Here is a 144,179-nt window from a genome sequence, read left to right on the forward strand (position 1 = left end):
CGCATTGACCAGCAAATGTTACCTCTTTATGTTTTTACTCTTGGCCTCCCGTTCACCATTACAGAAATGATTATGCTCCTCCTACGCTATTTGGAAAATCATATAACGCTAACCTGTCAGCGGTACTTACTGACGGACGGTTGTTAGTTCTCGACTCATGACAGTCTCTACTTATTAAACTGAAAATACGACAGTTCCGCCTTTAATTCCCGAATTACAGTTCGACCGCAAATGCACGTGAGTACATAAATGAAAATCTGCTGTTTGCAAAATAGCAAAAATTCACACATCAGAGACTGACACTTAAATGAAGAGCCACTGCTGTGAATAGTACTAATGCTGCAGGCAATGTTGATGTTCGGATCCATCCAGGTGTGCCGCATTGCCCGTATTTCTACGACATTCATTCAAGAATTGTTCCACCTATTTACTATAGCCTAATTTTGCTAAATTTGCACATCAATTTCAACACAATGTATAATATACTTTTTTTCTTTTGAGTCGTTAGTCTCTGACTGATTTGTGGTTTGATGCAGTCTACATTCTCAATTATCTGCTGGATATATTCTATTATTTCAGTCTGAAGCATTACATGGACAGGCCCACGTAATTTTATATGAATCTAAATGAAAGCACCAAAAAAAGAAGGTAAGTGAAGCGCGTTCCCGCTCGTATCTGTGTCTCTCTTGTCTGTTAGCCTTTGTTCTGATAGGAAGCAATATAGCCACGTTCCTTGAGGATCAGTAAATAATCTTTCTTTTGCGTAGACAAACGTGATGTAGGTGTCATGTTTTAGCTTTAGAGCTACCTGTAATGAAATTAATGTAAATTAGTTAATTCCCATTTTAACAGTTCTCCTAATAGATTCAATATAAAGGAAATGAGCAATACGAGCGTAAAGAATCGTGGCTTGGAAAACGCATGGCCGAATACAATTAGTATTCTGTAGTATGCTACCTTGTATATGCAGGGCGAATCCACTTTATGAGCCGCCGCAACGGCAGAATACTTTTCGGCGTATGAGCGGTTCGAACAGGCATTCTTAAACAAATATTGGTCACCACATAGTCAAGCACATCTAAGACGTGAAGTATTCAACCCGGAAGCTAACAATGTCATGCAAGGGAGTCTTCGGTAATATTATGAAAAGTAGTTTGGAAAAACTGTATTGGGACAGTCGCATATCAGACAAAGATGTGATAAGATTTTTAAAAGGTAAATTGAAAATCAACAATCAGGAAAAGCTAATACATGCACCCGAAGACACTTTGGAAAATTTTTTATCTGCTTTGGATTCGCTTGATTTAATTCAAGGAGTTAAAAGCGTCAACGGCAACCGCAGCGACCGCCCGCAACATAACGCGAACCACAACAACGGTAAGGATCACGCTGGAAACTGCAACGGTGCGAAACCTACTGGCGAACACAGGAATGACAGTCCTCACGAACAAACCAGAAAGGTTCCGGATCCGTGTCCAGAAATAAAAATAATAACCACAGATTCCACCCCGGATATCAGAATAACAGACACAAATCAGGGCTACTGGGGAAAAAACCAAAACCAAAACGGAGGTCAGTAACAGCGTAATTTTTGCGAGCTACCGCTGGCAAATTTTTCACAGCCACCTCCCGGCAGGCAAGACCAGCAGCATCAAGCCACATGTAATAATCAAATAAAACAAATGGTAGAGGTTACAGTCAGCAATCTGAACGACAAAACCAGGAGTCATAATAAAAGCGGTCTATCCCGCTCCTGGATATCGGCCGTGAAATGGAATGGGGGCGAAATAAATAATGTTATGTCGAACGTGATTCATTATAACGAAGGAACTTACATAAGGGATGAGATACATACCGATTAATGTTGAGCACAGAATGTTATGAAGAGCAAGACTAGACAGCAGTAGGTAGATTACCAACCACCGTCACCATAGATACAGGGGCGAAATTAAATGTTCTTGCTTTAAATTTTTTTAATAAGATATGTGAGACCGCAAAGGTTTCAACTTTACCCATGCAGCACTATGTTGTCCTGGGAGCCATTCATGCACGGGCACAAAGGTTGGAAAAGCAGGCACAGATTGAAGCGTTATTTGAAAACGGAGCAATAGGATGCACGTTTCTCAACGTTAAGTGCCTGTTTGTGTTCTGCGTGTCAGGTATGGAATTTCTACTAAGTGGGGATTCAAAGTTCGACATCAGGAGTGGAACCTGCCAAATAAATGTTGGAGTTAAAGCGTTTATTTTGAATTTGTTGTGCAGTATGGTACGTCAAGGCCAATTTTAAATTAAAGGTTATAGGCAGCAAGGTGCTGTGGGCAGACAATCATCTTGTTGACTGTGAACATGGCAGGCTCGGATCTCATCAAATAAATGATGATTTATCTGATTCTAATAAGATCGTCGCTAAGGAACGAGAAGCAGAATACCTTAACGAACCGCAGAAATCGAAGCTGTCTGTTTTATTATTTTCTTTCATAAATGTGGTTCCTTGTAAACCTGCAGCCATTAAAGGATACATTTATAAGATGAAAGTTGGTCCACTTGATACATTCTCACGTCAAACTTATTTCATTCCGTGTTCAAAAAGAGAGGCAATTAAATGTGAAAGTCAAAAGATGCTTGCCAGGAATATTATAGATACATAAATGTCGCCTTACAGCAGTCCATTGTTAGCAGTAAACGAAGCAGGTGGAAGCGGGCGTCTTGTACTTGACGCTTGAGACATAAATAAAATTATTGTACTCGCGAGAACCCGGCCTGAAGTTTTGGAAGAACAACTTCACATGTTATTGGGAGTAAAATATCAATCCACTATCGATTTGAGATCATCATTTTCGCAGGTGGAATTGTTCGAGGAATCTAGAAAACATAAGGCGTTAATTTTTTCCGGTCGCTCAAACCAATTTAAAGTATCGCGTTTGGCTTTGAATATCAGTTCAGGTGTTTTTACCGCAGCCTTGAGATTGTGCTGGATCTTGATTTATTAGATGAGGTAAGTGTATATGTAGACGATTTGTTAGTTGTTACAGCTACATTGGATGAACATGTTTGTTTATTAAAAAGGGTACTAGAGAAGTTTTCAGAGTCAGGTATTATTGCAAGCTTTGACTAGTCCCAAATTTGCCAAGACAAATTAAATTCCTAGGCCACATCATATCTTCTTCTGTCCCAGATCGCGACAAGATATCTGTTATTACGAACTTTCCACCTCTTAGTACTAATAGGCAACTAAATGAATTCTGTGGTGTTGTCTCATTCTTTAGAAAGTTCGTTCCAGACCAGCTGCTCAGTAATCAGTATATGTTTAATCTGTTAAAGAAAAATGCTCCTTGAATTTGGATAGTAAAGCGGCAGGAAACGTTTTACACCATTAAAAGAGCATTGGCGTTTGCCAACATACTTCACCATCTAGATTTGATGAAGAATTTTTGTATTGCGTGTAACGCATCAAATTTAGGACTTGGAGAGTGTCTCTTTCAGATGATTGAAAATAAAAGGAAATGTGAGATTCACCTTGTTAGTTTTGCTAGTAGAAAGTTAGCTGAGGGTGAAAGAGCTAACTCAACAACAGAACTACAAGCACTGAGTATCATGTGGTCATTTCGCAAATTCTGTTGTTACTTAAATGGTCATCATGTAAAGATATTATGCGACCACAAAACGTTGAGTTTTCTCCTATCATTCAATTTGGTTCACCAGGTATTAACCAGATGGTGTCTTACATTGCAAGAACACGATTTTCAGATTGTTTACATTAAGGGTAGTGAAAATATCATAGCAGATGTACTCTCCAGGTTGACACAAGGACTTCCTGAATTCACCAAGTTCGTAGGACAGGCGAACAATTTCAATGCCTATTTAATGAAAGACGTTGCAAATCGCAAGTACTATCTCGAGATGCGTACAATCATTTGCAGATTGGTAATTCCAGATGGAATGAAGTGAAGCAAATCATTCGAAATCAGCCTACACATAAGACTGCAAAATTTTCATGATTATATAATAATGTTTTATTCCATAGAATTAGTCCCGAGTGTCATGCATGCATGTTTGTATATCGCCGGCGTGTGAAGAAAACCTAGTTTGGTATATGCACACTTAGCTTGGGGACATGTGGGAATAGAAAAGAGCGAACAGAAGACTGCAGCTTACTGCTACGTACCAAGCCTGCACAGACGTTTGCATCTGTTATTAAGAACTCACTACATCTCACAAAGAGCAAATGAGATAAACTCCTCCACAAAGATGCCACTGCACCCCAATATAACATCTGAGGGTGGAGAAACCACAGCACTGGAAATTGCAAACCATATCGTCAATTCAAAGGAAGTATCAAGTGTAGTGGGCTGACAAGACAGCCAGTCCACAGTGGTGGGTAACCGAAAGCACGCGTACACACACGCGGGCTGGCGTGAGTTCTGGAACAGGATACTTTATGAATGCTATAGAGAAAAATATGCAGCTAAGTTAATACTCATCTTTAATCCATCATTGTGGTACATCGCTCTTGACGATACAAATGAGACTTTAATTACAAGCACTGTAAGGCTAATGGCGCCTTGCTAGGTCGTAGCCATGGACTTAGCCGAAGGCTATTCTAACTGTCTCTCGGCAAATGAGAGAAAGGCTTCGTCAGTGTAGGCGCTAGCAAAGTCGTCGTATAACTGGGGACGAGTGCTAGTCCGTCTTTCTAGACCTGCCATGTGGTGGCGCTAGGTCTGCGATTACTGACAGTGGCGACACGCGGGTCCAACATGTACTAATGAACCGCGGCCGATTTAAAGCTACCACCTAGCAAGTGTGGTATCTGGCGGTGACACCACATCAAGTATATTGTAGCGGTACATAAGATATTTACCAAACATGTACGGCTGTACAGTGCTAAGTCAACAAAAGCAGCACCGATTGTGAAGGGATTACGGGATCATTATTTTCCACAATCAAAATATCCACGGGTATGCTGCCGGTCTATAGTGTCCAACGGGCACAATATTTCGGCGATCAAACATGTCGCCATCATCAGGTGAACTGACGGACTGAGCTCCTGTGAACGTGCCGGCACGGAGATCCGTACGCTATGGCTGCTCAGAGGGAACTGGGTTTGGTGTTGAGTGATGATGCGGTCTCGGTTTTGCAGAGAGGTCTCAACTTCGCTCCCACCCCCAAGTTCACTCCGGTCGCAGAAATTGTTAGTGCTGTTGAACAGGTTGCAGCTCGACTTCCGCCAGAATCAGCCGAGGAAATACGTCGTGAAACTTGTCGTGCGTTGACGAAATCCAAGCCGATGAAGTCAAATATCTGCAGTAAAGAGAGGGCGGCCATTCGTGATCTGAGGGAGCGCTCTGAAATTGTTGTCTTACCAGCTGACAAAGGCAATGCTACAGTTGTTGTCTCCCATAAGGACTACACTGATAAGATGCAGAGCCTGCTAAATGACGATTCCTACCGGAAGATCAGCGTTGACCCTACAAAGAAGGTGGAGAACAAGACGAGGGCGCTTCTCAAAGACGCAGATTTACCGGAGGGTGACGCTAAGAAATTGTTACCCCAAGGTCCGGTACCGCCTAGACTATATGGACTCCCGAAGGTTCACAAAGAGGGGGTACCATTACGCCCCATTGTCAGCAACATCAGGGCACCTACATATTTGTTGGCCAAATACCTGACGGGAATATTAAGTCCTTATGTGGGTAAATGCCCTCATCACATCCGTAATTCCGTGGATTTTGTTAAACGCCTTGATAGCTTCAGGTTGGATGAGTCAGATATCATGGTGAGTTTTGATGTCGTTTCCTTGTTTACGAGGGTACCCCTGCGAGAGTCACTAGAATTGATTAGTCAGAAGTTTGATGAGAAGACCACTGAACTTTTTAGGCATGTCTTGACTTCCACGTATTTTCTTTTTAATGGAGAATACTACGAACAAACGGAGGGAGTCGCCATGGGTAGCCCACTCTCACCGGTGGTAGCGAATTTGTACATGGAGAACTTCGAGGAGGAAGCCCTGTCGTCATCCGTATGGAAACCTACTTGCTTTTTCCGTTACGTGGACGACACGTTCGTCATCTGGCCACATGGTATGGATAAACTCCTTGACTTCCTTACACATCTAAACTCCATACACCCCAACATCAAATTCACTATGGAGACTGAAACGGAGGGTAAATTACCTTTCCTTGACGTCTTGGTCAAGAGAAGGGCTGACGGCACCCTAGGCCATGGGGTGTATCGGAAGGCTACGCACACTGATCTGTATTTGCACGCAGACAGCTGCCACCACCCTTCACAGAGGTATGGGGTACTTAAAACTCTAGTACATAGGGCGCGCACTATCTCTGACGCAGAGAGTCTACCCCAGGAATTGGAACATCTGAGAACTGTATTTCGAAAAAATGGGTACTCAGAGTGGCAGATTCAACGTGCTCTCCGCCCACCCACTGCAGCACAACCTGTTGAGATGGATGAAGTCACGAGGGAGGAGGTAGGCATTGCATTTATTCCATACACAGGCGCACTCTCGGGGAAAATCGCCCGCATTCTGAAGAAACACCGGGTCGGAACTGTGTTTTGTCCTCCAAATAAAACTCGTGCACTGGTGGGGAGCGCCAAAGATGACCTCGGTTTGAGGAAGGCCGGCGTGTACCAGATTCCGTGTCAATGTGGCAAGTCGTATATTGGTCAGACGATGCGTACGGTCGAGGCTCGATGCCGTGAACACCAGAGGCACACTCGACTGATGTATCCGAGCAAGTCGGCGGTCGCTGAACATTGTTTGTCGGAAAATCACGCCATGGAGTATGACCGCACGAGGATTCTGGTACAGACGTCGAGATGCTGGGACAGCGTTGTTAGAGAGGCCATCGAAATTCGCACCAATGACGACCTCATAAACCGGGACTGTGGCTATAATCGTAGCAAGGCTTGGGAACCAGCGATCGGGTTAATCAAGAGTAAATCGAGCAGACGTATAGTTGTGACGACCACGGCGGACAGAGCCATCACACCGACGTCATCTCAGACGCCGTCGCAATCTGTTCCACCGCGCGACCGTGGCGCTGGGCGCGGACGGCGGAGGGAGCGCGCCGCGGGCGGAGGGTATTTAAATCGGCCGCCGCCGCGACCAAACCCAGTTCCCTCTGAGCAGCCATAGCGTACGGATCTCCGTGCCGGCACGTTCACAGGAGCTCAGTCCGTCAGTTCACCTGATGATGGCGACATGTTTGATCGCCGAAATATTGTGCCCGTTGGACACTATAGACCGGCAGCATACCCGTGGATATTTTGATTATCAAATACGCCGGGAGAAACTCAAGAATCACATCATACACCTTTACGGGGAGGAGATGCATCGCAGCATGAAGAAATTTGAAAAGTTGCGCCACCGTAGATGTCGTTTGCTAAGTACTCTTGCCTTTCTAAAGAGATGTCGTTCCGAGAATGTTGTTCCAAATTTTGCTAAGGTTATGCATCACATCGATTCTGCAGCAGCTAAAAGAATCAAGAAACGAGCCAGCCTCGCATTGGTACGTGAGAGAGTGCAATTCACCCGCCGGAGCCTTGAGTTTATCTCACAGGAATTACTCAAACTACATTTGCAACTAGCTAGTAAGTTCACTTCTTGTTCCTGGGATTGGATTGATGGTGTCACCTGGGTGTCTGCTGATTCCGCCCATAAGAAGGCTACAGGACGTCAAACAGCTAAGTTCTCACGTCTCCTTGACAAACCATCCCTGCAAGTTCCGTGCAAGACTGTCATCAATTTGAGTGGCATGGTGTTGAGTGATGATGCGGTCTCGGTTTTGCAGAGAGGTCTCAACTTCGCTCCCACCCCCAAGTTCACTCCGGTCGCAGAAATTGTTAGTGCTGTTGAACAGGTTGCAGCTCGACTTCCGCCAGAATCAGCCGAGGAAATACGTCGTGAAACTTGTCGTGCGTTGACGAAATCCAAGCCGATGAAGTCAAATATCTGCAGTAAAGAGAGGGCGGCCATTCGTGATCTGAGGGAGCGCTCTGAAATTGTTGTCTTACCAGCTGACAAAGGCAATGCTACAGTTGTTGTCTCCCATAAGGACTACACTGATAAGATGCAGAGCCTGCTAAATGACGATTCCTACCGGAAGATCAGCGTTGACCCTACAAAGAAGGTGGAGAACAAGACGAGGGCGCTTCTCAAAGACGCAGATTTACCGGAGGGTGACGCTAAGAAATTGTTACCCCAAGGTCCGGTACCGCCTAGACTATATGGACTCCCGAAGGTTCACAAAGAGGGGGTACCATTACGCCCCATTGTCAGCAACATCAGGGCACCTACATATTTGTTGGCCAAATACCTGACGGGAATATTAAGTCCTTATGTGGGTAAATGCCCTCATCACATCCGTAATTCCGTGGATTTTGTTAAACGCCTTGATAGCTTCAGGTTGGATGAGTCAGATATCATGGTGAGTTTTGATGTCGTTTCCTTGTTTACGAGGGTACCCCTGCGAGAGTCACTAGAATTGATTAGCCAGAAGTTTGATGAGAAGACCACTGAACTTTTTAGGCATGTCTTGACTTCCACGTATTTTCTTTTTAATGGAGAATACTACGAACAAACGGAGGGAGTCGCCATGGGTAGCCCACTCTCACCGGTGGTAGCGAATTTGTACATGGAGAACTTCGAGGAGGAAGCCCTGTCGTCATCCGTATGGAAACCTACTTGCTTTTTCCGTTACGTGGACGACACGTTCGTCATCTGGCCACATGGTATGGATAAACTCCTTGACTTCCTTACACATCTAAACTCCATACACCCCAACATCAAATTCACTATGGAGACTGAAACGGAGGGTAAATTACCTTTCCTTGACGTCTTGGTCAAGAGAAGGGCTGACGGCACCCTAGGCCATGGGGTGTATCGGAAGGCTACGCACACTGATCTGTATTTGCATGCAGACAGCTGCCACCACCCTTCACAGAGGAATGGGGTACTTAAAACTCTAGTACATAGGGCGCGCACTATCTCTGACGCAGAGAGTCTACCCCAGGAATTGGAACATCTGAGAACTGTATTTCGAAAAAATGGGTACTCAGAGTGGCAGATTCAACGTGCTCTCCGCCCACCCACTGCAGCACAACCTGTTGAGATGGATGAAGTCACGAGGGAGGAGGTAGGCATTGCATTTATTCCATACACAGGCGCACTCTCGGGGAAAATCGCCCGCATTCTGAAGAAACACCGGGTCGGAACTGTGTTTTGTCCTCCAAATAAAACTCGTGCACTGGTGGGGAGCGCCAAAGATGACCTCGGTTTGAGGAAGGCCGGCGTGTACCAGATTCCGTGTCAATGTGGCAAGTCGTATATTGGTCAGACGATGCGTACGGTCGAGGCTCGATGCCGTGAACACCAGAGGCACACTCGACTGATGTATCCGAGCAAGTCGGCGGTCGCTGAACATTGTTTGTCGGAAAATCGCGCCATGGAGTATGACCGCACGAGGATTCTGGTACAGACGTCGAGATACTGGGACAGCGTTGTTAGAGAGGCCATCGAAATTCGCACCAATGACGACCTCATAAACCGGGACTGTGGCTATAATCTTAGCAAGGCTTGGGAACCAGCGATCGGGTTAATCAAGAGTAAATCGAGCAGACGTATAGTTGTGACGACCACGGCGGACAGAGCCATCACACCGACGTCATCTCAGACGCCGTCGCAATCTGTTCCACCGCGCGACCGTGGCGCTGGGCGCGGACGGCGGAGGGAGCGCGCCGCGGGCGGAGGGTATTTAAATCGGCCGCCGCCGCGACCAAACCCAGTTCCCTCTGAGCAGCCATAGCGTACGGATCTCCGTGCCGGCACGTTCACAGGAGCTCAGTCCGTCAGTTCACCTGATGATGGCGACATGTTTGATCGCCGAAATATTGTGCCCGTTGGACACTATAGACCGGCAGCATACCCGTGGATATTTTGATTATCAAATACGCCGGGAGAAACTCAAGAATCACATTATTTTCCACGTTTCGGTAAATCAAAAGCGGTCCTATCTGATAATGCTGCAAATTTCATAGGTAGAACGCGGCTTAATATCTCATTTCCATTCCGGAGAAAACTACACTGAAAGGGTATTTAGAGAGGTTAACCAGTTTATAGATACGTATTCACAAAATAGACAGACTAGATGGGTAGAATTTGCAACCCTTTTTGTACAGATTATGAATAGTTTGCCACACCTTTTCACAGGATTCAGTGCAGACGAGCTTATGTTAGGCAAAGAAACAAAATGAGTGGGTGAATGCGCTTCCTAAGATTGGTAACAACAGCGTATCATTACAAGAAAGAATACGTCAAGCAACTGCTTCCTTAAAAAAATGTGCCCAGGGAAGAAAGAATAATTATGATAAGTAGCAAGGCCTCACTAGAAAATATTCAGTTAGAGATTTAATTTTGCTCAGTAGCTATCCAAAACTGTCTTTGTTTAAACACTAAAACCAGAAATGGCAAACAATGTTTAACGGTTCATTCAAAATTGTCAAAATACCTCATGAACGATTATATTTGCTGGCATATTCAAACACAAACATGATCTACGGATTGTACCACCACCGCGATCTCAAAAGATTTATCCAGTAAATATATATGTTCACGCATTTTGAAAGATTTGTCAGTAACCAGTTCTTGTACAAATATTTTGTCATGTATGTATGTGAATATTTTATTGTTTTTTTATCTTATAGTATTTCGTGTTGTCATAAATTGACGAGACAATATTATTTGTTATAGAGAAAATAAATTGTAAGTTTTATAAATTGTAAATATCAGAGTTTCACGGCACGAAGTAATGCAAGGGCGAAACTAAATTCTCTGCAAACAACTGTGTAAGTGAAATTGCGCGAACTAAACAGCCGTGAAAAACTTACTTTCGGAGTGCAGAACAAACTTTCAGAGACACTTACATGTGACCGTCTACTACCGAAGTGTAAAAAAGTGCGATACCACCTTCGCCAAGCAGTAACGCGAAGAGACAAAAGGATGAAACAGTAAACAGAGTATCTTGATATCGACGAGCTGCCGAAAATATAGACACGATTCACAAAACACTCGCACATATGCAAACATAATGCTCCCGTAAACGTTCGCCAGTCAATTCTGCCGCCGTCATTATGCAGTGCTACAGAGACCAATTGTTAGCATGCGTGTTCAGTGCGTGTTTTAAATTTAAAACTGTTACCGTGCGCGAGTGACTAAATAAACGCTTAACAAGATACTCGTGTGTGCACTGTAAACATTAGGTTAGTGCAACGTATGAACTGTAAACAACGAGCTCCAACGAAGTGAACAAACAAACTTCGGTTCGTTCTATGTGGTTTAACTAGCCACAGACGTATGCCTCAAGAACTTTCGACAACTGAGCACTACAAGGTTACACAAACTTCTAAATAGTCATCCATAAACTAATTTCCAGTGAATTTTACCCAGATAAACAGTCCGTCAGCAATTACAGTGTATGCAGCTTAGCGTTCTGTAGCCGCTATCAAACAATTGATATTGCTATTTTATCTTTTCCGTAACCAATCTCGGACGCTGGTGAACGACTTGGCGACATTGCAACTGCTTGTTTCTCGCCAATGCTGCCGCGAGAGTCAGATGTCACAGCAAACTGACAGCTGAGCCTGTCACGTGTTGGCGAGATGCAGATGTAAACATTCCACTATAAGGGGGCGAGGCGCCTGCCGCGCCTTAAAGACATGCTCAAATCTGTGGTCACGGAGCGGTAAACACAACAACAAGCTTTTATAATTTCTTCTAACAGCTGATAAAAAGGTCTACATAGCGTTGTATAAATTCATATAGTCGAAATTTTACTGCTCTACATCTACAACCGTCGAACTCCAAGACAATAAACCATTGTAATTTACAAATCATGGACCACAGCAATCAGTCGTCTTTTTTTACAGGATTTATTTGGCAAATATGTATCTCGCCTAGTGCCTAGCCATTACCAGTGCACTGTATCATAGTATCAGTGCATGCAGATCCCTGTTGCTCGGGCGTCTGTCACAGTTCTTTTAGGACTACTACATCTACCAGCAGAACAACGAGTTAACACAATACTGTATAAAAATTCATATAGTCGAAATTCTCTGGCTTCACGTCTACCAGCAGAACAACGACTTAACATAGCTTTGTATAAATTCATAACGTTGAAATTCTCTGGCTTCACCCCTACAGTCATACATCTACAAGACGTCACCAAAGCTTCGTATATTTTTTTTTTTTTTTGAAAATTCGTGGAAAGTTCCTGTGGGACAAAACAGCTGAGGACATTGGTCCCTAGGCTTACACACTAAGTCCAAATTAACCTAACTTACGCTAAGGATAACACGCAAACGCATTTCTCTGCCCGGGGATGGGTACTTGTGCTGTCCTCATCATTTCATCATCATCATCATTCGTGACATTATATAGATTATACTGAAAAAAAACAGCAATAAGAAAAAATTGGGACTTTGTACAGGCGCTGATGACAGCGCAGTTGAGCACCCCACAAACCAAATATCATCACACACATACCCATTCCCGAGGGAGGACTCGAACTTCGGCCGTGGAGTAAGACGCTTTAGACCGCGCGACTACCCCGCGCGAAAGCCTTCTGTATCCATCCCATAACGACAACGAGTCTACAGACATTGTATTAAATCAAACCCATTGAATTGTAGAGAAATAAAGAAGGAGACAGTAATCAAACAACAAAAATCGGTAAAACATACCAGTTTACGTAAAAACCTTATCCTGTACCATATATCCGATGTACTCTGATTTGCTGCATTCCGATTTGTATAACTAATATAACGTTTTATTTACCTATTTATGTCTATACATAAATACTTTTTTGATTGACATTATTGTGAATGTATTGAAACAGCAGTTTGTGCTTTCAAACAATTTTAATTACTGAAACATTTTAATTACTGAAACATCTGCTTCATACTCCGAAAGCCACCTAATGATGTGTGGCGGAGGGTACTTTCGGTACCACTATCTGATTTCTCCAACCCAGTTCCACTCTCGAGTAGTGCGTGGGAAGAATGATGGTCGGTAAGCCTCTGTATAGGCTCTAATTTCTCGAATTTTCTCCTCGTGGTCAATACGCGAAATGTATGTGGGGGGAAGTAATATGCTGCCCGACTCCTCCGGAAAAGTGCTGTCCCGAAGTTTCAATAGTAAATCTCTCCGTGATGCACAACGCCTCTCCTGCAACGTCTGCCAGTGGAGTTTGTTTGGCATCTCCGTAACGCTCTCTCGCCAGCTAAAGGATCCGGTGACGAAACGTGCCGCTCTTCGGTGGATCTTCTCTATCTCCTCTATCACTCCTACCTGATAGTGATCCCAGATGGATGAACAATACTCAATAATCAGGCCAACAAGCGCCTTATAAGCCACTTCTTTCATGGATGAGTTACATTTCCTTAAGACTCTTCCGATGAATCCGAGTCTTGTGTCTGCTTTTCCCACTATCAGTTTCATATGGCCATTCAACTTAAGGCCACTCTGGATAGTTACGTCTAGATATTTTACGACAGACGCTGATTTCAGCTGCTTGTCATTAATAGTGTAGCTGTACAGTAGTGGATTTCTTTTATATATATGCGCAATGTGTTACATTTATTTACGTTCAGGTCAACTGCCAGAGCCTGCACCATTCATCAATTCTCTGAAGGTCTTTCTGCAAATTTTTATTACCTTCTCGCGTTACTACTTTGGTATGGACAACTGCATCATCAGGGAATAGCCTTACAGGGCATCCGACGCTTTCTACTAGAGCATTCATACATAGAGTAAACAGCAACGGTTCTATCACACTTCCCTGTGATACACCGGTTAACACCTTTACATCTGCCGATTTTGTTCCGTCAAGAGCAACGTGTTAAGTTCCGTCTGCAAGAAAGTCTTGAATGCTGTCGCGGGTCTGCTCCGATACACCATAACCTCGTTTTATTATTATTATTATTATTAAACGGCAGTGCGGGACTGTGTCAAACCCCTTACTGAAATCAAGCAACACAGCATCAACCTGAGCGCCGTTGTCCGCTGCACTGTGGACCTCATGATGGAACATAGCGAGCTGAATTTCGCAGGATCTCTGTTTGGGGAATCCATGGTGATTTTTATAGATGAGATGTTCATTTGCCGAAAACTTCATAATTCTTCAGCATATAACATGTTCCATAATTCTACAACAGATTGACGTCAACGATATAGGTTTGTAACTGTGTGGATCAGACTTACGGCCTTTCTTAAAAACGGGAATGACCTGAGCTTTTTTCCAGTCGTTGGGTCCCTTCCGTTGCGTTTTAGACAGGTACGTGCCGGGTAAAACTGTGAGGGACGGGAAAACAAAGTTAGGAAACTACTGCGAAAGCAAAGAGAGCTTCACTGCAAGTTTAAACGCAGCCAAAACCTCTCAGACAAACAGAAGCTAAACGATGTCAAAGTTAGCGTAAGAAGGGCTATGCGTGAAGCGTTCAGTGAATTCGAAAGTAAAATTCTATGTACCGACTTGACAGAAAATCCTAGAAAGTTCTGGTCTTACGTTAAATCAGTAAGTGGCTCGAAACAGCATATCCAGACACTCCGCGATGATGATGGCATTGAAACAGAGGATGACACGCGTAAAGCTGAAATATTAAACACCTTTTTCCAAAGCTGTTTCACAGAGGAAGACCGCACTGCAGTTCCTTCTCTAAATCCTCACACAAACGAAAAAATGGCTGACATCAAAATAAGTGTCTAAGGAATAGAAAAGCAACTGGAATCACTCAACAGAGGAAAGTCCACTGGATCTGACGGGATACCAATTCGACTCTACTCAGAGTACGCGAAAGAACTTGCCCCCATTCTAACAGCCGTGTCTCTAGAGGAACGGAAGGTTCCAAATGATTGGAAAAGAGCACAGGTAGTCCCAGTCTTCAAGAAGGGTCGTCGAGCAGATGCGCAAAACTATAGACCTATATCTCTGACGTCGATCTGTTGTAGAATGTTAGAACATGTTTTTTGCTCGAATATCATGTCGTTTTTGGAAACTCAGAATCTACTATGTAGGAATCAACATGGATTCCGGAAACAGCGATCGTGTGAGACCCAACTCGCTTTATTTGTTCATGAGACCCAGAAAATATTAGATACAGGCTCCCAGGTAGATGCTATTTTTCTTGACTTCCGGAAGGCGTTCGATACAGTTCCGCACTGTCGCCTGATAAACAAAGTAAGAGCCTACGGAATATCAGACCAGCTGTGTGGCTGGATTGAAGAGTTTTTAGCAAACAGAACACAGCATGTTGTTATCAACGGAGAGACGTCTACAGACGTTAAAGTAACCTCTGGTGTGCCACAGGGGAGTGTTATGGGACCATTGCTTTTCACAATATATATAAATGACCTAGTAGATAGTGTCGGAAGTTCCATGCGGTTTTTCGCGGATGATGCTGTAGTATACAGAGAAGTTGCAGCATTAGAAAATGGTAGCGAAATGCAGGAAGATCTGCAGCGGATAGGCACTTGGTGCAGGGAGTGGCAACTGACCCTTAACATAGACAAATGTAATGTATTGCGAATACATAGAAAGAAGGATCCTTTATTGTATGATTATATGATAGCGGAACAAACACTGGTAGCAGTTACTTCTGTAAAATATCTGGGAGTATGCGTGCGGAACGATTTGAAGTGGAATGATCATATAAAATTAATTGTTGGTAAGGCGGGTACCAGGTTGAGATTCATTGGAAGAGTCCTTAGAAAATGTAGTCCATCAACAAAGGAGGTGGCTTACAAAACACTCGTTCGACCTATATTTGAGTATTGCTCATCAGTATGGGATCCGTACCAGATCGGGTTGATGGAGGAGATAGAGAAGATTCAAAGAAGAGCGGCGCGTTTCGTCACAGGGTTATTTGGTAATCGTGATAGCGTTACGGAGATGTTTAACAAACTCAAGTGGCAGACTCTGCAAGAGAGGCGCTCCGCATCGCGGTGTAGCTTGCTCGCCAGGTTTCGACAGGGTGCGTTTCTGGATGAGGTATCGAATATATTGCTTCCCCCTACTTATACCTCCCGAGGAGATCACGAAGGTAAATTTAGAGAGATTAGAGCGCGCACAGAGGCCTTCAGACAGTCGTTCTTCCCGCGAACCATACGCGACTGGAACAAGAAAGGGAGGTAATGACAGTGGCACGTAAAGTGCCCTCCGCCACACACCGTTGGGTGGCTTGCGGAGTATAAATGTAGATGTAGATGTACTATAAATTACTGCTAGAAGGGGAGCAAGTCCTTTCGCATAATTTTTATAACATGTTACAGGTATCTCTTCTGGTCCTGAAGCCTCTCCACTACTAAGCGGTTGTAGCTGTTTTTCAATTCCGTGATCGGTTATCTTAATATCTGTAATTTAGATGTTCGTACGACTATTGAAAGGAGGGACAGTGTTATGATCTTCCGCGGTGAAACAATTTCGGAAGACCGAACTCAGTATTTCGCCTTTCTCTCAGTTATCTTCCGTTTCGGTGCCTGTGTGGTCCCTGAGGCAATGAATAAATGATTTTGACCCACTCACTGGTTTTACGTACGACCAAAATCTCTTAGAATTTTTGCTCAGGTCGGTCGACAATGTCTTACTTTCAGAGTCATTGAACACTTCTCTCATTTCCCTGCTTACGCTTATTTTCGCTTCGTTCAGCTTTTGTTTATCAGCTAGGTTTTTACTCCTCTTGAATCTGAGATGAAGAGCTCTTTGTTTACGTAGCGCTTTTCTAACACGGTTATTAAACCACGGTGGACCTTTCCCATCCCTTAAAACCTTACTCGGAACTTACTTGTCTAGGGCATATTGAACTATGCCATTGAATTTGGTCCATTTGTTCTCCACGTCTTCGTCCTCATCACCGATTATTTGATGCTCACTGCTCAGACTTTTATTCTGTCACCCTTGCCGAGAAAATAAATCTTCCTACCCTTCTTAAATTTCTTTGTAGGACCCGTCGTCATAGGTGCGGTCACAGCCTTATGATAACGGATACCTTCCTCTGTGTTAACTGATTCGATAAGTTCAGGTCTGTTTTTTGGCAGGAGGTCTAAGATGTTACCTTCACGAGTTGGCTCTCTATCTGCTCAAGGTAATTTTTGGACAAGACATCCAGAACAATGCCACACGATTCCCCTATCTTTGGCACCAGTTTTGATATCATAACACTTCCAATCTATTTCTGGCAAGCTGAAGTCACCCCCTGTTACAACGGCATGATCAGGAAAATTACTAACGATATTCTGCAAGTTCTGTCTGAAGCGTTCTACAACTACAGGTCTATAGAAGCATCCGATCACCGTTTTGACCGTTCTTTGATAGTCAATTTCATCAAGAACTTGTTGTATGAACAGCTTCTCAGCCAAAAACATGCCATTATTAACAGTACTTAAAGAAATATTAATATTTATAAAGTTATGCGCCGAAGCCTTGAAGACAATTTGTAAATGAAATAGTCCCAAGCCATCCTGGAGGCGAATGAAGCATTATAGGAACAGAGGGGAAGTAATTTTATTTTATGTAAATGTAATTTCTCAAAAATGCCGTAAGCACAACAATGCGCAATAATCTACATTTTACTGTATATAACTTCGTATCTAAATAACTTATGTACATTAATTTGGTACAATGCAGTTATAATTTTTCATAAAGAACATTTCAAAGATATAGCGGCAGTCATCCTGTGGCTGTTTGCGATCGATTGTAATTAATTTCTGTTTTGCTTTAGAAAGTATGTGAACAGCTTTCCTGCTCGTATCTCTCTCTCTTGTCTGTTAGCCTTTGTACTGATAGGACGCTCTATAGCTGCGTTCCTTGCGTATCGGTAATTAGTTTTCCATTTGTGCAGACAGACGTTATGTGTCATGTGTTAGCTTCAGAACCATTTGTAATTAAATTAATGTAAATTAGTTAAGTCTCAAGGGTTCTGATTTTAACCGTCCTTGTAACAGATATAAGATACATGAAATGTTTTATTGTTACAGCCAACGACCAATACGGGCATAACGGATCGTAGCGTGGAGGTGCAGTGCCCGAATACAATTACTATTCTGAATGCAAGCGAAGAATCTTAACTGATCTGACGACGATTTCATTTCGCCCGTAAATGACATTTACCGGAAACGCAAAATTTATGACGATAATAAAGGATTTAATTTTCTCTAAATTTACAACATTTTTCTAGAAGTCAAATTGGCCGCTAACAAAAATGCATCCACCATCAACAATGGCCGCCTGCTCCAGTCAATTTTAAGTTCTTTTTCCCGTAATTAATTTCAATTTCTACTTAAAACCAAATTTTAGGAATCTTGCGTGTGCATACGCTTCAAATCACTGTCTCCCTCCACAGTTTTTACCGTCTACAGTTCCCTCTGTTACCATGGAAGTTAATCCTTGACGTTTTAACAAATGTCCTGTTATCCTGTCCCTTTTTATTGTCAGTGTTTTCCACATATATATTCCTTTCCTCATTCTTTACCCCACAGATCACCTAATTTTCCACATTCTTCTGTAGCAGCACATTTGGAATTCTTCGTTTATCTTCTGTTCCGGTTTTCAGGCAGTCCATGTTTTACTACCATGCAATGCTATCCTCCAGACGTATATTTTTAGAAATTTCTTCCTCAGTTTAGACCTAAGATTGATATTAGCAGACTACTGTTGGACAGAAACGATCTTTATGCTCATGCTAGTCTACTTTTTATGTCCTCCTTGCTGTGTCCGTCATGGGTTATTATGCTGAATTGTATATTATGCTGAATATGTAGCAGATTCCTAAACTGCATCTACCTCTTGATAGTAACGATAGCAACACCTAAAATTATAACGAATATGGACATACAATGACTGGGTAACTTTTTATCTACCTTCATTATACTGCATGTCGACACTGCACTTACAAGTTACGCCTTCAATTACGATCCAAACATGTATGCATAGCTTAATGATATCAGAAGAACTACATGGATACCAATGGTGTCACAAGGCACTGACAGCATTCTCTGAAAGGTAATAATCTTTTACTTTAACGCAGTAAACATATTTAGAATACAAGATAAAATATGAAAACCATAGTGTATTAATATGAACCAACTTGAATGTAACAACAATAAAAACTTAAGCCGTACAGAACACATATTTAAAACTCATACCTCTATACTGTTGGTAACACGAGTTCTATGACACCCATGTCATTACCACATGCCGTGTTTCGCAGCGAAAAGTCATGTCTACTTGTATCACTGTTTTTCTAAAAAACCACGTATAAGTATTGATGTGTCCGAGGCTACACCAGAAATCCTATTTCTCTGTCGGTAGCCTGTGGCTCCAGCTTTGGAGAGATGTCTAGAAGGCAATGAAATTTCAAGTAAAATTTGAATTAATGTTCACATACAAAATATTACTCTATGTAGCAAGAAAGTGAATTTTTTATACAGTTTTCATCTTGTATTTAGATTTTAGTCTTGTACCTGTGTTTCCTATACATCATGCAGACACTGCATGCGTTTTCATTCACATTAAACTAGTACTGAATTGTTAATATTGTCACCGACAACGTTCACTGCTTGCGATAACGATACTCTGCTCTTTCCTAAGATATGGAATTATTGAATACTTCGTGACGACACAGATTCTATTGGTATCCAATAATATATATATAGATACTTGCTTACGTAAGGTATGTTTATAAGTCTCTGAATACCTGTGTATGTGAGAGAGAGTGACAGGAGTAGTTGTCGGAGATGATCCACTGCAAGCGTTGGTTCCGTGCTCACAGATGATTCAACACATCTGACGGCATGAACAGCAGAATCAAGGAACCCGGAAGCAGCAGACCGCCATAATTCTCTACACGCAAAAAACCAACTACAAGGAGACTATGAAACGTTTAAGTCGTATCCACATGGACCGAGCATTCCAACGTTGAGCATGTTGAGCTTCTGACGTCATGGAGTGGGAGTGAAAGAAGCACTTTGGGAAGTCTTTCCGAACGTGCTGAAGAATAACTAACACGATAAAGATTTTGAATCTGTGTTTGAACGTTCACCAATGAAATGAGGGAACCCCACCAGTGTCGCAGGCACCCCATCCGAGGCCTACGAGAAAGACAGGCCGCGGCGCGTATGTCTCGAAGTCTGGCCTGAGCTCGCTCGCTCATTCAACTCAGCAAACAAACTGCATTTCTACACCTGTTAACTAGTGACTAAGTGTGTACGTACAAACGAGAATTTTTATCTTCTACTGTAATCCGCTATTATGGAGTCTTACTGTTATTAGTCCTACAATGGTCGGAAGTCCAAAGACCTACTAATAATTTGCTACGGCTATGCTCGGATACAATAAAGTTAAAACTGAGCCAAAATGACTATCAGTTGCAAAAGCCAGCACTTCTTGTACGAAATTAAGACTACTGATCAGAAGAGACTAAATAATATAAACAAGGCGATATAAAATTTTCATTGTGTATTGATCTTAAATTAAGTTTTGTTGTAGTACTGTTGTTCAATAAGACTTCGGTAACAGCAGATTGGTGTACAAGATGCAACTCCTGTTAGGACGTACACACGCAGGTGCGAGTTAACAGGTTTAGGAACGTATTTTGTCTGCTGAACTGAGCGATCGAACGAGTTCAGGCCTACCTTCGTGACGTACGCACCGAAGCCTGTCTTTCTCGTAGGTCTCGATGCTATCTCTCTTCAGTACAGAGTCACGAGACATCACACATTGGATTTTAAAAAAATGGTTCAAAAGGCTCTGAGCACTATGGGATTTAACTTCTAAGGTCATCAGTCCCCGAGAACTTAGAAATACATAAACCTTACTAACCTAAGGACATCACACACATCCACGCACGAGGCAGGATTCGCACCTGAGACCTTAGCGGTCGCGCAGTTCGAGACTGTAGCGCCTAGATGCGCTCGGCCACCCTGGCCGGCACATTGGATTTCAGCTGAAGCCCGTACTTATATAAGCTATTTAGAAGCATCCGCAAATTGAAGATCTCTCGAAAACCCGTAGTTATTTGTGTGATTTATTGTAATAAAATTTCTGGAAACGTCATATTGGTGATTAAAGAATTATTTTAACTTTGGTATTGTAAAAGTCTGCCGTTTGAAGGCAAAGGCGCACTAAGCAAGGCAGTTTTCTTGGTGCAATTTGTTACAATTGTCACACTACAACTAAAGCTTTCAGGAGATGGAGAGAAGCAAAGTACGGTCGCATAGGACTCCTGGTCTGTAGAGCGCAATAAGTAGCAACGAAAAAGCGCAAGGTAACGCGTTGTGTGTTACGGGTTGGCGCTTCACTGGATCCTAAAATTCTTTTTAGTAGCCATCAAGTTTTAAGATACGTTCTAATACTTTCTTATTAGTTTCGTAGAAGTGTATTCCGTAATAATCGATGTTATGTGTATATAAGTGAGCTCTTTCTGAGAAGAGAATTTGTTCGATTGACAGTTTTCGAACAAGTATCTATAACTTTTGTCAAAAGTGTAATAATGCTCCATAAAAATAAATGTAAACCTGATGAACAGTGTAAAGAAAAATTTCGGAATATTAAACTGTGCTTATGTTTCGGAAATGAAGTGGTAGTGCGAACTCCAGACCAGAAGGGAGGAAACGCAGATGCCAACAAATTGTAAGTAATTACTTATTTTCATAAAAAACACTTCGTGAACTATTTGATAATCTAAAAATAACACATATAATAACAAAATGTGTCGTTCTAGGATCCACCGAAGATGCCTTAGAGTAAAAAAATGGCGAAACACGCAGCAAGAAAATGACGCTTTATTTACAAAACAGAGAAATATTCAATAATATTTAATCAAAATGAATGCTAAGTATATTAAACCGATCAGGTAGGATAATGATGTTATTTACAACTGGTTGCTTAGAACTTAAGAAAGTTTATTGTAACAAGCATATATAAATATGCGAATAGTGGCCTCATATCAAATTAATAACCAACTGTGGAATATTCTATGTAGCAGAGCAAAGTATGGTTTCGTAGAGCAAGCAGAGCGTTTACAGACACCAGTAGCACGTATCAGTTACGCGAATATAACACACTGATCTCCTCTGTCAAAATTCAGCTTTAAAAATCATTTCATTTTTAATTGGAAAGAAACAGACGTTTTCCGTTCTCTCTGAGCGTCTCATGAAAGACATGATGAGCGGTATTTCCATGGGCTGGCTCCAGCTGTATCCCGAAAAAATTAAAAGTTGCAAATATTTGCCAAACACCAAAGAAAATGTGCCCGTCGACTGTTGCGAGCGACTTGGGGCTGCAGTCTTACTCTATTCCAATTTTATAACCTATGAATTTTTTTATCAGGCCCAAGATCGTTAGGCAAGAGTAGAGTTTTCCAAAAGATTTTATAATCACAGAAAACTAATTAGTCTATATCAACAAGGTGAAGTTCAGTACACATATCATCAGTATTACCCGTTATCTCAGATGTTTCAAGATGAAAAGAAGTCGTTTACATCAGTAATTGCCTCAGTGACTCAGCAGTTCAGAGTACCTATATAAAGTACCTCAGAGACTGGTGAGCGATAAGTGCCCGTCGAAATGTTGGCAGCCATCTTCTTTGCAGCTTTGGTGGCTGTCGGCTCCACGCAATCGACAGATAACAAGTTCCCGGATGGCTTCTTTATGGGATGTGCAACGGCTTCCTACCAGATAGAGGGAGCATGGAACGAAGATGGTAAGTGCCCATTTTAGAAGCGTAAATCCAACTTCATTAGCACAGCAGTCTGAAAACTTTAACGAAATGAAATGCACTCGGTTACTCTTTAGTAAGAGAAAGTCCTTATTTCCGAGAAGTAGCTTGCACACAGATAAGACTTGATAAAGGCGGAATTTCTTTCCAGACGTCATCTGAAAATGAAAGAAAACTACCGTATTTTTACAACAAATATCGCAAAATAGGTAATGTATTCAATTTTAAGACTTGTCTGTGTTTTTAAACCATTTCAACATTATCTACCAAAAGGAAACCTGGGACTGAATTTCAGAGAAATTCTTATATTCAAGTAACCCTGAGACGACACGTTTTCTGCATAACCGATAATTTTTGCAGGAGCCGTAAGTGATTCACAGTTGATAATTCTTGGAGACGTTTCGGGCATGATAGGACATTTTGGCTGTCTAAAATTTCTGATTGTTAGTAACGGTTGTAAATAAATCAGAGCTGCTACAATTAACACACACTTACGTGACATGCAAGTGTACTTATGTGGCTGGGAAGGTCACCTAATGCCTGGCTCTTCTGGTTAGGGTGTGTCAAAAGAACTACAAACGAAACAGCAAGTGCTAGTAAACCTCTTCAAAGTCAAAAGCGAAATGTAATCACTTGCATAATCTGCAACACGGAAGTACCACCGGATTTCGGGGAACTGGTTGAATCTCTTCATTGCCATAACAGTGACGCAAAGATGTGTGGAAACAAATGTTAGATAAAAAAGTTATTTGTTTTATTTTGTTTCATTTGTAATTTTGATTGTGTGAACAGCAAAAATTTATACCTCGGAGGCTTTGAACAGCCTAGTACGTTCACCTCTTTAGGCAACTACATGCACAAAGAAAGTGACCAGTCAAATGTGGGAGTACCCTTACCCAGGCCCGCCCGGTTGGCCGTGCGGTCTAACGCACGGCTTTTCGGACGGGAAGGAGCCCCTGGTCCCCGGCACGAATCCACCCGGCGGATTCGTGTCGAGGTTCGGTAAACCGGCCAGTCTGTGGATGGTTTTTAGGCGGTTTTCCCTCTGCCTTGGCGAATGCGGACTGGTTTACCTAATTCCGCCTCAGTTACACTATGTCGGCGATTGCTGCGCAAACAAGTTCTCCACATACGCGACGCCGGCCGTGGTGGCCGTGCGGTTCTAGGCGCTACAGTCTGGAACCGAGCGACCGCTACTGTCGCAGGATCGAATCCTGCTTAGGGCATGGATGTGTGCCATGTCCTTAGGTTAGTTAGGTTTAATTAGTTCTAAGTTCTATGAACTGATGACCTCAGAAGTTAAGTCGCATAGTGCTCAGAGCCAATTGCACCATTTTCCACATACGCGTACACCAACATTACTCTACCACGCAAACATAGGGGCTACACTCGACTGGTGTGAGACGTTCCCTGGGGGGTCCACCGGGGGCCGAACCGCACAATAACCCTGGGTTCGGTGTGGGGCGGCGGAGGGCTGAAGTGGACTGCGATTGTCGTCGTGGGGTTGTGGACCACTGCGGCTGCGACGGGGACGGAGCCTCTCCGTCGTTTCTAGGTCCCCGGTTAACAAAAAATACAATACAATACCCTTACCCAGTTCTTCCCTGTGTTCTTCCTTACCTGAAATGACTGGGTCAAATTTGGTTGGTCACAAGCGCATCACAGACCTACAGCAACACTTCTAAAACGGAAACTTACATATACCTTTGCTATATTTCTTGACTAAGACGGTTGGGAAGCTCTGTTTGTGCAACTTAGCGATTCCAAACAGTTGTAATTTCTCAGATCCTCTAATCCTATCAAACGAATATTGTGACGTACCTAGACTGTGGTACGATCTACAATTCAGTTTCATGCTAGATCCAGTTTTCACATAATCTTTAACTGACCGATACTCGAACCCGGGTTTTCCGATTATCGTGAGCGGACACCTAAAACATTTTATTTATCTGCGCGCCTTCCGCGAACCGACCGCTCGCTGTAAGCTGGAAACCCGGTCTGGATTCCCTGTACGGTATAATTTCTATATGTCGCTATAGAGTAATAGATCTAAACACAAAACAGCTGATGTCAAGGAATTAACATTCAGGAAACTAATTTCCAAGTATTGCACACAGCTGTGTATCGTCAACAATGCCTGTTCATTCAGACATGCATGTTAGGTTTACAACCCTAGGCAGGAACGCGACGATAACAACGTTGGTTTGTCTTTCTCGTTGTCTCATCCTCAACGTTTCGGGTATTCAAGTAGTGGACTACGATATAAGAGTGTAGACAGAGAGCGTGCACGGATAGTCGAAATTGTTAAGGCTACCGATCACGATAAGCGGGCAATACTGTTTCGATGCCCAGTCTGACAAAAATTTAAGAAGGATACTGTTGTGTAGTAGATCTGTAATAAAAGCAGTTGATATTATCAAGGAATTCGCTTTAAGCGAATTAATTACGAAAAATATTTAATGAACGATCCGTGGAAGTCACGGATTAGTTAACTGCTTATGTTACGAAGGAGAAAACTGAAGTTGTGGCGCTGCCTTGGAAACGATGAAGAGTTTTAGAGTTTAAGGCTGGGTAAGTTGCCTGTCTCGTTTCAAATTCGGATTACATGAAGGTGTGTATCCAGAAATATGGCCTACATGGAAAGATGCCCTCTTAAACAGAAACTTTAGGTCCATGAAATCGTATAACAATTCTATCCGACTATGCCCACTAAGAACATTGAGTTTATGAATGTTTATTTAATATCTAATAGCCACAGTCCGCGCGTTTACGTTTGCATCGGAAAGTGAACCGATTTTGTGACATATTACGAGTTCCTTAACAAGGGCGGATTATGTAGTTTCACCAAGTGCTTTGGTAGTTAGGTTCTTGAATCTCTGTGTATTAATCCAATTTAATAGACACATTCCTGCCTTTCCGTCAGGGTCTACAGTAGAGTTGCGCAGCACATGCCGATAGTTTATCTGCATAGTTTAGTTTTCCTCTTGCTTTAGCATGGACAAGGACTGCACCTGTTGTGTGCGGATGCGAGCCGAGTAGGTGACACTTCGCTGTCAACTTCAGGCTGTGATGGCTTCGGTTATACAGCGGTGAGGCTGAAGTGGATGGGCACCACTGTTGTGGGTCGGCCGTGGGGATCCAACGGACGTCCAGCACGTCCGAGTCCTGCGATCGGTCCTCACCGGCGCCTGCCCAGTTACTGCTCGCGCTGAGGTTTACCTCTCACCTGTGGTCGAGTAGGAGGTCGCCCCGGGTCGTAGCAGACGGCGTAAGACTTTCCCAGACGGCCGCACGTAAGGCCTGCCCGGTTTGTCTGACAAACAGGTTCCAGGTTGCTGTCTGTGGCTGACACTGTCGCTGAGCCTGATGCTATCGCCTGTGCTGTTTCAGAGGAAACCTCTCAGCCTGCAAGGTCTGGATAGTCACAGAGGGTGGGATTATCGATAGTTGGGAGCTCCAACGTTAGGCGCGTTATGGGGCCACTTAGGGACATGGCTGAAAAGCAGGGAAAGAAAACAAACGTGCACTCCGCGTGCATACCGGGTGGAGTCATTCCAGATGTGGAACGGGTCCTCCCAGATCCCATGAAGAGCACAGAGTGCAGACAACTGCAGGTGGTTGCTCACGTCGGTACCAATGATGTGTGTCGCTTTGGATCAGAAGGGATTCTCTCTAGATTCGAGCGGCTAACAGAAGTGGTAAAGGATGCCAGTCTTTATTGCATGATGAAATCAGAGCTGACCATTTGCAGCATAGTTGACAGGAAGGATTGCGGACCTCTGGTACAGAGCCGAGTGCAGGGTCTGAATCAGAGGCTCAGACCGTGTAGGCTGCAGATTCCTCGCCTTGCGGCAAAGGGTGGTTGGCTTTCGGGTTCCGCTTCAAAAATGTAGATAGAAGTTCACTTGACACCTTCCTGAGAGACAATCTCCAATCCCTCCAAATTAATAATATAAGTGTACACCAGATGTGGCTTGAATTCAAAGAAGTAGTATTGGCAGCAATTGAGAGATTTATACCAAATAAATTAAAAAATGACAGAGCTGATCCTCCTTCGTACACAAAACGGGCAGAACACTGTTGCAGAAACAACGAAACAAACATGCCAAATTGAAACAGACGCTAAATCCCCAAGACTGGCGATCTTTTACACAAGCTCGAAATTTAGCGCAGACTTCAATGTGAGATGCTTATAACAGTTTCCACAACGAAACTTTGTCTCGAAACCTGGCAGAAAATCCAAAGAGATTCTGGTCGTATGTGAAATATGTTAGTGACAAGAAACAATCGATGCCTTCTCTGTGCGATGGCAATGGAGATACTAACGAAGACAGTGCTGCCAAAGCACAGTTACTAAACACACCAATCCGAAATGAATTCACAAAAGGAGACTAAGTGAATATTCCAGAATTTGAATCAAGAGCGCTGCCAACATAAGTAACGTAGAAATAAATATCCTGGGAGTAGTGTCCAAGCCGGCCGGAGTGGCCGTGCGGTTCTAGGCGCTACAGTCTGGAACCGAGCGACCACTACGGTCGCAGGCTCGAATCCTGACTCGGGCATGGATGTGTGTGATGTCCTCAGGTTAGTTAGGTTTAATTAATTCTAAGTTCTAGGCGACTGATGACCTCGGAAGTTAAGTCGCATAGTGCTCAGAGCCATTTGAACCAGCCAGTAGTGTCCAAATTAAATCACTTAATAAAAGCAAGTTTCCTGGTCCAGACTCTATACAAGTTAAGTTACTTTCAGAGCATGCTGATGCATTAGCTCCATACTTAACAATTATATACAACCGTTCGCTCTACGGAAGGTCCGTACCCAAAGACTGGTCAAGTTGTACAGGTCACACCAATTTTCAAGAAAGGTAGTAGGAGTAATCCACATAATTACAGGCCCATATCATTAACGTCGATATGCAGCAGGAATTTGGAACATATATTGTATTCGAACAGTATGAATAACCACGAAGGAAACGGTCTATTGACACACAGTCAACATGGGTTTACAAAATATCGTTCTTTATTCGCATGAAGTGTTGAGTGTAATTGACAAGGGATTTCAGATAGATTCCGTATTACTGGATTTATGGAAGGCTTTTGACACTGTACGGCACAAGCGGCTTGTAGTGAAATTGCGTGCTTATGGATTATGGTCTCATTTATGTGACTGGATTTGTGATTTCCTGTCAGAGAAGTCACAGCTCGTATTAATTGACAGAAAGTCATCGAGTAAAACAGAAGTGATTTCTAGCGTTCCCCAAGGTAAGGCCCTTTGCTGTTCCTTATCTATATAAACGATTTGGGAGACTATCTGAGTAGTCGTCTTAGGCTGTTTTACAGATGACGCTGTCGTTTATTGACTAATAAAGTCATCGGAAATCACAACAAATTGCATAACGACTTAGGAAACACATCTAAATGGTGCGAAAAAAGGCAGTTGATCCTAAATAACGACAAGTGTGAGGTCATCCACGGGAGCGCTAAGAGGAATTCGTTAAACTACGGTTACACGATAAATCAGTCAAATCCAAAGGCCGTAGATTCAACTAAATACGTAGAAATTACAATTACGAATAACTCAAATTGGAAGGAACACAGAAAATGGTATGGAGAAGGCTAACCAAAGACTGCCTTTTATTGGCAGGACATTTACAAAATGTAACAGATCTACTAATGACACTGCCTACATTACCCTTGTCCGTCCTATTTTAGAATACTGCTGCGTGGTGTAGGATCCTTACCAGACAGGAATGACGGAGTACATCGAAAAAGTTCAAAGAAGGGCAGTGCGTTTGGTATTACCGCGAAATATGCGAGAGAGTGTCACTGAAATGATACAGGATTTGGGCTGGACATTATTAAAAGAAAGGCGATTTTCGTTGCGATGGATTCCTTTCACGAAATCATAATCACCAAATTTCAGCTTCGAATGCGAAAATATTTTGTTGACACCTACTTACGATCATTACAAGACAAGCTTACTTTGCACAATGTATTAGTAAGGGACACAAAATGGAAACAATTTGATTATATTATACGTGACTTATTGAGGTGACAGCCTTTTTTTGGAAAACCGAGGGGTGACTTTCCTTCTGTCCTGTAAACTCCCGCAAAGATTGTAAACGCAGCGTACAGCTTACGGCGGTTATTTGATACACATACACAAGGTGGTTAGAAACAATCTGAAAAGCTCGTAAGGATGCTGCAGGGCAGTTTGTACTAACTGTTAAGAAGAAAATTCTATATGTTGCACACTTTCCAAGATAATTAGCATTGAAGTACGCCAATCAGGCCATTGCGTGCGTAAACAGAAGCGGACCGCCAGAGACGATGTCGCCAAATGTTTTTTCGTTTGGTGGCCTATAACTCAGCATGACATGGGACTTTAGTAAGAGATGACTGTAGTTAGAGATGACTGAAGTAAGGGTCGAACCCGAGCCAAAGACTGCTCGGCCTCGTGCACTATAATCTACGCTAATTGTATCTGGCGGGCCGCTTGAATTCAAGCACGCAATGGTCTGGTTCTCTACGCTCTAAGCTAATTATTTCGGAAATGGCGCAACGTATGCCTTCTGTTTCATAAGAATTACTTTTGAGCACCGCCTCCCCGCCTCCACCTTTACAAGCTTCTCAGGCTGTTTCTGACCACCCTCTATATTTGTGGCAAAGCTAGTGCAAGAAAGCTGCTCTGTCAGGATTGAGGTAGTACCGTGCCGGTTGCAATGAACAGCTCGACGATAAAACTGTGAAAATAGAATGTAAGACACAAGCTATAAAGAATTAGACTGAGAATATCTTAGTAAGGAAATGCGTAATTATATTTAAAGCACGAATGAAGCCACCACTAAACGCACAGCATAAGTGCATGAAACTTGTGGAACAAATAATCCCAGAATTTAAGCACAAAGAAATCAGTATACGCCTAGAGTTATTAAAAAATACTTGCTAAGCAGGGATGTGGTGAATACAAATTTTCTGATGTTTGGGAGAATAAGTATGAAGCTGATTGTTTACCGTGCTTCACAGATTACGCTTCTCACAAAGGCACGAAACATGTCTCAACGTAGGAAGTGGTCATTAAGGATCTATGAATACTGAAAATGTCGTCACCCCAAGCTCTGCAACGCAAATCAGAGAACAGTCCGCATCTATACAGCGATGTCTACGAATGCACGATAGTCTCTGACTTCAGTTCCACATAATTATTACTCAACTATCATCGTGTCTTACCAAGCTTGCATCTCATAAAATACGCTTGCTTTGTCCATTGAAATCCAAGCGTTCGCCACCAACCACGTGCCGTGTGACACTCTGATTGGGTTGCATGATTCGGCCCTCCATAGAGCACCTTACAAGCGTGCTACTAAGTGTAGTCAAAGATATTTATGCCTTGAAAGACAGATAGTCTGGTGCTGAATATTTCTATGCAAATAACAGGCGCGAGAAAATCGGCAGTGAAAGGTTTGAATTTTATGGGCACCTTTCAAGTGTTTGTCGAGGAAGCTGATTTCTCGTTACGGAAAAATGCATTCGCGTTTGTAGTATGTGGTGGAAGAGAATGTAATGCCCAAAAAATCGGAATAAATTTACCAAGAAACGAATCGCCAGAGCCTTCAGTCTAATTTGAATGAATTTTGTACCTTGCTTACAAACTTACGAGAAACTGAGTTTTTATGCTATAAGTGTCTCCATAGAAAATGTTTTGCATTGGAAAATTTCACTGAATGTCTTGTGTGCGAGACTATTCGTTCATAGTCGACTTTTCGTCTGCTCCAGAAATGCATACACAAAAGCTAACAGCGTCGAAGGTATAGATGGAGCAGCAGTTTCACGCTTATCTAAAACGAAGTGTGAAAGTAATGATGTCACATCATTCAGTTCTATCAGTGAGAGTTGTGGCTTGCTCCTTTAACCCACCCTACTGGGACACCTCGTGTGGGTGTTTCTGAGGTTAGGAAAGCCGAACTCTCAAACCGTCAGGAAACTGAAGGAATGGAGAAATGATGATACCTCGGTAAACCGAAGCCAATCATGTGTCCACGGAGTCAGTTCTCTTTCAGTTTACACTATCTGATCATGACTATCCCGACACGCCTTTGTAATGCGGAAGTAATCACTAGATGTGGCACCCGCCAGTAAAAAGAGGCTTGGGATACTGTACTTTCCGTAGACAAACAAAAACGGCAAAATGAGACGGTTAGAAGAGCTCACTGACTACCGAATGTGACCAGTCATTGGATGAAAACTGAGTAAAAGCCCGTCAGAGATATTTTAGTATTCTAAAGGTGCCATACCGATTGTTTGTTTTGTGATTGTGAAGTGGAATCGCGAACAAACAACTACATCTAAACCAAGAACAGAGACACCTCATTTCATGACGGACAGGCAAGATGAACGTTGTAAAAAAAAAAAGAAGTCGTTTGAAGCCAGACGAAGAAATCAAACGCATCTGTTGTCAGTGATAAGAGACGCTTGAGGTGGTGCAAAGAGGGACGTCTCTGGACAGCGGCTGATTGGATACAAATGATTGTGGGTGATGAATCACGCTTATATTCTGTCGCAGTCCGGTGGAAGAGTTTGGGTTGTCGAATGTCTGTAGAATGTTGTCTACCATCATGTGAAAGTGCCTATAGTGCAGCACGGAGGAGGTGGTGTTACCGTATGGCGATGATTTTAGTGGCCGCGGATGGTCCTCTTATTGCACTTAGGAAAGAACTAAATGCGGATGGGTATGAACACGTTTCACACCATTGTATCCTGCATACATAGAGGAACAGTGTGGGGACGATAACCGATTTTATCAGTATGACAGTGTATGTACCCTGTCTGAAGGCAGCGTCTTTGAGGCAAAGATCTGTGGTTAATAAGATCTCTGAAAAGCACTGGCCTGCACGGAGACCCGACCTGAGCCAGATGCAACACCTTTGAGATCAGGACCCTACAGACGTTCATATTGATAGTGTCAGCAGCAGGGTAAATTTCGTTATAAAGACGAAGGAAGAACACACCCAGTATTAATGTCCACTATTACTTGTCCGGACACCTTGCTCCATATTGCGTATTCGCTGATAACCAATCGACTACGAGCCCCCCCCCCCCCCCCCCCCATCATCCAGTGTCGCGTGGGGTAGCCGTGCGGTCTCAGGCGGCTTGTCACGTTTCGCCCGTCTCGCCCCGTCTCAGGTTCGAGTCCTCCCTCGGTCATGGGTATCTACGCTGTCGTTAGCATGACTTAGTTTGAGTTAGATTAAGTAGTGTGTTAGCTTAGGGACCGAGGACCTCATCAGTTTGGTCCCATAGTCCTTACCACAAATTTCCAATTAGTATCAGCCCAAGTATTGCTAATCGTAGAAGCTAACATTGTGTATGGTATTGATGGAGCAGCAGTTACACCCTCATCTGAAACAATGAGTGAAAGCTATGACGTCAAGTGATATTGCCAGTGTATTATCCATTGTAGTACTCGTACTTGGTATATACAACAGTAATAAAAGGTAGCTCGAAATTTGGTTTCAACACGTTAGTGTTTTAGAAGGCAAGGTTCTATTCGAGGTTCCTTCTTCCAATCTTTGAAGTGATTTACCCTGCCAGCTACAGGGGACACTACAGTTCAATGCGGACTCCGGAGCACGGTGCAAACCAAACTTTTCATAATAATAATATACAGAAGAATGGAAAAGAAAATTGAGGATGCGATAGATGACGATCAGTTTGACTTTAGGAAAGGTAAAAGCACGAGAGAGCCAATTCTGACGTTGCGGCTATTACCGGAAGAAAGACTAAAAGAAAAATCAAGACACGTTCATAGGATTTGTCGACCTGGAAAAAGCGTTCGACTATGTGAAATTGCGCAAGATTTTCGAAATTCTGAGAAAAATAGGGGTGAGTTATAGGAGAGACGGATCATATACAGTATGTACAAAAGCCAAGAGGGAACAATAAGAGTGGTCGACTAAGAACAAAGTGCTCGTATTACAAAGGGTGTAAGACAAGGACGTAGTATTTCGCCCCTACTGTTCTATCTGTACAACGAGGAAGCAATGATGGAAATAAAAAAAAAGGTTCAGGGTGGATTTAAAATTCAAGGTGAAACGATATCAGTTATACGATTCGCTGATGATATTCATATCCTGAGTGAAATTGAAGAAGAATTACATGATCTGCTGAATGGAATGAATAGTCTAATGATTACAGAGTAGGGATTGGTAGTGAATCGTAGAAAGGCGAAGGTAATGAGAAGTACTAGAAATGAGAACAGCGAGTAACATAACATCAGGATTGATGGTCACGAAGTAGATGAAGTTAAGGAATTCTGCTACCTAGGCAGTGAAATAACGATTGAGGAACTGAGTAAGGAGGACATCAAAAGCAGACTAGCAATGGCAAAAAGGGCATTCCTGACCAAGAGAAGTCTACTAATATCAAACATCGGCCTTAATTTGAGGAAGAAATTTCTGAGAATGTACGTCTGCAATACAGCGTTGTATGGTACTGAAACATGGGCTGTGGGAAAACCGGAACAGAAGAGAACCGAAGCATTTGAGATATGGTGCCACAGACGAATGTTGAAAATTAGGTGGACTGATAAGGTTAGCAATGAGGAGGTTCTGTGCAGAATCGGAGAGGAAAAAGAATACGTGGAAAACACAGATAAGGAGAAGGGACAGGATGAAAGGACATCTGTCAAGACATGAGGGAATGACTTCCATAGTACTAGAGGGAGCTGTAGAGGGCGGAAACTGTACAGGAAGACATAGATTGGAATACATCCGGAGGGCGTAGGTTGCAAGTGCCGCTCTGAGATGAAGAGGTTATCACGGGAGAGGAAATCGTGGCGGTCCGCAAGAATCCAGTGAGGAGACTGATGACCCCCCTCCCCCTCATAAAAAAAGTAAACACTGCCAGAAGTGAATGAAGTGATCAGTGGCGCAACATTATTTTTGGATCAACTGAGCGTCGAGAACGAGACACAAGGATGTTTTATCTGTCACGCCACTAATGAGACAGACAGCCATGCGATATCTTCTTTTTTTTTTTTAACGGATTACTCTTCCTTCAAACTTGATGGTATTTTCAACTGTTGCAATGACTATGTCTTGCATGTTGCCAATCTATGAGCCATGTTCGTCACAGATCCCCAGTATCGATTTTTTATAAACTTGGGTGGTGTTGGGTGTGATGAACAAAGAGTAACTTAATTTCTGCCGCACTTTTTGTGTGCTAAAAGTTACCTGGTGTTCATTCGAGATGTGCTCCTACCTTTTCTTGAGACTCTGCCCCTTGTTATCCTTAACAAGACGTCCTTTGGAAACAGTGATGCATCAGTGTTTGCTTCCTGTCCCCCACCCTCCCTTCCCCCCTACACGCCGGCGCCAGACTGAAGACATGACGATTGTGTCACTGTTTCTACATGACGCATTTATGCACATCACACTTCGTCGACCATTCAGAGTTTGCCAATACCCAAGAAGATCTGGCACGACCGTTAGTTCCCCTTCGACGTTAGGACATTCACAGCTCTGCCTCTCCAAAAATATTGAAACCTCTCTCGACGTCACAGCCATCCTCACCGACGATTATCATGGGTTACTCCAAACAGCAATTGATAGCTGAACACAATGTGCCGCCATTAATCAGCAATCCATGCTTCCCAGTAACGGCTTTATCCAAAACGATGCCGTTTGCGTTGCTGTGTTAACGGCAGCCTCTGCATGGTACGATGTATTCCTGGCTTGGCTGCTGCTAGTCTCCGACCAATGGTGCACGGTGATACAGAATGATGCAGCTAGTTCACTACTTGTTTTGGTTGTCAGGAGCAGTTGCAAAGAGGCTACGATGCACCTGGTGCCGCATGTCGATCCACTCTTCGGGTGGTCACATGCTTTGACGAGTATGCTTGTTCACATGTTCCCGCGCTGTCCAACATCGGAATACTGTTGAATCCATATGTCCGCAAATCTGTATAACTTGACCAGACGGCCAAATGGAGTCCCACGTGTAGTCCCCTTTCAAACTCTCTCAATTGCAGATAACTCTGTCTCACATTAGTATGCGGCATCTCCTAGTCCTTCACAGTGATTATTCAACAATTGACGCAACCTGTGTCGCTTATATACTCTACCAGACTTGTTAACTGCAGTAACACATGAACAACACTAATGCAGGTTGGTGGCCATCCTATCTGTCACAGAAAATTGCAGGTCCTATAATTTTAACACCAGCGGCTGGCGTGTACATTTATGAAATTACACTGACAGCCGACCATTTCATAAGACTGTGACTCATAGGTGACTAAAGTTTTGTGAAACTATTACCTTATCTACAGTATTATACTTATTTGAATCGCAGGTGGTCAAGAAGAAACAGGACTTGGATGTCTAGAGTGTGCAAATGTAGTTTACGAGAAGGTATGAAAAGGTATTTAAAAAACGACAACATAGTCAGGAATGGTGCTATCGGAAATGAATGAAACACATACAACGTAATAGAAAGTTAGAATAAAGTAAGAGAAGATAAAGAGAACATATACAGAGATCGCATGCTGAAAAATTACTTGTAAACGTAAAGAAATACAAACCACAAGAAAAGGACACATTGAAAAATGAAGAAAAGTTTGGGCACCGTAATAGGAAGTAATTGATCCAAATGTTGAAGAGAAGAAGAGGAATCAAAGAAAATGGTAAAGATATATGCCTTTCAGAAATAAAATGACTCAATGTCACTCTCATTTAATTCCGACCTTCTCATTATATTTAGCAGTTGTCTGATCAAGTGATCTTCCTATACATGTCATACAACCTCTGAATGTAAATAATCTCTCTTGTGACTTATAGCAATAATTTAATATGCTGCTTCTATTTCTCTTAGGCAAGGGAGAGAATATCTGGGACCACATGTTTCACGAGCATCCGGAATACGGAACAAACGGCGACAACGGGGATGTGGCCTGTGATTCTTACCATAAGTACAAGGAGGATGTGCAGATGCTGAAGGCTCTAAACGTGAGTAGACACTAGGGCATTTCACATATTCTTATCCTTGTTACATTTACATATATACTTCACAAGCCTCTTTATGGTGAGAAACGAAGCGTATCTCTGTTACCGCTATAATTTCCACTAATTTCTTTTCATTCAAGGATGGTTATTTGGAAGAACGAATGTCGGTAAATTTCGATGTTAGATCATTTCTGATTTTCCAGTCGTGGTCGGTTCGTGTTATGTTTGTGGAAGTAATACATGATCTGCTTTTTCTTGGAACTAACACTCTGGAATTCAAATTGTAAAACTCTCAGTTGCACGTAACCCACCTGTTGAAGCGCCTACCTCTCAAGTTGGATCTGCATCTGTATAACACTCTAGCTAACAGAGCCTAAAAAAAAAACGTGCCGTTATTCTTAGAATCATTGGTATCTCCTCTGTCAGTCAGAATTGGTAATTGACCCAGACTGTCTAGCGGTACTAACGTTCACACTCTGATTAATTATTGATACCTTCCCATTGTAATAGCTAGATGCAAGCTAAGTTAAGGATTATCCAAACGGGTATTATAGCGCCGATATGGTACACGAAATACGAAGTTGATATGGACGAAAGGTCAGGAGGTACTTGTTTTTGGAGGATGCGGTAGTATTTAGAATAGTCTCAATGCTGGAAAGTGTATCGGAATTCAGGAAGTTCTATACAACATTAACTCTTGGTGCAGGGGCTGCAATTGACCCTCTCCGTAAGCAAATATAACTTGTTAAATATACTTGTATGCATATGTGAAAGAGGAGACAGTGTTCACGACCCACACCTACACCAAATAACGTCGAAATTAATTCGCTATTTCAAATTCCTTGTCATAATGTGTAATAAATAAGATGTACTACCAGCTAGTGACATACAAAACTTTTTGTTGGACCCGTATTTGCACACAGTTCGTATCAAAGCTCACTGAAATGTAACTCGTTTTAATAAGTGCCTGCAATATAATTCTAATTATATTCTTTGTAAAAATAAATCCATGAATAGGTTACAGTGAAGTACTGTGTCTAATTATTCTATATACTCAATTCTAACATACCTTAAAACTGGTATTTCAAAATATGATTGCATGAATTAATACAGCGCACATCACAATTACAATTACGTTGCAAAAAATGGGATGTTGCAAACGTATACACTGACAGATTACAGAGTGATGAAATATCGGGAATAAATTTGTGTAGGCAACATATTAACATTGCAAGATGACAGGCGTATGTAAGCACAAGATAAGGCATTACAAACGCGAAATTTTAATACATAGAAAGCCGGTGTAAGCGCCAGAACGTAGGATGCAAGCATGCAAACGTGCATGCATCGTGTGGCACAGGTGCCGGAGTTAGGTTTGTGGGACAGAGTTCCTTGCCTGTGGCACTTGGTCGTTCAGTACAAGGACGGTTAATGCTGTTTGAGGATGATGCTGGATTTGGCGTCCGATGATAATCTATATATGCTAGATTGGAGACAGATCTGGTGATCGAGTAGGCCAAGGAAACATGTCAACACTCTGTAGAACATGTTGGGCTACAACAGCTACATTTGGACGTCCGTTATCCAGATGGCAAGCACCCCCTGGAATGCCATTCATGAATGGCAGCACAACCGGTCGAATTAACAGATTGACGTATAAATTTGCATTGAGTGGGCTTTGGAATGCCACGAGAAGGCTCCTGCTGTCATACGAAATCGCACCCCAGACGATAACTCCAGTTGTAGGTTCATTTGGTCGCAGACCCTCAACTGGTCTCCTTGTAACCAACACACTGCCATCAGCTGAGATCGAGACAGAACCAGCTTTCATCAGAAAACAAAACAGAGCTCCGCCCAGCCCTCCACTGACCTCTCACTCGACACCACTGAAGTAGCAAATGTCGGCGGCTTATGTGGAATGCACGCTACAGGGCGTCTGGCTCGCAGCTGTCCTTGAACTAATCTATTTGTAACAGTTCGTTGTTTCACTGTAGTGCCACCTGCTGCCCAGATTGCTGCTGAATATGCAGTGCAACCCGCTTAAGGCAAACGCCGAACACGTTCTCTTCTCTCTCGGCAGGGGCACGTGGTCATCAGGAGCCGGTCTTCTTGCGACCGTAAATTCCCCTGATCACCGATGCCATCAAACATGTACAGTACACGCTTTTCTGTCAAGGCTTTCTTCAATATTGCAGTAGAAATGTTCAGCTTCTCGTAGCCCTATTACACGACACCATTCAGACACAACGAGGTACTGACAATGGCGTCTTTGTCACCTTAATCTCAATCTTGAATGACATCAATTCTGCAAATCCAATCTCAAAGGTAACTAACGCTCACGATCGTTACAGCTTGCATTTAAAGCAAACGTGATTCCTATTCTCATTGTGGCACTAGTAGCGCCACTGTTATGCGACTAGTCCGACATTTGAACAGACAGCATCTTTCAGATGTAGGAACATGCCTAGAAACTTTCGTTCATGTCGCACAACTCTTTCCTGGTGTTGCGATATTTTTCTGTCATCATATGTGTGAGGTGAAGCAGAACATATGCTACCATATGCAGCTCAGCAAGTGGTTTCGTAAGAGTGAGCTATATGGCCATATCTCCTTAACAAGAGTGAAAATCTGCATATGATAAATAAGTTTGATTTTTGAAAATGCGTACATTGATAAACTAACACACAAACACATGAGACAAAGAATTCTGTAGAAGAACAACAGCTCACAGATGCTGCTTTGCTAGATTGTAAACCAACTTGAAAGGAACATGGATACTGACGACAGTGTACACCCATTTATTATATCCAGTACAGCAAAAGACACTGTATGTACATGCGTGAAGCACATTGTAAAGGTATCTGACATTAATACCTGAAAGCTGACTCCAAAAACGATCATTTGTTTAGGCAGATCCTTTGTGATACTTTCAGAGTTAGCTTCCACACAACAATCACAATGGAAACTATCTGCCAGTATTTTCTGGAATAATTTCTAGTATGGTTCAGTGTAATTTCGTATATGAACAAAGATGCTAAAACATTCTACAGGATACATATGCTTTTGGATGAGGTCAGCCTTTAGCAAAACACAGTTTTGTTTTTTATCCCAAACACGTTTCACTGCAGTTGCAGAATCATCAGTGGGCTTTTATTTTATGGCTGACAAACGTAAAGAACGTTGTTCACTGTTTTTGTACATGTAAACATTAGTTTTGAAAATCGTTATTACATACTTTTCAAGAATACAAAAAAATTATGCATTCGTACCTTTTTACCATTGGTGTGGTCTTCCTAATCTATTACGTTTTTATAGTGACTGTTCTCTTTTACAGTTTGTCGTCTGCAACCATATAAAACTTGATGTAGACAAATTATCTAAGCAAAAATTATAATTAATGAACTGTTATGGCTAACCCTGAAATTAATTACTTCTGTGTGTGTGTGTGTGTGTGTGTGTGTGTGTGTGTGTGTGTGAGTGTTTGTGTGTATCTATTTACGTTATGTTTAACTTACGTTTTCTTGTTTCCTCATCTTCTTCACTGTGAAGTTCTGTGTATTGAACTGTTACTGCGACTGTTTCACTGTTTACCAGCTGTAAAAACAAGATGGTGCAGCTAGAAGAGTTGAAGGTGTAACAACAAGGTGGGGGACAGTGGAACAGTTGGAGATGTTCCTGGCAATTGTTTTGAATCTTTCAGAGGTTTATGTGCCCTTGTGTGAATGTGTGTGTGTGTGTGTGTGTGTGTGTGTGTGTGTGTGTGTGTGTGTGTGAGAGAGAGAGAGAGAGAGAGAGAGAGAGAGAGAGAGAGACAGAGAGAGAGAGAGAGAGAGAGAGAGAGAGAGGGTGTGGGTTTGAGGATTTTTCATTATTATTATTATTATTACTATTATTATTATTATTTTGTTTGTTTATTTTTTTAGTTTTGTGTGTGTATATGTCTTTATGTGTATGTGTGTGGTGGTGATGGTGGTAGGGAGGAGGGGTTCTGTAAGTTGGGGTTATATAACAATTCTTTGAGTGCAGAGAACAGAGTTCCATTGCACAGGGCTGTGTATTCATTGATTACTTCTTTTCTTTCAACTATGGCTTTTTGTACTTGTTTTCTAGATGAAACACCCAGTCGCATCCAACAACTCCACTAAACGAAGTCCACCCTAAATAAAATTCACCATAGAAACATAAAAAGACAAAAGTTGAGGTTTCCTTGACCACACAATATACCGACACAACAACCAACACCAATTCTCCATGTTCGGGAAAATGACCACCACTAGCACATCCATTCACAAACATTCTAATCATCTGATTGCACACAAACTATCTGGTTTCCAGTATACTCGTTTGTTACACAGACTGAACAAAATTCCACTCACTGAAAACAGTTATAACAATGAATTAGAGGCAATCTGACAAATAGCTGTAGAGAATGGATATGATGCAAGCACTATGGAAGCACAAAATTGAAACAAAGTTAAAAACAACAAGTGGCTTACTCTCACCACCTACAACAAAGCAGCCCACAGAATAGGCAATATACTCAAAGAACAATAGCCCACAATACTGATAACTCAACACAGAGAAAACTAAGGACAACCAACACAAGCACAGGAAAACACAACACATCTGGTATTTACCAACTAACTTGTCAGAACTGCAAATCAGTTAATATAGGACAGACATGCTGAAACTTTCATACCAGATACACAGAACACAGAAGAGCATTAAAAAGTAACAGCTGTCATTCCACATTTGCTGAATACCTTATGGACAAGAAATATAGCCCAACAGACATCGATACTGACTTGAAAATTCTCAAATGCTGCAACAGCCTCCCTCACAAAACTAATAATTGAAGCATATTATCAAGTATCAAACACCATAATTGAAGGAAAACAAGTAATAAATGAATACACAGCTCTGTGCAATGGAACTCTGTTTTATGCCAACAAAGAATTACTAGATAACACCGACCAAATTATTAGATAACACCAACCTGTAGTACCCCCCCCCCCCTCCTCCCCGTCAAATCATTCTTATATATGCACACACAAAACTAAACAAAAATAATAGTAATAACAACGAAAGATCCTCAAACCTCCCACCTCCCTCTCTCTCTCCATTTTTCACACACGCACACACACACACACACACACACACACACACTCACTCACTCACACACACACATACATACAAGTGAGCGTGTGCGAACACACAAGGGCACATACACATCTGAAAGATTCAAAACAACTGCCAAGAACGCCTTACATAATTCCACTGTTCGCCATCTTGTCTTTACAGATGGTAAACAGTGAAACAGTCACAGTGACAGCTCAATATACAAAACTTCACAGTTAAGAAGATAAGAAAAACAGAAAACGTAAGTGATACATACTGTAAGTACACACACACACACACACACACACACACTTCCACACAGAAGTAATTAATTTCAGGCATAGCCGTAACAATTTCCAAATCGTAATTTTTGCTTAAGTAATTTGTCTACATTATGTAGTATATGGTTGCAGATAAAAAATTGTGAAAGGAAATAGTCACTATAAAAGCATAATACATCAGTAAAATCACACCAATGGTAAAAAAGTATGAATACACATTTTTTTGGGTTCTTCAAAAATCTGTAATTACGATTTTTAAAACCAACATTTACATATATACAAACGGTAAAGGACATTTTCTATGTTTAACAGGCATCAAATAAAAGCCCACTGATGATGCTGTAAGTGCAGTGATACATGTTTTGGATAAAAAACAAAATTGTGTTTTGCTAAAGGCTGACCCCGTACAAAAGCATATGTATAGATAAACGAAACACGGACAAAAGAGCTTCAACCTGAAGATGATTATTCTGCAGAATATTTACTGTAACAAAACATGGAGTGAAAGGCAAAAACGCTAACATAGTGTCTTATAATTTAACTCCTTTTAAATCTCACAATTTTGTAACATTACTGTGTAATTGACTCACAGCACTCGTATTACTATAGCCCAATTCTGTCTTACGTTGTGGCACTTTCTGAAGTACAAAATACGTAATAAGCAAACTGCCTAAATTTGTTCACTATGTGCCAGGTATTTTTTGGTGGTGCAACCTCTGTTCTTCGTTAGATCCAAGATGCTTTTCTTCGGTCTCCTTCAGATCTGTATTGTAATTCTGAATTGCTTTCTTCAAATCTTTCTAATATACTTTGTAAAATGTGGAGCTCATGCCTCCGTTTGGTTCACACTTCCAAAGCTTGTATGAATTCGATGTCAAGAAGCTGTCGTCGTACATTTTATTTAAGTCATTACAAACTATTCAATCTAAAGTAATTCTCTGTTTGACAGGTCATTAGTGTCTCACAGAAGGACTACAAATCCAGTCGCTTCTAATTTGCAACGGCGAGCATGATTTGACACGAATCCTCTTCAGTTTTGGTGCTCTGAATTATCCGTGCACGCTTCCCGGACCGCCCCAAACTTCCGTATGGCTCGTAATACCTACATGCATTCGTTAGACTGTCTAATGAGTTCATTAGACACGATGAAATGGTTAACGTGGCCGAAGAGGTTAAGACGACCGCTTGCGATACGAATAAAATCCGGATTCGAGTCCAGGTCCAGCATGATTTTTCGAAAGTCCGTGTTGGGTAACTGATTTATACCCAGCACACATGATGTCCTGGAATACATAGTCAGCAAATTATTTTCGAAATAATTAAATATAAATAGGTGAAAAGACCCTGTATGGTAGACATTCCACGATTCGTGAAAAATTAGGAACTTACCTTCTCGTGTATGTAACGAGGAGCGCGTTTGCTTGCGAGAGAGGCATATGAGAGACACGCAGATGCGAGCAGCGGATTAACGGTCGTGGACTGGTACACCGGCCAGACTGACTGCTGGGCTGGTTCACAAATTTCACCTGAAAGAATACGATACACAAGCTTTTAAAATATAGCAAGCACAACAAAGTTTACACAGTTCACTCCCTTAGGTTACGTTGAAGAGTGTGGGCATTCGACCCCGAAGTTAACTAATAAAATAAAATTTGCTAAAGGTTGGGAAGTTTGACCCTGCGCTAGACGGTGGAAACACTATGAAAAAGAAAGAAAGTGTCTTCGGAGCTACATTAAAGTTATTATAGAGAAAGCATATGCCACACTGAGATTCCTTGGAAAAAACCCAAAGGTATAAACTGAAAGTAAGAACTTGTAGCACCAAGAAGGAATTTTGCGACATAAACTTACGGTGTTAGACGTGTATCTACAAATCTACATCTGAAAGATGACGTCTATACAGATTTATTGCCGGTAGCGCCACTAGGAGGATTCAAGTCAGTTTTGCTTTAAATACACATTCTAACGGTAGTGAACATTAGTTATCTCTGAGATTGTGCCTGATTGGTGAGTTGACGCTAGTCGAGAATACGTTTAAGGAGACAAAGACCACAATATCAACACATCACTGAGTTTCAACGACATCGTGAAGCAGGACTAGGAGAAGTCGGATGTTCGTTCTGTGATATTAAAGAACGGGTTGGCGGGACTGTTACCACTGTGCATGATATGCGGCAGTGGTGATCAAGTGGAAGTACGTTCGCCATAAGACCAGAAGGCCACGTGGCACTATCGAGAGGAGAGACCAGCGCGTTCGGTGTATTCCTCATGAGCAGCGTACTGCATTTGCAGAAGCAAACTGAGTAGCAGTTCGCATCCCATTGGACAACGATCTGTTACAAAGCGGTACTTTAAGGACAGCTCCGAGACAGACGCCCCCTGGTGTGCATTCCAATAAACCAAAACCACGTCCGTAAATGACATTCATTTGCATATTCAGTGGTGTCGAACGATAGTTCGTTGGAGGGCAGTATGGAGGTCTGTCGTGTTTCCTGACGAAAACTGGTTCTGTCTTGGTGCCAGTGTTGGTCGTGTGTTGATTAGAAGGAGCCCAGTTGAAGGCTTGCAACCAACTCGTCTGCGAGCTAGACACACAGGACCTACACTCGGAGTTATGGTCTAGGATGCCATTTCATATGACAGCAGGAGCACTCTTGTAGTCATCTCATGCATACTGACTGCAAAATTGTACGTCAGCCTGATGATTCAACCTGATGTGCTGCATTCACGAACAACATTTCAATGGTGGTTTCCCAAGAGGATAATGGTCTCCCAAATACCGCTGTTGTAACCCAACATGATCTACAGAGCGTCGACGTGTTGCCTTTGTATACTTGATCACCAGATCTGTCTCCAGTCGAGCATGTGTGGTACGTCAGCAGTCACCAACTCAGCATCTTCCACAAACAGCGATAACTGTCCATGTATTGACCGACCAAGTCCAACAGGCATGGAACTCCGTCCCTCAAACTTACATCCGACATCTGTACAGCTCAATACATAGTACTTTTGCACCTTTTCATTCAACATTCTGCCGGTTTTACCGGTTATTGAAGTACGAGCATTTTACATTGGCAATGGCTTTTCTTGCACTTAGATTAACCTCTGGTCTTGAGATACTAATTACTTATACCTACAAGTTACCAAAACAAATGTATTCCCTAAATTTCGTTGCCCTATATTAATTGTTTTTTGGTATTGCGTTTTTCCGTTGGTGTATAAGTTATATGAAAGATATCTTCCTGGTCTGCAGTCTAAAGATTGGTTAGATGAAACTCTCCACGTAAGTCTACCTTCGGCAACTCTCTTCAAGCAAGCACACGTATTGCACTGTAAGTCCATCTGAACCTGCTTACTGTACTCTAACTTTGGTCTCCGTTCACAAAGGCCTCCCTGCCCACCTCACACGTACACACAAAGGGTGAACACGAGAAACCCCGAAACATCCGATTCTCGAATACCGTTCACCTGTCTAAGACCACAACTAGCGAAGATTAGTAGCTGAGAAAGAGATATCGAAGGAAGCGCGAAGAGTTTCGGCAGAGGTTCCTTTGCCCATGCCATGAAGTGCCATTATCGGACGCTACAAACGTTATATATCACATAGAGCTTAACAGTTCAGCGTTCTTGTGTTCATTCCAAGAAGAGGTAGGCTAAATATTTATTGTCTTTCATATACATTTTGCGAGAAAATAACAGTTGCTATTCCCGTGCTCAATTCGGCGACAAGAAAAAAGGAAAATGGTAGTGACAACGAAGAAGTGCAAGTGTTGCGGGGTAAAGATGTAGGTACACTTTCGAAGTTCATTTTTATGTAGTCCCCAGTCAAAGTAAAACTGAGACCAAACATCATATTACATATGTAACTGAACGAGACATCTCGGCCGCGCTGGGTAGCCGCGTGGTCTGGGGCGCTTTTCAGGGTTCACGCAGCTGCCCCCGTCGGAGGCTCGAGTCCTCTCTCGGGCATTGGTGTATGTGTTGTCTTTATTGTAAGTTAGTTTAAGTTAGGTTAAGTGGTGTCCAGGCCTAGGGGCCGATGACATCAGCAGTTTGGCCCCATAGTACCTTACCACAAATTTACAAACTTTTTTTGAGGCCTCACTATGTGAAGCGTAACTAAATAACAATATAGCAGTATTAAGTATGACAATAGCCAGTTCGCGTACATCATACACATGTCTACTTATTAGTTCTAAGGATGAAGTTAGTGCTCATTTTTTTACTTTCCTTGGAACGCAAAGAGATAAGGAGTTTTCCTCTTTCTTCGGTGTTATTTGTTAACCGTGTGAATCGCTTGCTTAGTGTTAGCGACCTCTAGTACTGTGTCAGCGTGTTGTGAACTGCAGTTAAAAATGAAGAAACAGGGAGACTGACAGTGTCGGCACATAGTCCAGTTCTCTCATACGCAGCCTCACATCCGATGGATGGATGACCTTTAACTGTTCATTGCACTGCCTTGCACATCTGTTCAGTTTTAACCGAATTTTCTCTGCTGTCAGTCAGAAATTCAGATTGCAGATTACATTGCTGATATGAACTGACGCAGATCGGTACTGGTAAATGTGACTATATACACACAGTTTTGACGATCTGCAAAATTAGAAAAAAATACACTTTCCAGGAAACCATTAAGTGAAACATCTTTAAACATTTTCCGATATTCCTTGTACAATACTACACATAACCAAATTATTACTGGTCATTTACAAAAAGGTGCGGAATAAAGGGTTCATTTGTCCCCTGTTCTACTCAACGAGACACTCAGAATCAATTTAGCCATATTTGAAAGTTAGCACATCGCCCTCCGTCAACTGCTCAATGGTGATGAATATTTCTCCTCCTCCCGTCAGAATTCGAAGCACTGTCCCAAGGTGAAAGCAGCTTCCATGGTATACATTTTTGCCTGGCAATGAAAGCGGTTAGCTTGATTCCTGAGGATGTAGAACAGTTTCATCGCCTTATTGTGATTGGCAGTGCACGTGAGACGGTAATTTACGTTTATCATGAGCAAACTTTAATGCAATGTCGTTCCACGAAATCGAAATGTTTTGGTAGTGGCTACACAATAAAGGTGGCCCTTATGGACAACATATAACTCTCTGTACATCGGACCATACTCTGACTGGGAGAAAACCTCTAACTAACTGTGGATCTCACTGAATCTGCTGAATGATCGTAGCTTAATTTTTTACGGTAAGTGGTGCTGGAAAGTACTTTCTAATTAAGCTCTGTGGATTAGATGCCAAATGGGTCTCGTGTGGTATAGAAAAGTATCTGTGACAAATTGTTGTGTGTAAGAACATTATGGATATTTACCCAGATTTGGGGAAAATGGCCATCTTGACAAGAACTCGCAATGAAACAGTTGTCTCCGGCCCTCTCTGATTGTTGCTTAAGTGATGAACGTTCTTTATCTCAAACATTTCTTTATCTCAAACTGTTCTGAATCAGGTGGACGTGTACCGCTTCTCCATCTCCTGGCCTCGCATCTTGCCGACTGGAGATGTGGACATTATCAACCAGCCGGGCATCGACTACTACAATAACCTCATCAACGAACTCCTCGACAACGGCATCCAACCCATGGTAAGTGAAACAGCAGCTATTAATACTTTATCCAAACGCTACTGTGACCACTAAAAGATAATCACTTTTCCGAAAACATGAATTAAGAAAATATTCACTGGATTTGTTGAATCCCAACCTTTATTGAGAGTTTCAGGAAGACCGATTACATTTCACTAGACTATATCTTCTTTGTGAATGAAAGTGTAAGGAATTCGTTAATTTGGCTTCTTCACAAGACGACGAGGTTCTTATTTTCAAAATGACCATCCGTTCTTTGCAAGGGTACACCTTTTACGTGCATGCAGATAAAAATATGGGGAACTTGACACAATTACGTTGAGGAACGACATTGTCGTTTATCTTTGACAAATGGTCTGTGAGCCCTTACCAGAAGACAGTCAAAATCATACTAAAGTTTCGCTAGATATTTGGAGTTATTGCACTGTTTGAAACTTCGAAAACTACCCAAAGTTGTGACAACGGTGGGTGCATTGCTAGAGGCTTTCAAAAACCGCTAAAAACCACGTAACAGGGGATCGTGGAATCCTAGAGGCCAATGATTTAATGGGAGGCCTGTACACCCCTTACAGCCGATGAGTCATTGAGGCAACACAGTGGTAAGGAATGCTCTTACATCCAGCTGACAGTACAGTGGTATTTTATCTTGCTAATAATAGAATATTTTGGCCTGTTCTCGCAAAATCAGATCTCTAAGAAATCGAGATGTCTGATTCAAGTAAACACTTTCCACAGAAAAATGACAATGGACCGTAAATCGTATCTCGGAAACGACGCAAAACACATATAGCTTTACACCGACTCTCTCAAGCTCAATAATGTATGTGGCTTGTTTGTCCCATTGTCCCATATTCTCATAGTGTGGCGGTTTACTTTATCTCTTAAATGGAAAGTAGCTTCCAATCTACCATGCACACATCCTAAAAGAGTTCATAAATCTCTACACGTTGTTATTTTTCCCTATTATCAAGGCCTACTAGTAATTAAATGCTGTACGTTTTGAAGAGTAGACGTCACCGCTCAAGACGGCAGACACGTGACTGGTGCGTAACAGCCGATTGATGCGACAAATAGTCTTCTGTGGAGTACGGACAACAGGAACTAAAAACAGGAACTTCCATCGTCAAATGCTTTGCACTGTTTGCTTTGCAGTGCCGGACACTCGGTGAAAAACCCGCCGCGTATATGTAATCTTATTACATCTCTAGAAAACTGGAATGATAAACGACTTTTATTGCCACGTTATCACTTTGGCGCCGCTGAGACTCCACCGCCAACTGCACGAACCTAGAGCTACACCTGGGTCCCAGGTAAACACTCAGTTGGGATGCATAGATTAAAATGTACCTCAAGCAGTGTCTCCATTCATGTGGAAGATACAAGTGTTCTGAAAGTAGGCTACCAGTATTTTTGTGAAAACCGAAATACCTCTTAAGCATTTTGTCAGAATAGTATAATTTGCTCCAAATTCAATCTACGGTATACGAAGAAAATAATATGTGTACACCACTGGTTTGTTACTTATTGATCCGTGTGTGCGATTGAATGAGGGACTACTGTATTAACAGTGATGCTAAACACGTTGTTCCGTATATCGGTGCTTGTCACTGCAAAAATTCGCAATCTTTCTGAATTCTGAAAGGGCCATGAATCACACTGACAGTAATTTTATACTTTTTATCATTAAACCTCCATTGATATTGATAGTGGCGAGATATAGATGAAATTAGCACGAGCATAGCAAAAAGATTTGGATCATTGCGTGTCTAAAATCCCGAACTTTACAGTGCAATAAAATAATGTTACATGTTGAATATCAGTAGTTGGCGCAGTTGTGATACGCTGCCAAAGCAGCCTCTACTTGTAAATGCACTGGGCTAAACTAGTTTTCACCTTGTCCCTCGGAAATGAGAGAGCTACAAATGGTTCAAATGGCTCTGAGCACTATGGGACTTAACTTCTGAGGTCACCAGTCCCCTAGAACTTAGTACTACTTAAACCTAACTAACCTAAGGACATCACACACATCCATGCCCGAGGCAGGATTCGAACCTGCGACCATAGCGGTCGCGCGGTTCCAGACTGTAGCGCTTAGAACCGCTCGGCCATTCCGGCCGGCAATGAGGAAGCTAAATGACAGCTGTTGGAGAAGTACTGCAAGAATGCGATATCAATGACGAAATGGCGTTAAATCCATGGGACCGCATCCTCAAAAAAAGCTAGCACATATAATTCATAGAATGAAATCCTGGAAGAAACGCTGTGGACGAGAGGTCACCAGTACTACAATGTACAGTCTGTTCCTGTCAACAGTTCGTTTTTTTTATTGAACTTCTAGTAGCCTATATCTAGAGCCCGTCATAACAATGCGTTTCCGTCACGGAAACCTCCCCAGCCATCATACACTATTACTAGCAATAATCCTCGCAATCCCATGGTGGAAGGGGGGTGTGGGGGGACGAGGATACTCTATGCTGACCACTTCAAAATGTTGTAATCTTCTCAGTTAGTTTACCTTTTAGAAATCTGAAAAAAAATTATTGTTGAATTCCTCTACGAATTAAATAAATGTTTTCAGTTAAACTATACGCCAAATGTAAGTCTCCATAGCAGATGTCAATTTCCCAATGAATAACGTAGATACTGGGCCTTACTTACGTGTCAATATCTCTCTATAATGCAGAGAGGAAAATCCAATAAAAATGAACGAAAATAGCATTTTTTAAATTTTTTCTGGTGTTCGGGAGGTCAGTAGCACGTATTATTGGAAGAGCGTAAATATTATTAGGAACGTGCTGAGAGGTATTTTCAGGTTCTGGATCTTACTGATGCATGAGTCCTTCTCTAAAAGGCATGTGGTAAGTGTAATTCAACGTTAATGATTTTTGACATTTTCTTAGTGTGGGTATACAGAAAGAACCCCCTTGCCCCTTGGTAATGCATGTTATGGAAAATACCTTGCTGTTAATAGTTTTAATACAACGCCTCGTAGAACCGTCATGAACTTCGTAAGAGATTATAAACGCACATATAACTGAGTGTATTAATACAGTTCGTGTATTAATACGCTTCGTCTGCAAACCGCGAAACGAGAAGCCGAGTCCTTATTATCTCTACTCGTCTGCATCATGAAGACGGTTTGACGAGGATAGATCCATCCATCTGCTGCGCACCTTTCATATCAGCTAAGATGTAGTGCACAGACAGGTTCAAGGGGCTTTTACCATTGTAAAAAATTAATAAATTAGTAATTAATAAAAGCAATGCAAGAAATGAACGCGAACTAATTTATGTAACTTATTGCAAACTGCACTACACTTTTACGCGTGAAGTAAGTACTTCGTGATCCTATAAGACACTTACAGCGTCTTTTCGAGAAAGGCCATTCAACCTACCAGGCATACCGTTCGCTCATCAGTTCACAGACAAAATGAAGTCGGGATGGTCGTTAACTTTAGCTAATTAATGGATCAAGCAATGTTTGAACACTAATAACATTAATATTAGTTTCTGTTTTTCTAAAGCAATGAGGAATATACATTGGTATGTACTTAGTAAATAATCTTTTATTTTTATGCTAACATCGCTGGACAACATTTTATTTCACAACAAGATACAGGAAGGTACTTTCGTGATGTGGTTTCTCTTGTTGTTCATACAGCTGCTATACAGTTTAATAGTCGGCGTGAAATGTAGCAGCCATCTCCATAATATCAGTAGGAAAGCATTTTATAGGAATCGAAAAAAGGGTTGACGAGATTTAAAACCAATACGTCTTCAGTTTTAAACTTCGTGGCAGATTAAAACAGTTTGTTTGAGCGAGACGAACTCGGGGCCTTTGCTTTTGATGGCTAAGTGCTCTATCTACTGAGGTACCCAAGCACAACACACGCCTTGATCTGACAGCTTTATATCCGCCCATAGTTCATAGCGTCCCTTCCAAACTTTACAGAAGCTCTCCTGCGACACTTTGCAAAACTAGTACTTCTAGACGAAAGGATACTGCGGAGTCGTGTCTTAGGCACAGCCTGAGGGATGTTTCCAAAATGAAAGTTTCACCCTGCAGCGCAATGTGCATTGATATGGAACTTTATGTGAAATTAAATCTGTGTTCTGGATCTAGACACGAACTTGGGACCTTCAGTTTATTTTTAGAATGAGGTTTTGTGTAGATAATACGTTCCTTTCTGAAATGTGCTACAGTAACTTTTTTCAAGTACTTGATCCTAACCAATCTTTTAAACTCAATGTTTTTCAAAATTGGGTGTAATTTAACATGAAAAGTAAACAGAACAAATAAACTAAATTAGAAACTTACTAGTAAGTCAAAACTTTTATGACCTACACTGACAGCGAGATTGGAGCTCGCTTGATGGCGTTACGGGCGAACTGGACTTGCATTCGGGAGGACGACGGTTCAATCCCGAGAGCGGCCATCCTGATCTACGTTTTCCGTGATTTTCTTTAATCACTCCATGGCAAATGCCGGGATGGTTCCTGTGAAAGGGCACGGCCGACTTCCTTCCCCGTCCTTCCTTGATCCGATGAGACCGATGACCTCGCTGTCTGGTCTCCTTCCCCCAACAACCAACCAACTAATTGCCGTGTTCAGCCGTATCAAGACCACAGATATGTTGCACGTACACAGCGATGCAACACCTTTGTCACGTTGTGGTAAGAATTGTACGTGGCTACCGAGATGCACTTTGGTTGCCTCTGAAGTATACCCTCACGCTGTCCATCAGGCGTGTTTTGTACAACAATGCATGCCATCGTATAGCCAGGCGATAATGTTGCAGTATCACACCATAACAAATCATGGTTTCGCAGTATTTTTACCCTTTATTTCATCAGTCATCTAAAAGAACCGTATCTTCGTATGTCAGACCAGACACCGCGCGGAATCAGCAGCTGTAATACACTTTATGTGCGTTGAAGGTGGTTGGGGAGAAAGGAAAGGAAAGGGAAGGAAATATCGGTATTAGCTGCATAGGTACTTTACGCTGATTCAGCGGCGCCGTGTGGAAATGTGTGGTGGAGCAGAATTCGAGTCCTGGTCCGGCATTCATTTTCACTCGGCGTTACTGAATCAGCATAAAGTCTCGATGCAACTGACATCGATAATTCCATCACTTTCCTTTCCTTTGTGCCTCCTCCATCTTTATTTCACACAATCAAATTCGTCTCTGCTGTCTGCACCATGATGTGTTTCGCTTAAGTATATGTATTTACGCTCCCTGAAATCATGAAGGTATAAGGGATGAAATACAGTGAGCGAAGAGTTACTTATATTTTTACAAAAACCAGACTGCAGTTATAAGAGTCGATGAACCATGAAACGGACCATTAGTTGAGAAGGGAGTGAAACAATGTTGTTGTGGTTACTCGGTGTTATTCAAACCATTCATTGAGCAAGCAGTAATGGAAACCAATTGGAAATTTGGAAAGGGAATTAACATTCAGGTCGTAGAAGGAAAACTTGAAGGCCAGTTGTATTGTATCCCTCTGAGGGAAAGCAAAGGACAAGGAGAAACATCAAAACGGAACAGAAAGTGTCTCGAGAAGACGTTATTAGATGAGTATCAACATAAGCAAAACAATGTTAACAGTATGAAATCGAACAGAGACAGCTGATGCTGAGGGTATTGGATTAGAAAATGAGTCACTAAAACTAGTGAATAGTATTGTTATTTCTGAAGAAAATTTATCGGCGATGGTGGAAATGAAGACTGTGTAAAAGGAAGAATTACAGTGGTAGGAAAGGTGTTTCTGTGGCAAGAGAGATTTATTTAGATAAAATGTAGATTTAAGTGTTATTAACATTTTAGAATGTAGCGGAGCGTTGTACGAAAGTGAAAAGTGGATGACAAGCAGTTCAAATAACTGGAGAACTGCTGCTTTTGAAATGTAAAGCTACAGAAGAACACTGAAAATTACATACACTGAAAGAAACAGAGCAAAATTGCTCCTATCGAAGCACGAAAAAGGTGATTAGCCTCTCGTTTATTAAAATAATCTGACTAAAGCTGGGATACTAGCTGCCTCTTTGTAGCCTCATCAGTAGCTTTAAAAATTTTCGCAAATTTGTTGGCATGCGAACACACTTGCCCTCTTTTCAACATTCAGCTCATTTCACACTCCCACAAAATGCCCTAACTGTAACTCGCTTACGCCGTCTTGTCCATCGGTGTAAGTCTGTCATGTGTTTTCCCTTTTTCATGAGGCGGGGGGGGGGGGGGGTGGTCGTCAGTCTCCTCACTGGTTTCATGCGGACCGCCACGATTTCCTCTACCGTGATTACCTCTTCATCTCAGAGTAGCACTGCAACAACCTACGCCCTCAGCTATTTGGTGGATGTATTCCAATCTCTGTCTTCCTCTACAGTATATGCCTTCAACAGCTCCTTCTTGTACCTATGGGCGAAATATCACACCACTCTCTTACTCTCTTTTTAATCGGAGCACTTCGTTCTTGGTCGTACTCCCTGTTGGCTCTTGTACAAATTGTACATTACCCATCTCTCCCTAGAGATTACCCCTATTTTTCTCATAATTTCGAACATCTTGCACCATTTTAAGTTGTCAAACGCTTTCCCAGGTCGACAAATGCCATGAACGTGTCCTGATTTTTCTTTAGTCTTTCTTCCATTATGATCCACAACGTCAGAATTGCCTCTATGATGCCTTTACCTTTTCTAAGGCCAAACTGATCGTCATCTAGCGTATCCTCAATTTTCTTTTCCATCCGTTTGTATGTAATTCTTGTCAGCAAATTAGATGCATGAGCTGTTAAGCATTTTGTGCAACAGCTTTCGCACCTGTCAGCCCTTGCAGCCTTCGGAATTCTGTGGATGATATTTTTCCCAAAGTCAGATGGTATGTCGCCAGATTCATACACTCTACGCACCAACGTGAATAATAGTTCTGCTGTCACTTTCCCCAGCGATTTTAGAAGTTCTAATGGAATGTTATCTATCCCTTCTGCCTTATTTGAACTTGAGACCTCCAAAGCTCTCTCATATTCTTATTCTAATACTGGATCCCCTACTTCTCTAAATCAATTCCTATTTCATCTTCTATCACATCAGGAAACTCGTCCCCCTCATCGAGACCTTCAGTGCCCTCTTTTTCGATTTCTTCGCATTTTTCATGCAGGCGTCTCATCTTAGCTTTCTGCACTTCCTATTTACTACATTCCTCGGCAACTTGTGTTTCTGTTTTCCTGAACTTCCCTAAATATTTTTGTACTTCCTTCTTTCATCGATCAGCTGAAGTATTTCTTCTGTCAACTATGGTTTCTACGTAGTTACCTTCTTTGTACCTTTTTTTTGTTTCCAACTTCGGTGCTAGCCCTTTTTAGAGATGACCATTCCTCTTCAACTGTACTGCCTGCTGAGCTGTTCCTTATTGCTGTATCTGTAGCCTTGGACAACTTCAAGCATGTCTCGTTACCCATTGTACTTTTGTATCCCACTTCTTTGCGTATCGACTCTTCGTAACTAATTCTTTGAACTCAGCCTACACTTCATGACTACTACAGTGCGGTGATTCAGTAGCTGCTCCTTGATACGCCTTACATTCCAGTATCTGATTTCGGAATCTCTGTCTGACCATGATGTAATCGAACTGTAATATTCCTGTATCACCCAGTCTTTTACAAGCATATTTCCTCCTTTGGTGATTCTAGCGTATTTGTTATTAATATTTGAAATTTATTGCAGAACTCAATTAGTTTTTCTCCTTCCTCATCCTCTGTCCAAAGTCCATATTCTTCTATAACCTTTTCCTCTTCTCCTTCCCCTACGGCTGCATTCCAGTCCATAATGACTATTAGATTTTCACCTCCCTTTATATACTGTATACCCTTTTAATATCCTCATATACTTTCTCTACCTCTTTATCTTTAGTTTGCGGCGTTGGCATGTATACCTGAACTATCGTCGTCGGTCTTGGTTTGCTGTCGATTATGATGAGAACAACACTATCACGGAACTGTTCACTATAACACACTCTTTGTCCTACATATCTATTCACAACAAATCTTACTTCCGTTATATCATTTCCTGCTGCTGTTGATATTACGCTTTATTCATCTGGCCAGAAATCCTTGTCTTTTTTCATTTCACAGCACTGACGCCTACTACATCTAGATTGAGCCTTTTATTTGCCTTTTCAGATTTTCTAGCTTCCCTACCCCATTCAAGCATCTGACATTCGACGCCCCGACTTGTAGAACGTTATCCCTTCGTTGAATTGTTAATATTTTTCTCATTGTCATTTACCCCTAGGGAGTCCCATCCCGGAAATCCCAATGGGGGACTATTCGGGAAACTTTTGCCAATAGAGAGTTCATCAGGACACTTTGTCAATTACGGGCTAATTTCTTTGGATATATGTTATGTTTCATTAATGCAGTGGTTTCTATTGGCTTCTGCATCCTCATGCCGCTGGTCATTGCTGATTCTTCCGCCTCTAGGGGCAGTTTCCCAGCCCAACGACAAGAGAGTGTCCTGAACCTCTGCCAGCTCCTCCACTCTCTTTGACAAAGCCATTGACAGAATGAGGGTGAGTTCATATGCCGGAAGTCTTCGGTATCCAAAGCTGATTATTAATCGAAATATAAGCGGCGTCGGGTTTCGAACCCGGGACCAAGGACCTTTGATTATTAATCAAAGACGCTATCCCTAAACCACGGACACATCCTCCCATACGTATCCATTTCCAATCGCCCTTTTGGTCATGGCAAATCATTTTTATTATCTCTTTGTGGCTCTCCAGCTGTCAGTATCCAGAATCACAGGCAAAGTCGCCTTCGTTCTGTTCTACTACTGAAGCCTCCTCTCACTTTCATTGTCTCCCTCTTGTTCTCTCTTACTGCTACTCATTCATTCCTTTCCACTGCTGGTTCCCCTTCACACTGTAACGATCTCTCTCTTCATCGTTGTCATTATCGCAGACTCTTATTGTCACTGTCTATCACTCTCTCCATCTCTTTATTCCTGTCCCAGTAGCATTGTCTCCTTCACTCTTTTCCTAACACGCTTCTCTCACTATGTTCCACTTCCACTATGTCCTTCAACTTCAATAAGACATCCACTATCTACTATCGTCCAATATTATTTCTTCTCCATCTCTGTTCCGTAGGCACTGTCTCCCTCCCTTTCTTTGCGAAAATTTTTAAAGCTGCTGAGGGAAGTAGAATGAGGCAGCTGGTCCTCCACTTTTCAAAGTCTTTTATTAAAACTGAGCATATTTGCTTTTTTTGTGCTCTGATAGGAGCATTTTTCCATTGGTTCCCTTCTTTTCCCTGCTACATCGTGGTGTGTCACTCACACCAACTTAATTTTTAATTTTTAAGTGCATATTTTACTTGCACGAGTGGGGTACATTTGAACCGCTGTATCTGGTAAGAGTATAATGGTTGTTGACGGCGAGAAAATGGTGAAAAAATATTTTTGGGGGCATTCTGAGGAACCACTCATGAACTTGAGCAACTGCTTCATTCATTTATTAGTTCACTCATTAATTCGTTCAGGAGTATACCCTTTACTTTGATTAAATTAAAGTACAGAGATTTAAAGAATATTTCAATGTTGTTCGAGACTGGATGTCAGGACTATATAACTTAGCCATACTGGGATCATCGGCTGGGTTTTGGTCTGCTGATGAAGCCAAAAGATAATAAGAAATCTTTAGTTGTGGGTTTTCAGTGGAACTGTCCATGAGCTAATGGTTCCTCCATAAGCCCTATCAAGACCATCGTAGACCGCATCAAATGCAAAAAGAACCAGCCCATTTGCTCCATTTGCCTTAGCAGGAGGAAGTGTTGCTGAGGGTTGTAGGACAGTGACACTACGACGATCCTTCTGTTCGGCATGCAAATGATCGCTAGCCAAAGGGCTATCGAAACCACTAGACCCTACCTTTTTATCACCAATAGCATCGGACATATGAGTACCGGAACCCGCGTTTTTATGCGCGGCGTTATGGAACATATTTGATAAGCATGCTGTGTCATGCACACCTATAGCAAATGAGGAGGTACTGAATCGAATGTATGAGGGAAAGAATTGATGGCACAACTTCACTGAAAGAAGGGATCGAATGGCTGTGTCATCCACGAATGATCAGAAGAATGGAAGAAAGTGTAGGAGGATAGAAAATGTTGAGGCAGTCCAACGTCTGAATACAGTAAGCGGATTCAAGTTGATGTAGGTATCAGAGGATATGTAGAGATGAAGGGGCCTGCTCAGACCAGAATGGCACAGATAGCTGCACCATACCAGTGACTGCGCTGAACAGTAAGAAAACCACAACATATATTTATTCTGTTCGGGTTTGGTACGTAACACATATGTGATATGATATTGGCTGCGTGGGACCTGCATAATTCCTCAACAGATAGGAAATAATAATGGTAATGAGATAAAGTTCCATTTGTCCATGAGATAAAGTTCCATTCCAGGGGAGATATTTCTTCACCACGCTTGTACACGTTACTCTTTCACTAACAAATATGCATCTGGTGCAGGTGACAATGTACCACTGGGATCTGCCACAAGCGCTGCAGTACATTGGCGGCTGGACCAACGGCCTGATGGCAGACTACTTCGTGGAGTACGCCAGGGTGCTGTTTGACAATTTCGGTGACAGGGTGAGTACTAGCAGTGGCCTTTGATCTTAAGCATCGCTTCATGTCCTCGGTGCCCGTTTGACCTGACGAGGGCCCGCAGGTGAAGTGGTGGATCACTTTCAACGAGCCGGAGGTGTTCGTGCGGGGCTACGCGAACGAAGGCTGGGCGCCCTCGCAGCCTGCGCCTGGCATCGGCGACTACCTGGCAGCGCACACCCTGCTCAAGGCGCACGGGCGCGTCTACCGGCTGTACGACCAGCAGTACAGGGCCGCGCAGAACGGTGAGGCGGCGCGTGGCGCACAGCTCACTGCCTCGCACTCCCTTTCAATTGTTTTCAATAAAATACTTCAAATACGCTTCCTGATTCAATGAGGTGCAATGTTTTACTTATTTTTCACAACTACTTTCCGTAGACGACCTGGGTTCTCATTTGGAAGCACTTTTTGTCTTGCCTTCATGTTTCAATGAAAATATTCAGGTCTTTTGAGTTGCTATCAGCGAGGGCGTGAATGGAGAGCAAAAAGGACAAAGATAAATTTTGGGAGGATGACCGTCGGCCTTGGAGGAAAGCAGACGTATTAAGATAGATATTATATCTTATAGACACATTTTTGAGCCGCGTTTCGCGAAATCTTCAGTCGGAATGTTAATGGGAGCCGGAACAATCCATCTCCTCCATGTTAATTTTAGCAAATAGAAGGAACATTTTTTCTCAAATCATTAAACATATGCCTCTGAAATTTGGACTACATATTCAGTGAATATTTCTCTACAAAGTTATAATGCCATGTTAAGGAATGTTTATTGGTTTTTGTTTTACACTTTTTTTAAACAGATGCTTATTTTTTTCTCTAAAATTATGAACTTCTTTTTCTATAACTCATAAATTATACAATAATTTTTTACAAATTGTTAAAAAATGAAGGAAGATAAGTAAACCACATATTAATTTCAACAACTTATAAATTGCATTGATATACTGTTGGCAGTTTTTGAGAAAATGTTCCTCAAAAATGAAAATTTTAAAGTTATGGGATATGGCTTCCGAGGTTTTTTAATACATTCCTGCCCCATATGATGGATTATCAGCGTTCTCTTCTTTTACCAGTGTTAGTTTCCTTTTCACTGGTCTTTTCCTCCCTTTTGCTGCATGTTGTACGCTTCTGTCTCTTCTTCCTGCACCTCTTAGTCTTTCTTCATCGATTAGGCGCATTGTGGAAAGGGTGTTGTGTCCTGGTTGGAAACCTAAAGGTTTCAGCACATCACATTTGATAATGTTTCCTTCATTATATGTTGCCACTGCATCATAAACTCCAAAATGTACTGTTTTTATCTGTACAAACACTCTTTTGGGAATCCTAATTCAAATTAAATTATTAACACTTTCATTTGGATTTTGTGTTTTGCTGTGTAAACACTTTTCCAATAAATCTGGCTGTGATAAATCTCTTAATATGGACTTCATTACATCAATTACAGTATTTGGCAAACTACTTTTGTAGGCACGCTCCTTTCCTGATTGGTACTTACACCATGAGTCATCACCAGTGGGGCACAGTGCAAGTTGTGGGTGCTTATTATTTGATGCAGTATGAAAAAAAAGTGCCCATTCTGCTCTCCTCATATGCTCAGTGCTTCTTGTATTTTTCCTAATTGCACACCCATAATACCTCTCCAATCTATCAATTGATTCATCTGTCAGTCTTCCTCTTTCTCCAAGGGTCTTACAATAACTAAGCTTCTCGATCCTAATGTCTGCTTTAGTTTGTGCAAGTGAGCCCCCATGCGCTTCTGCACATGTCCAATGCACTCCTGTTTCTTAATGTGAATTTCACACCCATAAGGTTTGAGTTCCTCTACAGCTTTATATCCTTTAGACTCACCATCTCCTAGATATTTAGTGTATCGTACATTATCCCACTCCTGTGAACTGGAAAAATTGGCTTTCGCTCCCTCTACTTCCATCACTCCACTCGTGCCGAGAAAATATGCTTCACAACTTTCGCTATGCCCGTCCTTGATTTTGCCCTTACATCTACAATGTTTTAAGAGAATAGCAACATCAATTACTTTGCAACTGTGTCCACTGGTAGCTGTCACAACTCCGTTTAGAGATTTATGACCTCTATGTTGCCACGATCCATCTAAAGCAACAGTTAAATCTCTACAATTCCCATTATCTGTCACCGCTTCTTAAACTGCTTTCTTCATTGTTGCTTGAGCAAAATCTCCAGCAGAAGATCTCACGGATTCATTATAAAATCCAAACTTGGTTAGTGATTTTGGCAAAATTTAACTGAGAGAAAAAAAACCAATACCCAAAAAATATCTAATTATATTTAGATCAGCATAGGAACAAACACAAATCATAGTAATAAATATGGCCAGAAACAACAATTAATGAACCAACAATTGTTTAATAAACCTAGAGAGATAAAAAGTAATAAATAAATATTTTACATAAAAGAATCAAAGAAACGACTACCATAGAGACGAATTATTGAAACTAAAATAGAAAAACACAAAAAAATCATAGTCAAATTCAATAAGGAAAATAATTATTAATATAAATAAAGAAAGTACAATTCACTTCAATCTCAATAAAACTATCAATAAATGTTTACATTTTTGAGAAGAAACGTAAACGCCAGGAAAATAAACCAATAAAGAAATATTTTCCATTTTACAGTCCCATATAAAGAGCTATTTTATTGGACGACTCTCACTGACAGTCCATCGAACTGTTCATCATTGCACAACGATGAATCCATGCGCTATGCGAACATAAGAAATAATTTCAGAGATACTTCTAGGTAAGCTGCTGTATCATCGTATCCAAGCAGATTTTAGATGCCGCCAAGAAGATCAGCAGTGAAAATATTCCACTTAGCTTGAGTGAATTCGGGTTTAATAATTTTACATTGAGCTATACAAACGGGGACCTTCCTAAGATAACACTGATAGCTGTACTCAGTATGTTTATGTAGGTAGGTGTTTTATCTGATTCCTGACTCATACAGGTTTAGATTTCCCTTAAATATTAATTAAAGTTTATTGCTTTGTTATACCACTTGTTAAGTATCAGACATGAACAGAATTTAAGCGCTACGCCCTTGGGAATAGCAGATAATTAAATAAACTAATTCTCAGATATAGTTTATTAGCTCTGTGTTTACGGATAGGGTAAGGTAGTTACGGTTTAAGGGGCGATCAAAAGTTTCGAAGGCCGTCGAATCCAGAATCCTTATGCCAAATGGCCAAAATCTCCGTTAGAATTGAGGAAATCATACCAACGATGCACTGGGATGAGGATACCCATTTCATGAAACACTATATTCTGCTGTGTGAAGAGGTCCCCAAATACCTGCTGCAAATACTTATCTGACAGTACTTGTCCACCTGTCAAGGCCTTTTTTCAGGGAGTAGGGGTGCGATAATAGCACTGGGAGAGGCAAGGACCAGCTCCTAGCACTTGGGCTGTAATGGATGAAGCTGGCCTGCCAGATCAATCGGCGCCTTGTTTCGAAATACGACCAGCGCCGAACTTGGCGCACCAATCCACAGCGATGAGTTTCGACAGAGGTACTGCCCCAGCGTGGTTGTGTATGTACTGGAGCATTTTTCAGTCTCCGGTGTTTCTCGTTGAACAGCCAAGAAAGGAATGACAGTACGTTGGCCCTCTTTTGACGAATATGATAATAACGACACTGTAGCTCTCGTTTATGGATTCATTACATCAAAACAATAAAGGCATCTAAAGCGATCATCCTAAGTGATACGAGCACTTGTTCGTATTCGATGCTATTAAACACATCTGTTCTATTGCAAGATCATTGCTTTTCATATTTTGGGAGGAGGTAGTATGGACCAAAAATAAGAAAAAAGCGTCTGCTAGACATGGGGTCTAAAATGGATTCCTTAAGACATACGAGCACTTGTGTAGCAGAAGAGATGTGTTTCACACTGGTGATAACGAACAAGTGCTCATAGTTCCGGGCGTTTTAAACTCCGTGTTTAGCAGACTTCTTGTTTTGGTTAACACTTCTTCCTCATAAAATATGGAAAGTAAAGACCTTGCAGTAAATAAGGTCAATATCATAGTAGGGAAGATGAATAAGACTGCATACCCTTTTAAGGTATGCCTTTTAGAGTCCATTTTCATTAGACATGTTTTATATATTTCTGTGTGAAGAACCAGTCCCTAAGGGATGTCGCTGTTTTCGTGGGATACATTGTATATGTGCATCGAAGTCGGGCTAAGTTGCACATGCATTGCAGCAACGCCCTCAAACGGAAACTATTTGGTCGCCCCCTAATAAGTAAAATTTTTCAGAATACGTTAAGTAAGTAATGGTAAGACATGAGTTTTGGTAGGATATTCAGTGAACTGATGAAACAAATCTTAAACAACACAACATCCAAGTTCAGGTTCAGAGGAAAGTTTTCGTAGGTTCGCAATGATAAAACCGGAGTCAGAAAGGAAGAAGGACTCTTCACTTTCCTCTTTAACTGTCGATTAGATGGGCTGATCAGGAAGGGCGACTATAAACGAGAAGAATTGATTGGTGGAATACGATTGGGGTGTAAGGGAAAAGTAATACGGATAAATTGTCCAGCATTCTCAGACGATATTATTATATTGTTAGAATTGTTAGAGGAGAAGGTTAATCAACCCAGGCAACTACAAGTACAAGCGGGCAAAGGGGGCCTACAGGTCACTATCGAGACGATGCAAGCTTCAAGGCATCTCTTAGGTGTATGACTATAGGAGGAGGGAATGTTTAGAAGTTGTAAAGATTAAAATACATAGTAGGATGGATAGAATTTTGGACGATAGACAGGAATCGATGAGAGCCCGAACAAACAAAATTAACTTAGCGTACAATTATCAAGCCTTATACGCAGCAGAAACCTTTAAACTAATAAGGACTGAAATACTTACGAAACTAGAACTAATGGAATGAAAAATTATCAAGAGGATATTGACAAATCGAAAACTGGAAGACAGTCAGTTCTGACGACGAGCGAACGGAGAATTGTATACTAATTAGAGAGGATCTCGGATGTCGCCAGGAAAGAAGGAGCATATTCTTCAGACACATCGTAAGAATAGGCCATGGAGGGTTAACACAGAAAATAACACTATTTCTTGTGAACAAGAGAACAAAAATGCGCTCGAGCCGAGAGTTGCACAGTGATCTGGAAGGAATGGGGATACAACAGTCAGAAATACACAACAGGATGGTTTTTAAATAAAAATTCAGGCTTCCACAGCTTTACAGGACATAACTATAGACACAACACAATCTTTAAGAACAGGAGATGGTTCAAATGGCTCTGATCACTATGGGAATTAACATCTTAGGTCATCAGTCCCCTAGAACTTAGAACTACTTAAACATAACTAACATAAGGACATCACACACATCCATGCCTGAGGCAGAATTCGAACCTGCGACCGTAGCAGTCCTGCGATTCCGGACTGCAGCGCCTAGAACCGCACGGCCACTGCGGCCGGCAGAACAGGAGAGCGAAGACGGTTGCAATTTATGAAAATGAAACAATAATGGGTAAGGAGAAAGACTATATAAATAAAGCTGACAGTAATTAACGTGGTCGTCCGACGTTCAAAACGAAACAAAGAAAAAAAAATAGATACGAGGCACTGTTGTAACATATGGTAGATTACAGACTAAATATCGGGTTTTCTCAGTACATATTGTTGGCTATTAGGTACAGTTTTCCAACAAAAAAGAATCGAGACTATTTCAGTAAGCTACACGGTATATAACGATGAAGATTTTGGTGTAAGCTGGTCACAATATCATCACTGAGGTCTAGGGCTAGGGTCTACGATCTGTATCAAAGAGTCTTAGTTCCCGGTTTACATCCCATACACTACTTACATTATTAATAAGAATCATTTGCAGTGGCGCCCAGTTACTTTCGTTATAAGTCACACTCATTATGACAGCAGTCTAATAAATGCCAAAGGAGCGGACAGGATTTTATATTACCTGCTTACACTTGGTGTGGGAAACTGTCCTTAGAGGTGTAAGAATCAGGATGATCCCCGAGAAGGCAATGGAAGCCACTACAGCAGGGACTGAAAATGCTTAATCCTCACTAAATGTGACTTGTGATTGAAGCTTCACGATGAAACTTCCATTGACTCGAGAGACTGGATTAGTGGCTATGCATCTCCAGAAAGGGACTGTAAAAGGTACTGTGATCTTGGATAAAAGGTTGAATAACCAACGAAAGGGTGACATTCTACGATTTGGAACGGGTAAAGTTAGAAGACTAAATCTGACAAGCAAGCTAGAAACCTGAACACGGAAATTCAAAGTCAACCTAAAAGAAGCGTAAACCAGTTAAGTGAACTAACGAGAGGTTAAGGATCTTTTGTTACATAGAAATAGGGTAATATCAGCAGCAGGTACAAAGTGTGTGGCGGTGGTTACGGTTCATTACGAACATGAAGATCGGCAGAGAGTGAGTTACTGTGAACAGTGCAGCGACAAAGTGTATGAGCATACTGAATGAATAATGCTCTACATATTGTTGTTGTTGTTGTGGTCTACAGTCCTGAGACTGGTTTGATGCAGCTCTCCATGCTACTCTATCCTGTGCAAGCTTCTTCATCTCCCAGTACCTACTGCAACCTACATCCTTCTGAATCTGCTTAAGGTATTCATCTCTTGGTCTCCCTCTACGATTTTTACCCTCCATGCTGCCATCCAATGCTAAATTTGTGACCCCTTGATGCCTCAAAACATGTCCTACCAACCGATCCCTTATTCTAGTCAAGTTGTGCCACAAACTTCTCTTCTCCCCAATCCTATTCAATACCTCCTCATTAGTTACGTGATCTACCCACCTTATCTTCAGCATTCTTCTGTAGCACCACTGCTCTACGTAAAATTTGATAAAAATATTATAATTATTTGGACTTGAAACACTGTAATTAAGGATGTAACGATAGCGGTACGGTAGAATACGGTCTTGAAGGAGAAGAAAGGCTACTTTAGTTCTTGGTAACAGTAAATACAGGTTACAGCACTCTCCAGAGGAAGGGACCTGTACACACGGCAAGTTACCAGTTGGATTACATAATTGCCAGACTAAAATTCCGAGATCACATATTGCATTGTGAAGCATATCCAGCAGAAGAAATAGTCTCTGCTCACAATTTTGTAATGGTGTACACTAGGCTGAAGTAGAGGAAACTCGTTCGGAGTAATCAATGCTCAAACACGTGTGATACTGAAGTAGTGAGGAATGATGAGATGCATTTGAAGGTCCCTGAGGCAATAGGTTCTGTGGTAATGACTACCACAATAGGCAGTTTAACAGGAATGGATGTGTCTATATAGAGTAACCACAATAATTGCGAGAACAAACATAGGTAAAGTAACGTAGTTTGCAGCGTGCCTAGGGCAACTGAAGAAATACTTCAATTATCAACAAAAGAAGAAAGTACAAAATTGCTTCGCACAGGAATACAGAAAGGAATTTCACTTGTAAATGAAGTCAACAGGAAGGGCAGGGAAGCAAAGGCGAAGTGGCTCCAATAGAAACGTGACGAAATATAAAAGGAAATGATCACCAGAAGGACATATGTATCATACAGAAAACCTTGTTCAATCCATGTATTGGAAATTTAAAAAAAAAAAAAGTCAGCTGTTGAATGAAAATTCATGTGAGTAGGCTTTCAGTTATAAGAACTGCAGATGGTGTTGTTGTCTTCCAAGAAAGACATAAATAAAAGGAAGAATAAGACCTGTTAGATGGATTGCAAATTCTAATGAGCAATGAAAGCGCAGTGCAAATAAGTAAAAGAAAGAAAGACGAAAACAATGAGCAAAAACATAAATAGGGTTAGTAATAAATGTAATATCAAAACTGGTGGCCATATAATATGGAAGATGATAAAGTTTGCTACTTTCAAAACAAAATAGGACATAATGGATGAAGCAATAATGATATACTAAGCAGACGAGAATAGGCAAAAATGCTATTCCGAGCTAACTGAAAACTTCCAGTATCAAACGTAAGCCATAACATGCGAAATTACATCTGGTGTACCATAGCTTGTCAAACATTCTCAGCTGGCCACTATCATTTCAAGAATACTCTTCGTAATCTGCATAAAACTGTCGAAACCATCCGCTTTTATAGCCATTGTAAATTTATTCGACTTGTGCCACAGACATAAATGTATAGACCAAAAATAGTTCGAAAGCAGCGAAAACACGAAATTAAATTATGTCAATGAGTAAATGTGAACAAAAAGTTTTATGAAATTCATCTTCAGGTACCAGAAATATTCAAAAACCATACTATATATGCTACCATCATGGGAAAATTCGCCTGCTGCACATGCAGAGCTATTGACAAATACGAACAATGCATAAAAGACAACTATAAATTTCACAATACAAAATCACATGATAACAAACACGTACATATACACTATTTCTGTCCAATGGATGACAATTTGGCAGACATAAACCTGAGATGGACAGCAGCTCTTAGAAAAGAGTTTAAAACACAATGTGGCCTCATCAGTAAATGATAAAAAAAGAATCTCTCGTTATTGAACCTGAATATACTATCACCACAGAAGGAAAAAATACAATAATGTCAACACAGAACTAACATGAAGATTAATAAAAGAAGAAATTAAAATGATAGTATTACAGATTAAAAAAGAAGACAATACACACAAAACTAAAAAAGTCTAAGAAGGAAACTGCAAGCAAAAAATGTTGTTATAGCAAAATCTGACAAAAGCAGAATTGTTGTGCTGATAGAAACAGAAGAATATATAGGAAACACACAGTAGTTTTTCACCAAAACCAACATGAAAAGTTAAAATTAATCACAACAAAAAATTTCAAGTATATTTTAGTAACAAACTCGAGAACATAGAAAATCCATTTTAGACAAGGATGAAGAGAGACTTGAATAAAAAAACTCTCAGCCAAACAACATGAGATGTCAGTGGACATTCCATTAGGGAAATATTCCTGTCTGTCAAATAGCAAATTTTGAGGCAGCTCCCACATACCTACAAGGACAACAGATGCAATCACAGTTCACCAATTAATACGAAACAGGAAATGATGAGACGATAGGACATACAAGTCAGTAAACAGAAGAAGTGTTATAAAAGTCCCATACAGAGGAAGTTTGCTCTCCATTAAAAGGGAACCAGTATACTAATTGAAAAAAATGTGGAAGCCCACAAAGAGTTATATCATGAACAGAATAAAATTGTTATAACCACACTATTGTTACAAAATTATTTTGTGTTCAGTTAGGAATACTACATACAGGAAACAAGGTTTAACCATGTTCACCTATTTCAGGAACACTAAACAATATACTCATTAACCACATAGAGAAAGTAATCACAGAGAAAAACTGATCATAGATAAAAGCTACCTCAACTACTGGTACAAACACATAAATGACGTAACATTCATGCTAGATGAATTTCAAAACAAAATACAACAATTACACAAATGCAGTACACACGAACATAACCTTGGCAACAAAAGAAGAAAAAGGAACACAATCTACTTTCTAGACACAACCATAGAAAGGCAATCACAACCACACCATTGACATATAAAGAAAACCCACAACAGGGGACACAATAGTAAATGAGAAAGGAAACCTGAAACCACTTACAGAAACACAAAACAGCTGCATAAGATATATGTTTAAACAGACTCAATAAAATTTCGCTGAAGATTTCTAATTATCAAACAGCGCTAGCCTCTATATGACAGATATGACTAAAAATAGATACAAAGAGGAAGAACTAGAAAGTAACATTAGCATTAAAGTAAAGACACAAATGATAAACAAACAAATCACACAAACACATACAGGCAGCACAATCTTCAGAAAATTGCATACAACAAAATAACACAAACAATAAATATTAGGTAATATAAATATTAGGTAATATAACCAAAAATTAGGCCATAAATATTGCATACAAAGCAAACAGCTTACTAGAAATCCAATCCTTAAACTAAAATCAAAACGAGGTATTTACAAAGATAAACCAGGACCTATCAGCTCAATTGCAGGGACTGTGTAATGAATGTACATGCTGGTGATTGGCAAAGCATTTGACAAAAGGTGTAAGAGCACATTAGTGCATGTAAATACAGTACAAGCCATTCAACATTTGCAGATCACCATACAAAATAATACCAGACAACATATTGTATAGAAAGAGATATAATCATCATAAAACTCAATAAAGACAGACATTCCATCTCCTCCCCTTCCAAGACAACTTTCACACACATAAGGCATTAACAAACAACAACAAATTACTCAATGACGAAATATATATTCGAAACAAGGCACTTTATAAACAACACATTGGAAAAAAAGAATTTAATACCTTTTCCCATAACTCACTGTCTCATATCATCTATCTCCTTGCCCCCCCCCCCCCCTCCCGATCCCTGTCCCTTTCATTTTACATACAGTTCGTCACCCTTTTCCTTCAACTCACTCTCCATCTCACTATTTTGTACTTCCTGTTCACTCATCTCTGCTTCTTATCTCTCCCCTCCCCCCCCCCTCCCACCTAACGGACCTCAAAGCTACATTTCAACTCCTACAACAATCTTTAGTTTTCCTTACACATGCAATAAATACATAGTAAAATAACTAAATGAAAATTCTGAACTGCTAGAAAAGAACAATTTTAGGCTGAAGAAAACCTCGTGTTTTAGTTGGTAACACTACACAAAACACACGATAAATATTTCACCTGAAGCCTGAAGTAAGAAGTAGTAGTGCTACATTGTGTTCTGTTAATTTTTTTAAAAAAAATTGCGTAGTTCTGCTGTGCCATACGGGAGTAGGCCGGATTCAACAGCGCCAAACGAAGAAATACCCAAAAATATGCAGGCAGACAGCGTTTACTGATGTAAGAGAAAAACCAGGCATGAAATACCGTAAGTAAAAATCAACATTCTTGTAACTAAATGGTTTTAGATCTAGAAAGGAAGTCAAATTTGAAATATCATTCGTTGCAGAGTATTGACAATGCCTTATTTCAATAAAGCGAAATGCGTATGGTGACAAAAACGAATACTTATAGCTGCAATGACGAAATTAAAATGCTGTCAATAAAGGTCGAATACAGTTTAGCTTCTTTTCGACCTTAGATTATTAATGGCTTAATACTAGCTCAGATTATCAAGGATGGATGCACTAATCAGAACCAGTGTTTCAGCTGTCAGTTGAAGTGACTACGGAAACCACGAAACCAAGAGATAGGGAACGTCCTGAATGTTCTTTTACTCCTGCTCATTGAAAAATAATTTATTTATCTTTGACATGGGCCACATTGGGTCGTCATCTTACTCAGTGAAACCACATATGGAAAGGTCATTATTATGTTTATGATTGGAACAATGATGTATGGAATGTATGTGATTTCCTAATCTGAGATGGATGTAAGACCTTCTGAAACAATTTCAACTATGAAATTTATGATTCAGTTATCACTTTTGATTCACTGAGCTGTTAAATCGATTTATGCTTCAGGCCTTTGTGAGAAGACAGACCACCATCTTGGCCTTTGCATTACTCCCTCATAGATTTGCCCAGTCCTTATCCATTCCTCTTTTTGATCTGAGCACTTATCAGCCTTCACGTTAGCATCAGCTTTATACATGCTCATTATGAATAATGAGACAAAACAATGCATGGCAAGTGGCTTGTAGTGAAATCGTTGCTGAAGGTTTACAGTCTACACATTGCAACATAAAAAAGGAATTTATCATTTCATATCACCCACACACATTAATAATGACGTTGGTTGCATAAACTTTACAATAATCATGCAAACTTATCATTTGGTGGACAAGGACCCTATTGTTCTAAGCATAATTTCGTTAATCATTATCTTGTGATATTATTTCTGGTCTATGTACCGCTAAAAACGCAAAGAAGCATCACAAAAACATATAAGAATTTGGACAATTTGGATAGTGCATCATGTGATCACAACAGTTTGTCAAACGATGTTACTGTAGCTAATTGAATATTTCTTTAGTCAATATACATCTTGTGAAGAATACATCACAGTCGTATCATTTTTATTGTACGTTCATTCAAGTATTATGTGAAACAGCCAGGCAATGTTCTTTCCGCATTTCAGGCAGTGTTGGAATTACATTGAATATCCAAGGAAGCGAGCCGCTTACGAATTCGACAGAAGATATTGAAGCTGCCGAGAGATACCAGCAATTTGAGGTGAATACAATAAAGTACTTTTATATCTTGTTTCAGAATAGGATGTAACTGTAACTCTCATTGGTTTTAAACACTGCACTGCACTACTATGTTGTATCGTTTGTGTAACAGTTAAATCGTTTTCTTTTGTTCTTGTGGTCTGATGACCGAAAACTGGATTGATCCACCATTTCACGCTAGCCGATACCGTGCAGACCTCTTCATTTCTGAACAACTACCGCAACCTAAATCCTTTTGAGGCAGTTTCACATATTATTCTCCCTCTACTGTTCTTGAACTTCTACTTCTCATCACTGCCAAACTACTGACGGTTATAGAGAGCGAAGGATGTGTCCTATCTGTCTATCCATCTATTCTTTTATTCAGGTTATGTCAGACGTTTGTTATTTGTCGAAGTCGATGAAGTACCTAAACATTAGTAATTTGATCTTCTGATCTAATCTGAAGTATCCTTATATAGAACCACATTTTTAAAACTATTCTGTTCTCGTTTCAATTGCTTGCTGTTCAAATTTCATTTCGTACAATGCTAACCTCTAGTAAGAAATGTTCAGAAGGGAATTCCTCACGCAAAACGCCTCTGCAAATTTGGTGACACATTTCCATATCTAATTCTCTCTGCATCCACTGAATGAATTCGAGAGAATTTCGTTTCCTTTGTGTTGTTGTTCATCTTGTGACCTCTTTTCAATTTACAATCCAATCCGTGCACCTGCTCTTCCAAATTCTTTGCTATTTCTCACGAATTTACAATGTCATCGACAAACATCAGAGTCTTGGTTTCTTCTCCATGAACTCCATGAACCCCATTTCCAGCTGCCCTTTGGTTTCCAGTGTTGCTTATTATATTTACGCATGGGATAAGCTGCAACATACTCTCGTGTACTTCTCAACAACTGGTGTCCTTCAGTGCGACTGCGGTCAAGCTTCCACACAAGTTGGAAATAGCGTTTCGCACCCTGTACTGCATCCCTGTTACCATCTGAATTTAATAGCGCGTATTTAAATCAACATTCTCAAAAGCTTTCTCCTTCATTTTTCAGAAGGCAAACTACCCTCATGTCACCTACCAGTTTTTCCGTTCCTGTACAAATACTATTCATTAATGATTCGATATTCGCACCCGCCCGACAAGTATTTTTTGAGCTGGGAACTATTACACTCTTCTTGAAGCCTGGAAGCACTTCGCCTGTCTCCTGTATCTTGCATACCAGGAGAATAGTTTTGTTATTTCTACTACTCCGAAGAATCTCAATAATTCTGAGGAATGTCGACATTAGATACTTTGTTTCGATTTAGAAAATTCGTGATCTGTCTAGCATTTCTCGCAGTATTTTATCTCCAATTTCAACTTCATTTACTTCCTTTGCCCTTTCTATAGTTTTGTCTTCAAGCTTATTTCTCTTATATAGCCCTATGTACCGTTCTTCCACCATTCAAATTGTAAAAGTGACGTTGTTTGTCAAGGGAAAAATTTTCCACTTTTCAGGCTGGACTCTATGCTCATCCCATCTTCAGTCAAGAGGGCGATTATCCGGCAGTGATGCGTGAGAGAGTAGATGCCAACAGTGCTGAAGAGGGTCGACCTCGTTCGAGGTTGCCGAGTTTCACGCAGGAGGAAGTAGAAATCATCAAAGGTGTGGATATGATGTATCCTTTCCCAGATCTATGTGTGGCAGTCTAATGAAGCAATTTTTTCATTTTAGTAACTTTAATTTCAGCAAACAACTTCACGCCAAAGATTATAATGTAGAGGAGAAAGCTAGGCTTGTATGTTGAGATGAAACAAGCACAAGTCCAGTACAATTTCATCTATAACTAATTCCACTCATTAAGTGAGGGTAATCTTCAGATTTTCGTTGCCAAGTTCTGTATTTGTTATAAATCATAAAAGACGCAAGGAGTTACTTTTTAAGCTCTGTTTCTGAATTTGCTTTTCGGATGGAGGTTTATGCAAGTAATTCATATACTGAATAGGACTTAATAACATATATCTTGGGCTCTCGACGCGAAAAAAAAAAAATGGTTCAAATGGCTCTGAGCACTATGGGACTTAACATCTGTGGTCATCAATCCCCTAGAACTTAGAAATACTTAAACCTAACTAACCTAAGGACATCACACACATCCATGCCCAAAGGCAGGATTCGAACCTGCGACCGTAGCAGTCACGCGGTTTCGGACTGAGCGCCTTAACCGCGGGACCGCCGCGGCCGGCTCTCGACGCGAAAGGTCGGTGTCTTCTTCAAGTAAAACTGTCCACTTTGGGCGAAAAAAGAGGATATTTTAACAATAGCTAATCCTCTTTCTTACGACACGTCGTTTTGGTGGGGTAGCTTGTTTGATTAGTAATCAAAACGTCCTCGGTCCGGAGTACGAAAACCGCACCTGCTTAAATTTTGATTAATAATCATCATTGGCGAGCGAAGACTTTCGGCATAGGAAGTCAGCCTCTTTCTGCAAACGGCCTTGTCAAAGAGGGTGGAGGAGCGGACAGAGGTTTAGGGCATTCTCTTGCCTCGAAAGGCGGAAGCATCAGCAGTGATCAATGGCATGAGGATGCTAAACGCAAAGGAAATCACTGGATTAAAGGCACATAAAGTGTATCCACAGGACACGTGGCCTATAACTGAAAAAGTGTCATGATAATCTCTGAATTGGCAAATGTTTCCGGAATAGTCCCCCATTCAGATTTCCGCAAGGGAACTGCCAAGGGCGAGGTTACCATGAGGAAAAGATAAAATAATCAAGAAAAGGATACGTTCTACGGGTCGAGGTGTGGAATGTCAGATGCATTAATGTGGTAGGGAAGCTAGAAAATCTGAAAAGGGAAATTCCAAGGCACAATCTAGATATAGTAATGGTCAGTAAAGTGAAATGGAAAGAAGAAAAGGATTTCTCGTCAGATGAGTATAGGGTAATATCAACAGCAGCAGAAAATGATATAACGGGAGTAGGATTCTGTATGAATAGGAAGGTAGGATGAAAAGTGTGTTACAGTGAAAATTTCAGTGATAGGGTTGTTCTTATCAGAATCCAAAGGGAACCTACACCAACAACGATAGTTCAGGTATAAATTCCGGCGTCCAAAGCTGAAGATGAAGAGATAGAGAAAGTATATGAGAATATTGAAACGGTAATGCAGAATGTAAAGGGAGATGAAAATGTAATAGTTATGAGGGACTGAAATGCAGTTGTAGGGGAAGGAATAGGAAAAAAGGTTACAGGAGAACATGGGCTTGGGACAAGGAATGAGAGAGAGAAAAAACTAATTAAGTTCTGTAACAAGTTTCAGTTGATAATAGGGAATACACTGTTCAAGAACTACAAGAGCAGAAGGTATTCTTGGATAAGACCGGGTGATACGGGAAGATTTCAATTGGATTACGTCATGGTCAGACAAAGATTCCAAAATCAGATACTGGATTTAAGGATCAGATCATAATGTTGTAGTGATGAAGGGTAGACTGAAATTCGAGATATTAATCAGGAAGAAACAACATGAATAGAAGTTGGATTCGTAGCGCCCAGGAATGACGAGACACGCTTGAAGTTCTCTAAGACTATAGATAAAGAAATAAGGAATAGCTCAGTACGCAGTACATTTAAAGAAGAGTGGACATCTCTAGAAAGGGCAGTCACAGTAGGTGGAACGGAAATGTGAGTAAAAAGATTGTAACAGAGAAGAAGCCATCGCTAACACAATAAATACTGCAGTAGGTCGTGAAAGAAGGAAGAACAAAAATGTTGAGGGACATTCAGAAACCCGGAAATATATGTCGCTGAAGAATGAGATAAATAGGAAGTCCAGCGAAGCTAAGACGAAGTGGCTGCATGAGAAATCTGAAGAACTCGATAAAGAAATGGTTGTCGGAAGGACTGACTCAGCATAGAGGAAAATCTAAACAAACTTCGATAACATAAAAAGCAAGTCGTGGTGGGTTAGCACTTGCATGGGTGACCATCCGGTCGCCGAGCGCTGTTGGCAAGTGGGCTGCACTCAGCCCTTGTGAGGCAAACTGAGGAGCTACTTGATTGAGAAGTAGCGGCTCCGGTCTTCTAAACTGACACACGGAAGAGCGGTGAGGTGACCATATGCCCCTCCATATCCGCATCCAGTGATGCCTGTGGGCTGAGTATACACGGCGGCCGATCGGTACCGTTGGGTCTTCCAATGCCTATTCGGACAGAGTTTAGTTTAACATTAAGGGTGCAACTGGAATCCCAGTGTTAAATGCCGAGGAAGGAGTACATTTAAGGCGTCTATGAGGGGGACGATTCGTCTGGAGTCGATTTTGAAGAGATAGGAGATCCGCTACTAGAATAAGATTCTAAGAGAACTTCGAAGGACTTAAGATCAAGTAAGACAGAAGGGATGGAAAAAAATCCATCAGAATTTCTAAAATCATTCGGGTAAGTTGCAACAAAATGTCTATTCACGTTGGTCTGTGGAATGTATGAGTCTGGGAACATACAGGGGTACCGTCTGACTATCGGAAAAATATCATCCACATAATTCTGAAGACTGCAAGGGGTGACAGGTGCGAGAATTACTGCACAATATGCTTAACATCTTACACATCTATGTTGATGACAAGAATAACATACAAAGGATTGGAAAAGAAAATGAGGACGTGCTACATGACAATCAGTTTGGCTTTAGAAAGGGTAAAGGCACCAGATAGGCAATTCTGACATTGTGGATCATAGTGGAAGCAACACTAATGAAAGATGAAAACATGTTCATAGGATTTGTCAAACTGGATAAAGCGTTCGACAGCTTAAAATTGTGCAAGATATTAGAAATTTTGAGAAAAATAGCGATAAGCTGCAAGGAAAGGAGGTAGAAGAGCCAAGAGGGAATAATATGAGTGGACGACCAAGAACGAAGCGCTCGAATTAAAAACGGTGTAACACTGTTCAATCTGAATTTCGAAGAAGCAATGATGGAAATAAGAGAAAGGTTCAGGAATGGATTTATAATTCATGGTGAAAGGATATCAATTATACGATTCGCTGATGACATTGCTATCTTGAGTGAAAGTGAAAAAAAATTACATGATCTGCCGAATGGAATTAATAGTCTAATGAGTACAGAATGTGGATTGAGAATAAACCGAAGGAAGACGAAAGTAATTAGCAGAAATGAGAAAAGCGAGAAACTTAACATCAGGATTGACGGTCACGAAGAAGATGAAGGTAAGGAGTTCTGCTGCCTATGCAGCAAAATAACAATGGCCGACGGAACGAGGAGGATATCAAACGCAGGCTAGCCCTGGAAAAAGGGACATTCATGCCCAAGAAAGGCCTACTGCCATTAAACATGGGCTCTGGTTTGAGGAAGAAATTTCTTAGAATGTGCGTCTGGAGCACGGCACTGTATGGTAGTGAAATATGAACTGTTGGAAAACCGAAACAGTGGAGAATCGACACATTTCAGATGTGGTGCTACAGGCAAATGTTGAAAATTGGGTGGAATGATAAGGTAAGGAATGAGGAGGTTCTGTGCAGAATCGAAGAGTAAGGGAATTTGTGGAATACATTGACAAGGAGAAGGGACAGGATTACAGGATGTCTGTTAAGACACCAGGGAATGACTTCCTTGGTACCAGAGGAAGCTGTAGAGGGCAAAATCTGTACAGGAAGACAGAGACTGGAATGCATCTAGCAAATAACAGAGGACTTAGGTTCCAAGTGCTACTCCGAGATGAAGAAATTGGCGCAGGAGAGGAATTCTCGGCGGGCCACATCAGACTAATTTGGAGACTAATTCCCCCACCCCCGCCCCATCGCGCCCCGCCCAAAAAAAAGTCCGCTTTTCTCAAGAATAAGGTCAAATGATGTGTGGACCACTTGAACATATATACGAGGGTCGTTCAATAAATAATATCCCTCAATGTTTTCCTCAGAACATATTTATTGTTAGGAGTCAGAATTTGATGACAACATACATCAACATGCCTTGTGCGTGTCCTATTTTTCTACGTAGTCTCCATCACGTTCTATGGGCATACACCAACATTGTGGAAGAGGATGTATTCCTTGCTGGTAAAAGCTCTTGTCCCGTAGGTGTAGCAATGTTCTCACTGCATGACTGCCACTCTCGTCATCTTCAAATTACCTTTCCCATAGAGAATTCTTAAGCGGCTGAAGGAGATGGAAGTCCAAGGATGCCAGGTTTGGACTGTAGGGTGGATGAGGCAATGATGTCCAACCCAATTTGGCGATTTGTCCCCTGGTTCTCAGGTTTGTGTGTGTGCGTGCATTATCATCTTGGAGCAAGATTTCTGCTGGATTATTGTCCAATCGAATGCATCGGAAACGGTTCTTGACTTTATTCAGAGTCTTCACGTAATCCTCTGAATTGATGATTGACCCTCTTGGCATCACATCCACGAGAATGACGCCACCACAATCCCAAAAGACTGCCACAATAACTTTTCCGAGGGGGTTATCTTGAATTTCTTCTACTGTGGTGAATGAGGATGAAGCCACTCCATGGTCTGCCTTTTTGTTTTCGGCGCAAAGTGGCGCTTCTGAATCCCCCGTAACGATTCATGAGAGAAAGGCCTCTCCATCGTTCTCAAAACGCTCCGACAATTCAAAGGAAATGTCCTTTCTTTGAATCTTGTGGTCCGCTGTGAACATTCGTGGAACTCAACGTGAGAACCTCTTTGAACACACGAGAGTCACTATAACTGCAAACGCACTTCCAATACTGACTGACAAGTGTAGAGCCAATTTTAGGGTTTTGATGCGCCGGTCGGCACGATTCAGGAGCAGTGGCTGTGACAGGAGGTCCCGAGCGTGGCTGATCGTGGACCCCTGTTTCTGCATTTTTGAGACTGTATCTGTCTTTACCCATCGCCCAACAGCACTATGAACTGCAGCATCGCCATACACTGCACACAAACGTGTATGGATGTTCACCACGGTTTCTTTTTCTGCACACAAGAATTCGATATCACGCCGCTCTTTGTAACGTGAGTCGTATTTAGACGCCATTTTAACGGTGTAATACGGCTCTGACATCTGCCAGAACCGTTCGATTGACCGGCGATCAGACCAAACATCAAATGTGAAGCACCAACAAGTACATTTGCCTATGTATATTAACAGATTGAAAAAAAAAGTGGGGCATTACTTATTGAGAAACCCTCGTATTAGTCTTTGCATCTGAAGCTCCATACGTTACGATCTTCCTTGCTGTATATAAATAGCCCCTTCAGCTCTCTCTACATCCTCCAGAATAGTTTCATATTTGATTCTGACATATAATTAGTTAATTTAGACATTGCCTATGGCCGTGTTCTGATGGCAAATGTGACAACACAGCGAGCAATGTTGCTGATATTGGATATTCATAGATCATCACACTAGAGAAGACGATCACCACTTGAAAATTTATTTTACGCTCTTAGATGAATTTGATTTGATTTAGATGTGGCCATGGATAATTTTAACTGTGTAACTGAAGACAGTTTATAGTTTACTTTTATTAATAGTATCTGATGTTAGTTAAAGAGAATCGTTCAGTGAAATGGATGTTGTACAATACTAACATTAAGGGTAATCTAGGTAAAGGAAAAAGTTGCTTTAATCAGAACTGTAAAGTCTAATATAATGTAAACTATTTGATCGTAAATATTTGGACACTTAGTGCATAATGGGGTCTGTCCATCGTTCCCTTTCAACACGGCTTATACTCTGCTGGGGACGTGTTTGATGATGCGTTTGAATATCTGTAGAGGAATGGCAGACCATTCTCACGAGCCGAAACCAATGTACTGATTTTGGACACTGGGGCCAGGAGAGAGGTTGACCAACTCATCACAATGGTACGCCATTTGGTTTCCTTCGGGATTCTGATCAGACCAGTCCATTAACCGAATTTTGTATCTCCGTGGCCAGGCTGGAGCACGAACTGTTCGAAGCTCCAGCATTCGCTTGGGGCATACGGCCTACCGAACTGTGAGCGGGGATCAGTAATCAGCACGATCTCACGGGATCTGACATTGCGACCTGTCTGATGGGAGATTAGGAGCAATGAGCAGCAAGGGATGGAGTACTTACAGATCACCGCGTGAGATACGCTGTGGTCTCCGCCATCTCTGAACAGAACTTCCGACGGGCGAGCCTTCCACACTATGAGCGGCAACCTCCTTCTTGAACTCACCGGCCTGATCTACGGCAGCCTGGAGCAGCCACTGCGTTCAGCAGGTGCTATGCCGGCTTGCTAAACCACCAGCTGCCGAAGATACGGCTAGGAAGATATGACAACGAGTTGTGTACAGAGGAATAAATAACATAAAATTTAATTCTATTTCATGGAGTCTAGCGACACCACACAGGTGCCTGGCAAAACAGCAAGGGTTTCCTGCCTAGGAGAGTAGGACGCCTACAATTATTTATCGATATTCAGTATCACTGCACCAAAACCTTTCGTCTTGACGTAATAATTGCTTATTCCAACAACGTGTTATTGAACCAAGCGATGGTGTCACACTTGATTAACTGTTGCAGGATCTGCCGACTTCTTCGGGCTGAATCACTACAGAACGTACTACGTTATGAATGGAGCGAACGCCACCTCACCCTCGAGAGCCCACGACTCGGGCACAACTGCCGTCAGTAGTGGCGTAAGTTATTGAAATTACTTTCTTGAGCTGAGGCTTCTTCTCATACATTTTCTCTACTTGGTTAGTTTTCACATTAGGAAAGCGAATCAACTGTGGTGTTATCCGACATCAATCATAATCCAAAGCTAATGTAATTTCATGCTAATTTAAATGCAATGGACAGCTCAAATCACAGATTTATTTATGTTATTCTATGGCACTCCCTGTGATACTACTAATTTTGCAGAGGATGAGATAAGGTCAAGGGAACACGCGCAGATGTGGAAAATATCAGAGTTCTCAATTGTAGAAGTAAGTAATACTATAATTCCGTTGCATTTAATGAAAAGGAAAGTGTAACCGTTTAGATAAGATTGTATGCGTTCCTCTAATATCATAGGCCCTTGGGGAATCTTTCACCTTATTGGTACATGGTTACAGCTAGCGTTTTATATTCTCTATGCAAATACTCGCGATTCTTTTACAACCAACTGTTCACAGTTTCTTTCACGAAGACGTCATGGAAGTGTCTTCAGTGAACAGAAGCACTTCCCTAGAACAGTAAATGCTATAGATGAGTCTCTCTACTATCAATCATGATTTTTTATTTGTAGAATTTTACATTTGCATAAATCAAAGTTTAAAGTTAACTAAATTAAACCCTTCAACAGAAAGAACGACACCATGCAACAAATAATTGTGACTAGCAAATTCAGAAGAGTAATAAAGAAGTGTTATAAGAAAAAACCCGAAACATTTCTTTGAAGCAATATGTGTTCACAGATGAAGTTCTTACAGAGTCATATTTTCCAAAAGAGAAGTTATTCTATCATCTTGTACTGTATTCCTCACCGAATATGAAATGTACAGCTTCAGTAAGATAAGTAAACCAAATGGACAGATCGTGGAAATGACTGCATAATGTTACTACTGCGGCTTTTGCTGTCACACTACCGCAGTACGCTTTCTCCAAAAGTGGCGTAGTATGTTCATATTTTACCGTAGTCAAGTGTGCATTTTGTTCCAGTCTGTTTCCGCGTAATACCTATGATGGACGTTGTAACTTTACTTCTTGACGTTGTTGGTCAAACTATGGTGCTTCCCTGAGCGACTTGTGTGTCTCAAGATTTTGATATTGTTAACCTTGAAACACTGTACACAGATGTCAAGGTTCACAGAACAATGCCGTTAATAGGTGGTAAAACAGAAAAATTTGACAATTTTAATATATTTTTGATCGATTTCTAGCCTCCGAGCAAGTTTTACAAGTAAAATAAGTGGAAAGCAATGGTAATCTTGAGTTTTAGGAAGCAGGTCGTAGAGTCTTCCGTTTAAAATAGCTTCATTTTCGGGTTGTGGCTGCGCTTTACATTTGGCCATTTGCGAAAATAAGAACACAACTTGTAAAACTGTCAATTCGTCTTGTAACACACCAGGGAGGAGAGTGGGTGAATATGCAGTACTTATAAAAGCTAGCCTTTAGCATTCGACACTGTACAACACTTCCTAGACGCAGGAACAGGGCTGGATATTTACCGACCGTGTGCCTAAACCCACGTACCTGGTCCTTACTGCGGCAGTTAATCTGCTGCTCTCTGCATTCCCTGGTATGATGTGTTCTGTAATAACAATTGTCCAGTAGGGAAAGGAGCCATTTACACCAAAAATACAAATTTTATCTGGCAGAAATAACTGTATTCTGTTAAACACTCACACAAGGTGGGGCTGCACTGTTCACAGTTAACATCATTCCACATTGCATGTGAGCAGTATTAGTACTCAAAGTACATGTTCGTTGTAATGTACAAGGTTGCTGCCTAAATGATGGCATCCATAGCAAAAATGCGGTGCAAGAACGCAAAACAATTCAATAACTTATAACACGAGCGTGCGCGCGACCGAAACGCGAAGCATATGCTCCATAAAATTTGGGGTACGATTTGCGAACAAGAAAGTACCAGCGCTCGTGATATTGAGCCAGTCAAAACGATGTGTGATTCTTTCACTTAGAACTTGCAATTAGGGTCATACCGGTCCACATTATTTTTCAATAGCCGTAGCGACGAGGTTCATTGTTATTGTCCCGACACGACACACAAAACCGAGAAACATAACCATGTGGATAAGCATTGATACTGCTTCGTGAACATTGAAATTAAACGCACAACTTGTGTGGCCAACATTTTCAATTACCTCACACAAACTTGTAACATACGTGCTGTAGCCACAGCATCAACACAACACTCCGCCCGCACTCCGCGAAGTCTACGCCGCGACTGTCCACTGTTGCTCTGCGCTCGGTAGAAAGGCGACTACCGATAGTCAACGATATTCTATGCTTCCATTCCCGCACAAGAATGTTTTAAAATGCTGTTATAGAATTACAAAAAAACAAACAAAATATGAAACCCCTCTGGAGTTGGTGATTGGGGTGGGGGGTTGTGGAACACCCAGTCCCACGGTTAATGTCACGGTCGAGTGAATACCGCAAAGCCATACCATGACATGCAAACAAATTTGAACAAATGTGAAGAAGTTCAATATTATAGTACATACAAAGAAATCGTAAACGCTTACAAACCTACCTACAGTGCAGCCCACTGCAGAGAAACATGTATACTATTATAAGATAAAGGAAAATAGAAAAGCTTCAGCCTCGTCAAAACGTTTCGCCTGCTCTAAGACACGTTGATCTAATCAAGTCGAGTGTCTACCTTTTTATTACACTCGTCCCCCACTTTCTTTATGGTTTTCTTGAGTCGATCATTGTCATCCTTCACTTGCTTACTAGTTTCTTCTGACTGCCTATTGGTTTGGTCAAGCTGCCCGTTAGTTTTGTCAATAGCAGCAGCAAGTTCATCCTTCAATAGCTTACTAGTTTGGTGAATCTTCCTACAAGTTCGGCCAACCTGCCTATTAGTTTCCTCGAATCCCTTTTCCAGCATACTCATTAATGTTGTGAACATATCAGAGTTATTCCTACACTCCTCTCGTCTGGATGCAGCCACGATTGGTGACAATACTGCACCAGGACTTCCCATCTCAACTGACAAACTACAGTCTCCCATTCCAGAGTCTCTCCATATTTCAGTACTACTATCTTGAACCTTCCTCTTTATCAGACTACTTTCACCTGACGAATCTCCATCTACATTCTTGACCATCGGTGCTGCATTGATCTCATTAGCTGACACTATGAATTACTTATATCACACAAGCAAGAAAATGGAAAAGGGAGAAGAGAAAAAAATATAAAGACTAAATACCAGTAACCCTCCTGCACAATACACACACACACAAAAAAACAAAAACAAAAAACAATTGGTCAATCTCTTCAACGCCTTATTTCGTGCTAAGAAGCACACCAGATACACAATGAATCAATGTCACAAAATACACTTACATTTAGACAAAAGATTCACTGCTGCTATAGCATTACATTAGCATATTGCGCGGGCTATTACAGCAGGTTTGGGGAATGACATTTAACTTTACTGCACTAGTTGACCAGTGTCAAAGTGTAATTCCAATATGATAAGTTGCCTCCACTGAATTATGTCATCACTGGCTGCACATCCTTGAGATAATCTAAATAAGTCTCCATTTTGACCTAGTACCCATTAACAGATTATCATGTCAGTTTACAAGTTGCTTCCACTGCAATCATTTAACGCTATTTGCATTAAATTCTCTAGATAAAGTCTGCATTGCCAGTCCGTTACGATAAGCTATTCTCTAAATGCGCAAGAAATCGCAGCGCTGCGTACCCCTTACGTTCTTGACTGCCCATCGGCGTGAGCGGCTCTGACTTCACACCAGCTCCAGGTGTCGCTGCCGGCCGGTCGGAGAAATGTAGCAATGGCGTGGTTGTAGTAGTTCGCGTTGTTCATAGGTGCTGCCTGCGTCACAGATGATGTAGCATGTCTTAGTAGAATTACTCTCCAACACAGGATCTTTGCACTGCACTCCATAACAGACAGGAAGAATCGCTGCAACTTAAACTCCTTGGTCCGTAGTGCACAGAGTCTGTCTGACGTCACACAACAATCCAAAATACGCTGTTTCTATACATTATTCATTGTTTCCGTTTTCGAATAAATCGGCACCTCATCACCGAAGTCCTGGAAACGCACATCGCAATGTTACATGCCCAGGAGGAAAGGGGGTCGATATGCAATACTTATAAAAGTTAGCCGTTAGCACTCGAGACTGTACAACACTCCCTAGACACAGGAACAGGGCTGGATATCTAACGACTGTGTGCCTAAGACCATGTACCTGGTCTTTCCCACTGCAGTTGATTTGCTGCTCTCTGCACTGCCTGCTATGATGTGCTCTGTAATAACTATTGTCTAGCAGGGAGAGGAGCCATTTACACCAACAATACCGAGTTGGTGTGGCAGAATTAACTATATTCTGTTAAATACTCGCACAGGATGGCACAGAAGTGTTCAAAATTAACATTATTCCACAATGGACGTTATCAATATTAGTCCTCAAAATACATGTTCGTTGTAAAGTACAAGGTTGCTGCCTAAATGATGACATCCAAAGCGAAAACAAGGTGTATAGAACACTTAATAATCACTGTTCAACGGATGTTTTATCAGTCGACGATTGGCACAGTTATTCCAACAGTACTAAACAATTCAATAACAAGAGCGTACGCATGGCCGAATTGCGACGCAAATACTCCATAAAATTTCGGGTACGATATGCGAACGAGGAAGTACCTGCGTTCGTGATATTGAGGAAATCAAAACGAACTGTGTTTCTTTTACTTAGAACTTTCAATTAGGATCATACGGATCCAGATTATTTTTCCGTAACCGTCGCGACGCGGTTGGCTGTTGTCCTCCCGACACTACACACGAAACCGAGAATCATCAGCTTTCAACACAACACTTCGCCCACGCTCCACGAAAGCTACGCCACGAATGTTGCTCTGCGCTCGGCAGAGAGGCGACTATCGATAGTCAACGATAGAATTCTATGTTTACAGTCTTCAACCAAATGAACCCACTAATTCATCACGAAGGGTCAAAATACTCATTTTAGTCTCAAAAATTCATCTACCTGCTTCCGAAACAATGCACTCAATATCATCAGTGTCGCCTTTAAGTTCCATGCCTTCAGAAATGTTGAGAGCAATTGTTTTCAAGGGTTTCGGTTCCCAGAAACGGCACGGCTGACGAATGCGCGAGCTCCAGCACTAGACTAACTCAAGAAGCTCAATGCGTATTTTTTGCTTTCATCTGTCCTCTTCATTGACACTAATAGAGCAGATATTATCCAAATTATCATTCTCATGAACATCCTCCCATGCTGCGTTGTTTGTAAATTGGGACACTGATATAGTCAACGGGAAACGTTTGTTTCCTGCAACTGCCCTGCTATAAATATAATTAGTTACTTGTTGCGTGTTCGTCTTAACTACTGATAGGCAACGATTTGACCAATTACTCAATATTCACTTTGTATTTAAATGTTTCGAGAATGCTTTTGTCTCAAATCAACAAAATAGCAGGAACATACCACAAAAAGGAAGCTGATGAATAAATTGATACTGCGTTACTATAATGAAATATGAATGAATTATATAGCATCTGACAGTCGTAACCGGGTAGTAGGATATTCAGAACTGAGAAAGGAGTGAGATAAGTAGGCATATTACCACAAACTGTCTTAGCGGAAGTTTTAAGATCTTTCAGCTGGGGAAAGAATCAGTTATTATTCGTAATGGCTTATACCCGAAACTTTTTGTTTTGGTGTTGCCATTGTCCGCATTTCCACTGGTGCAGGCACCTCTGACAAAAGCTGGAAGAGCGTCACCGAGAAAATTTGATACTAGGGTGGTAGTTCAGTCCAACATGAGTATAACATCTTGCTAACAATTTATTGAAAGATTGGCTGTAAATTTTAATAACCAATCGTACAAGCAGTTTATGTGTGATAATTTTTATTGTTATAGTCACAGATTTAAGATACTCCTTTGCTTATTATAACGTTTGTTACGAAATAAATCTCGGGTGAACAGCCTGGTATGAGTGGGCATAGGACACAATATTTCGGCAATCGACCACGTTACCATCATCAGGTGCGCTGATGTACTGCCGGCGATGGGCCGGCGCCAGGTACATATAGGACAATCCCCCTCCCGCTCCTCCCTCAGGCATACTTGGTGATAGTTTATACCGCAAGATTGACACTGATCCTACCAAAAGGGTCGAGAGGAAGACTCTGGCTCTACTCAAGGTTTCCGGCTTCCCTGACGAGATTACCAAGAAGCTACGCCCGAGGGCTGCTGTTCCTCCTAGACTTTACAGACTGCCGAAGGTGCACAAGGAATCGATTGATTCAATGTCAGCAATACTGGTGCCCCAACCTACCTTCTCGCCAAGCACCTCAAACAACTGCTTAGCCCTTACGTTGGGAGATGTACACACCATATCCGTAACTCCGTGGATTTCCTGGGACGCGTCAACAACCTTGTGCTTAGGGTATCTGGCATACAGGTGAGCTTCGACCTGGTATCTCTAAAGTTCCGTTACAAGAATACTTGGAACTCATCAGACAGAAATTTGACGAAGAGACCACCAAACTTTTCAGACATGTTCTGACATCAACTTACTTCATATTTGACGGTGAATACTACGAGCAGACAGAAGGAGTAGCCATGCGGAGTCCACTCTCACCCGTTGTCGCAAATGTGTACATGGAACATTTCGAGGAGGAAGCTCTTGAATCAGCACGTCTAAAACCCATCTGTTTCTTTAGATATGTGGACGATACCTTCGTTATCTGGCCACATGGAAGAGATAAACTAGCAGACTTCCTCACACATCTCAACTCCAGACACGAGAATATTAAGTTCACCATGGAGATCGAAGCGGATGGGATGCCCCTTTCCTAGATGTTTTGATTAGAAGACGAGCTGACGGCATTTTGGGCCACAGTGTGTATAGGAAGAAGACGCACACCGATTTGTACCTACATGCGGATAGCTGCCACCGCCCGGCACAAAAGAATGGCGTGCTCAAAACTCTTGTACACAGAGCTCACGCCATCCCCGACAGGAGAGTCTCCAACAAGAATTGGACCATCTGAAGACCGTGTTCCGGAGGAACGGCTACAAGGAAGGGCAAATTCGGAAGGCTCTACATCTCACACCTGCAGCACCGGCGGAAACTGAGGATTAAATTCAGGAGGAGGCGGCCTTGGCTATTATTTTGTTTTGTGGGGCCTTGTCCGGAAAAATTGGACGCATTTTACGTAAACACCAACTGAAAACCATCTTCCGTCCTACAACCAAAACCAAGAGCCTTCTTGGTAGTGTCAAGAACAACCTTGGTCTACGTAAATCAGGGGTTTATCAGATACCTTGCCAATGCGGGAGTGTATACATAGGCCAGACCATTCGTACCATTGAGGACCGATGCCGAGAACATCAACGGCACACTAGACTGCAACAGCCCGGTAAGTCGGCAATCGCTGAGCATTGCCTGTCGGAACTCCACAGCATGGATCATGACCAAACCAAAGTCCTGACACAGACTTCCAAATACTGGGACTGTGTCATCAAAGAATCCATAGAGATCGGAGTAATGGAGCCAAACTAAATCATGACAGCGGTTACATCCTTTGCAAGGCGTGGGAACCCGCGATCACCCTGATTAAGAAGAAAAAGGATTTTTCCCAGAGTGCACCGACTTCGCGGGGTGAGGGAAGAATAACGAGAGCGGTGCCGGCAGACCCCCTTGAACGAGAAGACCTAGAACGCAGCGCCCAGACGGTGGGAGAACGGACGCTGTACCTGGACCGCGCGCGGGGCGCGGACCGCACTGACTCATAGGAAGCGCCTGAGGGAGGAGCGGTATGGGGATTGTCCTATATATACACGGCACCGGCCCGCCGCCGGTCAGTACATCAGCGCACCTGATGATGGCAACGTGGTCGATTGCCGAAATATTGTGTCCTATGCACACTCATACCAGGCTGTTCACCAGAGATCTATTTCGTCATAAAATACGCCTCGATAAATTGAAGAATCACATCATAATGTTTATTAATTTTTCGTGCTGAAATCGGCTAAATCGATCAAAACGATTGTCTTTTCATTACGTTTAAGCATATGGACGACTTAGTGACAAAGGTTAGAGAAGAGTGGTTTACTACTGTGGCAGTGTTATGTAGCACTGTGTAACATATCTTAACTTTTTGTTTCAAGTGACGGTACCCTAACTGTATTAATTTTATTTTATCTATATTTCTATGTTTTCCGGAAGTCAAGGTGTGCAGGACCAACTTCTCAAATACTTTTACTTTCTTCAAAACTTTCTGGAGATGGTTGCGAACACTTAATTTAGTGCAATTTGTGACAAATCGCCACATGTTCCCTACTTCACTCTGCCGGCTGACAGCTGACTTCGAATGCATGTCTGTTGTTTAAAATTGTTAGTTCAAGCTGCCTGGAATAAAATCAGACTCGGAACTTCGTGGAAGGGCGGTATATTTTTGATGCTCGTTTAGACAAATGCAAAGAAAACATGGGAGCGTACACGGAAGAGTAAGGGTATTGGTTGCCAGAAGATTTAGTGAATTTTGGACATATATATCAAGGACAGAATAACGAAAACATGATGAGAGACTACATCTGGTAGTTGGTTCGCGAAAATGCTACACTTCGAAAAGTTACTCACATGTAATGCACTCGCGTCCACATTTAATAGCTTGTATAGATGAAATTTAATATGAATTATGTTTTTTAACTTACATTGTGAAACAGAAAATGTAACTTCCGAATTTTACTGACTTGACGTACGTAACTTTCAAAATATTACTGGCAGATTCATAAAACCAAAGTCTGAGGTGAATAATTCGTATATTCCACACTTCTGAGACGTAAGAAGTTAGAAAGTTCCGTTTTCAGCTCGAGGACAAAATCGATATTAAATAGTGTGATCATTCATTTCCTAACTAGTGAAGGGAAGTAATAGAAGATGAGAAATTACTCATGACACAAAGCTATTTCATCACGCACGCAGAAATCAGACCACAAAATTTAAAAACCAAAATCAAGGTCACATAAATAACAAAAAACAAATACAATAGAATGACATAACTCTACGTATTAAGTGCGAAAACCGGCAGTTTCCGTACAGTTCCATGAATCATACTTACTCCATCTGTGCTGTCTACAGAATAATAGAGGCTTGTTTTATACAGAGGTTTTAGTTAAATAAAATTCATTGCTTTAAGAGAACTGAAATTTCTGAGGTTAACGATATTTTCTGTATGTCTTTGAATAGAAAGTCAGATTTTTCAGCCAGAGCTAAGGCTGAAGTCTATATTGAAATTTTCGTTACTTTCAGGACACATAAACGTACTTCCACATTATATTACGACCAACTTCAGTGACACGTCGCATTTTGTAGACAAATGTCAGTTAGGATACGATTCTCATTAACGATAACCTGATATTAAGCTGGAATCACTCTAACAGGAATAATTTTTTCTGAGAACACTGTGGTGAAGTTATTTCATAATAAATTTTTAACTCTGCTTTATTTTATTTTATTTTTGTTGCGCACGGTTCTGTTGCTAACAGGGTGCCAAATTTTGTTTCGCAAACATTGCACGTGGTAAACTGGAAAAACGTAATTACTAGCTGTTAGCCAGCGGTGTTCTGCAAGGAAACAGGATGCATTCAAATGCGACTGCTTCCTAGAACTTAGGATTTTCCGATGAAAAAAACGATTAATTCAACAAGTGTTCTGTGAACTACAGAACGAATTCTCTCGGCATTCCATTCCATTACATACATAAAAGAACGCATCAAGATAATTTATAGAACTTGAGAGTGACAGGGAAGATGAAAAATACTCGTATTTCATTTCACACGAGAAAAAAAGAAGAATCGGAAGTTTGGTGGCAAGCTGCAAGTAAAAACTCTGAGAAGTCGGTTCGTATTTCGTGTAATAAGGAAATAATAGTACTGGTCCATAATTTGTTTCAAAAGAGGTTAATCTCTACATTTGTTCAGTTTGTTGCAACGTTACTATTAATAGAATAGCCATACTTCTTACTGTTCCCACAGAAGCAAAGTAACCATTTTCAAAGTCTTTCCCCGGAAAACCCACATCTTTTCCACCTGGCTAAGATATGGCCTTATCTTGAAGACCTTTGTGACATAATCGATAATGAAGTACATGTAGAAGTTAAAGATGAATAAAAGGAATAGGAATAAAACTCAATTTCTTAAGCTTTATTTCATATTTGTTTTCTAATATTGGTTGTCGCACATCTCTCACGTGACTACTACCTACCAGCGGAGCTGCCCTCTCCTATACTTCCTATGAAACCGTCAATTTAGTATAGAAAGCCTACTGGGTCTTTGTAACACTTACATTTATTGATGATTCTTACTTGTGAATCTGTCACAAATCACTGCTTCCCACTTAACTGCCTTCCTCCAATGAAGCCGCCTGTGACAAGAGCAGCACTGCACACCAGAACTAACTACGGCAACTTAAAAACATAGAGATCATATTTGGTTAGAAACAACCACAAACACTGGGTTAATTAATGAAAGCAGATTTTTTAAACGACAGCTAATATTTAAATTAAATTTGCGTCTATAGATGTTTAGCAACAAGATAAATACAGCGTACCTGCATAGAAATTCATCCAGCTTACGACGACAAAAGAAAATATAATTCATATATTAAAATTCTAAATTATCCACTATTCAGGGTATTATGTGTGCGCTAAGAACGAAATCTCTTTAAGTGTTATACTTAGTAGTTATGAAAAATAGTTTGAACTATGGAAAATGAAATGAGGACTTGGTCACTCAGTCGGAGGCCGTTTCCTTAAGAGAAGGTGTCGAAATGTTCTGACGACGAAAATTTCAATGTTTTTGCTTGGAGTTAAAGCGCTGCCACATTCTTGAAATTATTCCTGATAAATGAATTTAAGCACTATGGCCACTGCTGTACACAAAATGCCAACAAGTATTATTGTGGCATTGTGATGAAGAGCTGGTAAAACTGACTATTTGTGTATTCTGTGTTCTTTTAATCTGTACCCAACAACACCAGTCGCTATAATAAGAATTCACTACCGCATTTGTACAATAAACTATTGTACTTTGCAATCCACGTATAAAGTGATCCACTAAATCACTTTTCTCTCTGTTGATAATTTTTCGTATATTATCAATGTTGGTTTTCATAGCCAGATAATAATACTGTGCGGGAATTCTTGTTGTTGTTGTTGTGGTCTTCAGTCCTGAGACTGGTTTGATGCAGCTCTCCATGCTACTCTATCCTGTGCAAGCTTCTTCATCTCCCAGTACCTACTGCAACCTACATCCTTCTGAATCTGCTTAGTGTATTCATCTCTTGGTCTCCCCCTACGATTTTTACCCTCCACACTGCCCTCCAATGCTAAATTTGTGATCCCTTGATGTCTCAAAACATGTCCTACCAACCGATCCCTTCTTCTAGTCAAGTTGTGCCACAAACTTCTCTTCTCCCCAATCCTATTCAATACCTCCTCATTAGTTACATGATCTACCCACCTTATCTTCAGCATTCTTCTGTAGCACCACATTTCGAAAGCTTCTATTCTCTTCTTGTCCAAACTAGTTATCGTCCATGTTTCACTTCCATACATGGTTACACTCCATACAAATACTTTCAGAAACGACTTCCTGACACTTAAATCTATACTCGATGTTAACAAATTCCTCTTCTTGAGAAACGCTTTCCTTGCCATTGCCAGTCTACATTTTATATCCTCTCTACTTCGACCATCATCGGTTATTTTACTCCCTAAATAGCAAAACTTCTTTACTACTTTAAGTTTCTCATTTCCTAATCTAATTCCCTCAGCATCACCAGACTTAATTTGACTACATTCCATTATCTTCGTTATGCTTTTGTTGATGTTCATCTTATATCCTCCTTTCAAGACACTGTCCATTCCGTTCAACTGCTCTTCCAAGTCCTTTGCTGTCTCTGACAGAATTACAATGTCATCGGCAAACCTCAAAGTTTTTACTTCTTCTCCATGAATTTTAATACCTACTCCGAATTTTTCTTTTGTTTCCTTTACTGCTTGCTCAATATACAGATTGAATAACATCGGAGAGAGGCTACAACCCTGTCTTACTCCCTTCCCAACCACTGCTTCCCTTTCATGCCCCTCGATTCTTATTACTGCCATCTGGTTTCTGTACAAACTGTAAATAGCCTTTCGCTCCCTGTATTTTACCCCTGCCACCTTCAGAATTTGAAAGAGAGTATTCCAGTTAACATTGTCAAAAGCTTTCTCTAAGTCTACAAATGCTAGAAACGTAGGTTTGCCTTTCCTTAATCTTTCTTCTAAGATAAGTCGTAAGGTCAGTATTGCCTCACGTGTTCCAACATTTCTACGGAATCCAAACTGATCTTCCCCGAGGACGGCTTCTACCAGTTTTTCCATTCGTCTGTAAAGAATTCGCGTTAGTATTTTGCAGCTGTGACTTATTAAACTGATAGTTCGGTAATTTTCACATCTGTCAACACCTGCTTTCGTTGGGATTGGAATTATTATATTCTTCTTGAAGTCTGAGGGTATTTCGCCTGTCTCATACATCGTGCTCACCAGATGGTAGAGTTTTGTCATGACTGGCTCTCCCGAGGCCATCTGTAGTTCAAATGGAATGTTGTCTACTCCCGGGGCCTTGTTTTGACTCAGGCCTTTCAGTGCTCTGTCAAACTCTTCACGCAGTATCTTATCTCCCATTTCGTCTTCATCTGCATCCTCTTCCATTTCCATAATATTGTCCTCAAGTACATCGCCCTTGTATAAACCCTTTATACACTCCTTCCACCTTTCTGCCTTCCCTTCTTTGCTTAGAACTGGGTTGCCATCTGAGCTCTTGACATTCATACAAGTGGTTCTCTTCTCTCCAAAGGTCTCTTTAATTTTCCTGTAGGCAGTATCTATCTTACCCCTAGTGAGACAAGCCTCTACATCCTTAAATTTGTCCTCTAGCCATCCCTGCTTAGCCATTTTGCACTTCCTGTCGATATCATTTTTGAGACGTTTGTATTCCTTTTTGCTTGCTTCATTTACTGCATTTTTATATTTTCTTCTTTCATCAATTAAATTCAATATTTCTTCTGTTACCCAAGGATTTCTATTAGCCCTCGTCTTTTTACCTACTTGATCCTCTGCTGCCTTCACTACTTCATCCCTCAGAGCTACCCATTCTTCTTCCACTGTATTTCTTTCCCCCATTCCTGTCAATTGTTCCCTTATGCTCTCCCTGAAACTCTCTACAACCTCTGGTTCTTTCAGTTTATCCAGGTCCCATCTCCTTAAATTCCCACCTTTTTGTAGTTTCTTCAGTTTCAATCTGCAGTTCAGAACCAATAGATTGTGGTCAGAATTCACATCTGCCCCAGGAAATGTCTTACAATTTAAAACCTGGTTCCTAAATCTCTGTCTTACCATTATATATTCTATCTGATACCTTTTAGTATCTCCAGGATTCTTCCAGGTATACAACCTTCTTTTATGATTCTTGAACCAAGTGTTGGCTATGATTAAGTTATGCTCTGTGCAAAATTCTACAAGGCGGCTTCCTCTTTCAATTCTTCCCCCCAATCCATATTCACCTACTATGTTTCCTTCTCTACCTTTTCCTACTGACGAATTCCAGTCACCCATGACTATTAAATTTTCGTCTCCCTTCACTACCTGAATAATTTCTTTTATCTCGTCATACATTTCATCTATTTCTTCATCATCTGCAGAGGTAGTTGGCATATAAACTTGTACTACTGTAGTAGGCATGGGCTTTGTGTCTATCTTGGCCACAATAATGCGTTCACTATGCTGTTTGTAGTAGCTAACCCGCACTCCTATTTTCCTATTCATTATTAAACCTACTCCTGCATTACCCCTATTTGATTTTGTATTTATAACCCTGTAATCACCTGACCAAAAGTCTTGATCCTCCTGCCACCGAACTTCACTAATTCCCACTATATCTAACTGTAACCTATCCATTTCCCTTTTTAAATTTTCTAACCTACCCGCCCGATTAAGGGATCTGACATTCCACGCTCCGATCCGTAGAACGCCAGTTTTCTTTCTCCTGATAACGACGTCCTCCTGAGTAGTCCCCGCCCGGAGATCCGAATGGGGGACTATTTTACCTCCGGAATATTTTACCCAAGAGGACGCCATCATTATTTAATCATACAGTAGAGCTGCATGTCCTCAGGAAAAATTACGGCTGTAGTTTCCCCTTGCTTTCAGCCGTTCGCAGTACCAGCACAGCAAGGCCGTTTTGGTTAATGTTACAAGGCCAGATCAGTCAATCATCCAGACTGTTGCCCCTGCAACTACTGAAAAGGCTGCTGCCCCTCTTCAGGAACCATATGTTTGTCTGGCCTCTCAACAGATACCCCTCCGTTGTGGTTGCACCTACGTACGGCCATCTGTATCGCTGAGGCACGCAAGCCTCCCCACCAACGGCAAGGTCCATGGTGCATGGGGGAGGCGGGAATTCTTGAGGTGGCCAAATTTCTTGCTAGGTCAATATACATGCTTCAACGAAGAATATTTGATTCATAAGTATGTCATAAATAGCAAGCCCTCGAGAAAGGAAAATGAAGTACAATATTTGTGGTTTAGCAATTAATATTTGTAATTTCCACTTTTCAGTATTTCATAGTTATACATTGTCATATGTTTCAGTTTTATTCTTGGGGCTTCCGGAATTTACTGAACTGGATTGTGAACGAATATCCCGGCTACCGTATTATTGTGACTGAAAACGGAATCGGAAATACCGGTGGACTAAATGACACAGATAGGATACAATATTACACAGTAAGTACCTCACAACGTCCTATTGCTAAGATTCTCTTGGCGTTTATTAGACCCTATTCCTGACGTGTCTTGTATAAAGAAGAAACGAAACATCAATTTCAGGATTATCTAACAGCTCTCCTGCAAGCGGTGAATATTGATGGAGTGCCAGTAATTGGTTACACTGCATGGAGCCTCATGGACAACCTAGAATGGACATCCGGATTCACGTAAGTCATTCTCAGTTATGGAACATTTTTAAATTCCCACGTTAATCGAAGTGAGGTAGTTTTGCACTCTCATTACACTTTCTTTCATGAGCAACGCAATTAAACATATCACTTAATCTCTTCAGAAACCGGCCTTCGTAGCCGAGGGCGCTAACGCCCTGCTTCCTGGTCTCGGATAGGCGAGCCGGCCCCGGATCGAATCAGCCCGGCGGACTAACGACGAGGGCCGGTGTGCCAGGCAGCCTGGATATGGTTTTTATGCGGTTTTCCACATTCAGCTAGGTGAATACCGGGCTGGTCATCTTGTTCCTCCTCAGTTACACGACTCGCAGACTTTTGAAGCACGTTCGCACCCTTCCATGGATTACACTAGACGCAGACTGTTCGGTACACGCAAAATCCGGTTAACCATAACAGCAGACCCCGCAAGTCGGGATTAATGCTTGGAAAAAGAAAGAGTTAATATCTTCCAAAACGGTGTTTACGGTTGGTTTCTGAAATAATGGATATTTTTTATTTAACAGCGAATAATCGTTCCAAAGTGCTATTTACAGCAAAGTAAGCTCACCGGACAAAAATCGGTAATCATTTAACAGCGTGAAATTACGCTCCTGGAATTTAACACCTAGATTTGCTTTGGAAGTGAATCCACAATTTCGTCCAGGTACGTCGCATCAAAGTCGAATAAATCACGCTGTTCCACCAAATTGCGGCGGTTCAGACGTCAAGGTTTTACCCGCTGTTCCAACTTGGGCCACATATTTTCTGTGGAGTTCAAATCACGTGAGTTTCTAGTTCAGTTGAGATGCAATGCAGTGGGGGAGTGTTGGGGAACCCAGACACATGCTTTGCCAGTCCGTTGAACTTAGCTGTTGGCGTAGTTACCTGCCTTTCTGAGTAATGGCGTCTGACCAGGTGAGCGACTCCAAATGTTCATTGCATACAATTCTAACGCTAAGAGGTAGGGATGGACCTTCATTCACTACCTGCAGCTGTTCCTGTCGGGTTTGGAAGCAATTTTGATTCACAAGCCGTGAAACGAATGTGACGTCGCGATTCGTGGCCACGTCGGCCACAGCACAGCTCGTACACACGTTGAACAGCCTGCCGCGAAACATCAAGAAATCCAGCAATTTCATACCTCCTATGCAAACGGGCAAAGCGAAACACGAGTGCCATTTCTGTTAGTATTATCATGTCTTTACATTTACCGCTACTTCCTTATGCTCACGTGATTTCATCGCCCCAGCGATTCAGCTCGTGTCACGGTCGCTGTCCTGTATGTAAGGGCTTGATGATCAATTTGTGCGTGCGCATCGGGGTGAAAATCTTTTATCCGGCGAGCTTACGTTTCGCTTAATGCGAATTTTGCCGGGTTAATTCATTTCATAAAATGGTCTATGAATCTAGTTCCTTGGTATCTATATGACCATACTCTTCTAAACGACTGTTCTGAGAACACTGAAGAGAACGTGGAATTATACTCTGCAGACCTGAGGATCATCTGCACTGTTCGATATCAAATAGCGACAAACTTATAGGAGGTAAATTATACTCAACAGAGTTTCTCACTAGAAGGTTCACCTAATTACTTAACGTGAATGTCGACGTAGTCATATCAGAATTCAAGCAGACTGAAACTACAAGTATCACAACTGAATCTTAAGTTTGCAGATACTGCATTCAGTTACGTAGCCGATGTTACAACGACGTGTTGACAGCTATTGCTCCAAAACTTTTACGTGAACTATGTTAAACATATTTAAGTAAGGCACACGTTATTAACATTCGAAATCTGAATTTTTCTTTTCTGCATATTTATTTCTTAAAGTAGTCACCCTGGCGGCAAAGTGGTATCTTCCAGCAAGAGACCGGTTTGTCGATGCCCTTTCAGTACAGTCTGTTTGACTTAGTAGACGCAGCCACAACCTCACCTGTGCTTCATCATTATCAAAGTGAAGTCCTCGAATATACTTTTTAAGTTCTGAAAACACTCTGTGGAGGATGATCGGCGTCAGTGAACCCATGCGATCGAATTCTTGCAGACGTCGCAGCGCTTATGTGTGATAGGACATTTTTCATGCTGAAAGAGAGGGTGCTCCGTGTGTCGACGGAATTTTCGAATTCGAAACTCGATTACAATGCGCTGTTCCTCACTCATCAGCATAGTTATTTTACAGGTGACAAACTGGAGTCCCCTAGCGGAAGAGGACTGCAAGTATGTAGACATGAAGAACGTTAATAAAATTATTTTTGTTGTCAATGCTTTAAGAGTTTTCGTATACAAGATTTTGTTGGCATTACTTTTCAATACGCCCTCTTACTGTGTTCTGGTTCTAGACTACCAATTAGTCGGTTCGACTTCTGGTGGTGGAAAAATTTTCACCACCAACGTTAGGTGGGGGTGAGCTGAGGTTTCATCGTATGCGGAGAAAGAAAAGCATTCCCTATTCGGTGGCTGAATTATCTATCGACGTCTCCTATCCCACAATGAGATACCATTCATCATTCTTTTTCTTCCACGAACAAGGGTCTGCTTCAATTTGTAACTGTGTAAAATCTGAAAAAATCGTTTCCCAATGCTCAAAAAAGAAATCGTTTCTACTTCTACCACCATTGAACAACCTACCGTGGCATAATTGTGTGCGACCATCTTCCGACCTTGCTCTGTGACCTTACGATTCGTAAGGTTTCAATTTGCTCAATCATCTCGATGACAATGAATGAACAGTTTAGTACAGACCTATTTCTTATACTTACTCACACATTCCGAGATATTGCATCGTGGTCGAATTAATTACTAGGCGCAGCGCACTGCGCTGCCATGTTATGCCCTTTTCCTTCAGATCAAAAGTGTTAGCGTGTTTTTGCTGCCCCTGGAGCCTTTACACACTCTCGTACTACCTGCTTGCAAATCATATTGCACAGCAGTGGACCGATCTGTTTCTCTCCTTCTGCAGTTGTCCGTTCAGTCACTTTTCTACGACTTTCTCACAGAGAAGCTAAAGACATATTTAAACAAGCTGATAACTTTAACAAGATGGACAATGGCGTAACAGGTAGTAGTATCTGAATTTCGTTCCTAAAAGCTGTGTGCCACTATTCCACCGTAGCAACCGGCAACACCCAAAGCGCAAAGTTCTCAAAACATATGACGTCACGTCTTTGCGTGGGAGCACAGAAGGTTTACTGCCGTCAGTAGCGAGGCAGAGTGTGGGCAGCACATAGATGGAATCAGCAACCCGGCCCGCGTGCCCCGTTCCCCTCCCTTGAAGATGTCTGCCCTACAATCGTTTGGCTGTTTCGGAATCGTTGACTTACCATTATTTCATCTGTCTCAAACCTTCGAGGCCGGCCACGGTGGCCGTGCGGTTCTGGCGCTGCAGTCCGGAACCGCGGGACTGCTACGGTCGCTGGTTCGAATCCTGCCTCGGGCATGGGTGTGTGTGATGTCCTTAGGTTAGTTAGGTTTAAGCAGTTCTAAGTTCTAGGGGACTTATGACCTAAGACGTTGAGTCCCATGGTGCTCAGAGCCATTTGAATCAAACCTTCGAGTATATCCACGCCTCTTGCGTCTGTCTCTTCCAAGTGTACGACATCCCTCCATGATGGGATGAAACGCTGATCCATGAAAGTCCCAGGACCACGGCATGAGAGCCCATAGTACTTTAATATGTGTGACATTTCACACAACCTAAGTTTATATTTTACAGTCAGACGTACCTTCGCATTCCGCAAGGAAGTGCTTACGCTAGCTGAAAGGTGAATACAGACAAATCCTAAAAGAGTGTGTACTTGTCAAAACTACTACTTTGAGATAGAAATAAGGCTAAGATCCGGTGAAAAGCCGAAATGAACATTTCAGTTAGTAGTGGTTACATTCAAAGACCGATCAGTGTGAGTTCACGCTCGTTCTTGTTACTTCTCAATAAGTTTTGTATTTCGTTTCTGCGAGGGTCCTAGGCTTATACTTCCAGCATAAACTTTCCTGTTATGAACTGCACTTCGATTCACGTCGACTCTGTCAAACAAGCAGAAACCTCTCACAGCGAAAGGACGCAGTTAAAGTTGAAAAACAGTATCGCAGAGATACACTACGACAAATATTTGGAGTAGTGCTAGTCCCTAGCTTAGATAACTTTGAAGAACGTCGCTCTGATTCCATTTGTTATCACGGGAAAACACAGTGGCGTCTTCGAAACCTCGACAAATAAATACTGGGTGATGTGAGAACTCTGATTTTCTTTGTTACTCCCACGTAACATCATTACAATTTTAACTGCACGCTTTCCTCCTTCAGAAACTTTCTATAAAAACATTGTAAGGATCTGGCAGTGCATCTTTGTATTAAACGAGGATGCTTTTAGGTCTTCAGAATTATGAAAACTTCTCCAGTCCCTTCGCATTATTCCGCAAATAGTTTATGCAGTCAACCACTTTATTACAGGGTGTAACAAAATGAAATAGGTTGTAGATGTTTTAGGGGTTGTCTTAAGGAATAAACTGACGATAGAGGCACAGCCTGGATGATGGACCAATCTGGCGTAGTAGCTCGGCTTTGCTATGTCGGTACTGTATGGACTGAATGTGAGGGGAAACGGAAGCCATTATATTTCCTGAGGTCATGAAGCTTTACTGTATTTTTCGATGATGACGGCGTCGTATTGTGTTTAACATTAGCGAGGTAAAAAATTACTGTTTCGTAATACCGGAGAACGGACAGGGTGGAAGGGTGAGGATACTTGTCACGACGACATTGGCACTTTATATAAAAAGAAATCTAGGTCTATATGGTAAGAGAAATGGATATGATATAGTTCTGTGGAGTGGGAATTAGTGAAGTGCCGTAGCATAAGGAACCCGACATAACGTCACACGAGTATAGGCTTATCAACACAAATACAATTAAGAATCATAAGGTCTAACAATAACCAAGAATGACTGGGTGTTGTGTGATGTCCTTAGGTTAGTTAGGTTTAAGTAGTTCTTTGTTCTTTGGGACTGATGACCATAGATGTTAAGTTCCATAGTGCTAAGAGCCAATAACCAAGAAAAAAGAAAATGTGTACGGTGAACCCCCTATCGCAGTCCACATCGATGTGAAAACAATATCTACCGCAGTAGTACAAGCATAAGTGCGTACTAGCTCCCAGAGCGCTAAAGAAATCAAAAGAAAATATAATGAGATGAGAGAACTGATTCAGTTAGTTAGTGGAGACGAAGATTCAATTGTTATGGGGCACTGGAATTTGGTAATGGAAAAAATACAAAGGAGAATAGTAGGAGAACACTGACTGTGGCAAGGAATAAAAGGGAGAGCCGCCTGGAAGAATTTTGCACGAACCACTGCTTAATCATTGCAGATAGTTGGTTTAAGAATCATGGATGGATGTCGTACACTTGGAAGAGACAGACGGAAGAGGCGTGGATATACTCGAAGGTTTGAGACAGATGAAATAATGGTAAGTCAACGATTCCGAAACTGCCAAACGATTGTAGGGCTGAAGTGGATTTTGACCATAATTAACTACAAAGCCAAATTGAATAAACTGTAGGAAGTTACTGAACTTAGGAGATGAGACCTGGGTAAATTAAAAGAGATAATGGTTGTTGAGAATTTCAAACAGAGCATTAGGCAGAAAGATGAAAGTGTGAATCCAGCAGTCAAATAGACAAATAAATGAAGCCCAGTATATATCCTTCTATAACAGATGAGATACCGCATTTCATCGACAAAAGGACGAAGTATACAAATGCAGCAAATTAGCAGGTAAAAAGTGAAACGAATAAATGAAGTATCGGTCCACCCTTTTACAAGCACGCAGCTATCGTTTTGCTTTTATAGCCAAACATGTTTCGCTACTCACTCTAAGCGAACAATAACACACACACACACACACACACACACACACAGAAAGAGACAGACAGATAGAGAGAGAGAGAGAGAGAGAGAGAGAGTGAATACAAACGGACATTATCAAAGTTCGGAGCGGCGTCAAACCAAAAGAAAACAGTAAACAAACGACAGTCGGAAGATCGTCAGGAATGCAAATTTGGTGCAGTGAATGTGTGTCGAAGTCACAGCAACATCGTAAAACCCAATATTCACAAACGAGCCGGAGACAACCCTGAGTAAACACTGTTAAAGTACGAAACATGGTTAATGACTAATAGAACACACCGAATACTTCCCCATACCAAATCTTCACCAAATTTTGCTCTAACTACACAAAACATCAAATAATGGCCTGCACCCAGATACAAACCAGCCACTGATCAGGACAACCCCCTTACAGTAATATTAAGAACAAAAAGATGTATCAACACGATTTTTACTGGAATATGTAGTTTAAATGTTGGATCATACATAAAAATTCGATGCAGACCATATTCTAACATCCCTAATGTTTGCAGATGACGTGGGTACTAACTTAGACCTGTGGTTGATTTACGGTGGCAGCCACAGGACAGATACAGTGTAAAGTAGACCGTAAAGAACATAAGTAATTTAAATAACAAATAATCCGATGTTACATATTTCTCAAATATAAGCCTTATGTATTTCAGAAAAAATAAAAGGAAAAACCCATTTATGATGCGACAACTGTGGTGAACTATGTTTGAGGATTAGGGGACCTATCCTTAATTCATTATTATTCACTGAAAGCATGGGAACTGATCTCAAAATCCCAACATGATAAAAAGGAATACAGGCGTCCAAAAGAAGAGATCGAATGGAAGTTCAGAATGCTGAAGCAGCAAATTCTACAACAGAAATGGAGCCATGATTCTAGGAAAGACAGGTAAGGGATATAGGGAAAAAAAAGAAATAAGAGTAGCTACCATCGTATGAATAACTCCAATGATTGGCTATTACAAGGCAATGGAGGGCTGGCTAAAAGACAGAAGGAACATACGGACGGACAACACAAATGAAAATACCAAGAATGCAAATCTGGAGAGATTCGAACCCGTATGGAGACATACCAGCATTCGTTCTTACAGTGATCTAGGGAGAGAGAAAGTGGAGGGTGAGGGCGGAATTGACAGTGGTAGTCAAAGTTTGCTCCGTCGGATACCATAAAGTAGGTTGCAGATGATGTGTCTAGTGGTAGTAGAGTGGTGGCACCAGTAGTAATAGAAGTAATAGACGTCAGTAAAAGTAGAAGGTGGCATGTGAAAGCATGTGAGATGGTTCGTATTCTTTTACTGTACCGTATTCTTAGGTCGGTAGTTAATTAACTGTTGCTGTACAGAAGATGCACAACTACACCACGCACACACGTTATTGTCCCCGCTTTTCTTTCTATGTATGTTTTCAGTAAAATAATGTATCGCTTTCATTCTCTGGAAGTTAGGCAAAGGGCTTACACTCATTGCTACCGAGCACAGTTAAGATGAAGTTAGTTCGCGGCACAGCCGGCACAAAAAAGATCTCCGTGAGCTCTATGATGGTAAACGACTGATTTTATCAGTTCAAGAAAGTAAGGAAAAGCATGAACTTAGATGTGAAATATTCATCTACGTCAATACTCACTTACAAGAAGAGGTCTGCGGGGATGCGGATATCCGCGGATATATCCGCGGATATCCGCAGTATTTGTTACTTGGCGGATATAATGGCGACCGGCGCGGATATCCGTTATCTGCGGATAATGAGCAAGGCATCTGCCCAGTACGTATGTTGCAATGTTAGTTGAAAACTTCAAGTCTGTTGACATTCTTGGAATCTTGGGGGCCCCGGGTAGAGCGACCGACGTATCTGTACCCTAGAGACCTGCACCTAATCCGTTTCCGCGACCGTGTCTTTTGTGAGGCCTGTGAAGTGGTCTCTGGGTGGCAAACCTGTCCACTGTCTACCAGACAGGTGACCGTTGCAATTTTCCGCTGCCTTCAGTTAGCGCTTTGTAGTGACCGAGTGACAACGTGCAAAAAAACTGTCGGTATATGATGCAATATTCTAGTAACAGTTTAAAACTATCGTCATTTTCAGCTGCTTTGGCACAAGAAGGGCTTGGTTCAAATGGCTCTGAGCACTATGAGACTTAACATCGGAGGTCATCAGTCCCCTAGAACATGGAACTACTTAAACCTTACTAACCTAAGGACATCACACACGTCCACGCCCGAGGCAGGATTCGAACCTGCGACCGTAGCGGCCGCGCGTTTCCGGACTGAAGTGCCTAGAACCGCTTGGCCAACCCGGCCTTGGCACAAGAGCAGCGAAAGATAATTGTTTATATACACGTATTTTCATCATTTAATACTATTACATTGAATTTTATTTTTTTAAATAACGTTTCCAATCTCACGAGATCCGAGCCGCTACTGTGTGTGCTCCGGAGCGCCAATGCTTTCCTGTTTGGAATGGTCTGTTTTAGAGTAGGTATAGAGCATTTTCTGTGATTTAAGAAGTCAAAAGTAGCTACGTTGTCCCAGAAATGGCACCCTAACAATAACTGTGTCAATACATACCATAATTCTAAGAACTACTGTCTATTACTATTAATTACTCATTCAAACCTTAAATATATGCTGATGCGGATAAGGAACTTGCGGATGCGGATTGCACTTATCTTACACGCGCGGACCTCTACCTATAAGGTATACGCAGAGATTCCAATTTGTAAGAATTTCTTCACATAAGGAAATATTTACGTCTGGTAAAAAGGTCGATTTAACAGCCATTTGTGCTTCAGATACCTCACTTCCTTATTTCAAATCGCAATTTTGACAAGTTCCATTGTGCTGTTGCTAGGCGTCTCCCTTCCCTTTACAGTTTAGTCCATTTCGCAGATGCTTTCTCCCGCAGATAGCACAGATTATTTGCGTAACAAGGGCAGTTAAATTTTTTATAAAATCAAACAATAGCCGTATATAATCTTTCTTTCAGATTAAACATATTCCGCCACCGGCTTACACCCGCTGCATCATTTTGTCTCATGAGGTTGTGACCTGCAGTCTTGCCCACAATGGCAAACCGGTACACCAATTCTACTAGACTATTTGTGTATAGTTTCAGAAATGGATGAGAATTCGATTTAGGTCAGATACTTATACCGTACTCTTTCTTCTGGCATCGGATACTTTATACATCGGTAATCATCGACTGTCATGTACCATATTTCGGGCGGTCTCTACGTCAGCTATAGTTGTAGTGTTCGGACGCCTTCCAAACGCATCAGCATCATGAGAAATAATTGCGCTTTTTGATTCAGGTACCTGTGATAGGTGTGTGATAGTAATGACAGGCCAGTAGTTTCACTTCTGTAGGAGGTTACTGCAACACACATAAAGAATATTATTTCAGTTTAATGAAATTCTTTGATGTAGACTGCTCACCTTGGATTAATCCGTGTGTACATTAATGACAATATACAGGGCGTATCAAAAAAGGTCATCCAGTTTAAAAGAATCATAACTACTTTGTTATCTGAAATGTGTGCGTGAACAACGTACTGTTGGAAAGATCAAACTCTCGAGTTTTACATGGTTCCCGCTAGGTAGCAGCAGTGTCGCTTACTTCAGTTCTAGTAAAAAGGCTGTCGGGACAACAGAAAGCGCATAAATCAGTTCGCCGTGCAGCTCGTCGGCTCAATATGCCCCCGATGTCCGTCCGGCATGTGTTGCATCCACATTTAATAAAATTCAGCTGTTGCAAGCTCTACGTGAAGGTGACAAACAACAAGGTGTGGAGTTCTGTAATTTCGTACTTGCAAGGTTGAGGATGCAGTTTTCTTCCTCGCTTGTTGTTTAGTGACGAGGCAACATTCCTTTTCAACGGAAAGGTGAACCGCCATAATGTGAGGACGTGGGGTACGGAATAACCACATGAAGTTATACAGTATGAGAGGAACTCTCAAAAATTTAATGTGTTTTGTGCAGTTTCACTGGAGAAGGTGTATGGTCCATTTTTATTTGCCGAGGAGGCGGTTACAGAAAGCAAAAATGTTCAAATGTGTGTGAAGTTGTATGGGACTTAACTGCTAAGGTCATCAGTTCGTAAGCTTACACACCCATGCCCGAGGGAGGACTCGAACCTCCGCCGGGACCAGCCGCACAGTTACAGAAAGCACATATCACGATATACTTGAGAACTTTCTTTTCCGACAGTAGGAACTGATTCGAGCGACTTCATTTACCAATACGATGTGGCACCGCCACACTGGCATCTGAAACTGCTGAAATTTTAAATCAAAGGATTACTGAACGATGGATTGGTCACACTGGTCTTATGCTAATGGCCCCCAAAGGTACTTGACCTGACTTTATGTAGGGGTTTATAAAAGACTGTTTATGTGCCTCCGTTACCAACAATAATGAATGAACTGAGACGTGAATGAATGAACAGCAGCTGTGGAAGCTGTAACTCAAGGGATGCTCGTTGCAGTGTGGAAAGAATTTGAATCCCGCATTGACATATGCTGAGCATCTCTAGGGGGCGTATTCAACATCTATGAAAAGGTATGAAAAAAAAACTTTTTAAGTTTCTCGTACATCAAAAAACATATGTTCGTAATATATATTTATTAGTTTCATAAATCTAGACATGCCAATTTGGATGACTGTTTTTGACACACCCTGTATATTTAGTACTGTCGCGGAACAGAATGATATCTTCATTACTTTGCATAATACTGAATTACAGTTAAACATCACTACACGTTTAACTATAAATTTGATACAGAGTTCTGACTAATGAATCTGAACTATGATGAAGCCGCTATCAGATTCGGCTATCAAAGAGCAGTGCCAGAGGCGCTGCGCTCTGACGTGAGTAGACATCCAGTAGCGGCGGCGTACGGAACCTGTTGAGGGCATGTCTTCCCCGACATCTCTCATTCTTGACCGCGTCTGGCAGCGAGCGTCCTTAGCTTGTGGTTTCATAGCGAGAGACCAACATTACTAGGGGACACAACAGAATTGCAGGCCTTGGCTGAAAGCGGGCATTGATTTAAATCAATGGGGAAAGTTGCAAATTTGTGCCGGACTGGGATTCGAACTCGAATCTTCTGCTTACTAGCCAGAACCGCTGACAGCTGCGTAATCCGGACACAGTGTTTATCGCGACTGCGTGGGTCTCCCAAGCACACCTCCTTCCAGGCACGAATCCTCAACCTTTCCATACACAACTAATGGGTGCCCGTTGCCCATTGTCCTCATTACAGGGCACTCCTCTCTCTTTTCCCGTAAGAGTTCGAGCCTGGTATGCATCTGCTCTGAGGGGTTCACTGGCTGTCATCACCTCAGTTATATATTTTTGGTGTCTTTTCTTTCGGATACATCCGGAAGAACAATTTTTTTTGTTTTGTTTCTGAGTCGTCTGTCTCCTGATTGGATCAATGCCGCCCACTACGAATTCCTCTCACGTGCCAGCCTCTTCATCTCAGAGTAGCACTTGCAACCTATGTCCTCAATAATTTGCTGGGTGTATTCCTATTTCTGTCTTCCACTACAGTTTTGCCCTCTACAACTCTGTCTGATACCGTGGAAATCATTTTCTGATGTCTTAAGAGACGTCCTATCACCCTGTCCGTGTTTTCCACATTTTCCTTTCTCTCCGATTCTGTGCAGAACCACCTCATTCCTTACCTTATCTATCTACCTAATATTCAACATTTGTTTGTAGCACCACATCTAAAATGCTTCGATTCTCAAGTGTTCCGGTTTTCCCACAGACCATGTTTCACTAACATGCAATGCTGTGCTCCAAGCGTACATTCTCAGGAACTTCTTCGTCAGAAGAACGGACACCACAGTTATATATACTGTGTGACACCACTCTTCGGATGCTACCAGTTATTGAGTTATACCGCACGCTATAGCAATTCATCCGCGTGAATTAAACTTATACAATACGATTGTCGTACCTTAAGAAATCATATATTTAGAACCTACGCCACAGACAGAGCTCACATTTTATTTACACTGTTGTACAGCATGTATCAACATAACAGGAACTCACAAATAATTGATATAATACGATTTTTCAGGAAAAGAAATTTTATCCTTAATTCGTGTTTCGTGGCCCCGATGTTCTGTACTTTCATGAATGCTGTGGAATAAGATTGCGTATGCTTCCACGTACATGTCTGCAACTGAGATTAGCATATATCGTTCGACATCTGTTGCTCTGTCTACATGGTACCCTTCAAAGCATACCTTTCGCTTCCCCATTCATCAGTATATTGCATCTATCAACATTGAACACCGACCATTAATTACCTTGAAAACACTTATAACAGCCGGCCGAAGTGGCCGTGCGATTAAAGGCGCTGCAGTCTGGAACCGCAAAGCCGCTACGGTCGCAGGTTCGAATCCTGCCTCGGGCATGAATGTTTGTGATGTCCTTAGGTTAGTTAGGTTTAACTAGTTCTATGTTCTAGGGGACTAATGACCTCAGAAGTTGAGTCCCATAGTGCTCAGAGCCATTTGAACCATTTTGAACACTTATAAGATACAGTAATCGTTGATTTTTGCAACTAACATGTTATTAGTATGTATTAGCGCATATCAATAAGATTCCGAAGATTTTAATATCTTGAGGGTAGTAATTAGTATATGCCGAAATTTATCTGAAGTAGCTGCGCTTAAATATTTGATATCACTAAGAATGCATATTGTAGTTTTCATTTTTTGTGCAGGAAGAAGTTCGGATTGTACGAGGTGGACTTCAACAGCCCAAACCGAACGAGAACTCCGAAGGATTCGGCGGCTTTCATGGCGGATATCTTCCTTAACAAACAGCTGCCTGAACTGAGCTGATGCTAAAGATACGTCGCCTACAGCTGCATTAACGTACCACCTACCGTTATGTTTGACTATTGGAAATAAACATTATTCATTACTGGTGATACAAATATCATTTGTTTCAAGGTTTCTCTGTTTTAAGTTTTATAACCACAGGACTCTCACCTAGTTTTTTTTATGAATTTCTCAATATACAGTCACTCTTCTGCAGAGCAAACCTTTGTTTTACCAAATTTATTGAAAATAATTAGACTAGCATCAAGTAACTGTGTAAAAGGTGAAAAAAAAACAAATGCAATAAACTGAAACTGGCCTGCCTGGTTAGCCGAGCGGCCTAACGCACGGCTTTCCGGAGCGGGAAGGAGCACCTGGTCCCCGGCACGAATCCGCCCGGCGGACCTGTGTCGAGGTCCGGTGAGCCGGACAGTCTGTGGGTGGCTTTTAGGCGGTTTTCCATCTGCCTCTGCGAAGGCGGGCTGTTTCCCCTTATTCCACCTATACTATGTCGGGGATTGCTCCGCAAACAAGTTCTCCACGTACACATACACCACCATTACTCTACCATGGAAAACATAGGGGTTACACTCGTCTGGTGTGAGATGTTCCCTGGGCGGGGGGGGGGGGGGGGGGGGTGACGGGGCGGGGGGGCTTCCACCGGCGGCCGAACCGCACAATAACCCTGTGTTCGGTGTGGGGCAGCGGAGCTGTGAAGTGGACTGCGGTAGTAGTCGTGGGGTTGTGGACCACCGCGACTGCACTGGGGACGGAACCTCTCCGTAGTTTCTAGGTCCCCAGTTAACATACAACATACATACAAACTGAAACTGTATAGATAAGCTTAGGCAATACCAGTAAGTACCTCAGAAAGACTGACATTACAGGTGATACATTTATTTACATGACTTCCGAAATACACTCTAAGCCAGGGGAATATAAAATAAAAGTAAAAACACCACGAAAGAATAGTTCGAATGGGACAGAAATCTGTGAATGTGATGCACATGTGTAGACAAACAAATGTCTTGGGCGTCTGCAGACACGCAGTTCGAGGAGGGGCTCATCACTGAAGACAATTTTACGCCAGTCAATGAGACTCCAGGCCTAAGAAATGTGTAACGATGCACCGGACGGCAGTGGGATACTAGACATTGTCGCCCGCCGTACGGCCAGACTGACAGGAGTGATGGTCTGGTATGCCGTTTCTTCAGTTGTGATCTGCGGCACCCTCATAGCACAGCGGTGTATGGACGATACTCTGGGCCTCGTATTGTGGCCCTGCATGGCAAGCCCTCCAGGAATTATATTACAGCAAGATAAAGAAACTGAGAACGTTCGGAGTATTATGTGCACGGCACTCCAACCAGCTCCGGATTTTGACGATATAACGGGCCATTTGGACAGAATTTTCCACGTTATCTCTCAGGCGGACATCTGACAATTGTTTCAATCACTGCTAAGCCGAAAAACTGCTTGCATAAAGGCCAGAGGTAGACAAACCGATATTGCCTTGCTCTATTTGGGAAGTTCTTTCTCTTGAAGAAATCATCCAAATTTTGAAATTCCAAACGTACCAAGATAAAATCGAAGTGAAACCATTCATTTGGGAAAAAAACTGAATTAATGTATACAAAGGGACCTGCGCAGTTCACGTACCTATCTAAAATTGTGTAAATTTTGACATAGCTTATATTTATATGTTACTGTCAAATTATAATATAGAGCACTACAATATACGAAAAATCAAAAATGACAGTTTTAAAACGCGATTTAGAATCGCATTAGAGTATTCCAAAGCTATAAACGGCAGCGAAAACATAATAGCTTAAAATCGATTACGAGTAGATCAGCCAAACCATTTAGAATACCTGCTTAATCCCGAGTCTATCAACTTTTGGAACGGAATAAAGGAGCGATTCTGCATGGTATGTATTTGGAACGTACTCGACAGCTTTCCAGAAGTCTGTGATACCAGATTTCTACGGTCCTTCCTGTGTATTACGGGTCGTTAGATTGTGTGCGTGGAGCTGGCGCCCGACACATCCCACATGCGTTCCGACGGGTGCACATCTGGAGAATCTGGGGGTAACATATCAGCATCTGTTCACTATCATATTCCTCAAAGTACTGTGATGTTCTGGGCTTGTGACGTGGACAGTTAATCTGGTCGAACAGCACAGCACAAGAGTGTAATCATATATTCATTTCGCTAATACACTGCCCCCCCCCCTTCGTGTCAGCCCCTCCACCTGCACCGACCATCATCAACATTGGCGTCTAACTGAATTTTAGAGCAAAAAAGTTCTTTAAGCCCTTTTATTTTTAAAATTATGAAAGAGGCCTGTTGCTTTGCAGGCGATTTATTAAATCATGAACCAATGAGTCAAGAAGACAATTGGTACAGCTTATTTCTAACAACTTTTTCTATAACAATGATGAAGTAATTCTCAGTGAATCGCGAGTGGTACCTACAGCTACAGTTCAGAAAGAAAAACTGACTATCCACAGTGCAGATAGACACATGTTACAAAACACACTCCTTCTGAACCGCTTCCGTCTCTAGTGACATTTGGTTCATCCACACCCTGAACATTTGTTTAAAACGTATGCACAATGCATTGTAAGTTACATGACTGCCGGAGTCCTTACTTCTAAATTGTCAGAAATTGGAAGACTTCAGACTTCTAAAGCATTGTATCTGGCGACTGCCACTACTGTTATTAGCAACAAAAACAGTAATAATAACAACTGTGCTTACTTTTAAGGTCTTCTACACTCTTCAGCAGTTGCCCTCTGTCTTCATTCATCAGCTTTCACGACCATTGCAGTCTTCCTCTTTCAGAACCCTCTTCCTCATGTTTGTAACTGTCCTGTTCTCCATGTAAATCTCGCCCGTCCAGGCCTCCTCCTTCCTGGCAGCGACCTTTCTAGGATTGCTTTAGGCCATTATCCTTGCTCCACTCGCTGTACATGGCCCCTACCATTGAAGAGCCCTGTTCTCAGTTCCATGCAAGACTTGTTGTTCCATATCAAAAGAAATGGCCTGAGCACTGAGGTCATCAGTCCCCTAGAACTTAGAACTACTTAAACCTAACTAACCTAAGGACAACACACACATCCATGCCCGAGGCAGGATTCGAACCTGCTACAGTAGCGGTCGCGCGGTTCCAGACTGTAGCGCCTAGAACCGCTCGGCCACACCTGCCGGCGTTCCATATCAGTTATCTCCATAATTTCCTCTTTTCGTCTTCGCTCTGTTCTGGGTATCCCGACTGCCCTGCTTATTCCATCCATCCCTACTACCTGCAGTCTGCTTCTCACAACAATCTCAAAAATAACCACCGTGTCTGGCCTCTCAAAATGCAGTGGCCTGTCTCAAAAATGTTAATCAAGAACAGAGCTATAAAAATATATTTGCCTTTAAAGCAACTAAAAAAACTTCATCGGTAAACGTGCCTGCCCATACACACTAAAGCGCCAAAGAAACAGTTATAGGCATACGTATTCAATTACAGATACATATAAACAGGCAGATCACGGAGCTACGGTCCTTAACGCTAGTATAGGACAACAAGGGTCTGGCGCAGCTCTTAGATCGGTTACTGCTGCTACAGTTGAAGGTTATCCAGATTTAAGTGGATTTGAACATATAGTCGGCGCACAAGCGATAGGACGCAGCATCTCCGAGGTAGTAAGGAAGGGGGGATTCTCCCGTACGACCATTTCACGAGTGTACCGTGAATATCAGGAATCTGGTAAAACATCAAATCTCCGACATCGCTGCAGCCGGAAAGAAATCCTGCAAGAACGGGACCAACGAGGACTGTAGAGAATCGTACAATGTGACAGAATTGCATGCCTTCTACAAATTGCTGCAGATTTCAATGCTGGGTCATCAACAAGTGTTAGCGTGTAAACCATTCAACGAAACATTATCGATGTGGGCTTTCGGAGGCGACGGCCAACTCGTATACCCTTGATGACTGCACGACACAAATTTTACGCCTCGCCCTACGGCAGTCAACACCGACATTGGACTGTTGATGACAGGAAACATGTTGCCTGGTCGGACGAGTCTCGTTTAAAATTGCATTGAGTGGATGGAATTTTACGGTTATGGAGATAATCTCATGAATCCATGATCCCTGCATTTCAGTAGGGGACTGTTCAAGCTGTCTGGGGCGTGTGCAGTTGGAGTGGGAACGCTGATAAGTCTAGATATGACTCTGACAGAAGAAACGTATGTAAGCATGCTATCTGATCACCTGCTTCCATTAATATACATTGTGCATACCGACGGACTTGGGCAATTCCAGCAGGATAATGCGACACCCCACACGTCCAGAATTGCTACAGAGTGGCTTCAGGAACACTATTTTGAGTTTAAACAATTCCGCTGGCCGCCAAACTCACCAGACATTAACATGATTGAGGATATCTGGGATGCCTCGCAACGTGCTGTTCAGAAGAGATCTCCGCCCCACCCCACCCCCACCCATCGTTCTTTTACTGATTTATGGACTGCCCTGCAGGAGTTATGGTGTCAGTTGCATCGAGCACTACTTCAGACATTAATCGAGTCCATGTCAAGTCGTGTTGCGGCACTTCTGCGTGCTCGTGGAGGCCCTACACGATATTACGCAGGTGCACGAGTATCTTTGGGTCTTCAGTTTATATATTTCGAAACCCTGCACCAATAAGCGACAACGTAAGTATAGAAAACCTAACGGAACTTAGCCAAATGAAAATTCCAGTAGATAACTGTCTGACCTCACAATGTGCCACTCACTACGCAGATTTGAAAAAATGCTTTGAAACACCTTGAGACTATTAAAGGAGATCAAACGTTGGCGTCTATTAACAAGAAAGTTTAAAAATGTTTGCGTATCGAACTGTAAAGCTCACCCTTTCTTCGTTTGCGTTGTCCCTTCTCCTGCTACGATAGAAATATGAAAGCAACTCGTTGTAATACAGCCAAATCGTCAAATGACACGAGCTGTTCTTGTTGCGTCAGCTGACCTTTAGATAAAACTGACAGCACATTCAACAGCGCATAGACAACACGTAATCTCGACGGAGAATTAGCTAGGTTAGTAAACATAGCACTTCCATGTCAATGCTCGGCTTGGACTCCAAATATAAGTCGAACTCCACTTGACTTGTAGATCACCCTGCGAACATCTACTTTAATGCTATCACCGAACTTCAGTCCAAGGTAGCCCTGTGCCAACCACACAGCATCAACTCTGCACAAGAACAGTTCCCAAAAGACTTACTTGTTCTTGCATTCGCTGGAGGAGATGAGACCTTGAGCTGATCCGCGACAGCGGTTTAAAGCCTCATCGCGCGATCCCTCAGCCGCCTAGCTGGATGTTGGGGAAGACGCTCGCAAGAGAAATGGCATCGGTGTCCTTAATATCGATAGCAGAGAGACTCAGCCATAATGTCTCGACTATTTAGTGTGTAACGGTTGTTATGGAATTTCAACTTCTTCTCCTCAGTGACAGTCGTAAATTTTTCACATTTGCGAAATGAAACTCTGGTGCTGGATAACATTCAATAGTAATCTGCTTCACCACGTCCATTTTAATGTCTTTGGAGCCTCCTTAGTATACTGAACACAAGGTGGTAGCGATGTAGTCATTCAATCCCGGGACTGCCTTCCAACAACGGCCCTGTTTCCTCTATCCTATTCTGCATAAAGGGTTCACATGGCTCTGAGCACTATGGGACTTAACATCTGAGGTCATCAGTCCCCTAGAGCTTAGAACTAATTAAATCTAACTACCCTAAGGACATCACACACATCCATGCCCAAGACAGGATTCGAACTTGATACCGTAGCAGTCGAGCGGTTGCGGACTGAAGCGCCTAGAACCGCTCGGCCACCGCGGCCGACCTACTCTGCATAGGTAGGACACAATTCTTGCACCGGTGAGGACGTAGAGACTTGTAGAACGAAACAGGCGGTTCTGGAGGTAAAAGAATGCGGAGATTACGAAGTGAACAAGGAACAAAACAAGGTCAGATCGTAACGAAGTAATCTAAAACATATATAATAATCCAGAGAGCAACACAAATAACAAACGTGAAGCAGACAAGTTCAAAATTCTACTGTTCAATGTCGCGTAACTGAGGTAACATAAGTCACTGACTATCTCTTAATATCGTGACGTCTGCCCTTTGTACTGCATAGTGCAGCAGCTCGAAGTGACACGGACTCAACAAGTCGTTGGAAGTCGCCTGCAGAAATACTGAGCCACGCTGCCTCTATAGTCGTCAGTAATTATGTCCCAAAGAATGGGGTTCATGTCGGTCGATCTGGATGGCCAAGTCATTGTCTCCAACGGTTCAGAAAGTTCTTCAAACCAGTTGCTAACAATAGTGACCCTGTGACTCACATTGTTGTTTGGTTACTTGAAGTCAATGAAAGGCTACAAATGGTGTCCATGTAACCAAAAGTAACCATTTACAGTCAATGATTGGTTCAGTTTGGCCAAAGGGTCCAGTCCACTCCATGCAAACACAGACGGCCCACTCCATGTGAAACCACCACAAGCTCACACAGCAACTTGTTGACAACTTGATTCAATGGCTTCGTGGGGTTTGCGCCACACTCGAACCCTACCATTACCTCTTATCTACTGAAATATGGACTCACGATTCTCCAGTCGTTTAGGATCCAACTGATATAGTCACGAGCCGAAGACAGGCGCTCCAGGCGATATCGCGCTGATCGCAAAAGAATTCGTGTCGCTTGTCTGCTGCCATAGCCCATTGACACAAAATTTCGTCTCATTGTCCTAGCGGGTACATTTGTCGTAAGTACCACAGTGATTTGAGCGGTTATTTCGCACAACGTTGCTTGTCTGTTAGCCCTGACACCACTACATAAAGGATGCTGCTCTCAGTCGTTAAGTGACGGCCGTCGGTGAGAGGGGTAACGCCTGATATTTTCTATTTTTTGCAAATTCTTGACACTGTAGATCTCGGAAAATTGAATTCCCTAACGATTTCCGAAATGGAATGGGCCATACGTCTAGTTCCAACTACCATTTCGCGTTCAAAGTCTGTTATTTCTCGTGGTGTGGCCATAATTACATCGGGAACCTTTCCACGTGAATCACCGGAGTATGTGAATCACCGGAGTATAAATGTATACTTCGTGTACATGATGTTACCGCCATCTACAAATGTGCATCTCGTTATCACACGACTTTTGTCACCTCCGTGTATCGGTTCAGAGATTAGCAAGAGACAGGCTAGTAATAGCTGGGCCACGGTATTTAGTGGTGAACACCAGTCTGAGGGCAGCACCGTTTCATCTGCTTGCCTCGTGTGCCGGGCCTCGCATCGCCAGACGCCCCAGTATTTCTGATGTGTTCTCCCTATCTATACTCGGCCTTGGCGCGGAATCCAAACCATCGTCCTATACTGAACTGTTGAGGTCGGCCAGTGAGTGAGGTATGTTCCTCAAAAATCATACTTCAAGATTCGACTGGTACCAATTATTCTCAAAAGAGAATGCGTCATTTCATAACACCGGTTACACTGTTACGTTGATTATCTCCACCTGGAGGTAAGCTTTCAACGGGGTAGGTGCAGTGTGCTCCAGCGCTGTGGCTTTGAAACATGAACCATTGCCGAAATTTTGAGTGTATGACTGGACAACATGTTGGAGAAACCTTTCTCAATAACTTACAATTTCCAAAATTAACCTGGACAGTGAAGACAAGCGTCTGACTTTCGTACATGCTTCATGTCTAACCAACCCACTGCCCCACTCCCAACATAATTATTCCGTGATAGGGCATTATGTGTTGTACGTAGGCACAAGGCCGCCCCCACACCCTGCTAAGCTGATCATCAGGACCTAAATAAAACCAGCTGTCATTGGGGATGATTTTATTGTTTGTGTCATCAGTCATCTGACAGGTTTGACGCACTCTGCCACGATTTCATCTGCTGTGCCGAAACATTAATCTCAGAGCAGCAGTTGAAACATATATCCTAAATTATTTGCTGGGAGGATTTTAATCTCTATCTTCCTCTACAGTTTAACTGTCTATAGTTCCCATTACAACCATTGAAGTTGTTCCCTGTTGGTCTAACAGGTGTCCTATCATCCTGTCCTACTTTGTTGTCAGTGTTTTTCATTTATTCATTTCCCTGTCGATTCTGTGGAGAATCTCGTCATTCCTTACCTTATAAGTGCGCCTACTTTTCAACGTTCTTCTGTAGCAGCATATCTCAAATGCTCCTATTCTCTTCTGGTCCGGTTTTCCCGAGGTCTATGCTTCACTGCCATACCGTGCTGTGCTCCAAACCTACATTGCCAGAAATTTCTTCCTTGAATTAAGACCTACTTTTGATATGAGTAGAGTTGTCTTCGGCGGGAATGCCCTCTTTGCCATTCGTAGTCGGCTTTTTATGTCCTTGTTTTGTCCGTCATGTGTTATTTTGCCCGCTGGGAGGTTTTTCACCGTTGTCATTCCTGGCTACTTCTCATCACTTTCGTTTTACCACCATTTTCACTCATTTCATATTCTGTACTCATTAGACGCTTCATCCCATTCAACAGAGCCAGTAAATCCTTTTCACTTTCACTGAGGGTAGCAATAACATTAGCAAATCTTAACGCTGATATCCTTTGACACATAGTTTCAATCCCACACTTGATCCTTCCATTGAACCCAACACTTCTTCTTCGATGTATAGATTGAAGACCAGGCGTGAAAGACTACATCCTTGTCTTATACCCTTTTTAATCGGAGTACTTAGTTCTTAGTTTTCCAGTCTTATTGTTCCCTTGCAAAATATAGTATATTATACGTCTTTCCCTATAGCTCTCCCGTATTTTTCTCAGAATTTCAAACAGCTTGCACAGATTTACATTGTCGAACGCTTTTTAGAGGTCGACAAATCATATGAACGCGTCTTAAATTTTCTTCAGTTTTGCTTCCGTTATCAGTCGCTATGTCAGAACTACCTTTAGTAAAGCCAAACAAAACGTCGTTTAACAGATTCTCAAATTTCTTTTGCATTCTTCTGTATATTATCCCAGTTAGCAACTTGTACGCATAACTGTGAGCGATAATTCTCGGGCCAGCCGGTGTGGCCGAGAGGTTCTAGGCACTTCAGTCTGGAACCGGGCTGCTGCTATGGTCGCGGGTTCGAATGCTGCCACGGGCACGGATGTGTGTGATGTCCTTAGGTTAGTTAGGTTTAAGTAGTTCTAAATCTAGCGGACTGATGACCTCAGACGTTAAATTGAGTCCCATATTGCTCAGAGCCATTTGAAACATCTGATAATTTTCGCATTTGTCGGCTCTTGTAACCTTGGGAATTGTGTGAAAAATGTTTTTCCGAAAGTGTGATGATACATCGCCAGTCACATACAGACTACACACCAACGTGAATAACTGTTTCGCTGCCAATTCTTCCAATTGATTTAGGAATTCCAGCGGTGTAGTATCTACCCCTTCTATCTTATTTGTTTTTAAATCATAGAAAGCTCTTCTAAATTCTGAATCTGATACAATGTTCCCAGTATCTTCCCTGACGACTCCTGTTTTTACCTCTATCAAGTCATTCTCTTCATAGGCGATTTCAGTTTACTGTTTCACCTATCCACACTCTCCTCTACATGTAACAGTGGAATTACTATTGCATTCTTAATGATTCCGCCCTTGCTTTTTAATTTCACCGATGGCTGTATTGATATTCCTATATGGTGAGGTACTCCTCCTAACAATCATTTGTTTTAGGTTTCTTCACATTTTTCATACAGCCATTTCGCCTTAGCTTGCATGCTATTGCTATTTATTTCATTCCTAAGTGAGTTTAATTTCTATATTTCTACTTTTCCCTGAACATTTCAGTCCTTCCTTTTTTCGTCGATCAGCTGAAGTATTTATTCTGACACCCATGCTTCCTACGCAGTTCCCTCCTGGTACCTATATACGTTTTTCTTCCCAAGTTCTGTTATTGTTCTTTTTAGAGATGTCTACTCCTTTTCAACTCTTGGCGGTACCTATAGCCTCAAAGAATTTCATGGGTATTTCTACATTCCTTAATACTTCCGTAAGCCACTCCTGTGCAGAATGATTCCTCCTGACTAGTCTCGTAAGGTTCAGCCTACTCTTCATCATTACTAAACTGTGATCTGAGTCTATATCTGCTCCTGAGTACATTACAAGCAAATATCTGTTTCTGGAATCTCTACTCTACCGTGATGTAACATTACTGGAATATCCTTGTATCTCGCGGGATTTTCGAAGTGTACCTACTCCTCTAGAGATTCTTCAACTGAATATTCGCTATTAGTATCTGAAATTTATTAGAGAACTAGTTAGCTTTGCTCTCTCTCATTCCTGCTATGAAGCTCATCCTCTCCCATAATCGTTTCTTCCCCTCCTTCTTCTACATCCGCATTCCAATCCCGACGACTACTCAATTTTCATCTCCATTTGTGTACAGAATTACCCGTTCCTGATATCCTTTCTCCAACTCTGGTTTGCTGTCGATTCTGATGGGAAAAATCCCATAACTGAACTGTTCACTGTAAGTCACTCTGTGCCCTACATTCCTATTCATAAAGAATCATACTCGCGTCATCTAATTGACTGCCACTATTGATATGTACCAATTCTCGTTTGACCAGAAATCCTTGCAATTTTTCCACTTTATTCTAGATTAGACATTAGCATTACCCCTTTCAGATTTTCTAGCTTCTCTACCACGTTCGAACTTCTGACATTCCACGCCCCGACAAGTAGAACCTACCCTTCCATTGGTTACTGAATCTTTTTCTCGTGATCACCTACTCCGAGGCAGTCCCCAACTGGAGATCGGAATGGGTTATTAGTCCGTAATCATTTGTCAATGGAGAGATCATAACGACACTTCAATGGCATACCACATGTCCTGTGGATACACATTGTGTTTTTAATGCAGTTGTTACCATTGCCTTCTGCATCCTCATGCCTTTAATCATTCCTTATTCTTCCACCCTTAGGGGAAATTTACCACTCCAAGGGCAAGAGTGTGCCCTGAACCTCTGACCGCTCCTCCGCCCTCTTTGACAACCATTAAGAGAATAAGTCTTCAGCTTCCAATGTTGTTGATTTTTATTCAAAATATAAGCATTGCCACAGTTCGAACCCGTGGCTGAGGACATTTCGATTTTTAATAAAAGACGCTACCCACTAGGCCACGGAGAAGGCAACTGGACGCAATTGGCACAGGTTGACCATGTGGTAAGGTTGCATTCTCGCATGGTCGGCAACGCTCATTTGTCTCCAAAAACGCAGAGCGCAATTCTGTGGCCTTCTCAATGGGGATCCAACGAGCCATAATCTGTAGATTGCGGTCACCTGGTGCTGGTGTTGTCGGTGAACCATCACTCAAATACAGCTGCAGCGTTTTCGGTCTCATGAGAGCGATTTAGTGTACATCAAATTGACAGGCTTCTTCCGATACGAACCGAACCGCTTGACGCAAAGCGAAATATGTTCACGGCTTACACTTTAAATGTTCCTTCGAGGTACGTTGATACACTGAACAGTGTACAAACGCCACAATGCTCCCTCCCCTGTTGGAGACACAGCGCTTTCTGTAAACAACAACGACAATGACCTGAAGGTTTACATTATCCTCTATTGAGCTCGTGCAAATTCTTGTTGTCAAAAGGTATGAAGATTACGGTTTCTCATAAATAATACAACTTTCTGTTAATAAGAATTTTAAAATACACAGCCCATCGGAGTAGAAACATGACAACTATTGTTTTGACTTCATCTCAGATTTATTAAGATCGTATGAGTTTCCCCTGCCTCGAATGGTACTTGAAATGCCTGGGCTAGCAGGACAGAGCGGATTAGGTTGTGGAAAGGGGCCAAAATGAGTTCCTGTCAGTTTCACTCAACATACAACCTTTATTTGTCCACACACCATGTTACACAAGAATGCTAAACACTCAAAACCTTAATCGACCTCCTTTAACTAACTTTAGATCGTCTGAAAGCTACACTCAAAATGCAAGACGCAAGGCCTAAGCACAAAATTAGAATACAAGGTTCCTCTGGTGGTTTGACCCCAAATATTTTCTGAATATTTAATTTAAACACGCTGAAGGCCTTAGCACTTTAATTTAAACGGAACTCGGCTGGAGGTCGCATGTTAAGAAATAAGAATTGTTTCATCAAACGGCAGAAGGCCTTATCTTAAAACATTTCAAGCAAATTCGGCTGAAGGCCACATAGCACATCTTCACAATGTTAGGAAGGTCATGAAGAGATATTAAACTTGGCTGAAGGCCACACATCAACACAACAATTGAAGGCCGCAGTGGCCATACGGTTCTAGACACTTCAGTCTGGAACCGCACGACCGCTAAGGTCGCAGGTTCGAATTCTGCCTCGGGCATGTACAGGGTGTTTCAAAAATGACCGGTATATTTGAAACGGCAATAAAAAAAACGAGCAGCGATAGAAATACACCGTTTGTTGCAATATGCTTGGGACAACAGTACATTTTCAGGCAGACAAACTTTCGAAATTACAGTAGTTACAATTTTCAACAACAGATGGCGCTGCGGTCTGGGAAACTCTATAGTACGATATTTTCCACATATCCACCATGCGTAGCAATAATATGGCGTAGTCTCTGAATGAAATTACCCGAAACCTTTGACAACGTGTCCGGCGGAATGGCTTCACATGCAGATGAGATGTACTGCTTCAGCTGTTCAATTGTTTCTGGATTCTGGCGGTACACCTGGTCTTTCAAGTGTCCCCACAGAAAGAAGTCACAGGGGTTCATGTCTGGCGAATAGGGAGGCCAATCCACGCCACCTCCTGTATGTTTCGGATAGCCCGAAGCAATCACACGATCATCGAAATATTCATTCAGGAAATTAAAGCCGTCGGCCGTGCGATGTGGCCGGGCACCATCTTGCATAAACCACGAGGTGTTCGCAGTGTCGTCTAAGGCAGTTTGTACCGCCACAAATTCACGAAGAATGTCCAGATAGCGTGATGCAGTAATCGTTTCGGATCTGAAAAATGGGCCAATGATTCCTTTGGAAGAAATGGCGGCCCAGACCAGTACTTTTTGAGGATGCAGGGACGATGGGACTGCAACATGGGGCTTTTCGGTTCCCCATATGCGCCAGTTCTGTTTATTGACGAAGCCGTCCAGGTAAAAATAAGCTTCGTCAGTAAACCAAATGCTGCCCACATGCATATCGCCGTCATCAATCCTGTGCACTATATCGTTAGCGAATGTCTCTCGTGCAGCAATGGTAGCGGAGCTGAGGGGTTGCCACGTTTGAATTTTGTATGGATAGAGGTGTAAACTCTGGTGCATGAGACGATACGTGGACGTTGGCGTCATTTGGACCGCAGCTGCAACACGGCGAACGGAAACCCGAGGCCGCTGTTGGATCACCTGCTGCACTAGCTGCGCGTTGCCCTCTGTGGTTGCCGTACGCGGTCGCCCTACCTTTCCAGCACGTTCATCCGTCACGTTCCCTGTCCGTTGAAATTTTTCAAACAGATCCTTTATTGTATCGCTTTTAGGTCCTTTGGTTACATTAAACCTCTGTTGAAAACTTCGTCTTGTTGCAACAACACTGTGTTCTAGGCGGTGGAATTCCAACACCAGAAAAATCCTGTGTTCTAAGGAATAAACCATGTTGTCTACAGCACACGTGCACGTTGTGAACAGCACACGCTTACAGCAGAAAGACGACGTACAGAATGGCGCACCCACAGACTGCGTTGCCTTCTATATCTTTCACATCGCTTGCAGCGCCATCTGTTGTTGAAAATTGTAACTACTGTAATTTCTAAAGTTTGTCCGCCTGAAAATGTACTGTTGTCCCAAGCATATGGCAACAAACGGTGTATTTCTATCACTGCTCGTTTAGTTTTTATTGCCGTTTCAAATATACCGGTCATTATTGAAACACCCTGTATGTGTGTGATGTCCTTAGGGTAGTTAGGTTTAAGTAGTTCTCAGTTCTAGGGAACTGATGACATCAGATGTTAAGTCACAGAGTGCTTAGGGCTATTTGAACCATTTGAACCCAATAATTTAACGGCTTCAAGCCTTAAAAGATTTCAATCAAAATTCGGAACAAAGCCCCATCAGCCTTAAGGGTAACACAAGAACATTAGTTCAGGAATTATTACTACTCAAACAGGGAAGTCACTACGTAACAGACGCGCAACTGCGCTCAGATTCCAAGGGTCGGCCTGAAATAGTAACACTAAACCCCGTTTAGGAGAGACAGGCAGCCTGACCAGCAATCTCTTAATCGGAAATCAAGCCAACCAACAGACAGCCAACGAACCAATCAACTACCTTATTTCGGTCACCAGACCAACGGCAGAAAAACAAAAATGCCAGCGAGGCGAAGACACCAGTAACACTCGTCTTCAAATATTGGTGTGTTAATAAGTCACGGCACAATAACTACTGACATACATGAACATGGCAACGTCAGTGAAACTACACGGCGTGGCGGACAACGTCAACACGGTAAGAAAACACTCACTCGCTGCTCTGTCGCAACTGACCAACTGGCTACTGCAGTACGCAGATAGCATAACAGCATTTAAAGCATTGCTCAGTCTACATCTACATCTACATCTACATTTATACTCCGCAAGCCACCCAACGGTGTGTGGCGGAGGGCACTTTACGTGCCACTGTCATTATCTCCCTTTCCTGTTCCAGTCGCGTATGGTTCGCGGGAAGAACGACTGTCTGAAAGCCTCTGTGCGCGCTCTAATCTCTCTAATTTTACATTCGTGATCTCCTCGGGAGGTATAAGTAGGGGGAAGCAATATATTCGATACCTCATCCAGAAACGCACCCTCTCGAAACCTGGCGAGCAAGCTACACCGCGATGCAGAGCGCATCTCTTGCAGAGTCTGCCACTTGAGTTTGTTAAACATCTCCGTAACGCTATCACGGTTACCAAATAACCCTGTGACGAAACGCGCCGCTCTTCTTTGGATCTTCTCTATCTCCTCCGTCAACCCGATCTGGTACGGATCCCACACTGATGAGCAATACTCAAGTATAGGTCGAACGAGTGTTTTGTAAGCCACCTCCTTTGTTGATGGACTACATTTTCTAAGGACTCTCCCAATGAATCTCAACCTGGTACCCGCCTTACCAACAATTAATTTTATATGATCATTCCACTTCAAATCGTTCCGCACGCATACTCCCAGATATTTTACAGAAGTAACTGCTACCAGTGTTTGTTCCGCTATCATATAATCATACAATAAAGGATCCTTCTTTCTATGTATTCGCAATACATTACATTTGTCTATGTTAAGGGTCAGTTGCCACTCCCTGCACCAAGTGCCTATCCGCTGCAGATCTTCCTGCATTTCGCTACAATTTTCTAATGCTGCAACTTCTCTGTATACTACAGCATCATCCGCGAAAAGCCGCATGGAACTTCCGACACTATCTACTAGGTCATTTATATATATTGTGAAAAGCAATGGTCCCATAACACTCCCCTGTGGCACGCCAGAGGTTACTTTAACGTCTGTAGATGTCTCTCCATTGAGAACAACATGCTGTGTTCTGTTTGCTAAAAGCTCTTCAATCCAGCCACACAGCTGGTCTGATATTCCGTAGGCTCTTACTTTGTTTATCAGACGACAGTGCGGAACTGTATCGAACGCCTTCCGGAAGTCAAGGAAAATGGCATCTACCTGGGAGCCTGTATCTAATATTTTCTGGGTTTCATGAACAAATAATGCGAGTTGGGTTTCACACGATCGCTGTTTCCGGAATCCATGTTGATTCCTACATAGTAGATTCTGAGTTTCCAAAAACGACATGATACTCGAGCAAAAGACATGTTCTAAAATTCTACAACAGATCGACGTCAGAGAGATAGGTCTATAGTTTTGCGCATCTGCTCGACGACCCTTCTTGAAGACTGGGACTACCTGTGCTCTTTTCCAATCATTTGGAACCTTCTGTTCCTCTAGAGACTTGCGGTACACGGCTGTTAGAAGGGGGGCAAGTTCTTTCGCGTACTCTGTGTAGAATCGAATTGGTATCAGAGCTGAAACAGGGTACACAGTGTTCCACGAAACACTGCCACAAGAAACTCGAACACTCTTAAAACGAATCACTGATGAACAACTAGAAAAAATCACATGCGGATACACACACACAAAACCGAAAGACGGTAGATGACGAAACACACTTCATCTGACCAGTCGACCTACCAACAACCAATCAAGGTCATGGCCACTCAAACCATGTGTGTCAGCAACGGTCGGGCGAGTCTTGGTTGTCCGGAGTTTACTGCAGCTCCAACCCGACTCGACCCGATGTCCGTCCGGGACTGGGAGACACGGCGATCGGGGCACACTGACTCGGATCCAGTCATGCAGAGGTAACTCTTGGGCATTGGCCACGACGTCTCCGCACAAGAAGGAACCGAGCCACGTCCAGCAAGATGACCCAGTGACGAAGCCCTGAAAAAGTCAAAAGACAAAACATACGTCGCCCAAAGAGGCGACCAACTGAACGACCGACCAACGGTAGACCCCGCTGCCATCTCCGTCCGTCGGACAGTTCATCCTGTGTCGCGAGCAGTCGCCTAGTGCTGGCTGTCGGCGCCTCCCTGGCGCTCCGTCCGCGACTGCTGCTACGCCCCGACTGGCCTTCTGCAGCGTTACAACCCAACGTCTCGAGGTCCGATGTCACTTCACGACACACGACGACCGGGAAGTAATAGCCGTCCAGCAAAGATAATATGGCAGGGCAAATATAGATACGCGCTGTTGCTGCCACTCGTGGGCAGGCAAGACAGTAATTCAGGAAACCAGTAATTGCAGTTAAAGTGACGAGGCGGCCGTACAGTAAAAGCAAGACGTTAAATAATAGATGGCACGAAAATGAGCCATGCACGGATCAGTACTTATTTCTCAAAATTTTAGGTTCACTAGAACTTGGCGTAGAGCAAATGTCAATTCGGTGCATTAAGATGGCACCAAGCAGGAAGCTGACTCCCTCGGAGGCGGAGACAGCAGCCGAACTATATGACGCCATGATGAATAACGAGAATGGGGAAAGGAAAGCGAATGGGCTGTTGCTGCCTGCTGGGCCGGTCGTAAGGAAAGGACGACTCAACTGAACAAATTGGTGGCTCCTCAAATTTATTTGCCGCTGTGGCACCTGAGTCGTACTGGTTGATAAATTGCACTGTGTACTGAAATGATGGATGTGATTGTTTACAAATCTGTTCTACAATTTTGACATTAGTTACTTTGTATACAATCGCATCACAGAACATTACATCTGAATATAAAGCACCACAAGCACATTTACATGTGCATTTCTTCGTCATACTCTGCAATTCTGTTACCAAATCCCGAGCGGTTCTAGGCGCTCCAGTCTGGAACAGCGCGACCGCTACGGTCGCAGGTTTGAATCCTGCCTCGGGCATGGATGTTTATGATGTCCTTAGGTTAGTTAGGTTTAAGTAGTTCTAAGTTCTAGGGGACTGATGACCTCAGCAGTTAAGTCCCATAGTGCTGAGAGCCATTTGTTACCAAATCGCGATAAGTTTGTTCTGTCCTTTTCCTGCAATTAAAGAATTGGTACCTAGCAGCCACCACATTCACTTGTTGGCCGTAGCACTGAGTTAGAGAACCTACAACTTAATCACAGCAAAGTTCACTCGGAGTGGTGTCAAGGAACAGTTTATGAATGAGGAGAGAGACTTCACTTCCTACCGTTGACGAAAAGTAATGTAGTTTCACAGTACCTGATACTTTGTGAACAATGATGTGCGCTTCATGCCGTTGCAAGCACTCGAGCCACACTTCGTCTTTTTCACTAAACTGACGAAAAGGTGGTATGGTACTCAGAGCTACAGTTGTCCTCTGTTGCACTGTGTTGGTGGCTTGATTGGCGAGGAGCTGCTGTACAGTGTTTATCATCGTGGCGATCTGCTGGGTCTGAAACTGAAACATCTGTTGGCTGCGTTGCATTTATTGGTTGTAGCTGTGGCGCCTGAGCAGGGGGTGGGAGAGGTGGATTGCTCATTGTGGACGAGACAAATACATGCAGAGGAAAGTTTTGCAACGCCCACCTGGAAACACAGATTAGCAAAATCTCTGTAAGAGACACTGTGAAAACTTGCAGACACACCCCTGCAACGAAAAGACATAGTAAAATTGAGGCGCTAGCAAAACAGAAGAGCCCACGATAAAAGAAAACAGATAATCTGTGGTGGCTGTCAGCTCTGGGTTGTTGTGTTGGTGATCGTTCAGCCTTCTCATCGCTAAATATTAAATCCAACTTAGTCCTCAAATATGGGGTGTCTAGGAAACGTGCTTTCTCGGATCGCTAAACAACATTCAATCAAACCTTATTAATGAGTTTTATTACAAAATGAAAAAAATAGAATACTTGACTTTGTCTTACACAGATGTGTCGCAAGCAAAGGGTGACAGACAAAACAAGAAATCTCTTCAGTATAACAATTCCCAAGCCCGTGTTACATAGACAGTACAAGCAAGTGATTTGAGTTGACGCTTGTATATAATTCACTAGTCATGAAGCTACTATTCGACTGGGCTGTGACCGGTCGGGAGCGGTACTTATGTCCTCTTTGGCATAGCGGCCGCTGCTGTCGCGTTGTCGTCCTGGAGAGTGGTCGGTCAGCGTGCGATTGACTGACGTCTTCTCACAGCTCTCTCTACTCTATCGTTCCCGACTGGCGTGCCGGCACTTTGCAACGCGAGCCGTAGTTCCCTTGTAACTGAACTTTAAGTTCTGATACGTAAAAGGCACGTATAACATTATATAGCGAGTTAGCGTTAACCTCTGAGAGGAATTTAGAAATGTTTTGACCGTTTGTTTGTTTGATGGGTAGAGGGTATCGAACAGTAATTTCGTATCTATGGGAATTAATAGAGAACTGAAAGGCTTTATTTTGAAAGTAATGAAAGAAGTGAAGTTCACGTGAATGAAACAACAAACGATTGCCAGCCTAATTAGGCATAATAATCTGTGACATTAAGTTTAAAGACAAATGAAACTCAGTTGCTAAATTGACTTTTATTAATACTCCTTTTAAGTAGTGCAATGAATACACACGACTACCGGATGAACTGCAATGTGGGCAGCAGTCGTTACTATTTCCACAAATCAGCAATCGCAGGAAGTTAAATGATTTGTCACTCATAGCAATAGTAGTTGCTATCTCAATCATTAACCGATTCAGCACTAAGATGTTACTCAAGACATCATAAGACTAATATTCTGCATGACAAGAGCCCTGGTTTAACTAACATACAAACACAACAAACGAAGTTAAATAACACGACATAAACACTTTTTATACCCTCAATGGAAATGTGTTAGCTTTCTTTAGCAAGTGCAACATTCCGATCATCTTTCTTATAATAGAAAAGAGTGTAGTGGAGACCCATGAACTGAAACTGTCTTTACAGGCAAATTCTGTCACTATTTCAGAAACAAATGGCAATTTGACAAATTTGATTTCTAACCACACTTGAAACAATTTATATGTTTATACTTTAAAACAAGTAATTCAAATATTAAGTTCAATTAATTTCAGAAAATAGTTCATAGTTAATAATCAAAGTTAAATTACTTTCGTATAAGTTCAATTTGTGTGCCTTTCTCAGTACCTGTGGAGCAGGTAATTTAACTAGCAACGTTTATACACTTTGGCACTGCACTTTGTCACATTTCATGCAGATACAAATCAACAGTTATTCAGAAACAGGATACGAGGTCCTCTGCACGTTTAGGATGGGACCCTACATTGCTTTCATGATCAGGACAATTTCACATACATGTTTATATTACCGGAATTATTATTGAAAACCACTCACACAAGCATACTGGTCCATACTATGATACACATCTAGTTTCTGAAGCAGGCGGAGCAGTGGCGCAATAGTGGTAGCAAGGACGTGGCGGCTATATGGTCTCACACTATTGCTGTTGAATGCTCTTTATAAATTCTTCATGGCGACGTATTATCCTCGTTTTAGAGCCATTCCATAATAACATGACCACCATACAACAGCCGAAACCATATCCGAGCCAATTTCAATATAAATTGGCTTTCAAATGCCTCACTTGGCACCCTCGATGTTAATCGTACAACGGCTAGCCACTCACTGCGTAGCATGCTCCCTCAGTTGCCGCCCAGATCGACCACTACATCCACCTTTTAGCGCACGCCTGGCCACTTCCGTAGCGGAGGGGGTTCCCCACAGCTTTTTTTTACCATAAAAGATCTCTAAGCTGGAACTAGTTTTTTACATACACATTTCTCTTTCTAAACATACATATTTTATAACGTTTCACTACTTTTAAACATTATTAAGTTTTTTACACTAAGTACACTACAAACTTCAGCTTCCCTCTGACAATTCAAAGATCTCAACTGGTAAAGAACAACCATTTCATAGCCACATAAACATAATTACACTGTGTTAACTATTTACAATCGATATTGATGTTACAACTTGACTTTATGCTTTAACACCACCGCATTCAAATTTATGACACTGCACGCCCTGATTTGTAGGACGTAATCCTTTCGTTGGTTATTGAATCCTTCTTGACGTTTACCTCGCCATTGGCTGTCATCTCCTGGAGATAGAAAATAGGGTCTAGTCTGGCATCTTTCACCAAAGGAGAGATTGTCATGAAACTTTTTCAATTACTGGGCACATGTCTTTAGGATACGTATTACATGTTTTTCATGCTCTGTTTGCCCCTGGTTTCTGCTTCTTTATGCCGTTGATGGGATGAGGGTGAATTTTTGCCGGATGTCATCAACCGGTATTACTGATAATTTTGTAGTTGATGATATTTAAGCAGTGGTGGGGTTCAAACTCGGGACCGAGGACGTTTTTATTAGTAGTCAAAAGTACTCCCGCTATACCAGCCTTACATTGCTTTAGAGTCACCGAAATTTACAAAACGGAGATTTAATTCTACATTATCCTTCTGGGAAGAGCATTTTGAATTTATCACCACATATACGATTAGATAATTTGTGTTCTAAGCATTTAAAATTTTTCTCGTTTCGTGTGTGTGCAGCATAGTGATTGAGAATAGTTTTGTCGTGTTTTTAGAAGTTTATGTCCACTTACGAAATATATTAGAAACATCACTGTGAATTTTTTTTCTCGCTGCAAAATTCTTATCCTTCTACATTTCCCCGCCTTTTTGCCTAAGTCTGAAAGCTTTATTTGACCCTTTATGTTATTTATATTTTGCTTTGTTGGTCTGTGGGTCACGTCTGTAGCTGAGTTGTCAGCGTAGATGGCTACCATTTGGAAGATCCGGGTTCGATTCTGGGTAATGCCAAAGGTTTTTCACGCAGCTTTCTGATTCCAGTTGCATAGTAGCAGATGTACGGTACAGAAAGTGTGCCAAACGGCTGGCAGAGCAGTGTGCTGGCCACATCTGCCCCCATAGCGTATCCACATGACGCCGCGAGGCTGAGAATGACATGGCGGCTCGAAAGCAACCCATTGGGCCTTCATGGTCTGGCTAGGAGCTCTTTTTCCGTTCTGTATCCATTCTCATCGTTTTAAAAATACGAATTTTCTTACACAGGCATCACGCTTTGAAGATTGCGATCCACTTACACGTGTAAATGCTTTGCAACAATCTTGTGAGCAATCAGTGTAGACACTCGTACTAAGAAATCCAGTGGAACGCTGGTCCATGTTTAATCGTCGATGCTTTCTAAAACCATGCAGCCCCATATTTTATCTGATTTACTTCTATAACTAATAATCATCCAGGAATAGAAATTTTACTGATTTCAGGCCGCGCGGTTCCAGACGGAAGCGCCTAGAACTGCTCGGCCACAAAGGCCGGCTCAAACTTTGTTAACGCGAAATTTAGACACTGTGAAACAGTAATAAAACTACAGGGGCAGTATGTAGCAGAGCGCATTTCCACACTTGTAAAAGGGTTCTCGCCGTGTTGAGAGAATTGGTGCCGGCTGACCGCAGCATCAATCTCTCTGCCAATGGTCTCACTAGAAGCGGTATGAAGGGTTACGGGATGCTCAAACCTCTCTTCCGGCCCTTGCGGTTTTCTGCATGTTGGAGCCGTTATTCCATAAGTACAAGGAATCTACTCAAGTTCCTCCGCATAGTAGGCGAACACTCTGACCGTTGAGCTACAAAAGGGAACACACTTAAAATAGTAGAGATAGAAAAAGCTGGAGACAAAAGGGAGGTGCACCCTCAGCATAGACGAAAATAGCAATTACAAATTAAGAAGCAACGAAGAACTCTACGAATAATGTGAGAAAATTAACGGAAAAAATTGGCGAGATGCGAGTAGGACTCTTGGACTGAGGATTCCCCACAAATTTGACTGTGTATACAGACAGTTCATCCATTCCGGCAGTCGAGGATATCGGCGACTTTTGCCTCTCATCGACACCGATACTGGCTAGATATCGGTCCCAGAGATTCCAAGGGTTTTTGAGAATGTTTTAATTACAATAACATAAAAGGGACATAGAGTCATGCAGGAGGATAGTGACTATTACTATAAAAGTCAGCAGTTCTCTATTCAGACATGATGGATCCCAATGGTAAAAGTCAAACATCACGCAAGGAAAGACTGTTTCTCATACGACGCGTTTTGGAATTTATCCATTATCAGATATCCGGGAGCGATTACTGCACATAGATCTGGTGTTTCAAGTTTTATTAAAGTGTTTGTTTATCATACAGCTTTAAAAGCCATATCTACGTGCAGCAATCGCTACTGGTGATCTGATTATGGATAAATTCAGAAAATCGTCAATAAATTTATCGTTGCCGGATGTCTGTCTTTTACCGTTGCGACTCAGTCACATGTATAGAGAACTACTGATTGCTTTAATTTAAAGTTTGACACAGTTTTCCTTGTGATATAATTACGAACACTCAATTTTCGGATTTTTTCCTTTACTGATACCGCGAAACCTTGATTCTTGAGATGTTTAATGATTCTAGGTCAACGGGAAACAACCTATCTGATCAGATGAGTCAGTTTGCGAATATTGACTGCATTGACTTATATGACTGCGTTTCTTATTACGCCAGAGGACCATAGACTGTAGAACGTGAAACAAATTTCAGCTTGATACGTGTTACCGTTCCTGAGATAAAAGCGGGTCTTAACAGACAGTTGTATAAACAGTGTTATAACAAAGGACAAAATTTTTTTTCGTGTGATATAGCTACAGGTTTACAGATTTCGGTTTTTTTCCCTTTGGTTGCATTGTGGGAATTTTCTTCATCCCAAATTGCATGATTATAGACCAACGATAAGTACTCTACGGGTTTTGATGATTATGAGTGTCAAAATCAGTCACGTAAATGATGGTATCTTTTGATTGTATTGATTTGGAAGCTTATATTTATTGCATCACTAAGGGCGTATAGACCATAATGTGTGACATAAATTTCAACTTGAGACATCTAGCCGTTTTTGAGAAAAAGGTGTCTTAACAGACAAACGAATATGCAAAGAGTGAGATAAGAAATGACTGAAAACATTCGTTTTTTGAAATAATTACAAGTTTACTGTTCAAGGATTTTTTTCTGTTCTGTGAAGCTTGTCCTTTTGCCAAATATCATGAGTCTAGTCCGATCGGAAGTACGCTTTAGGTTTTGATGAGTGAGTGTGCAAGTAATAAAATATGTGACAGAATGTGTCGTATATTTTGATTGCATTGACTTAGAAACTTCAACGTTTCAAAACGGTAAGAGACCACAAGAAATGTATGTGAAATCTTATGGACTTAATTGCTAAGGTCATCAGTCCCTAAGCTTACATACTATTTAACCTAAATAACCCTAAGGACAAACACACACGCCCATGCCCGAGGGAGGACTCTAACCTCCGCCGGGACCAGCCGCACAGTCTAAGACTGCAGCGCCCTAGACCGCTCGGCTAATTACGCACGGCTAAGAGACCGTAGACCTCTGTATGTGACATAAGTTTCAAGATGATACGCCTGCCCGTTCTTCAGAAAATGGGTTTTAATAGTTGGTCAGACAGACAGGCAGGTAGACAGACGGACAACAAGGTGATCCTGTAAGAGTAACGACTTTACCGACTGAGGTGCAGAATCCTAAAATAGTAGATGTTATTAACAACGTCATTTGTTTTATGATACAAGGACGGACGTTACCGGTCGGAGGTCTTCATAAACTTACTCTCAATGTGCTGCAAAATAAATTATTTTCAGACGTTAAACTATGGGGTCTAGTCATAGCTCGCAAATGGGTAGCTCACCAGTAAGCTCATTATGTATGAATTTGCTGATTCCAGGTGTCAGTCGCAGCACAGAACACATTTTTGCTGTACCGATATGTGTAAGTTTCAAAAGCGTAGCACTCACCACTGCAGAGTAAGATTTACTCCGAAATCAATTCACTAATTTAAGAACCCAACGGATGTATAATGGATCAAATCTGTAGCTAGAAATTAATGTGCACGAACATAAGAGTCACACACGAAACATCTCGAGTTATCTCTTTCAGATGAAGTGATTCCATTCGAAGCCACGTAGGGTTTTGTCATTTCGTGGCATATACACAGTCGCTCCCCCCCCCCCCCCCCCCCCCCTCCCAAGAACCATGGACCTTGCCGTTGGTGGGGAGGAGTGCCTCAGCGATACGATAGCAATACCGTAGGTGCAACCACAACGGAGGGGTATCTGTTGATAGGCCAGACAAACATGTGGTTCTTGAAGAGAGGCAACAGCCTTTTCAGTAGCTGCAAGGGGAACAGTCTGGATGGTTGACTGATTTGGCCTTGTAACACTGACCAAAACGGCCTTGCTGTGCTGGTACTGCGAACGGCTGAAAGCAAGGGGAAACTACAGCCGTAATTTTTCCCGAGGGCATGCAGCTTTACTGAATGCTTAAATGATGATGGCGTCCTCTTAGGTAAAATGTTCCGGAGGTAAAATAGTCCCCCATTCGGATCTCCGGGCGGGGACTACGCAAGAGGATGTCGTTATCAGGAGAAATAAAACTGGCATTCTACGGATCGGAGCGTGGAATATTAGATCCCTTAATCGGGCAGGTAGGTTAGAAACTTTAAAAAGGGAAATGCATAGGTTAAAGTTAGATATAGAGGGAATTAGGGAAGTCCGGTGGCATGAGTAACATGACCTCTGGTTTGGTGGCTACAGGGTTAAAAACACAAAATCAAACTGGGGTAATGAAGGAGTAGGATCAATAATGAATAGGAAAATAGGAATGCGGGTAAGCTACTACCAACGGTATGGTGAACGCATTATTGTGGCCAAGACAGACACGAACCCCACACGTACTACAGTAGTACAAGTTTATATGCCAACTAGCTCTGCAGATGACGAAGAATTTGAAGAAATGTATGATGAAATGAAAGAAATTATTCAGATAGTGAAGGGCGACGAAATTTTAATAGTCATGAGTGACTGGAATTCGTCAGTAGGAAAAGGGGGAGAATGTAACGTATTAGGTGAATATGGATTGTGGGTAAGAGACGAAAGAGGAAGCCTCGTGGTAGAATTTAGCACAGAGCATAAATTAATCATAGCTAACACTTGGTTCAAGAATCATAAAAGAAGACTGTATACATGCAAGAAGCCTGGAGATACTGACAGGTTTCGGATAGCCTATATAATAGTAAGACAGAGATTTAGGAACTAGGTTTTAAATTGTAAGACATTTCCATGGACAGATGTGAACTCTGACCACGATCTGCTGGTTATGAACTGTAGATTAAAACTGGAGAAACTGCAAAAAAGTGGGAATTTAGGGAGATGGGACATGGATAAACTGAAAGAACCAGAGGTTGTAGAGAGTTTCAGGGAGAGCATAAGGGAACAATTGACAAGAATGGGGGAAAGAAATACAGTAGAAGAAGAATGGGTAGCTTTGAGGGGATGAAGTAGTGAAGGCAGCAGAGGATCAAGTAGGTAAAAAGACGAGGGCTAGTAGAAATCCTGGGTAACAGAAGAAATATTGAATTTGATTGATGAAAGGAGGAAACATAAAAACGCAGTAAATGAAGCAGGCAAAAAGGAATAGAAACGTATCAAAAATGAGATCGACAGGAAGTGAAAAATGGCTAAGCAGGGATGGCTAGAGGACAAATGTAAGGATGTGGAGGCTTATCTCACTAGGGGTAAGATAGGTACTGCCTACAGGAAAATTAAAGAGACCTTTGGAGAAAAGAGAACCACTTGCATGAATATCAAGAGCTCAGATGGAAACCCAGTTCTAAGCAAAGAAGGGAGAGCAGAAAGGTGGATGGAGTATATAGAGGGTCTATACAAGGGCGATGTACTTGAGGACATTATTTTGGAAATGGAAGAGGATGTAGATGAAGACGAAATGGGAGATACGATACTGCGTAAAGAGTTTGACAGAGCTCTCAAAGACCTGGGTCAAAACAAAACCCCGGGAGTAGACAACATTCCATTAGAACTACCGACAGCCTTGAGAGAGCCAGTCCTGAGAAAACTCTACCATCTGGCGGGTAAGATGTATGAGACAGGCGAAATACCCTCAGACTTCAAGAAGAATATAATAATTCTAATCCCAAAGAAAGCAGATGTTGATAGATGTGAATATTACCAAACTATCAGTCACAGCTGCAAAGTACTAACGCGAATTCTTTACAGACGAATGGAAAAACTGGTAGAAGCCGACCTCGGGGAAGATCAGTTTGGATTCCGTAGAAATATCGGAACACGTGAGGCAATACTGACGCTACGACTTATCTTAGAAGCTAGAGTAAGGAAAGACAATCCTACGTTTCTAGCATTTGTAGACTTAGAGAAAACTTTTGACAATGGCGACTGGAATACGCTCTCTCAAATTCTGAAGGTGGCGGGGGTAAAATACAGGGAGCGAAAAGCTGTTTACAATTTGTACAGAAACGAGATGGCAGATAAAAGAGTCGAGGGACATCAAAGGGAAGCAGTGTTTGGGAAGCGAGTGAGACAGGGTTGCAGCCTCTTCCCGATGTTATTAAATCTGTATATTGAGCAAGCAGTAAGGAAACAAAACAAAAATTCGGAGTAAGTATTAAAATCCATGGAGAAGAAATAAAAACTTTAAGGTTCGCCGATGACATTGTAATCCTGTCAGAGACAGCAAAGGACTTGGAAGAGCAATTGAACGGAATTGACAGTGTCTTGAAAGGAGGTTATAAGATGAACATCAACAAAAGCAAAACGAGGATAATGGAATGTAGTCGAATTAAGTCGGGTGATGCTGAGGGAATTAGATTAGGAAATGAGACACTTAAAGTAGTAAAGTAGTTTTGCTATTTGGGGAGCAAAATAACTGATCATGGTCGAAGTAGAGAAGATATAAAATGTAGACTGGCAATGGCAAGGAAAGCGTTTCTGAAGAAGAGAAATTTGTTAACATAGAGTATAGATTTAAGTGTCAGGAAGTCGTTTCTGAAAGTATTTGTATGGAGTGTAGCCATGTATGGAACTGAAACATGGACAATAAATAGTTTGGACAGGAAGAGAATAGAAGCTTTCGAAATGTGGTGCTACAGAAGAATGCTGAAAATTATATGGGTAGATCACATAACTAATGAGGAGGTATTGAATAGAATTGGGGAGAAGAGGAGTTTGTGGCACAACTTGACGAGAAGAAGGGACCGGTTGATAGGAAATGTTCTGAGGCATCAAGGGATCACAAATTTAGCATTGGAGGGCAGCGTGGAGGGTAAAAATCGTAGAGGGAGAACAATAGATGAATACACTAAGCAGATTCAGAAGGATGTAGGTTGCAGTAGGTGCTGGGAGATGGAGAAACTTGCATAGGATAGGGTCGAATGGAGAGCTGCATGAAACCAGTTTCAGGACTGAAGACCACAACAACAACAACACAGTCGCTAATCTGTAGCGAGCCTTTACGGGTCCAATTAGTTCAGTCCTCTCTCAGTTCCATCTGGAACTGCTTCATATGTATCAAATCTTAGCACTTCGAGGAGCAAACGTAGGAGCAATTTTTGTATGCAGTGAACGGTTGTCCTTAATGTAAAATTTTGAATGAATTTGTCGCTTTAAAAGGAATGATTTCCGCATATATTACGTACAGAAAATATGCTGTTCAGATTTATACTCTGTGTATTGCTATATCAATTAATTTTATGTATTTATTTTCGCAATTACTGCGTGGTTCCTTTTGAAGTGTCTGTGGCTCTAAGGGCAACATACCAGCTGTGACACCTTGTTGTATATCCAGTTTCACACCATGTACTCTAGTATAATAAAGGAAGAGGAAACACTGGCGTGATTTTGGAAGGGATCTCTTTCTGATTCAGACTCAGGGATTGAGAGCTGCGCTGAAAGTGGGGATGATGTGTTAGTCAAAGACAGTGATTCCATTTGGGAATAGTATGATATAACAACTAGTTTTCCATCCCAATCAGAAAGTCTTGGACGTCGATCACGACAATTTTAGCAAAAAAATGTAAAACTGTTGTTTCAGGTTGAAAATCATGCAACAGAAACAAGTCAGCTCCCGATACATGAAATCTCAAAGCACTGTGAACACTGTAGCACAACGATGACACCTGCGTTCAATTAAGGTATGTAAGACTTGTTTTTCACATTCTTATGTCTCAACGTATGTCTAATAGCGTAATTTAAAAATTTAAAAAAATCAGATTTTTAATATTTCGTGTCAGAATGGATTATATGACCTCAATCACTATTATTTACCAAGTAAAAAATGGCCAAATAGCAGTACATTTTGGGTAGTTATTTATTTATATAATCAGTTTCGACATCTCAGTAATGCCAATTTCAGGGCCCTATATGTTCCATGTAGAGAAACTCAAATATATACTAGAGCCATCAATATCTGGAGTCCATGAATTCTGAAACGAAAGCACAAACAATGAAGCCTAAGGTATGCTTGACTGTTTGTGCTTTCGATGTAGAATTCATGGAATCGAGATAAGGATAGCTCAAAACATTCGGCTGTTTGGCGATGTTCCTTGGTAAATATATGACCGGTCGCTGTCCCGGTTCCACAGTGGATCAACAGAGATCAAACTGTATTAGGCTGCCTGATAGCCTGCAAGTTCTTGTTGTACCAGTACCGGAACTGTAGCATCCTTCCCATGGACGCCGACATTCCATCAGGAGCGCGTCATTCTACGGACAAACTGTACTGTTTGTACCGTCGACTAACACACTTGCTGATTAATGTCGCCTGCAAATGGACGAATGAAACGTCACCTCGGCCAGTACCACGGCGCGCGAGTTACTCAAAACAGACGCACGCGGCTGTTTCCCGGCTCCGCTACCCGTTCGCCCTGAAAAGTGGCGCTGTAAAAACTTGACAAGGGGATTTCGAGAATTACAGGAGTCGCGCCCGCGTGTAAATATACATATAAATAATACTCCCAGTGCCGGCGGCTGTTCGTTTTAATAGTTGCGCTTTCGAGCGCCGCCTGATGAATGGCCCTGCCGTAAATTCGGCGGCGCGCGGCCGTTAAACGTTTTTGTCCGCCGGCCGGGCACCTGGCGGTCCGCTGGTTTATGTGGGGAACGCACATCCTGGCGGCAGCGAACGCCGGGCGGACCGACACCGCGAGGTTCGCGGTGGGAGGCAGAAGGCCACGGTAAGGAAAATGGGCTCCCGGAACGGCTGTCAACCCGCCGTGACAGCGTCACGCGGCTACCAGACTTCACACCTCGGTGCCGGTGGAGCACTAGGGGCTGAGCCGAAGCTACGAGATTTCGGGAACATCGTGCCACCGACAGAGAAATAATCCCAACACCAAGAAGGAGTTGGGTGACATGAACGAAATTTGGAATAGCTATTTCTGCATATGAAAGACTTCCATTCCAATTTCGCCCCATCGCGTAAGCGGGGTGCTAGTAGCGCCAGTATAAGGATGCATATCAGGGTTGCTTTAAATACACGCGGTAATGGTCGTCAGCATTAGTTACCTTTGAGATTGGAAGTGGCGAATTGATGCCAGATAAGCATGCCTTTTAGGAGACTAAGTCGTCATTATCAGCACTTCACTGAGTCTGAACGAGGAAGTATAGTTAGGTTACGAGGAACACGAAATTTCTTTTGTCATACTGCAGAAAGATATGGCAGGAATTTATCCACTATACATGACTCCTGGCAGTAGTAGTCTCGGGAATTTAAGATCGCAAGAAGAATGGGCTCCCGACGGACACGTGGCACTACCGAGAGAGAAGGACTACCGTGTTTGGCGTACGGATCTGGTGCTCCCTGCTTCATGTGCGGTAGCAAACACCCAGTCCGCCTGCTAGACACACTGTACCTGCACCTGGAGCTATGTCCTCGGCGTGGTTATCCCACGCACCCTGACTGCAAAACTGCACGTCAATCTGGTGATTCGACCTGTTGTCCTGCCATACTTGAACATCAATCCCGGGGGTGTTTTCCAACAGTATAACTCTCTCCCAAGTACCACTGTTGTAAGCCGGCCGCGGTGGCCGTGCGGTTCTAGGCGCTGCAGTCCGGAACCGTGGGACTGCTACGGTCGCAGGTTCGACTCCTGCCTCGGGCATGGATGTGTGTGATGTCCTTAGGTTAGTTAGGTTTAAGTAGTTCTAAGTTCTAGGGGACTGATGACCTAAGATGTTAAGTCCCATAGTGTTCAGAGCCATTTGAACCACTGTTGTAACCCAACATGCTCCACAGTACCGTCATGTTGCTGCTCGATGACCAGATCTGTCCGTAATTGTGCACGTATGGGACACCACTGGATGACAACCCCAACGCCATCCAAAACCAGCATTAACCGTCCCTTTGTTAACCTGCCAAGTGCAACAGGCATGTAACTCCATCCCACAAACTGACATCCGGGACTCGTGCAACACAATATATGTACGTTTGCATACTCACGTTCAACATTCCCAATGGTTATACGTGGTTTTTAAAGTACTAACATAACACATTTGCAATACTACGCTTACATTAACCTGTGATCTAGCAACGTTTATCAGTTAAATATGTTACGTTGACAAACGTATTCCTGAAAGTCCATCACTAAACAATCAATGAAGCGTTTTTTTCGTTAGTTTATGAACAGACAGACGATACTGTGGAGTAGGTCGTGTTGAAGTCTCAAGGCATTTTTATAGAATAAAGGTAACAAACCGAATAAAACATAATCACGCTATTACTCTGTAAAGAGCCGCTGTAGATCACAGATTGCATGCAGTCAGAAAATAAGCCTGAACACTTTTAGGAAATTCATTGGTATAGTTAGAGTTGGCTTTGTGTATTTACGCTGCTCCGCAAAACTAATGGACGAGCTAGTCATAACATTTGGGGAGCATAATTTCAAACCGTATTATGTGCACAGATCATAATTTTACAGGAAAATTCTCTTCCTAACCAAAGGAAATACGGCAGGACCTAGGTATTTACAGTATGTTCCAGAGTCAGTCATGAGTGAAATCATTTCCCACTGCATTGCCAAAGGAACGAGTTAGTTCAAATTTTAAATTGCACTTAATACATTTTCAACGCAATCATTTAACAAAACACGTTAGGATCAGTCATGTTTTCGTATAATAAGATTTCAAACGTCCATTTCAATTTTTATTGACGTTATTGTTGGACACAGTCCATCACGTAAAGAAATAAAGTTAATAATATGTTGTTGTCGGCATATTGGTGTGTTAGTCTTGTGCTTAATCCTTCTTCCTCGTATACAGAGTCGCAGTCATCGTCCTCATGAGTCGGCCTACTTGCTTCATCGCATCGATGTTTAGTACCGAAACATATAACTGTAAGCTATCATCCGCTTTCTAGTTGTCTCCAAATCTTGTTTTTAACAGTTTATCGACATCCATTTTCTTAGCCTCACGTAATTCTCTCGGTTTATCGGTGGAAGTTTTACTGCTCTCTCCTGAATAATGCTTTCCAGTTCTTCGTGGTTTTGGAGCTGTGACATTCAACACATAACAGAGTCTGCGATCTTGGTCTATTTCCTTTGGTCCCTATAGACTTTAGTTTTGGATCTCACCAGAAGAATACTGAGATGCTTCTGCTCTTGAATCTGACACCTTTGTCATTACAAGGCAGCTCAAAATTGCTTAAATGTGGTTCTCTGTTGAAGAACCTCTCGTCACGGTAGAACTATAGACAGTAATATTAAATGAAAGTACACAAAAATGAATATACGCAATATTTCGTACACGAATAATACATCAGTGTACCGACATTCAAAATTTCACTGAAAATGATCACACACGTCTTATTACTTACAGAGCTTCCTTTTCAAGCTGTCTTTTAGTATTTGAAGCTCTAATTCTATTTCTGCTTCTTTTCAATCGCTCTTCCGTGGATAATCAGCCCTCCATGGTGATCGAAAGTGAACAGTCATGAAATCAACACCACTCAGTGAGCTGTAAGATAAAAATATCCAAAATATTAAGTAAAGTAGCTGGGTTTACAACGTAGACTGGGAAACTTGCTTTGAACATTATACTTTCTGAACCGTGGACTGCGGCGTCCATTAACACAATTCAATCCGATTGATGGAATAGCCTGGAATGTCAGATCCCTTAATCGAGCAGGTAGGTTAGAAAATTTAAAAAGGGAAATGGATTGGTTAAAGTTAGATATAGTGGGAATTAGTGAAGTTCGGTGGCAGGAAGAACAAGACTTTAGGTCAGGTGAATACCATGCAGGAGTAGGTTTAATAATGAAAAAAAATAGGAGTGCGGGTAAGCTACTACAAACAGCATAATGAACGCATTATTGTGGCCAAGATAGACACGAAGCCCACGCCTACTACAGTAGTACAAGTTTATATGCCAACTAGCTCTGCAGATGATGAAGAAATTGATGAAATGTATTATGAGATAAACGAAATTATTCATATAGTGAAGGGAGACGAAAAATTTAATAGTCGTGGGCGACTGGAATACGAGTGTAGGAAAAGGGAGAGGAGGAAACATAGTAGGTGAATATGGATTGGGGGTAATAAATGAAAGAGGAAGCCGTCTGTTAGAATTTTGCACAGAGCATAACTTAATCATAGCTAACACTTGATTCATGAATCATAAAAGATGGTTGTATACATGGAAGAATCCTGGAGATACTAAAAGGTATCAGATAGATTATATAATGGTAAGACAGAGATTTAGGAACCAGGTTTTAAATTGTAAGACATTTCCAGGGACAGATGTGGACTCTGACCACAATCTATTGGTTATGAACTGCAGAGTAAAATTGAAGAAACTGCAAAAAAGGTGGGAATTTAAGGAGATGGAACCCGGATAAACTGAGTAAACCAGAGGTTGTGCAGAGTTTCAGGGAGAGCATAAGAAACAATTGACGGCAGTGGGGGAAAGGAGTACAGTAGAAGGAGAATGGGTAGCTCTGAGGGATGAAGTAGTGAAGGCAGCAGAGGATCAAGTGGGTAAAAAGACGAGGGCTAGTAGAAATCCTTGGGTAAAAGAAGATATATTGAATTTAATTGATGATAGGAGGAAACATAAAAACGCAGTAAATGAAGCAGGCAAAAAGGAATACAAACGTCTCAAAAATGAGATCGACATGAAGTGCAAAATGGCTAAGCAGGGATGGCTAAAGGACAAATGTAAGGATGTAGAGGCTTATCTCACTAAGGGTAAGATAGATACTGCCTACAGGAAAATTAAAGAGACAAAAAAAAATGGTTCAAATGGCTCTGAGCACTATGGGACTCAACATCTTAGGTCATAAGTCCCCTAGAACTTAGAAGTACTTCAACCTAAATAACCTAAGGACATGACACACACACCCATGCCCGAGGCAGGATTCGAACCTGCGACCGTTGCAGTCCCGCGGTTCCGGACTGCAGCGCCAGAACCGCTAGACCACCGCGGCCGGCAATTAAAGAGACCTTTGGTGAAAAGAGGACCTCTTGTATGAATATCAAGAGCTCAGATGGAAACCCAATCCTAATCAAAGAAGGGAAAGCAGAAAGGTGGAAGGAGTATATAGAGTGCCTATACAAGGGCGATGTACTTGAGGGCAATATTATAGAAATGGAAGAGGAGGTAGATGAAGATGAAATGGGAGATACGATACTGCGTGAAGATTTTGACAGAGCACTGAAAGACCTGCGCCAAAACAAGGCCCCGGGAATAGACAACATTCCATTAGAACTACTGACGGCCTTGGGAGAGCCAGTCCTGACAAAACTCTACCATCTGGTAAGCAAGATGTATGAGACAAGCGAAGTACCCTCAGACTTCAAGAAGAATATAATAATTCCAATCCCAAAGAAAGCTGGTGTTGACAGATGTGAAAATTACCGAACTATCAGTTTAATAAGTCACAGCTGCAAAATACTAATGCGAATTCTTTACAGATGAATGGAAAAACTGGTAGAAGTCGACCTCGGTGAAGATCAGTTTGGATTCCGCAGAAATGTTGGAACACGTGAGGCTATACTGACCTTACGACTTATCTTAGAAGAAAGATTAAGGAAAGCAAACCTACGTTTCTAGCGTTTGTAGACTTAGAGAAAACTTTTGACAATGTTGACTGGAATACTCTCTTTCAAATTCTTAAGGTGGTACGGGTAAAATACAGGGAGAGAAAGGCTGTTTACAATTTGTACAGAAACCTGATGGCAGTTATAAGAGTCGAGGGGCATGAAAGGGAAGCAGTGGTTGGGAAGGGAGTGAGACAGGGCTATAGCCTATCCCCAATGTTATTCAATCTGTATATTGAGCAAGCAGTAAAGGAAACAAAAGAAACATTCGGAGTAGGTGTTAAAATCCATGGAAAAGAAATAAAAACTTTGAGGTTTGCCTATGACATTGTAATTCTGTCAGAGACAGCAAAGGACTTGGAAGATCAGTTGAACGGAATGGACAGTTTCTTGAAAGGAGGATATAAGATGAATATCAACAAAAGCAAAACGAGGATAATGGAATGTAGTCGAATTAAGTCGGGTGATGCTGAGGGAATTAGATTAGGAAATGAGACACTTAAAGTAGTGAAGGAGTTTTGCTATTTGTGGAGCAAAATAACTGATGATGGTCGAAGTAGAGAAGATATAAAATGTAGACTGGCAATGGCAAGGAAAGCGTTTCTGAAGAAGAGAAATTTGTTAACATCGAGTATAGATTTAAGTGTCAGGAAGTCGTTTCTGTAAGTATTTGTATGGAGTGTAGCCATATATGGAAGTGAAACATGGGCGGTAAATAGTTTGGACAGGAAGAGAATAGAAGCTTTCGAAATGTGGTGCTACAGAAGAATACTGAAGATTAGATGTGTAGATCACATAACTAATGAGGAAGTATTGAACAGAATTGGGGAGAAGAGGAGTTTGTGGCACAACTTGACGTGAAGAAGGGACCGGTTGGTAGGACATGTTCTGAGGCATCAAGGGATCACAAATTTAGCATTGGAGGGTAAAATCGTAGAGGGAGACCTAGAGATGAATACACTAAGCAGATTCAGAAGGATGTAGGTTGCAGTAGGTACTGGGAGATGAAGAAACTTCCAGAGGATAGGGTAGCATGGAGAGCTGCATCAAACCAGTCTCAGGACTGAAGACCACAACAACAACAACAACAAATACCTATGGTAAAGACGTCGAAATGATCCAGTCTGACGCAACAGCGTTAAAGAGCATACTGCAATTGGGGTGAAAACCCCTCAAATTGTATTTTGATCTCGGCTGTATTTAGTATGTTTCGAAACGATGCTTCTCGTTTTAACAGCTCAATGGAAATGAAAGAATGTGCCGGAGCATTTTAATTTACCAGAAATCTCCTAGTCACGCACAGAAACTTGGAAGTCACATGGCATGAGGTCAGCGTGAGTATAGCTTCCAACGAGAACCTGCCCGCAACACTTGGACGATTTCACATGGGGAAGAAACATCGGGAAACTGGAAGAAGTACTAAGTGTGTCGAGTTTCGTACTTCTAACAGCATTGTTTCATGTGCATGGGAAGAAGAGTAACGAACCATATGTACTGCTATTCAAAGAGACTGACGTGGTTGACCACAGTCACCTACAGAAGCAGATGCCCGCTACATTGTGCAACAGGTAAGAAGACGTGCAATAGCGGATGCAATAGCAACTACATTTTACAGGACAAAAGTGCAAGCAATCTCAAGCATCACAGTGGCACGGCGAATGCGTGCAAGTGGCCTCTGTGCCAAACGACCTGTACGCTAGGTGTCGTTGGTAAACGCACGTTGTCGGCACTTTTAGAGATATTTACAAGGTCACAGTGACTGGACCAACGAGGAATGGGGTCGTGCGTTCTTCTCAGATGAGAGTAGATGCACTACGAGTAGTGACTCTGGACGTACCCTCATAAGGCGAGAGTGGCAACAAGTGATGCACCTAGAAACATTGTCGAACGCAACCGTTTCCGTGTTATAGGTGTTACGTTGCGGCGAGGCGTAACGTTACACGAGTGTACAGATCTCCAAATCTTTGAAAACGGTATACTCACTGGCCAACGTTAATGCGACACGAACTCCTTCAGCATGCTCGTCTTTGCAGAGGGGTATTCGTCACTGACTTCATTTTTATGGATAACAAAGGGCGACGATCACAATAGGTGGACGAACTCTTGGAACGAGAGAATATTTGGTGAATAGGCTGGCCCGAGCATTACCCGGTCCCCCATCAAGCGTAAGTGGCATGTGTTGGTGAGACATTTTGCAGCACATTAGTAGTAGGCCACTGCCGGTTGTGGGATATAATTTGCAGACATCAGCATCAGTACTTGCTTATTTGGGGTATCATATATTCCCGCTGATACAACTGCACAAGTCATACTTCACTGACAGCAACATTATACTTACTTATCTCCAAGTTCATTCCAGGAATCACAACATCCTGATGTGGTCAACGAGGGTGGGACTCGCACTACTGAAAACTTTGCATGAATCAATGCCCACCATAAGCGCAACATCCTCTCTCTCTGCATTCGTGGGAGCAAGACTCGATTGCACTTCAGATGCATTCGTATTTCGCTGCCATCAGTACCCACCCCACTGCCCCATGCACTCAAGTAACTTGCAAGAAGCATCCCTGCTTTGCAGCCCACACCTCGTTCCTGCATCTTATGTGCCTACACTCTCATGCACCCATGCATCTGCATACATTGCACGTCACACTTTCCCTCTGCTGTTATGTTTGCTCTATTGACTTCCAAGAACGCGTTGAAGGAATGACCACCGAGCGAGGTGGCGCAGTGGCTAGCACACTGGACTCGCATTCTGGAGGACGACGGTTCAATCCCGCCTCTGGCCATCCTGATTTAGATTTTCCGTAATTTCTCTAAATCACTACAGGCAAATGCCGGACCGGTTCCTTTGAAAGGTGGCGGCCGCTGTGGCCGGGCGGTTCTAGGCGCTTCAGCCCGGAACCGCGCTGCTGCTATGGTTGCAGGTTCGAATCGTGCCTCGGGCATGGATGTGTGTGATGTCCTTAGGTTAGTTAGGTTTAATTAGTTCTGAGTCTAGGGAACTGATGACCTTAGACATTAAGTCCAATATTGCTGAAAGCCATTTGAATCTTTGAAAGGGCATGACCAACTTCCTTCCCTAATCTGATGAGACTGATGACCTCTCTGTCTGGTCTCCTTCCCCAAACAACCCAACTCAACATTAATAATTTATTTTCTTTATTATTATTTCATGTGGGTTGGGGTGGGGGTGAGGGTAGGTTGGTAGCAGCACAAACAATCCACACATGAGCCAGTCGAACTTGTTTCTAAGGTAGATGTTGAAACAGGAAAAATGGGAAGAAAGAAAACGAACAAGGAGACCTACCTACTATGAATTTGCAAACTATCTTTAAAGGTGATGTCAATGGAGGAATATACATACTATAATGCTCTTTTTATGAATTCTTTTTAGGCAATTCATAAAGACAGCTTTATATTATGTATATGATCCTGTTAACATTACCTTTTAAA

At 42.0% G+C, this 144,179-nt stretch overlaps 1 protein-coding gene across 1 annotated transcript; it reads left to right on the forward strand.

Moving 5' to 3' along the window:
• Nucleotides 1-22,631: 22,631 nt before the first annotated feature.
• On the forward strand, nucleotides 22,632-106,283 carry LOC126094915 (myrosinase 1-like). Its single transcript, XM_049909559.1, has 11 exons — nucleotides 22,632-22,767; nucleotides 35,649-35,782; nucleotides 46,633-46,767; nucleotides 57,298-57,420; nucleotides 57,500-57,680; nucleotides 69,603-69,697; nucleotides 71,187-71,334; nucleotides 78,221-78,336; nucleotides 93,070-93,204; nucleotides 93,307-93,413; nucleotides 106,058-106,283. The coding sequence occupies exons 1-11, from the start codon at nucleotides 22,632-22,634 to the stop codon at nucleotides 106,176-106,178; spliced, it is 1,431 nt and encodes a 476-aa protein (XP_049765516.1). The 3' UTR covers nucleotides 106,179-106,283.
• Nucleotides 106,284-144,179: the final 37,896 nt, after the last annotated feature.

This window comes from Schistocerca cancellata, chromosome 8 (assembly GCF_023864275.1).
Source record: "Schistocerca cancellata isolate TAMUIC-IGC-003103 chromosome 8, iqSchCanc2.1, whole genome shotgun sequence".
Classification (NCBI taxonomy): Eukaryota; Metazoa; Arthropoda; class Insecta; order Orthoptera; family Acrididae; genus Schistocerca; species Schistocerca cancellata.

What these genes read in the sequence shown, in the direction of transcription:
- LOC126094915 (XM_049909559.1), top strand. Translation starts at nt 22,632, where the DNA reads ATGTTGGCAGCCATCTTCTTTGCAGCTTTGGTGGCTGTCGGCTCCACG. An exon ending in ACAACGGCATCCAACCCATG is followed by an intron (nt 46,768 to 57,297) that starts GTAAGTGAAACA and finishes CATCTGGTGCAG; the next exon opens with GTGACAATGTACCACTGGGA. An exon ending in AGAGATACCAGCAATTTGAG is followed by an intron (nt 69,698 to 71,186) that starts GTGAATACAATA and finishes TCCACTTTTCAG; the next exon opens with GCTGGACTCTATGCTCATCC.